This window comes from Labeo rohita, chromosome 15, assembly GCF_022985175.1.
Source record: "Labeo rohita strain BAU-BD-2019 chromosome 15, IGBB_LRoh.1.0, whole genome shotgun sequence".
Lineage (NCBI taxonomy): Eukaryota > Metazoa > Chordata > Actinopteri > Cypriniformes > Cyprinidae > Labeo > Labeo rohita.
In genome coordinates this window covers 36,497,660-36,641,838 of record NC_066883.1, presented here as the reverse complement: position 1 = coordinate 36,641,838, position 144,179 = coordinate 36,497,660, and the positions used below count along the sequence as shown (strand labels likewise).

The 144,179-nt window shown below is 34.3% G+C and overlaps 4 protein-coding genes across 9 annotated transcripts; 3 read left to right on the top strand and 1 right to left on the bottom strand.

Annotated features, from left to right (window-relative positions):
- The first annotated feature begins 2,605 nt into the window (after window positions 1-2,605).
- Window positions 2,606-59,070, top strand: fgf12b (fibroblast growth factor 12b). Of its 4 annotated transcripts, none has more exons than XM_051129511.1 (5): window positions 2,606-2,931; window positions 42,614-42,724; window positions 48,729-48,832; window positions 54,282-54,480; window positions 57,031-59,070. In XM_051129511.1, exons 1-5 carry the CDS (start codon window positions 2,907-2,909, stop codon window positions 57,159-57,161), a joined length of 570 nt encoding a protein of 189 aa, XP_050985468.1. In that variant the 5' UTR covers window positions 2,606-2,906; the 3' UTR covers window positions 57,162-59,070. The 4 variants fall into 4 exon arrangements, with proteins under 4 accessions (XP_050985468.1, XP_050985466.1, XP_050985467.1 ...); XM_051129509.1 differs by lacking the exon at window positions 2,606-2,931 and adding an exon at window positions 17,345-17,768; XM_051129510.1 differs by lacking the exon at window positions 2,606-2,931 and adding an exon at window positions 24,846-25,265.
- A 7,657-nt stretch (window positions 59,071-66,727) lies between these two features.
- On the top strand, window positions 66,728-91,370 carry LOC127176949 (interleukin-1 receptor accessory protein). Its single transcript, XM_051128795.1, has 9 exons — window positions 66,728-66,943; window positions 69,125-69,213; window positions 70,615-70,897; window positions 72,696-72,931; window positions 74,085-74,217; window positions 74,301-74,449; window positions 77,043-77,186; window positions 80,760-80,903; window positions 90,591-91,370. The coding sequence occupies exons 2-9, from the start codon at window positions 69,126-69,128 to the stop codon at window positions 91,295-91,297; spliced, it is 1,884 nt and encodes a 627-aa protein (XP_050984752.1). The 5' UTR covers window positions 66,728-66,943; window position 69,125; the 3' UTR covers window positions 91,298-91,370.
- Window positions 91,371-92,987: 1,617 nt separating this feature from the next.
- Window positions 92,988-119,001, top strand: LOC127176991 (uncharacterized). 3 transcript variants are annotated; one of them, XM_051128911.1, is made up of 12 exons: window positions 92,988-93,134; window positions 93,463-93,540; window positions 93,986-94,029; window positions 94,676-95,002; window positions 95,360-95,650; window positions 96,295-96,621; window positions 96,977-97,267; window positions 114,774-115,094; window positions 116,026-116,310; window positions 117,011-117,136; window positions 117,251-117,284; window positions 117,959-119,001. In XM_051128911.1, exons 2-12 carry the CDS (start codon window positions 93,491-93,493, stop codon window positions 117,999-118,001), a joined length of 2,139 nt encoding a protein of 712 aa, XP_050984868.1. In that variant the 5' UTR covers window positions 92,988-93,134; window positions 93,463-93,490; the 3' UTR covers window positions 118,002-119,001. The 3 variants fall into 3 exon arrangements, with proteins under 3 accessions (XP_050984868.1, XP_050984869.1, XP_050984867.1); XM_051128912.1 differs by lacking the exon at window positions 114,774-115,094 and adding an exon at window positions 97,912-98,241 and having other exon boundaries at window positions 117,975-119,001; XM_051128910.1 differs by lacking the exon at window positions 114,774-115,094 and adding an exon at window positions 97,912-98,241.
- A 1,422-nt stretch (window positions 119,002-120,423) lies between these two features.
- fzd4 (frizzled class receptor 4) lies at window positions 120,424-125,638 on the bottom strand. Its single transcript, XM_051130116.1, has 2 exons — window positions 125,090-125,638; window positions 120,424-122,668 (listed from the first exon to the last, which is right to left on the bottom strand). The coding sequence occupies exons 1-2, from the start codon at window positions 125,324-125,326 to the stop codon at window positions 121,334-121,336; spliced, it is 1,572 nt and encodes a 523-aa protein (XP_050986073.1). The 5' UTR covers window positions 125,327-125,638; the 3' UTR covers window positions 120,424-121,333.
- Window positions 125,639-144,179: the final 18,541 nt, after the last annotated feature.

Below are 144,179 nucleotides of genomic sequence, written 5' to 3'. Positions count from 1 at the left end.
ACTGTTTAATAAAAAATAAATCAGAAAAAAAGATTTGCTTTAGGCGCTCCAATCTGAATCAAATGATTCGCGTACCCACACTAAAGTTCCGATCTGAATCAAATGATTCGCGATCCGCATTGAGAAGAATACGATCTGATTCAAAAGATTCGCGAACATCCGGAGCGCGGAACGCGAATCATACAATTCGCGAAGTTCGATTCGAGATTCGATTCGAGATCCGAAGTTCCGATCTGAATCAAAAGATTCACGAACCCATTCCAGTATTCCGATTGAATCAAACGATTCGCGATACGCGCTTTGAAGTCCCGATCCGATTGGAGCGCTTCGAAACAGTGAATCATTTTGCGACACAGTGGTTTAATTTGTTTATTCAGAGTTTCGAAAAGCTCAGATTCACCCATAACTATACGTGCTTTTTAAAATCATTACAAGCGATGTCGAAATTCGACTATGAATGGCTGTTTTGATCTGATTTTTTGCTATTGAATCGCTTGAACTAAATGATCGAACTCACGAGTTTGAATCAATCGGTGCGGTTCCAGGGCAAATGACTCACTCAATTGAATCTGTTTGTCTGTTCTTCCGCTTTTCGCGTCTTCAGCTAAAAAGTATGATGTTTGCAAATAAAATAGGCTATTTATATTTTCATTACAAACATCCATCACAAACCTACGAAGTAAAATCTCTGTCATAGAATTTTTATTGTTGCAAATTGCATTTTACATTTTATACCACCCCACACACAATATACAATCCTACCCAGCCCCAACAAAACAAAACAATCCTCAATTAACAGGAATGACATCTGAGGGAGAAAAAAAAAAACAAACAAACACAAGAAAAATAAATAAATAAATAAAAAATACAAATAACGATAATTAAAATAAATAAATAAATAAATAACATAAAATAATAATATCTCTCTATATATACACCTCCACTCAATCCACGTCTGAGGTTTTTAAATCATTAAAGAATGTGATAAATTGTTGCCATTTTTCAAAAAACAATTCTCCCCTACCTCTGATATTGTATTTAATTTTTTCAAGTTTTAAAAAGAAGGCCAAATCTTTCAGCCACAGTGAAATAGAGGGGGGTTGTGAGGAGGTCCAAGACAACAGTATTCTACGTCTGGCAAGAAGAGATGCAAAAGCCACAATGTCAGCCTGTTTCCGACTTAAAGGCTGACGTTGAGAAGGAACCCCAAAGATTGCAATCAAAGGACAATCAACTAATTTGACCCCTAGGACATCAGAAACTATTTTAAAGAAAGAATTCCAAAAGTTTTGCAACTTGGGACAGAAAGCAAACATATGGCTTAGGTTACATGGTGAAAGTTTACATTTGTCACACACATCTGAAACATTAGGATATATTTTAGAAAGTTTTGTCTTCGAAAGATCCTACGAAGTAAAATCTACAGGTGAGGTAGGCCTAAAGGTTTGTAGCTACTATAGTGAAATGGTATTTTAGTGGAAATGGTACATTTTTGTAAGACGGTCAGAGTTCCAAACAAAAATGTCTACATTTTCTAAATTATTTTTTTCTTTAGTCAAAATATTTATTTTTGTCACTGAAAAGTAATTAAAAGTATTTTTTTTATTTTGTCTTGTTAAATAATATTTTTTTTACCATGCTGTTTTAGACCTTAGTATAGTATGGTTGTATTTGAAGACCACATTAAATGGCAATAACCAATCATAATCAAACGCGTCTTTTTAAGTTTTGTTAAAAAACCTAATTTTACAGACTTGCATTTATTTTATTTTATTTATTTATTTATTTATTTTTGGTGCTATACAAATATTTAGATATTTATTATAATATATATGTATATTTATTATACTTTTATTTATTTTATTTACTGTATTATAATTACTATACGTGACCCTGATCCACAAAACCAGTAGCACGGTTTTGTATCTTTGTAGCAATAGCCAAAAACACATGGGTGATCAAAATGATCAATTTTTCTTTTATGCCAAAAATCATTAGAATATTAAATAAAGATCATGTTTCATTAAGATATTTAGTAAATTTCCTACTGTAAATATATCAGAACTTAATTATTGATTAGTAATAGGCCTATGCATTGCTAAGAACTTCATTTGGACAACTTTAAAAGTGATTTCCTCATTTTTTTTAATTTTTTTGCACCCTCAGGTTCCAGATATTCAAATAGTTGTATCTCAGCCAAATGTTGTCCTATCCTAACAAACCATACATAAATGGAAACCTTATTTATTCAGCTTTCAGATGTATAAATCAATTAAAAAAAAAGGCACTTATGACTGGTTTTGTGGTCCAGGGTCACATATAAGTATATAATAATAATTATGTATTACAGTTATTACACTCGAAATAAGTATATTTAAAAATCACTTGAATTTTAATCTTTATTATGCATTCTCACAGAAAATAAAATATATTAACAATTTTAATATTTGCAAAAATATTTGTAATTGCTCTACATGAATTAATATTAATATATCAGAGTAGCCTACCGTGATAATACAATCTCATCGCATTTGTACCATGGTGAAGTTGATCTGAGGATCACATCGGGACTCTTTTGTGAGGTGTCACATGACACCTGCGCTGACGTCACGCCCGTGTGTCTGATAGCGGCGGAGCTGCGGCAGCTCCCGTTAACGGCGCGCGGAACGAGCCCCGGTCAGACACACGCACACTCAGCATCAACAAGCACCACCACGCCCGCGATTCCGCCGTCGCCTCAGCACCGGACGGCGCGTGAAGTGATTGACAGCTGCTCTCACGTGAGAGTCGCGCCCGTGCGCTGCAGCGCAAGCCAGGAACCGACGCGAAGCGGACGGACGCAGCGAACAACGTGTCTTCATCATCGGCATCTTCATCCTCCGTGACCGACAGCAGCGCAACGGGAGATGGAGAGCAAAGACAAGAGCGCCGGTGAGCGACTGACGTCATTTCACGGACAGGGCGCTGTGTGTGCGTATGTACATGAGTGTGAGTGTAAGTGTGTGGGTGTGAGTGTGTGTTTGTGTGTGTGTGTAGACTGCGGTACTCAGGTCTGCTGTCCTGACGGGGTCTGGGTGGGGTGTGTGTGTGTGTGCGTGTGTGTGTGTGTGTATGTGTTCATATGTGATGCTCATCAGATGTCAAGCATGTGTGTGTGTGTGTTATCCATCTGCAGATGTTGTGTTAAAACATCCTGATGCAGCAGAAATGCCTCCCGCTTGGGGTTCGGCCAGGGAAGGGTGGTCTTCCTCCACACATCACATCCATCACAGTCCTGGGCGTGTGTGTGTATGTGTGTGTGTACCAGCAAGCTGTCGATACATCGAGTTCCTTCACACGTTGAGACACCTGTCTGCATCATACAACATGTTTTTGTCAGCGTTTGGGTGTAGCTGTGATTGTTTTTGTCTGTTAACATCAGTTTATTGATTTCAGGAGAGGTACAGATGGCATATGATGGTGTTCTTCCATGCAGTCATCAACATTCAGCACGGGTAGCGCTTTCGCTTTACTGCACCCGAATGTTCATGGGAAATATATGGAGTGTGTAGGAATATTTCAGATTTCGCATCAGACTAGTTACTGCACCTGAGTGTGTTTTGTTGCTGTGTTTTATGGCCCAGTATCCAGCACTAATAAATGGATTTGGGTCAGTCTGAATTTGATATATGTAGCTGTTCGTATGTGCGGTAAATACAGCGGCCCCAAAACCTATATAGGCTCTTAAAAATGTTCTTTATTGGCGGCTGTGTTTCTGCGAGAGCCCTTCGGAAGTTTCCATTGCACAAAGGCTCTTCGTAGATCATCAAATTGTTCTTCGCCATGGAAAAAATGGTGAAAGATTCTTTGAGGAACCCAAAATGGTTGTTAAACTCTTCAAAACTTTAATTGAACATGCAAAATAAATATTTTTTTCTCACTTTTTGCATTGACTTTTCAAATCAATTAACTGCTCTGGCAGTGTTTGAAGCAGATTATACCCGAAACATGAGTTGCTGGATTCTATCAACCTTATTTTTTAAAGTGGAACCAATTAAATTAAAAACAGCCTCTTTATTGGCATTGATGGTTCTGTGAAGAACATTAATATCCCTTTCCAAGTTTCTTTATAATGGAAAAAGGTTATTCAAACAGTTCTTTGGGGAGGCTTAAATGAATGTCATGTTCAAGAATTCTTTAATGTCTATAATTAGATGCAAAATATCAAGTGTGCATCTTCTCAAAACTAACTTTTTGCATGTATAAAGCAAGTTATGATTAAAACACACAAGTGCATGAACACAAGTTTGTTGAGTTGCTGAATTCTATCCACCTTATTTTTAACACAAAAGCAAGCTACACTCTTAAAAACAGGCTCTTTATTGGCATTTATGGTTCCATGAAGAACATTACAATCACAGAACCTTCCCATTGCACAAAAAGTTCCTTATAAAGGAAAAAGGTTCTTCAAAAAATGGCACTTCTAAGTTTCTTTAGGGAGCCCAAAATGCTTGAATGTCTAAATAGATGCAAAATATCAAATGTTCAACCAAATGCTACAGCAGGGGTACCCAACCCTGTTCCTGGAGATCGACATTTTGCAGAGTTTAGTTCCAACCCTAATCAAAACACACCTGTCTGTAATTATCAAGTGCTCCTTGAGATCCTAATTAGCTGGTTCAAGTGTGTTTGGTCAGGGTTAAAGCTGAACTCTGCAGGAAAGTCGATCTCCAGGACCAGGGTTGAGCACCCCTGTGCTACAGGATCTTTTCTCCGAACTAACTTTTTCCATAGAGTTTTTAAATCAGTACATTGCTGTGGCAGTGATTTTTAGTGCATGAAGCAAGTTAAGATCGAAACATGCAAGTGCATGAACACAAGTTTGTTTTCATGAGTTGCTGAATTCTATCCGCCTTATTTTTTAAAGCAGAATCAAGCTATGCTTTTAAAAACAGGCTTTTTATTAGCATTGATCTTTCATGAAGAACCTTTAACATCCATAGAACCTTTCCATTGCACAAAAGGTCCTTTATAATAGACAAAAGCTTTCTCAAATTGTTCTTCACTAAAAAAAATGGTTCTGATCACTGAAAGGTTCTTTAGGGAGCCTAAAATGCTTGAATGTCTATAATTAGATGCAAAATATCAAGTGTGCTACAGGATTTTTTCTTAGAACTAACTTTTTCCATAGAGTTTTTAAATCAGTACATTGCTGTGGCAGTGATTTTTAGTGCATGAAGCAAGTTAAGATCGAAACATGCAAGTGCATGAACACAAGTTTGTTTTCATGAGTTGCTGAATTCTATTCACCTTATTTTTTAAAGCAGAAGCAAGCTATGCTTTTAAAAACAGGCTTTTTATTAGCATTTATTGTTCATTATGAGCCTTTAACATCCATAGTACCTTTCCATTGCACAAAAGGTTCTGTATAATAGAAAAAGGTTTCTCAAATTGGTCTTTACTAAAGAAAAAATGGTTCTGATCACTGAAAGGTTCTTTGGGAGCCTAAAATGCTTTAATCTCTGTAATTAGATGCAAAATATAAAGTGTGCAACCAAACGCTACAGGATCTTTTCTCACATTTTAAATCAGTTAATTGCCGTGGCAGTGATTTTTAGCACATGTATGAAGCAAGTTATGATCGAAACATGCAAGTGGATGAACACAAGTTTGTTTTCATGAGTTGCTGAATTCTATCCGCCTTATTTTTTAAAGCAGAAGCAAGCTATGCTTTTAAAAACAGGCTTTTTATTAGCATTGATCTTTCATGAAGAACCTTTAACATCCATAGAACCTTTCCATTTCACAAAAGGTCCTTTATAATAGACAAAAGGTTTCTCAAATTGTTCTTCACTAAAGAAAAAATGGTTCTGATCACTGAAAGGTTCTTTAGGGAGCCTAAAATGCTTGAATGTCTATAATTAGATGCAAAATATCAAGTGTGCAACCAAATGCTACAGGATCTTTTCTCAGAAGTAGCTTTTTGCATTGAGTTTTTCAATCAATTAATTGCTGTGGCAATAATTTCTAGTGCATGTATGAAGTAAGTTATGATCAAAACGTAAGTGCATGAACACAAGTTTGTTTACTGCATTCTGTCAACCTTATTTATTTTTTTTTTTTTTTACCACAAAGCAAGCTACACTCTTAAAAACTCTCTCTTTATTGTCATTATTGATGGTTCCATGAATTAATATTCACAGAACCTTTCCATTGCTCAAAAGGTTCTTTATAATGGAAAAAGGTTGTTCTTCACTAAACAAAAAATGGTTCTTTTAAGAATTGATCACTTAAAGGTTCCTTGCCCAAAATGCTTGAATGCCACACTCAAAAATGCTTGAATGTCTAGATGCAAAATATCAGGTATGCAGCTAAATGCAACAGGATCTTTTCTCAGAACTAATTTTTTTTCAAGTGCATGAAAACAAGTTTGTTTTCATGAGTTGCTGCATTCTATCAACCTTATTTTTTAACTCAGAAGCAAGCTATGCTCTCAAAAACAGGCTTTGTTATTAGCATTGATGGTTCCATGAAGAACCTTTAACATCCATAGAACCTTTCCATTGCACAAAAGGTTCTTTATAATGGAAAAGGGTTGTTCAAATGGTTCTTCTAAGAGCTGCTCCTGGTTTTTTAGGGAAATGCTTGAATGTCTATAATTAGATGCAAAATATTAAGTGTGCAACCAAATGCTACAGTATCTTTTCTCAGAACTAACTTTTTGCATTGACTTTTCAAACCAGCAAATTTCTGTGGCAGTGATTCTAAGTGCAAGTGCATGAACACAAGTTTGTTTTGATGAGTTGCTGCATTTTATCAATCCAATTTTTATTGTAAAAGCAAGCTACACTCTTAAAAACAGGCTTTTTATTAGCATTGATGGTTCGATGAAGAACTTTTAACATCATTGCACAAAAGGTTCTTTATAATGGAAAAAGATTCTTCAAATTGTTCTTCACCAAAGAACACTGTTCATTTAAAGGTTCTTTGTGGAGCCCGAAATGGTTTTTACACTCTTAAAATTGCAAGTCACGCTCAACAATGCTTGAATGTCTATAATTAGATGCAAAGTATCAAGTGTGCCAAACAAATGCTGCATTATTTTATCTCACAACTAAGCTGTTGCATTGACTTTTCAAATCAGTTAATTGGTGTGACAGTGATATTTAGTGAATGTATGAAGCAAGTTATGGCTGAAAGTGCATGAACACAAGCTGCTGCATTCTATACACCTTTTATTTTAATGCAGCAAAAATGGTTCTTCTAAGAACCAATCACTACAAGTTGCAAAAGGTTTACAAAGGTTGCAATATTTATTTTAAAGTGTGTAAATTACACTAAAAATGGCAGAATGTCTATAATTAGATTCAAATTATCATGCATTCAAACAAATGCTGCAGGATCTTTTCTCAGAATTGACATTTTCCATTGATTCTTCAAGTCAATGAACTGGTGAAGTAGTCATTTTTATTAAATGTATGGCCAAAACATGCAAGTGCATGAATGTTTCATGAGTTTCTGTGTTCTATTCACCTTGTTTTTAAACATAAGTCACACTCAAAAATGCTTGTATGTCTGTACTTAGGTCCATCATATCAAGTGTGCAAACAGCATTTTTACTCAGAACTAATATTTTGCATTTACTTTGCAAATCAGTTAATTAGTGTGACAGTGTTTTTTTAGTGGATGTACGTGTAGTTATGAACAAAACATGAAAATATGTGACAAAAACAGTTGATTTCAAGTTCTTAAGTACCATTTTTTGTAATGTTGAAGACATTTTAATAATCTGAAGAACCTTTTGTGGAATGGAATGATTCCATGGATGTTAAAGGTTCTTTATGAACAAAAGATTACTAAAATGTTGTTTACAACATTATGCATAATGCTTCTTTTTAAGACATTCACTTAACACTGTTGCAATAGCATTGCATGAATCACATTTACTATGAAATGTTTTAAAAGAAACTTTATACCTTTTTAGTATCTTTATACCTTGAGGCATAAAACACATATCCTTAACAGTGCACTGAGAAGGAAGGTTCGATGGCGATTGTATACGTTGATCTGTGTGTTTGTAAACTGATAGTTAGTCGGGTGATACTCGCAATTGATTTTGGCTTAGACTGTCAGATGGCGAGACAACAAAGCAAAACACTGTTTCACACACGCAACATCTCAGTATCTGCATCTGGAGGAGTAAATCAATGTCAGTATATTCTTTTGCAGTCGGAATTGTTCTTTATTGTGGCTTGGCTTCATTTAAGGTCAGTGGGTAAATGTTATATTTAGCTAGTCTGAGACTTAGACTTGATAAATAATGTCTGGTCCACGTCGCAGCTTAGTCAAGCCAAAAACGCCTACTTGGACAGGAAGAGTTCCCAGATTGCTGCATTGAGCATCACCATGTAAAATCTTATGTTTGATACACTTAGTAGTAGGTAAACTAGTTATCCACTAAGTCAGACAAACAGAAATATGATGGTTGGTCAATTTACATGTTAGTCAGATTGACAGAAGTGGTCGTTCTTGATCAAAGCAAGCCCAGAAATGGATCAAATTGTGAATAAGCAAGATGATAAAGAGCTAAATCGAGGCTTTGGTTGTATATGTACAGGAGAACACAGGCTGTTTATGTGCTGCTGTGCTAGTGATGGCTGTTCATTCGAGTACAGGTGAATGCTGGGAAATGGCAGGCCACCTGAGAGCACTTTGTTTACCGTCGCTCAGGGATTTTTAAAGGTGCACTCATGTATACACTAGCATTCAGTATTACAGTTTGATTGAAAATACAGTAAAAGCTGTCATATTGTGGAATATTATTTAAATTTCAAATAGCTGTTTTCTATGTGAATATCTGTTAAAATGTAATTTATTCCTGTGATCAAAGCTGAATTTTCAGCATCCTTACTTCAGTTTTCAATGTCACATGATCCTTCAGAAATCATTCTGAAATGCTGATTTCATGCACATTTCTGATTATTATCAATGTTGAAAACCGCTGTGCTGTAGACAATGTTTTAGATATGTATTTGGGTGTGTGTTATGGTGCATTTGCATGAATCTGACAGCAGGTGGCGGTAGACAGTGAGCGAGCAATAGAGAGAAAAACCTCCATCAGAATGATTTATTGCTGCAGGTGCATCAGATCACACACGCAGTGAAAGCATTATATCATAAAAATGAAACATGGATCGAGCATGTCAAAATGATTTTAGATGGACATGAGAAAATCTCCATCTGTGTGTGTTTCATTAGTGTGAACTGTCTTTTGCTGACTTAAGTATCTGTCTATCCTTCTAAACACACACAGAAGATGGAGTGAATCTCTGAGACTGTCAGAATCCTGCCTCACATTCGTATCGTCATCTTCTCTGTGTGTCATTAAAGGAGAAGTTCACTTCCAGAACAACAATTTACAAATAATTTACTCACCCCCTTGTCATCCAAGATGTTCATGTCCTTCTGTCTTCAGTCATAAAGAAATTATGGTTTTTGAGGAAAACAGCATTTTCTTCATATAATGGACTTCAATTGTGCCCCCAATTTTAAACTTCCAAAATGTAGTTTAAATGCAGCTTCAAAGGCTCTAAATGATCCCAGCTGAGGAAGAAGGGACTTATCTAGCGAAACGATCGGTCATTTTTTTCAAAAAATAAACATTTGTATGTTTTTTTAAGCACAAAAGCTGGTGTAGCACAGGCTCTGGAATGCGCGTTCTTGAATGATTCGTTCATTATGAACGAATCTTTAATGTGACTCATGAAGAACAAGTCGTCTCTGGGAGTGATTCGTTCAGTTGCGCATGCGCAACATCCTATTAGGTTCTGTGCTGGAATTAGTTCACCTGTTTCGAGTCTTGGGGTTTTTCAAGTCGTTCGTTCATCTTATGGGGCTGTCACGTGATTCTGATTTTGCTAAAATTAATGAAATGACTTGAAAACAGATTGGTTCATTTTGCTGAACGAGACTCAAAGGTCCGAGTCGGTAAAATGATCCGAACTTCCCATCACTACTACGAATCACGTCTAAGTTCATCGTCTGTGTACTCCGGCTCAAAAAGGTAGAGTATGGCGAAAAACTCCATCTTATTTTCTCCTACAACTTCAGAATCGTCAGACATCGTTGTACCTTTTTGTTTGTAAACAGTGTTTGACTTACTTGCACTTTCTTAGTTTTTGAGTGTTCGCTTTGTAAACACTGGATCTGTAGTTCCGCGTGACCTTTCGACGTGATTCAATAGTACGTGAACGCGCATGCCAGAACCTGTGCTACACAAGCTTTTGTGCTTAAAAAGTATACAAATTTTTATTTTCCGAAAATGAGCGATCGTTTCGCTAGATAAGACCCTTCTTCCTCGGCTGGGATCGTTTAGAGCCTTTGAAGCTGCATTTAAACTATTATTTGGAAGTTCAAAATAGGGCGCACAATTGAAGTCCATTATATGAAGAAAAATCCTGAAATGCTTTTCTCAAGAACCATAATTTCTTTACGACTGAAGACAGAAAGATATGAACATCTTGGATGACAAGGGGGTGAGTACATTATTTGTAAATTGTTGTTCTGGAAGTGGACTTCTCCTTTAATGAAATCATTGATTTGTGTTTGTGTGTGTGTTGTGGCCTCTTGACCTTGGATAGATGGAAGTGTGTTTGATTTAGGCCTGTCCACATGACTAATGGCACCTTTGACCTTTCCCTTGCATAAACACGTACACACACGTACACACTGGAAACTGTACTTTCTGCCCTTTTGGATTGTCAAAAAAACCTTTATTTTGTATGATTTAGAAATTTGTTTCCTCATAAAGACCAACAATGTCCCCACAATGATTTTGGATATTGCCATCTATTTTGTTTCCATAACATAGGGTATACCTGAACCAGACACACTTTCTTTCTCACACACACACACACGCGCACATACTCACACAGTATACAAATAGGTGTTGTGGAAAGCCTTAAATACCAGCCATCACATGGTGACATGCTGTAAACATGATTCATTCAATCACACGACCTCACTGTGTCACAGAGTTCACGAACACACTGACATTTCTCATTAATAACACTTAAACAGCACAGGCTTTACACTATTCAACACAAACACGTATATAATATTTGTAAAACATTATTCCTTTCACAACTTGTTTAAAAGGGAAGTTTTATTTGTCTCATATTGAATGTGTTCATACATGTATCATTCTGATTGTTTGCAATGTCCAATCATTAGTTAGGAGAAGTCACATGACCGAGACCATGCAGAAGTTTAGGGCAGTAAATCTTTCAGTTGACAGTGAACTGATTTCACTGGTTTTCATTTTTTGAGTTGATTCAAGTAACATTTTAAAATGTGTTTACAGACTTCACCTAATCTGTTCTAGGCAAGGAAAAAAGACAAACTATTTCAGGTTGTTTATTGCACCAAAAGTGACTGTAAAGGAATATCATTGCCTACATTTAATGAACATACAGGCTTGTTGCAAACAGTGTTGTAATTGTTAACTAAAACTAAAATTATAACTATTAAAAATAATTTTCAATAATTGATAAAAAGCTGAAATCAAATAAAATGCAGTAAGATTAGTTAAAATGTAACAGAGAATTAGAAATGTTGCCATGGCAACAATAAAATATATTTTATATATATACTTACATACTTAAATATACATATTATATGTGACCCTGGACCACAAAAACAGTCTTAAGTAGCACGGATATATTTGTAGTAGTAGCCAAATATACATTGTATGGGTCAAAATTATACATTTTTCTTTTATGCCAAAAATAATTAGGATATTAAGTAAAGATTATGTTCCATGAAGATATTTTGTAAATTTCCTACTGTAAATATATCAAAACTTAATTTTTGATTAGTCATATGCATGGCTAAGAACTTCATTTGGACAACTTTAAAGGTTATTTTCTCATTATTTAGATTTTTTATTTATTTTACAACAATTTTTAAATAGTTGTATCTTAATATCACTTATTTTACTATATATATATATATATATATATACACACACATATACACGTGTTACACACACATATAATATATATATATATATATATATATATATATTTTTTTGTATAATATATAGAAAGCTATATAGAAATATATTAAAAAAACAATTATAAATGCACATACAATTATTAAATGTAAACTGAATCTAAAGGGAAAACTTAAAATACAAAAATAAAATAATAAATATTATAATAGATGTATAAAGACTAAAATAGCACTGCTTGGAACATAGCAAACAAAGAGCAACATGGCTCTTTCCAATATGTATTCCAGTAAAACTGCTCATTATTTTGTAATCAGTTACTTATTACAAAATAATATTAGCATTGCAATATCACTTTTTATCAGTAGTGTTATCAGTAGTAGCCTTGTGCTGAATCACTCCATCAATTGCCAGCTCACATTTGATTCATTTGTGCTCATAAATATGTATTCATTTCATATTGCATATCACATATGCAAGTAATATTCCTGGGAAAATGCGTGTGCAGTAATCGGATCGGTTTATGTGGTTCATTCTGCTGTCAGATGTGTGAGCGTGTCAGTCAGGTTGCCAAATCTGCAGCATAAACTGTGTCAAGTTGCTTCATCTGGTCTGCTGACGTTCAAACAGCCCGACTTGCATTTAAGCCCTTCAACACATGTGAAATAGTGCTTGTGAGAAAGAAAACCTCACATCTCTTTCTTAAATTAAGTTTTTGTTTGACCGTGAACAACTCATGGACAAACAGATTTTTTATTGGTTGCTTTGTCACCCCACCCACGCTAAAATATCATTGGTCAAAAATCAAATATTAAACAGCAGATACAGTATGTTCTTATTGTCCTGTAGTGTTGGGTTACAGCCGTGTGTCCCAGAATGATGCTGCTTGAGTATTTCATACCAGGGAGGTGTAATATTCCTGAAGAAAGCGTGCAGCATGCAGGTTTTGTACGTCTGAGGGCTGTTGATATGAATGGTTTGCTGACTTTTGTTGTTGTTTTGTCATTATTGTGAAGTATTTGTTGTGCTGCGATATTAAGAGCTAATATTTTGCATTGATTGTCACTGTTTTGAGGTCTAAATGCAACCTCCTAAAGCTACATTTGAGGTCAAAAGTTTACATACATTTTACCAAAATTAGAGACGTCATACAAATTGCATGTTATTGTGTATTTAGTTCTGACCTGAAGAAGATATTTCACATAAAAGATGTTTACATATAGACCACAAGAGAAAATAATAGTTGAATTTATAAAAATTACCCTTTTCAAATGTTTGCATATGCTTGATTCTTCATACTGTTGTTATCTGAACGGTCCACAGCTGTGTTTTTTTATTTAGTGATAGTTATTCATGAGTCCCTTGTTTGTCCTGAACAGTTAAACTGCCTGCTATTCTTCAGAAAGAAAATCCTTCAGGTTCCACAAATTCTTTGTTTTTTCAGCATTTTTGTGTGTTTGAACCCTTTCCAACGACTCTGATTTTGAGATGCATCTTTTCACACTGAGGACTGAGGGACTCATATGCAACTATTACAGAAGGTTCAAACGCTCACTGATGCTTCAGAATGAAAAACCATGCATTAAGAGCTGGGGGGTGAAAACTTTTGAACAGAATCAAGACAGATTTTTCTTATTTTGCCTAAATATAACTTTTTTAAAATTTAGTACTGCCCTTCAGAAGCTACTTACATGTTGCCCAGAAGGCAAAATAAGTTAAATTTACCCTGATCTTCAAATTCCAAAAGTTTTCACCCCCCCGGCTCTTAATGCATTGTGTTTCCTTTTGGAGCATCAGTGAGCGTTTGAACCTTCTGTAATAGTTGCATTTGAGTCCCTCAGTTGTCCTCAGTGTGAAAAGATGGATCTCAAAATCATAGAGTCATTGTTAGAAAGGGTTCAAATGCACAAAAATGCTGAAAAAACAAAGAATTTGTGGGACCTAAAGGATTTTTTCTGAAGAACAGCAGGCAGTTTAACTGTTCAGAACAAACAAGAGAGTCATGAACAACTATCACTAAACAAAAACACAGCTGTGGATCATTCATGTAACAACACAGTAGTAAGAATCAAGTGTATGTAAACTCTTGAACAGGGTCATTTTTATTAATTCAACTATTATTTTCTTTTGTGGACTATATGTAAACATCTTTTATGTGAAGTATCTTATTCAGGTCAGTACTAAATAAAAAACAACATGCATTTTGTATGACCCCTTTTATTTTGGTAAAATAATGAGCATTTTGCATTTTCTGCAAGGTGTATGTAAACTTTTGACCTCAGCTGTATATCCCAGATATATTTGTTTTCTAAAGTAAATGCATCCTTATAAACAAATACAGCATAGTGTCCTATAAAACTACAAAGATTATTGAAGTATGTTTTACACAAAAATACTATTTGAGTTGTTTTAAAGTGAATTCTACACTAAAAATAATTTTCACTCATAAAGTGCTAGTAAATTCCGCAAATACTTACAAAGAAACATCAAATTACACATTAAAGGTGAAATTTTAAAAGAAAGACTGAATTTGTGTTTTTTTTTTTTTTTTTTGTAAAATGTACTCCAATAATCTTACTTAATAACCTACTTGCAACAAAACATTTTTTACAGTGTTCAGTATGTAAAAATAAATATTGTACACAATACTTTGACATTGTCAAGTTTGATTTTGCATTTATAATCCAATTTTTTTTGTACAAATGTATTCACTTTCCGAGTGAATCTTACATTTTGCATAATAAAAATTCTTACTTTAGTGTTATTTTATTTTAGTTTTTCAAACTGTAACACAAAATATTAATACAGTTTGTTTTTATTAACTCTATAAAGCATGCTGTATCATATTTGATGCACGAATTTAAGGCCTCTAAATGATCAAAAATTGTAAAATCAAAACAAAAAACAATCTAATTATATAATTAGTGTAATTGTACAAACATCCACCTTCAAATGTTTTTTGCTGTCAGTTCTTTACAGATTTTTATAAAGCAAACGTAAGAATAATTTTGATATTGTTAGTACATTTCATGATAAACACTTAACACTTAGCAACTCAAATATCATTAAAACAGCATATTTGTGAGTTAAAAGGTCCATTACACTAAAAATGATCTAGTATTTTACAGCCCCCTGCTGGTCAACAGCAACAACAACGTCACAAACTTCCATTAGCAGTTTGATTTGACGACACGCGTTCTCCTGCAAACACACACGTTTACAGCTGCGTTTAACCCTGCCCTTCTTGTGCAGCTGCGCTTTCTCTGTATGTGTGTGTGCGTTATGAAGAATCCTCCTGCACAGCACTTTGAGTCTGTAAACAGCATTATAAATAGCTCTCGCTCTCAGTAACACCAACTTCACTCTCAGAATAGACGCCGGCGGCTCTATTACGCATGCGGGACGCGCAGATCCCGTTTCTCACACTGGTGTTCCTTACAGACTTTCTTAATTACTTCTGATAGATCGTGGTTGGAGACATGGGTCCATGTGTGTTGAAGGTAGTTATAGACACCATTATAGAGGCAGATGCAGATGCACATGACATTTATAAAAGATCAGCTTGTCATCATAAAAACAGAGACGAATAATAATGCACGCAATATCTGCACAAAGACATTGGCTGTGTAGGCTGCTGTACTGTACACAATATACACAGATTTTTTTGAAAATATCTAGTAGACTAGCAAAGTACACTGTATCTATTATGCAATGCACTTGATTTGACATATTACATCCAGTGTGATGCAAATATGCAAGAGAATAAACTGGACGAGATATTACCATAATATCTAATTAATAACGTAATAAATCATTGTTTGCTGCTAAAAGTTTCAAACATTTAAATTTTAATCTTTAGTCACATTTTCTCTCACATAAAGTGTGAAGCAAATAATAATAAAATATTTTACACTAATGTATTTGTATACCATCATCATATTTCTGCTGCATTTAGTTTATACTGGTTTTAATACACTTTAATAAATCTTAAAAAGAAACCTCAAAATAAAATGGTCATAGGCTGCACTTTGCAATTATGCAAATAATATATATTTTTAAAATATTACATTTATTGTTTTGCAAGATTCACTCAGAAAGTGCCAGAAAAATAAGACGTTTAAACAAAATTTAAATTTTTCCATATTGCCTTATGATATATACTGATATATTATTTGTAATGTAATTATAATATAATTATATATATACCTTTGTCACATTTTTACTGCATTTATTTATTTAATTATTTATTATTTTTAATTATTTATTATTTAATCATTTATTTTTGTGCAAATTGTATTTGAATTTTGTCTTACTGTTAAAATAAAATTAATATGCTCTGAAAGTAGGTTGCATTTTTATTATGCAAAATATTTTTTTTAAATATGACATTAAATATTTTGTAAGATTTACCCAGAAAGTAACAGAAAGTTTAGACATTTCTACACCAAATTTAAACTACAATCTGTAATCACTTATTTCTCTCACATTTCTCAAAACAACTGGTGATATATTATTTTAATATATAATATAATTATTTTATATATACACATTTGTTGTCTTGTACCACATTTATTTAAATATTTATTATACCTTTATTTATTATTTAATTATTTATTTTAAATAAAGTGCAAATTGTATTGAAATTTTGTCTTACCGTTAAAAAATAATTCTTAAAAATAATATGCTCCCAAAGTAGGCTACATTTTTAATATGCAAAATATTTTTTTCTTATTATGATGTTTAACATTTCATAAAATTCACCCAGAAAGTTCAGAAATTTCTACACTGAATTTAAATTATAGTCTATAATCACATTTTCCCCTCACATTTCTCACAAATTATGGTATTTTAAATGCAAAATATATATGAACCTTTGTCATATTTTGTACTGCATTTAATTTATTTAATTTATAATTATTTTTAAATTATTTTTATATTTAAATCTTATAAAATAAATCTTATTAAATCTTATAAATATTTTTAGATTTAAATCTTATATTTAAATCTAAAAATAATTTGCTCCTAAAGTATTTTTTCTTAAAATATGGTAGTAATATTTTGTAAGATTTACCCAGAAAGCAACAGAAAGTTCAGAGTTTTCTACAAAATAAATAAATAAATAAACAAATAAACAAACTGGATGTGACAATGTTATAGTACTGTGTGAAATATTTATGGTTGCATACTGTAAAATATTAGTTTTTTTTATTGTAAATAAAAGACGAAAATTAATTGGACTCTTTTACAAAAAAACACTATTTCTTTTTTCTACTTCAAAATTTCACATTTATTTCATTGTGTTACTTGCCACTTCTTTGTAATTATTTCTGAAATGTATCAGTAATTTCTTTGTGAAAATCAGCAGTAAGCAGTATTTACTTCAAATGCATGCATTAAGCAGTAAGCAGTGCATTAGTATTGCATTCTGAACCACTCACACACACACACACACACACATCTCTATTACAGACACACCCCCTCTAACACACACACCACATTTGCACAGGCAAATATCAGGGGAGCACAGACGGTCACTCGCTCGATGACAGTGTTTTACTTACAGAGAGAGACACAGACAGACTCAGACACACATTTTGATAAATCAGACACACATTTACAGGTCTGGTTTTAAACCGGTGCGGTTCACACACACTCAGGCGTGTGTGAGAGGCCATGACGCGTTACTGTAGTCTGTTCCGTCGGCTGCTGTCTCACGGCAGTAAAGGAGAGGATGAGGATGAGGAGGAAGGCCCGGCGAAGATCATCAGCACTGAACCCGGTCAGTCTCTGTGAAGTCATTAGAGCTGCATTAGTGTCAGACCGACTGACGCTAATGAGTTTGTCCTTTTCTGATCCTGTTTACAATGATTTCACTGCATGTTCTTCTAAAGTAGTTTGTCTTTATTAACTTTTAACAAACTTTCTCTGCCTCTGAAATGACTTTCTGCTGATGAAATTAAGACTGTGTGGATGTGGAAAAATAATATCAATCAATATTATCAAAGCCTTACGATCACATTCTAATCAAATCCTGCTGGATAATATAATGCTACGACCGCATCATTTCTTGTTTGATAATCTGCTTCTCTCAGTAATGCATTTTTTTTCTTTTTTTTTTAAGAAATTAATATTTCTATTAATCAAGGATGCATTCAATCGATCAAAAGAGACAGTAAAGACATTTATAATGTGATAAAAGTTTTCAAATAAATGCAGTTCTTTTGAACTTTCTATTCATCAAAGAATCCTGAAAAACAAATGTATCACAGTTTCCACAAAGTGTTACATTGACAATCATATTAGAATGATTTCTGAAGTATCTTAAGACTTGTGTAATGATGCTGAAAATTCAGCTTTGATAATGGAAATAAATTACATTTTGCAGTATATTCAAGTAGAAAACACTTATTTTAAATTCTAATAATTTTTCACAATTTTTACAGTATTTTTCTTCTAAAGTAATTTGTCTTTATTATCTTTTAACAAACTTTCCCCGCCTCTGAAATGATTTTAATTTTCTGCTGATGAAATTAAGACTGTGTGAATGTGGAAAAATAAGATTAATCAATATTATCAAAGCCTTACAATCACATTCTAATCAAATCTTGCTGGATAATATAATGTTATGCCCACATCACTTCCTGTTTAACATTCTGCTTCTCTCAATAATACACTTTTTTTTTTAAAGAAATTAATATTTCTATTAACCAAGGATGCTTTAAAATGATCAAATGTGACAGTAAAGACATTTATAATGTGATAAAAGTTTTCTATTTCAAATAAATGCTGTTCTTCTGAACTTTCTATTCATCAAAGAATCCTGAAAAATAAAATGTAGCAGTTTCCACAAAGTGTTACATTGACAATAATATTAGAATGATTTCTGAAAGATCATGTGACACTTGAGACTTGTGTAATGTGTAATGGAAATAAATGACATTTTGCAATATATTTAAGTAGAAAACACTTATTTTAAAATCTAATAATATTTCAATTTTTTTTTACAGTATTTTTCTTCTATAGTAGTTTGTCTTTATTATCTTTTAATAAACTTTAAAAGACTGTGGAAGTGGAAAAAAAATATTAATCAATATTATCAAAGCCTTAAGATCACATTCTAATCAAATCCTGCTGGATAATATAATGCTACGACCGCATCATTTCTTGTTTGATAATCTGCTTCTCTCAGTAATGCATTTTTTTTTCTTTTTTTAAAGAAATTAATATTTCTATTAACCAGGGATGCATTAAAATGATCAAAAGTAACAGTGAAGACATTTATAATGTGATAAATGTTTTCTCTTTCAAATAAATGCAGTTCCTTTGAACTTTCTATTCATCAAAAATGTCCTGAAAAATAAAATGTATCACAGTTTCCACAAAATGTTACATTGACAATAATATTAGAATGATTTCTGAAAGGTTGTGTGTAATGATGCTGAAAATTCAGTTTTGATTTTGGAAATAAATTACATTTTACAATATATTCACATGGAAAACACTTATTTTAAATTCTAATAATATTTCACAATTTTTACAGTATTTTTGATCAAATAAATGCAGCCTTGCTGAGCAGGAAAACTCTTTTGAGTCGTATTGAGGGTGTTTAATGCATGGCGAAATGTGAGTGCTGTTAAATGTTAAACTAATTAGTGAAGCTGCTGGTGAATGACTCATTAAATCTGAAGTTGGTTTGCTGCAGAGCTGCTGGTCAATGAGTTCTTTGGTGTTTAATTAGAGTTACTGTAAGCTGTGTTACAGTTATTAATATCATGGCACACTGTCACATTCTGCAAGTGATTGTGGTGTTTAAAATGTTTGAGTTGATGCTGTGAAGTTTTGGAAGAGTCTAGTGGTTTAGACATGTGCTGTTATAATACGATATATCAGGATAATGAACATGTGATATTGCTATCGTGAATAGTTATATATTATTTAGATTTTTAGAATGCATTTATTGTTATATCTGTCGTTCTGTTGTTCTGTCTTGCATCTATTGTTATGTATTCTTATATTCTTAATTTTTTGTAAGTGCCTTTGGATGAAAGCTTCTGCTGAAGGCAAAGCCAGTTTAGTTTGAGGGTTGCTGAGAGTTCAGCTTTGCACTCACCCTTGTGCTAAATTAAGAGCGGTTCATGTCACATTTGACAAAAGCCTCTGTGAAGTGTCGGATTGGAACATCATTAATGCCATTTTTAGCAGTGATGGCATTATATTTCCGTGGATAATAATCATGGATGGCTGTGTTTAATTTTTTTTTTGTCTGACCGGGTGTGACGTATCGCTCTGTTAGTGTTGTTGTGTGCGTCTCAGATCCAATGAGCACAACAGACCGAAATAATGATGGCAATCATAATGAAGAGGGATTTGTGTGGATTAGCAGTGTGTGTGTCGCTTTCTCTGCCGTAAAAGAAGCTCAACACTGTATAAAAATACTTTAATAAAAATATCAATTGCACTCTCCAGTTCCTCACGCCATTCTTTATCTCTCTGTTCATCATCTTTGCTCTTTTCTTGCTTCACTTCTTAAAGTATGAGCTTTGAACATTTGAAATACACTACCAGTCAAAAGTCTTTGAACAGTAAGACTTTTAATGTTTCTTCTGCTCTGTGAAATATTTTTACTGTTTAAAATAGCTGCTTTCTATTTGAATATATATTAAAATGTAATTTATTCCTTTGATCAAAGCTGAATTTTCAGCATCATTACTCCAGTCTTCAGTGTCACAAGATCCTTCAGAAATCATTCTAATATGCTGATTTGCTGTTAAAGAAATATTTTTATTATTAGTATTATTATTTTCAATATTTAAAACAGTTGAGTACTTTTTTAGGGGATTCTTTGATGAAAAAAAGCATCTGCATTTATCTGAAACAAAAAGCTTTTGGAACATTATAGGAAAGATGGAAAGAAATTATAGAAAAGAATAATTTTATTTAGCAAGGATGCTTTAAATTGTTCAAAAGTTATGATAAAGACATTTATAATGTTACAAAAGATTTCTATTTCGGATAAATGCTGTTCTCCTGAGCTTTCTAATCATCAAAGAAACCTGAAAAAAATCTACTCAGCTGTTTTCAACATAATAATAATAATAATAATAATAATAATAATAATAATAATAATAAATGTTTTTTGAGCAGAAAATCCAAATATTAGAATGATTTCTGAAGGATCATGCAAAGATTTCAGCTTTGAAATCACAGGAATAAATAACATTTAAAATATATTCAAATAGAAGGCAGTTATTTTAAATAGTAAAAATATTTTACTGTTTTAGCTGTACTTTGGATCAAATAAATGCAGGCTTGGTGAGCAGAAGAGACTTCTTTAAAAAAACATTAAAAATCTGATTGCTCAAAAACTTTTGGCTGGTAGTGTAAATCACATTTCACCACAAAAAAAAAAAAAAAAAAAAAAAAAAAAAGAATTGATATTATATTTTTGCACACAGACATTAAAGCTTACCTTCGAAGAAAATTTGAAAATATCTTCATGGTCCTACACGCTGCAGTTTTGTATGTGTGTGTGTGTGTTGAAATATGACTAATACTATTAGGTTTATAGTTCTAAAGGAAACAGAGCTCTTCCATGTTGATGCATCACTCCATAAATTGATATTGTAGTGAAACAGAGCGCAGTGCGCACTTATCTTTCATCTTATCACTCAGCAGGTTATTAAGTCATATTTGGTGCATGTGTTTATCTGTGTGTCCAGCTGTTTTCTCATTTCAGCCTAGAAACAAATATTTCATCACCCTGTAAATGAGACTGAAAGAGAGAGAGAAAATGCTTTATATAAGGCTTTTTATGCTGCATGCGCCTGTAGAAAAAATACAGAAATGGTTTGTGCTGTATTCATGAAAAGTAACCAGATATTTAAGATTGGATGATCAAAGGCAAAATCTGTCACTAAAACATTTTTAGTTATTTTTTATATGTTTATTTATTTATAAGGTTATATTTATTTATTATAAGGTTCATTAGTTATTGGTTAACTACATTAGTTAACATTAACTACGAATGAACACTACATCTACAGAATTTAATTTTAGCATTTACTAATGCACTATTAAAATCACAATTTGTGTTTGTTAACAGTAGTTAATGCATGAACTAACAATGAACGACTGTATTTTTATTAACTAACAGAAACAAAGATTAATAAATGTACTGTTCATTGTTTGTTCATGTTAGTTAATACATGAATTAATGTTAACGAATGACACTGTAAAGCGTTGAAAATGAGAATTTTTGCACTCACATTAAATGTTAAACAAATTATAAGTGATTTTACTTATTTTTATGCACCTTCATCACGTTTACTGCATTTAATTTATGCTGACTTTAATAAAAACAAATTATTAAAATTCTGTTTTACTCTAAGAAAATAAATTGTGAACATTAAATAAATAAATAAATAAATAAAATCTTAATGGTCCTAATTTAATGTAAAATCTTAAAATGAAAATCTAAGTGGCAAATACATTTTCATCCATTATGGTTTCATAAATGTAAAAGAAACAATAATTATACATCTTTAAATATAAATATAAATCTGTTAAACCTAAAAACCTTAAATTAAAATCTTAAAACTAGTAAAATCCTGATGCATCTTAAAATCTAAATGTTTGAATTTCAGTTTGTTCATATTTTCCCTTTATGAAATGTGAAATAAGTTCTGTATATACACTTACTTACTATTTAATTTACTTATATTTACTTTATTAATTTAAAGTGTTTATGCACCATCATCATATTTGTATTGCATTTAATGTGTGCTGATTTTTAAAAGAAAGATTAATTAGAATTTTATTGTACTGTAAGAAAATAAACCTTAAACAAATAGGCTTAAATGATAAAATAAATTGTTATCATTTTTATCTGACACATTTGGTTAGGTGTATTGTAACGGCAGTGTATTTTTATCCGTGAAACATAACTGTGGTGTATTCTGATGAAATCAGTGAAAAGCGGTGGATCCGCGATCACCCACGCATATCACAGGAGAGCCGGCGCGCTGCGTCACAGGCGGGTTGGTGGGTGCGAGGTGTTTCTGGTGGGTTCTGCTGCCCCCACGTGTCTTAAAGCATCCTCACCACTGCAGACATCAGTCCAAACAGCTAAAACAGGATTACAAAGGCACTAAAAATCACAGATGGCCATTTATTTTGGATTAGAATGTGGAAACTGCCCGTCAGCGAAAGACTGTGTGTTGGTTTCTTCAGCTGAACAGTAAAAATGTAGCCTATACTTTGAATCCAGTCTTGTCTGTCAAATATATTCATACATTTACAGTTCTGCAGTATGCTTTCTATGAGCTTGAGTGACAGAACTCCAGTTTAACGCTGTAAAGCCTGACATTTTAAGTAATAGTCAAAAAAAAGCATGTTATGTTTTGTGACATATTTGCTATACATCATGCTTTTGTGGCTCATACGTGACTCTGGACCACAAAACCAGTCATAAGAGCCTGAGATTTATACTTCATCTGAAAGCTAAATAAACTTTTACACTGATGCATGGTTTGTTAGAATAGGACAATATTTGGCTGAGATACAACTATTTAAAAATCTGGAATCCGAGGGTGCAAAAAAAAATCTAAATATTGGGAAAATCGCATTTATAAGTTCTTAGTAATGCATATTACTAATCAAAAATGAAGTTTTGATATATTTACGGTAGGAAATGTACAAAATATCTTCATGGAACATGATTTTTACTTAATATCCTAATGATTTTTGGCATAAGAAAAAAATGTGGAATTTTGACCCATGTATTTATCGCTATTGCTACAAATATACCCGTGCTACTGTCACATATAGTGACAATATATAGTAAAAACAGCTATTTTTTATATTTATATGGACAAAAAGTATGAAATTGGTAATGTAAATCACTCATATCTTTATGACAGTAATAGCAGGTAATTACATAAAATTATGTAAATATCAATCGCCGCTATGTATCTCCAATAATGTGTTTCAGCAAGATGATATTTAAATACTTAGTTTGATGATCAAAACATAATTTATTTAGTTTTTAATAATTTAGATATTTGAATCTATGAGCTTGAGTGACAGAACTCCAGTTTAACCCTGTAAAGCCTGACATTTTAAGTAATAGTCAAAAAAAAGCATATTATGTTTTGTTTTGTGACATATTTGCTACACATCATGCTTTTATGATCTTGACTTAATATCCTAATGAATTTTGGCATAAAAGAAAAATGTAGAATTTTGACCCATGTATTTTTGGCCGTTGCTACAAATATACCCGTGCTAGTGTCACATATAGTGAGAATATGTAGTAAAAACAGCTATTTTTTATATTTATATGGACAAAAAGTATGAAATTGGTAATGTAAATCACTCATATCTTTATGACAGTAATAGCAGGTGATTACATAAAATTATATAAATATCAATCGCCGCTCTGTATCTGCAATAATATGTTTCAGCAAGATGATATTTAAATACTTAGTTTGATGATCAAAACATAATTTATTTAGTTTTTAATAATTTAGATATTTGAATCCAACATGCAACCCACTGCAAGAGAAAGCAAGCATTCCTAGAGGTCATATATTAAAAAAATAAAAATAAAATAAAAATAAAGAGTCCTCACATGTATTGTAAAACCTGTTTAAACTCACTTTAGAACATTTTCAAGGTCCTTTTTTAAATAAATTGGCACTCTTGTGTCTTCATTAAAATCTAATAAGGTTTCTGTGAGAGTTACGGGTGTATAATATAATTAGCTTTATTTAAAAGCGACATATGTCAGTGAGATGTTTTTTAGAAACGTGTTTTTCCCTTCAACAAGCCCCTGCACGTGACGTCAGCGAGTCCCCCGTGACGTCACCGCCCACGACTACGCACCAGTGTGATGTTCAGCGTCTTCCCTCGCGCCCCACGCAAATAACGAGATGAATAACGGTCATTAGCTCATCACGATGCTCGCCGGAAGGATTATCGGTTACTGTGGCTCGGCCCGCGTCTGTTACCGTGAGGATGTGTCGGATGTGCCGCTGTAGCGCCTGGAAGTCTTTTGTCTGCGGTGCGCGGAGACTGAACCGGAGCGCGTAAAACGATGATGATGAAGATGATGATGATAATGATGATGGTGATGGTGAAGGCGTCTCTGTGAACGGTCGGATCGCGGGACTGTGACGGGATTTTGCGATGAGGATTGCGCGGCTGCTCCGGCAGAAAGGAGCGCACATGCTGCGGTGTCTGTGTGCGCAGAGAACCGAACCGAACGGCACCGACACCGGTGAGACGCTGCAGGAACAACCACAACAACACACACAGTCACACACACCCATACTCTCACACGACTCAACGGGGACAAACAAAACTTCTTCATTTTCCTATATTAAGCTTTTATTAAATGTCTTTATTAAATATTATTATCATTTGTTACATTTAGCTTATTTATTTTATTTGATCTTTGAGGACATCATTTAACTAAGGTTTTGTCAGATTTAGCCAACTTGTGGGGATCGTTTTGTAAGTATGAACACACACTCAAAGTCATAGACTCACAAATAGGAACATAAATGTGAACTTGAAAACGTATTTTTTCTGTATCAAGCTAATCATGGAGATTTTTAAAAACGTTTTTCTATAATCATTTTACCTTTGAGGACATCCTTAATGGAACGTTTTGTCTTCATGGGACCAAAATGATTATTTTTTTTTAACAAAAATACTTGAATGTGTTTATTATTATTATTATTATTATTATTATTATTATTATCAATTATAATGCAATAACAAAGTAAACAATTATAATAATCTATAATTTATTATTATTATTATTATCATCATCATCATCATCAATTATAATGCAATAACAAAGTAAACAATTATAATAATCTATGATTTATTATTATTATTATTATTATTATTATCATCATCATCATCAATTATAATGCAATAACAAAGTAAACAATTATAATAATCTATAATTTATTATTATTATTATTATTATTATCATCATCATCATCAATTATAATGCAATAACAAAGTAAACAATTATAATAACCTATAATTTATTATTATTATTATTATTATTATTATTATTATTTTTGTTGTTGTTGTTGTTGTTGTTGTTTTAGCTCTGATGATATCCTTTAAGGAAGGTTTAATCTAAATGGGAAAAAAAAGATTCTTATTTATATATATATATATATATATATATATCAAGCTAATCAAGAACAAAAAAATACTTGTATGAATGATTATTATTATTATTATTATTATTATATTTATAAATAATCAATTATAATAAATAAACTAACAAACTAAACTATTATAATAAATTATAATTGTAAATTATTATTATCATTATTTTACCTCTGAGGACATCCTTTAAGTAAGGTTTTTATCTAAATGGGAACAAAAACAATTTTTTTTCTATATCAAGCTAATCAAGAACAAAAAAAAAATACTTGTATGAATGATTATAATAATAATAATAATAATAATAATAATTATTATTATTATTCTAAATAATCAATTATAATAAAATAAACTAACAAGCTATTATAATAAATTATCATTTTAAATTATTATTATTATTTTACCTCTGATGTCATGCTTTTTCTATAACAAGCTAATCAAGAACAAAAAAAAATCTTGTATGAATTATTATTATTACTATTATTATAAGATCTTCTAACTTAATTTCTGACTTCTTTGGATATTTTTTTTAAGTATGAACACTCACAGTTATTCACACTATTTATTCATCTTTGTTAATGTTATGCAGTCTGTATATAAAATACTGTTGTTCTATGTTACTTCATGTTAGTTCAGAATGCATTAACTAATGTTAACAAACACAACTTGTAAATAGGAAATGCTGAAATTAACATTAACTAAGTAATTAAGTAAGTAAAAAAGTAATAAATGCTGTAGAAGTATTGTTTGTTCTTAGTTAATGTTAACTAATGTAGTTAAGTTATGAACCTTGTTGTGAAGTGTTACCAACTTCTTATATTTTCTAAGCTAAACAAGAATACAGAATATGTATTTAGACATACCAGTCGTCTTAATTCTGTTTCAGGCTCCACAGAACATTGTTCTAAGTCTTCTGGCCCTTCCATGTGATCTTTAGACGAGCAGTATGTTTTTTCTTGTAGAGAAGTGCTCTTATGTCATGCACATGCTCTTTTTAGGTCTGGAGATGCTTAGATCTTAGACAGTTCTTTATGATTTATTGGAATATTATGCATTGCTCTTGCAGTAATTTGTGTTGAAAAACCCCTCCCCAATACAAAGATTTGTGTGGTGTTTGATTGCATTCGATTTGTTCCCATTGTAAGTCACATTTAATGCAAAAATACATCAGTTCTTATGGGTTCTTAAACAGTTTGATTAGCTTTTCATGAGTTTGCGTTTGGCAAATTCTGTAAGTCTCAAGTCTCTACATAAGCCGCTTTGTTAGACGTTATGGTGCCAATTGAGAGTCTATTCTAGTTTATTCTGAGAAACGAGTAGTTCTCAGTCAGATCATGTCACAGAGGGCCGTTCTGAGTCAGATATCTGACATCACTGCTGTAGTGCACGTGAAGCTCATGAGAACAAATGTGTCTGAAAGCACGTTTCAGCACCACGGACAGCAGGGCTAACCTTTCTTTCCTTTTCTTCTTAATGTGACCGAAACCTGTTTAATGGTGCATGCAGCATGTATAGAGTTTGTGTACAATTTAAATTAAAATGAACAGTGAATTAAGATTCAAACTTGAGAAACTGAATTTTACTTTCAAAATCTTGTTATTTGAGAAAATTAGGACAAATTCAAAGTATTTGCACCTCATTCGAAAGGTTTTAGAGGAATGAAAAGTCACCCTATTTATTTTGCAAATGCATGTTATAGATCTTATTGAGAATCATTCATCCTTGTATTTTCATTTGTATATTTTTAACCTCTGAATCTGTAATCAAAATGTCACAACGACAGTAACGTGCAAAATCAAATCAGCAACTGTTGCACAGAATCAACCCCCTGGCAGTTTCTTTTTTTTAAAAAAATCTGTTACGTTTGAATATATGTCACAAAATTGTTGCTACTTCTGTTTCAAAAAATTTGGTGCATAACAATTTTCACTCAGAAATTGCTAATTTCACAAATAATTACAAAGAAACTGCAAGTAACACATTGAATTGCATGTAAACTTTTAAAGTAGAACTGTAAAACTGAAACTGTTTTTTTCTTGTAAAACACTCTAACAATCTGTTTTATTTAAAACTTTAAAACATCACTGTACAGCGTATTGCATTTGCATAATTTATTATATAGTTCTGAATGTTTTGTCTGAGAGGTGGAGATGTAGTTCTCAGTAGTTCTGATTGAAAATAACTGGCGCATTTATTTCTTCATGCACAAAAGTCTGGCTGCTGAAACTGGTTCATTGGAATTTAGTATTGAATTGGACTGAAATCAGAATTGTTGTTGGACTGTATTGTTCCACAGGTGCATTGTGGGATCTCGTCAGCGGCTGTGAGCCTTATCACAGATTCCAGCAATGCATTTGAAAATGGCCCCAGCTTTTAATCAATAACCAAACTACTTAAACACACACACAAACACACACACAAGATTCAATTACTGCTGCCATTACAGACAGAGCTGCTGCTTTACAGATCCATTCAACTCACTTACAGCATTACAGATAGTTGTTCTTGCCAGTGCTATAGATAACTCTGATATATGAATAAATGTGTTTGTGAGGCATGGTTATTATTATTAACTAAAACTAAATACAACAAATGTTTAACTAACTAAATGTGCAGTATGTAATATTAACAGCTAGTGGTTAAGTCCAAATCCAAAATATTTTTATATTTTCTGATGCGGGTTGCCAGGTTGAGGACATGCAACAGGAGAGAATGCAGCTGACAATGGAAGGCATCAAGGTTTACATATTAAGTTGAATTATCTGTGTTCTAATATGACTCTGGTCATAGAGATTTTTATTGGATGCTGAGGCTTTTTAAATCCGGTAGAGTCTGCATTCTCTGAGCCAGTTTGTGCTTTCTTTTTACTTCCAACTGGCAACCCAGGATGTTGAAATACTATTGGATAACCGGGTAGTGGGCGGAGCCACACGGACCAAAACAAAAAAGACATTCTGACACAGAACATACATAATACATGTAAAAATATTAGCACTATTTCTATGCCCTGATCAAGTTTGTTGTTGGATTTGGAGGTTTCAATTACAATACATCTATATTTGTTTTCACAAAATGAGTTTTCATCTCCAGCACTTACATACTGTACAGCAAATGCCAGTTTTACTTCTTTATTCTGAAGGTTTTTACTGATCGTATATCATTTGGCTGGTTTTATTCAACATTTTATTCCTTAAAAATAGTGACTATTAGAATGCATATATATACTCAATATTATTATTATTTTTTTATTTATTTCCAATCTTTTTTATTGGCATTTTGTCAGGACAGTATGAATTTCACTTACGTCAAACTGGTCAACAAACAACAAAATGTCCTTATTATTTATTTATTTATTTATTTATTTATTTAATTTTTCTGTCCATTGAAAATGATTTATTTAGTGATAAACTAAATTTAGTGATAGAAATCCAAAAAATCCCTTCTGTAAAAACCTTTTTCTCTAATATGTCAACAAAACTAAACAAGAACCAAAATGTATCCAATCTTCAGATTTGTGTATGCAAATTAGTGAGTTTAATTAGATCATTCCTAATTTGCATATTTAAACAGCATTTCAGAATATTTGTAATACAAAAAAAGTTTGCAATTCTTAATGTAATCAGTCAGTTGGGGTATTATGTTGATATGTGTTATATTTGAGTGTCTTAAACTAATAAATAAAAATTGATAAATGCTATAAAGACTTGTTTTTTTTTTTTTAAAAACTAATAAAAAGTACAAAAACAACAAAATGACTAAAACCTTAGCTAAAATGAAAGTGGAAACAATAAAATAAAACCTTATTCAAAATATAAGCAAAATCATAACACTGTTGTGAAATAGTTGGTATTTTTACTGGTATAAAAGCATGAAATGCTGCTGTTATGTTGCTGTTTGAACGCTGATCTGCATGTTATAAATAAACCAGAGTGACACTCATGCACGCTAAAAATCACAAATCACATGCAATGTCATCAGAAAGAGTCCTGAGATATTTGATTGTGAATGAATTGCATCATTGAGACAAAATCCATGTCTCTGTTGCCATGGAAACCTTGTGCCGGTTGTGTCAGGGGTTAATTTTGCAACAGTGTTCCACATTTTTTTAGTGTACTTGTTTAGGCGTAGACTCGAGAAACATCGCCAGTAATGTTCTGGCAGAAATAATTCATGAATCGGGTTATTTATAGCAACCTGACCTTGATTTTTGTTGCAGTTGTAGCTTTAAACGCTGTGAATGCGATGGAAGCTGTAATAGTTTTGTCATGTCACACGTCATGGCTCACGCCGCAGCAAATGCTCTCAAATGAATCTGCATTACACAGTCACGTTTCCCGTATTGATGTGTTGCCATAGCTACAGCACTTCCCAACACTTTGCATTACCATGGCAACTGTCCTCAAAGTTGTTGTGTCACTGCAGGGGTACCGTTGCGTGAAGGTGACGTCAGCCGTGCATTGTGAAATTTGCATATGCAGTTCACTGCATTTGATCTGCAGGATTCTCAAATGTTCATAGAGCAGTGTGTTGAATGCGTAACTAGTAGAAAGAGTTTTTTGCATGGCCGTTTTGTATTTGAGCTTGTTCAGATTGTTATTCTTTTTTTATGGCTGTTGGTAAGGTTTGCTTAACATTTGCATATGTAAAGTTCACTGTGGAGTGGCTGTAATGCATGCTTTACTCCTATTCTGTAAAGTACTGTCTAGTGTATACAGGGTTTGTGCAAGGTGCTTGAAGTACTTGAATTTGACTTTTTGAAATGTAAGGCCTGGAAAACTCTTGAAAGGGTTTAAATTATTTAAAGACAATGTATCTATGAAATAAGTGTTTATTTTTTTTCATTAAGCACTTGTCTTTTCATGCAAAATCCATGCATTTCAAAAGGCATACTTTTCACTTTTTTTCCGTAAAAGTGAGCTAAGCCAGTAGAAGTACTGACACTATTGTGTAAACATGGCTAAAGAGGCGAAAAGATGAACAGATGAGCCAAATCAGTTGAGTGAGTCATTTCAAACTCATGACTTCGATCATTCATTTCAGGCGATTCACTAGCTAAAAACAGGTTTCAAAAAATTATTCACTGTTTCAAAGCGCTCCAATCCAATTTGATTCAGATCAGGACTTAAATTCGCGTGTCACGAATCATTTGATTTAGATCTGGACTTCGGACTGGGTTCGGGAATCATTTGACTTAGATCGGAACTTTGTGTATCGTGAATCATTTGATTTAGATTGGGACTTCGGAGCGGGTTCGTGAATCATTTCGTGAATTTAATGATTTGCAGTGCGTGCTCCGAGTCCTGTTCTGAAATAATGGTTCGCAATTCATTGTTCAGATCAAGAGTTCAGAGTGTGGATGGCAAATCATTTGATTCAGACCAGGACTTCGGTGCGGGTTCATGAATCATTCCGTGAATTGATGAGTCCTGATATGAAATGATGGTTCCTGAATCATTATTCAGATCGAGAGTGCAGAGCGCGGATAGTGAATCATTTGATTTCATTGGAACTTCGATCTGGGTTTGTGAATCATTTGATTCAGAATGAGTCTTCGAAACACGTATTCCGAATCATTTGTTTCAGATCAGGATTTTGCTTTTTTCAGATTTTTTTAAAATTATTTTTTTATTATTAAGCAGTAATTGAACAATTAAATGTCTACAGTTGTATATAATCTATTTTTTAAATTGGTCTTACACCAGAATAAATGTCATTTTAAATGTTATGTGCTTTATTTTTCTTTCTCTTTTGTTAAGTTTTATTAGTATATTTTTATTTATCTATTTATCTTTTTTTTTTTTTAGAATTTGAAAGGTAAGACATTGATAAGTGAGATTTCTGATTGAAGTGCTTGGAAAGTCCTTGAAAGTCCTGGAATTTCATTTTACAGTGTCTGTACAAACACTGTATATATTAGAGAGGGAGGAAGTATATTTACCATACAACTAAGAGTATTGTTTATCACAAATATGAATTAGTGCTCAGTTAGTGCTCAACATTTAAGTGTTTTTAATTTCCTGCTTGCATGGTCAAGATTTCTTTTTACGCTGTCAGCATTTTCATTAGCTCTACCATAAATATGATAAATGGCTATTTTTAGTGTGCCAGAGCAAAATAATTATTTTTTCTGATTAGAAATTCAGCTTTCTTTATTAATCATGTAATGCCACTTTTTTAAAGTGCTGAAAGAAAATACATTATGCGATTTGAAAGACTACTGATTAGTTTTGAATCGTCAATCCTAAATTCTGAACTACACTGCTAATTTTTTGACATTTTAACATAGTAATTTTTGCAAGTATAACAAATCTTCATCTTTGTCATTCAAGCTAGATTTTATTGCAACTCTGCATCATCTACAAACCATTTTCTATGCATCACATAAATCCAAATGTTTTAAGTTTAGTTGTTAGTTGTTTTATGTTAAGGTATAAAAACACATGTATACCAATGTATATCTTTAAGAAAGTTAGGGGTTGGTAAGGATGTTGAAGTTTTTCATATCATTTTCATTTCATCTGCTCACCCAGGCTGCATTTTTTGATCACAAATGAAGTAAAAACAGTGAAAAATATTACAATTTAAAATATGAGTTTTCTATGTAAATACATAGTGAAATATAATTGATAGCTTAATTGATCAAAGCTGAATTTTCAGCATCATTTCTCATCCTCAGTGTCACATGATGCTTCAGAAATGATTCAAATATGCTGATTTGCTCAAGAAACATTTCTGATTATTATCAATGTTGAAACCATGATACATATAGTTTTCAGGCTTCTTTAATGAATAGAAAGTTTAAAAGAACAGTGTTTATTGGAAATTGAACTTTTGAGTGATTTAATGCATCCTTGGTGAATAAAAATATTGTTTTCTTGCTGACCCCAAACTCTTACATTCACTGTCCTAATTATTGAGCACTGGGAGTGAAGCACAGCAGGATGTTTAGTGTGTCTGTATTGTACTGACCCCTAGTGGAGTTCATCCAGACACTCTTTTTTTTGTCTTTTTTAAATCTAAAAAAGAAAAAAAAAGAAAATAAAGCATGATGATAATTGAATGTTATTTATAATTGTATGTGTGCTGTAGGAGATCAAGAGTGCTACATTATTACATAAATTCTAAATTATTACAAGAATTCTGCTGTTGCTATAGAGACAAATAGTAACATTTCATTGCTTGTATTTCTCAGTGAATGAATGTTCGTGTTTGTTTCTAGACATTGAGACATTGTTATATAGTTGTTGGATGGTGCTGGTTTTAAAGCTGCATGTGGATGTGAGTGCAGGCTGTCAGAGGTTTGAAGACGGTTGAGTTTTCTCATAAATGATGCAGGCGCTCAGAATAAACGATTGCATCACGCAAATACACACATGAAACATTCATCACGCTCTCTGTACTGTTTATTTGTGGAGCTGGTGATGTTGTGTTAGTGAATTGTGACGAGGCTGCGATTCATGCTGTTTACCACTAACTGGCAGCATAGAACCGCAGACCTAGTAGTGAGCTGCCTAACTAGACTGCACTGCATAGTTTAAGACGCTACATTTTGGCTCACGTCTAATGCAGCATTATCAGTGTCATTTTCAGATTATGCAATGCCAGAATACAATGCGATGAGCAATGAGAGTATAAAAAAGATATGCTTTTCGTTACTCCCAGTAGTGTATGATTACAGATTAAAAGAGATGTATTTATTGAACATTGATGGATCAACACATTTTGATGTAAATAAATCAAAGCTGAATTTTCAGGATCGTTTCTCCAGTGTGACATGATTCTTCAGAAATCATTCTAATATGCTAAATTGCATGATTGCATTAAGAATCTGCCGATTTCCACATGCACAGTGAAATGCAGATGTTTTGGAAAGTTCTTTGGTAATTTTTTTTGTGCAATCTAGTGGTTTAGAGGAGAATAAAATCAAATGCGCATTTTAATCCCCACTTTTAATTCATTCAATATCTGAAAGTATTTATACAAATATATTCTGTTAGTCGACTGCATGTTTGAAATGCTTTATTTATATGTATGTGTCCATGTGAAGGGGTCAAGATATTGATTGAAACTTCATAATTGTTGATGACCTGTGTGGGTGTTGAGTTTTCTGATCAATTTCCAAACTGCTCCATCAGGGGTCATAATAATGACAGATAGCACCGACCTGCCATTGGTTCCTTCCTTTGTCGACTGACCAATCAGAGCGCAGCTCCCACCAACCCACAGACACTAAATACAGATTATAGAGTTTCAGTTTCCGTCTCTTTTCTTATTTTTCCACATTTGATCTCTGTCTTTGAAACAGACACTCATTTTGGGATCCGTTTTGAGGGCAGGTTACACTCCTCAGGACACACACATATACACTTGCACAGTGCTGAGATGGGGTTATACTACTCCTGAATCATTAGGGGTCATCGTCAACACTCACACTCGTCTTTCAGAGAGGATCTGATGAAGCTTGGCCCTCCTCTTCCTCTTTATTCTCATCCTGTTCTTTACAGGTCACTGATTTAGTGCTGACTCAACACAGTAGCACAATTTAAATCACAGGTCATCGTACAAAAGGAAAACTTTTTGGGATTTTTCGATATTTACCCTGTTAAATGCCTTGGTGCTTTTTTTAAATTGCCTTTTTCCCCTATCACATATGTGACCCTGGACCACAAAACCAGTAGAACGGAAATATTTGTAGCTATAGCCAACAATACATTGTATGGGTCAAAATGATCGATTTTCCTTTTCATTAGGATATTAAGTAAAGATCATGTTCCATGAAGATACTTTGTAAATTATATAGATCAAAGTAGATCAAAACGAATTGTTGATTAGTAATATGCATTGCTAAGAACTTCATTTGGACAACTTTAAAGGTGATTTTTCTCAATATTTTAATTTTTTTTGCACTGTCAGATTCCAGATTTTCAAATAGTTGTATCTCAGCCAAATATTGTCCGATCCTAACAAACCATGCATCAATGGAAAGCTTATTTCAGCTTTCAGATGATATATAAATCTCAATTTTAAAAAATTGGCCCTTAAAACTGGCTTTGTGGTCCAGGGACAAATATTTTAGTAATCATCCAAATTAGATATCATTCAAAAGCTTAAACACCCAAAATTAATTCAGTGATGTATTTATAAATTCTGGACTGGAAAATGCATTAAAAAATCTATGGGATTTAGGCGTCACCTGTTGGATATTTTTGGTATAGCACCTAAACAAAATTTTTGTGATATCAACTTCAAATTTGAAACATAACTTAGTTAGACTTTGACTTTGAGTCTAGAGCAAATTTATTTATTTTTTATAAATTTAATTTAAGTTAAATTCAAATAATGATTTAAAGTTTTTATACATTTTTTATTTATTTATTTTTTCAAAAACATTCTGTAATTTTTAAATATAAAAATAAAAGCATTTAATATAGTTACATTTTCTTTACAGTAACCTTCTAAAATCTTCTAAAACTTTTTTACACTTCTATTTTGTAAAATGCCTTCACTTTAGCTATAATCTGCAGATTGTTTTCTTTTAAAAGACCAATCGTAGGCCTGTATTCCAAAGCATTCATGAATTACAACCATTTAAGTTTGGTGCATTCTGCATCTATATGCAGTTAGGAGGTTATTTTTGCCATCATGTAGCACTCATTTAAAGGAAAAGCACTAGATTATGTCTGAAATTTAACTCTTTTAAGACCACTACTTCTTGAACAGCACTTTCCTGTAATGGAGTTCTGACCTCATGAACTATTCATTTCAAAATGAGTAGTTATCCATATTTCATATTGTAGATTATAATGTTGTAATGTCTAAATTCACTTTTGCAAAAAAAAACATACTTGACCAAAATTATCAATAAAAAATCAGAAATATTATTTGAAAATGTTAAAATAAGAATAAAAATAAGAATAAACTTTATTTATGTAGCACATTTTAGACATAGGATGCAGTCCAAAGTGCTTTGGATAATCAAAAATTACATAAATATCAAGTTCAACATTGCATTTAAACCTATTGTAAATTATCATTATAAATTAATCCTTTGTAACATTTGTATCATGAATTGTAATACTATATTAATTCTATATCTGTATTTTTGATCATATAAATGTAAAACATAAAACATAAAATTTACTGACCAAAAACTTTTGTATCATATTATATATACATTATAATATAATGTGAATTGACACATTTCACATTGATTTTTGCCTTGGAAATCTGTCTGGTGAGAAACACCATTTTAGGCTGTTTATTCAAAGCTGAGCTGTTTCAAAGGCAGTAAAAATTTACTACAATACACTTCAAGTGAAATGATAAACAAACTGTGATGCAAAAAAAAATCAGTGTTCCAATCTTAAACACCCTCAGACCCTCATTGGTCCATAGCGATTATGTAATTAAGTGGGTGTGGCTCTGGGACTCCACCTTCTTTGATTATGCAAATAAAAACATGAACACACTAAAAAGCACTTTCACAGTTGTTCATGTTTAATACTGTAAAGCTGCTTGCTTTAAAGCAATATAATAAATGCATGCACCTTATTTTGCAATGCAGAAATGGGATGTTCGCTAATGGAAATGGGATGTTTTTTATATTTTAAGCTTATATTTCAAGCGAAAAATGAATATATATATATATATATATATATATATATATATATATACACTACTGTTCAAAAGTTTGGGGTCAGTAAGACTTGTAATAGTCTTTAAAGAAGTCTCTTATGCTCATCAAGGCTGCATTTATTTGATTAAAAATATAGAAAAAAAACAGTAATATTGCAAAATGTTTTTACAATATAAAATAATGTTTTTTATTTTAACTTACTTTAAAATAGAATTTATTCCTGTGATGAGAAGCTGAATTTTTATCAGCTGTTACTCCAGTCTTAAGTGTCACATGATCCTTCAGAAATCATTCTAATATGCGGATTTATTATTAGAATGATCAATGTTGGATAATATCAACAGTTGTGCTGCCAAATATTTTTTGGAACCTGTGATTTTTTTTTTTTTTTTTTTCAGGATTCTTTCATGAATAACAAGTTTAAAAAGTACAGTGTTTATTAAAAATATAAATATTTTATAACAATGTAAATTATTTATTATTAACTTTTAATAAACTTTTAATTATTAACTTAATACATCCGTGGTGAATAAAAGTATTAATTTCTTAAAAAAAAAAAAAAAAAAAAAAAAAACAATAAAAATGTACTGACCCCAAACTTTTGAACGGTAGTGTATATATATATATATATATATATTGCAGTTGAAATGCATATAACTTAAAGGAAACTGAAATTGCTTTAATTATTTTAATGAGTTAAAGTAATGGAAAAACATGGTGCTGTGGCTTATTGATTTCTTTTCCATGACTTATTGACTTATGCAGTGACTTACTAATTTATATATGCATAAGTATGTATATATATAGTAGAAATGAAACAGTAAATGGATCTAAGGATTGATAATTTACTTGTAGGGACCTCAAATCTGTGTGTGTGAAGTAGCGTGCACAAGTACTACTGGCCTACTCAGCGGAGACTATAGATAGACATCCTCTCTTTCTTTCTTTTTCTCTCTCTTCTGTCTCTCTCTCTCTTTCTCTCTGTGATAAAGTAATCAGTGTTGTGTGATGAAGGTTGAATGATGTATCTGGGTCACAGTGATTGGCCTCTTTACTGGAGACTTCAGAAAGCATCTCTCAGCACCTGACAGCTCTGCGTATTCGATACGATATCGGTACCTGAGTCAGCAGCAGTGACAGCTGCTCCATCACAGACCCGCGGGGCGTCTCAATTCACCTGCCCGCACAAATTAACGCCGTTCATCATAAAAAGCAATCACATAAAGCCGAACCATCCATAAATGTAATTATCCAACTGCATTTGAAATGCCCTAATTAAACTTTGTCCTAACGATACTCACAAATATTGTTTGCTTAGAATGCACTGCGCTGTAATGATTTATTTGCAACATTAGTTTTGTACTCGACATTTTGCAAGCGTTGTGAATGTGAAATGACCTTTGTGCAGTGATTTTTGCCATGGAAATCTGTCCGGCGAGAAATACAGTTTTAGACATTTTATTCAAAGCTGAGCTGTTTCAGAGGCGGTATAAATTTACTACAGTACACTTCAAGTGAAATCGATAATCAAACTGTGACGCAAAAAAAAAAAAAAAAAAAAAAAAAAAATATATATATATATATATATATATATATATATAAATAAAACAATTTTCGAATCTTAAACACCCTCAGACTCCTATTGGTCCATAGCGATTATGTAATTAGGTAGGTGTGGCTCTGGGGCTCCGCCTTCTTTGATTACGCGTTGAGTTTAGACGCAAATAAAAACATGAACGCACCAAAAACGCTTTCACTCTTTTTCTTGTTTAATACTGTAAAACTGCTTGCTGTAAAGCAATCTAATAAGTGCATGCACCTCATTTTGCAATGCAGGAATGGGATGTTCGCTAATGGAAATGGGACGTTTATTATACCACAAAATAAAACGTATAATTGCTGTTTTTTGTCTTTTTTTTTACTCGCAATTCTTGCTTTTCCCTTTGAATTCCCAGTTTTGCATCTCACGATTATTTTCTTTTTTCCCACCACCAAATAAAACGTTTAATTGCGACTTTTTGTCTCACAATTATAACTTTTTATTATTAATATTTTAAGTTTATATCTCGCAATTCTAACTTTTACCTCTGAATTCCAAGTTTGCGTCTCGCAATTCAGTTTTTTCTCCACCACGAAATGTATAATTGCAATTTTTCGTCTCACAATTCTGACTTTTTTATCTCGAGTTTATTTCTCGCAATTCTGACTTTTCCCTCTGAATTCCAAGTTTGCCTCTCACATTAGTTTTTTCCACCACAAAATAAATTGCGACTTTTTGTCTCACAATTCTGACTTTATCTCATTTCTCGCAATTCTGAACTTCTCCTCTAAATTCCAAGTTTGCATCTCACAATTCTGTTTTTCTTTTCCCCACCGCGAAATAAAACGTATAGTTGCAACTTTTTTGTCTCACAATTCAGATTTATCTTTAAATCTCGAGTTCATATCTTGTAATTCTGACTACCTAAATTTTATTTGTCGCAATTCTGGCTTTTCCCTCATTCCACTTTTGCATCTCACAATTCTCTTTTCTTCCGCTACGAAACAAAACGTATAATTGCGTCTTTTTGTCTCACAATTTTGACTATATATCTCAGTTTATTTCCTGCAAATCTGAATCAATTTCTCGCAATTAGAAAAAAAGTTGTGAGAGAATTATAAGATATAACCTTACAGTTGCAAAGAAAAAGTCAGAATTGTGAGATTTATAAGTCGGAATTATAATTTTTAATGTTTTATCCCATGGCGAGACGCAAACTTGGAATTCAAAGGGAAAAGTCAGAATTGTGAGAAATAAACTTGAGATAAAAAGTCAGAATTGTGAGACAAAAAGTCGCAATTTTACGTTTTATTTTGTGGTGGAAGAAAGAGTGAATGAGATGCAAACTTGGAATTCAGAGGTAAAGTCAGAACTGCGAGATATAAAATCACAATTATGCAGCAAAACGTCGCAGTTATACGTTTTATTTCATGGTGGAAGAAAAACAGAATTGTAAGATGCAAAAATGGAATTCAGAGGGGGGAAAAAAACAAGCTTCCATACCTCAAGGATGAGGAGATGCACCACTTACAACTCCATATTGGTCCACCAAGTTTTGTTTCTGGTTTAGACTGCCTTTGTGCTCCCGCTGCGACTGTGTCATTTTTCGGGAAAGCTGTTGCTTTGACCTCCCCCCTCTGTTCCCAGTCGAGTCGCTCTCCTTCTATCAGACCACACACACACACACACACACACACACACATTATCCCCCCTCCCTGTCTCTCGTTCCCTCAGCATCATTCTGAGCTTCATCTCCTCGGCTGGAATCACACAAGATGCATCTGTAGGCTGAAAATCACTCTATTGGATTTTCTAAGGCTTTTCCCCGCACCGGATCTGGGATAGATGCTGGAAACGGACTTTGGACGGAGACGGGATGAGGGCTGTTAAAATCAACATGTTGAGGAGGACAAACCGGACCGTACTGATGAGAAGTTAAGAAGCGGACATTCATCCGTCGCCCGTCATTTCAGCAGCGCGTTTGGACGCTCCTCATGCTCTCGTTGGGACTCTCGTTTTTGCACGGTCTCTGTGTTGTTATGTGGTCTAATTGCGCGGTTATGTAACTCTAAGTGCTTTCCGTGGTTGGAAATACCGGGTCTGTCGGTATCGCTCATGCACCGGTGCATGCATTGCATGCACGAGAGACGCGGTGGTCCGCACCGTGAATCTGCACCGAATCTGCACGATCGTCCCCGAACCGACCGGACCCGCGTCCCTCCCTCTCCCGTGAGATGGCCGCGGCGATCGCCAGCTCGCTCATCCGACAGAAACGCCAGGCGCGCGAGTCAAACAGTGACCGAGCGGCGTCCGGTAAGCGCCGCTCCAGCCCCGGTAAGGAGCCCTCCGGCCGAGGCTCCCTGTGCGAACGGCACCTGTTCGGACTCTTCGGTAAAGTCCGATTCTGCAGCGGGAAAAAACGACCCGTGCGCCGGAAACCAGGTCAGTTCATTCACACCTCGCGCGCGCGCACACACACACCTGTGCGCGCGGAGCTCCAGACAAACACTCGCGTGACGATCACCTGTGCGAGCGGACAACAGCGATTGAGAGTTTGTTAATGTTTATGCTACATTATGTAACTGCACTTATGATTTTGCGTGATCAGTTTATGGATCACTTGGTTGGTTAATGGTTCCATCAACATTGATAATGCTTAACAAGTAATTAATGTACATTAAATACAAATCATACATAGATGGATAGATATAGACAGATTACAATAAACACCTTAATATATTAATAGTGTATATGCAATGTCAGATAAAATGTAAAGACATATTAGGCCTATATATAATAAAAACAAACATTAAATGTAAAATGTTTACATTATTAATTGAATATGACTTTTTTGTTGATAACGTTCACATTAAACATTTTCAAATATTAATAAAGGTATACAATATTAGATATTAATATAGTTAAATAAATATTAGTGCATTAACAGGTAGTGAATGTACTTCACATACAAATGATAAGAGATACAGATGTATTTAAATATGTATTAAGTTTAAACTTTAAACTTTTCTTTTCAATGATGATTAAATTTTATTAAATAATGCCACATGTTTGATGCTTTTTAATAAATGTTATAATGAAGTTTGACCCTGAACTGCAGCATGCTACTTTTTTCTGAATAGTTACAGGTGTGTATTTGTAATTAAATTTCTAATTAATTCAATTCAAGTTCATTTTTACAGCGTTTGTCACATATTAGTGCTTTTAATGTTACAGAAAGTATTCTGTTATTGATTAAACGTGTATTATTCTTTATTTGACCTTCTAACTTTAGTATTCTCTATTTAATTATATTCTTTAGCACTCTATTTGTTTTCTTTAAAAAAACCTAAAAAACTAACACTATAGCTTTCTCTATTCTTTTCTATTCTATTTGTTTTCTTTTTATTTATTATATAATTAACAAAAAGCAAAAAAAAAAATTGTCATAGCACTTGCATATCATTACTCTTTTTGTTGATTTTGATGGCTTGCATTGTCGCTTTGGATAAAAGTGTCTGCTAAATGACTAAATGTAAATGTAATGTAAATGTGTATTAAAGCTGGTTTGGTTTGTTTATGATGACTGTATCATATTTGACTGCTTTTTCTCCTCTCTCAGCTCATGCTGGTCGACTGAGCTCTTATAAAATGAGAAATATAGCACAAGTGTGTCTGTAATTCAAATTTCATTGGTCTTTTTATAGCGCGTGACCTTTTTAATACTAAATATTACGGCGAAACACTTGAAAACATGCTGGGAGTGAGACAGTGTCACAGATGTCAGAGCAGAAGGGGAGCCGGTTTACTAACGTAATTATCTAGGTACTAAAACAATTAACACATTTTAATTGGTTATAGCACTTGCTGTTTCGGCAACATGACAGGTTTCTTTTTTAATCAATTTATTTTGAACAATACTTAGCATTGTATGATAACAGTTTAGCATGCATTATGATGCATCCATCCTTTTGAAAACGTGTGCTTGTTTGTGTGTGTGTGTGATTGGTTTAGAGTGGTTTATTTAAAGGTTTTAAGAAAGGTTGTAGGTTTCATAAACAACATGTTGTGTTGTTTAGTTCTTCATAAGCAGATCAGAAGAACCTGAAATGTAACATCAGCTACGTTATAATCTCCAAAGGACCATTTAGCTCAATCAGAAACCTGAGGTGCTACTAAGAAGCATTGAAGATGTTTCTAAGAGTGTGGTGGTGCAGGGTTTGCAGTTGTGTGTTCGTGACGTGTGTGCTTGTGTGTGTTTCAGAGCCTCAGTTGAAGGGGATAGTGACCAGGCTCTTCAGCGAGCAGGGCTTCTACTTGCAGATGCAACCGGACGGAACCGTCAGCGGGACCAAAGATGAAAACAGCGACTACAGTAAGTCTCTCTCTCTCTGTTTCCAGTGTCCTCTGTGTCAGAAACCGATGCGCTCTGAAATCCAAAAAGGGATTGCTTTGGATTTAGGAGGGTCTTGCAGCAGATATTATGTATATATGAACTCCATATAAAAACATTCAAAACATTGGGGTCAGTGTGTTTTTTGAAAGAAATTAATATTTTTATTCAGCAGGGATGCATTGAATTGATCAAAAGTGACAGTAAAGACATTTATAATGTTACAAAAACTTTCTGTCAAATAAATGCTGTTATTTTGAACTTTCTATTCATCAAAGGATTCTGAAAATTAAAATGCATCACAGTTTCCACAAAAAAATTGGGCAGCACAACTGTTTTCATCATTGATAATAATCAGAAATGTTTCTTGAGCAGTGAAGCAGCATATTAGAATGATTTCTGAAGGATCATGTGATGCTAAAGACTGGAGTAATGATGTTGAAAATTCAGATTTGATCACAGAAATAAATTACTTATTTTTTTTTAGATATTCACATAAAAAACAATTATTTGAAATATTAATAATATTTCATGATTTTACTGTTTTTACTGTATTTTTGAACAAATAAATGCGCCCTTGATGAGCAGAAGAGCATTTTAACATTTTACTGACTCCAAATTTCCATTTTTTTTCTAATCAAAAACTCCAGGTTTTTTTTGCATTAAGAAAAATGAGGCCAGATGCATTACAACCCTAATATATATATATATATATATATATTATTTACTACATATATACTATGTATTTACTTCATGCTAAGTATACTACACTTACTTCATGCTAAGTATACTACACTGTAAAAAATGACTGTATTGGACATTGGGTGTAATTTTACGGTAGTATACCGCTTTTCGAAGTGGAAAAAGAGCGTAACATTTACAGTGAATAACCGTAAATTGACATTCACAATTCAAATGTTATGTTCTTTTATTCTTAGTTTTTTCTTATCAGTTTTGTACATTAGGGTTGTATGTTACATCTAATGCTGTTAAATGAATGTTTATTGTATTATTTCATGTTTACTGTTTGTGTGAATGACACTGTGCGCCTTCTACATATATATGTTAGTTTTTAAAAGCTGCTTGTGATTGGCTTCGGTTTATCATGTGACTTTCTCATTACTGTCTGCTTTTGGTGGTTATCAAATGTATTAAGGTACAAAACAGATTTCGGTATACTTCCATATGTTGGTTAACATTACATCAGTTATGGAATTTAAACCATAAAACCTACAACGTTACTACTGTATTTTTTTCGGTAAAATTCTAGCAACCACAGCTGACGTTTTTACCGTAATTTTTACGGATTTTTTTTACAGTGTACAAATACATTTAAACATATTGTACTTTTAGCATACTAAAATGTTATATTTAAAGTCTGCTAAATTGGAACAACTAATTTTGTACTTAATGCACTTTAGTTGTGCAGATGTACTGCTAAAGTCCAACTACTGTAGGTACACTTTAAATAATTTGCATTTAAAGACTGATGTTTTTTAAAGATCACACAGTCCTCATCAATAGTGATATTAAAACATATTTTAGGCTTAATGTGAAATGTGCATTGTGCACAAGTAGTACTTTTTATATCAGTAAGTCTTGAGCGATATGTCAGTAAATATGTTAATAGACTTGAACTATGCTTAGTATAAAATAAATGCATTTTAAACGTATGACTTTTGTATGTATGACGTTTTTCACCATGCAAAACATCTTGGTTTTCCTGGAGTAGACATGATTTCTCTTTTTAATTATTTAAACGAAACGTTTTTCAAAATGCTTCATTTCTTTCTTTTGATTTTGGGGTGACATGAACGTATTCTTGCTAGAGCAGAGAACCCTCATCACGTGTGCGTTTGTGTGATCTCGCCTGACCTCACAGTTTGCGAGTATTTCTCAGATCTGCATATGCATTAGTGAGCGTGAACACGCACACACACGCATGTCTGAGCTCATCTCCCCGGGGCGCTAGAGAGGGATGTTTGAGTTCTAAAGCTCAGGATTTTGGAGCGTTCCATCTCTCTTCCAGCTCGTGTATTCTCTCAGTGGTTTGAAGGTGCCCACTCATGTTTTGAATCTCCTCTGAGATGCTTTTGAATCACACAGCCTTCCTCCTTATCTGCTGAAGTCACATTAGCGAGTCCAACAGGCTTAGACACAGGGTCTTTGTGTGACACACGTGAGACACACATTACTGTGTTCAGCCCTCCAGTCTTACGACAGATTCTGTGTTATACTCTACATTAAATGCACTTTGCATATGATAACATGAGCGAAACATCTCAATTTGATGAAAGATTATGAACACAAAGACTTTTTTGTGCACTTTCACATGCAATCGTTGAAACCAGGAGCGTATGTAAGAAAGTAAATAGCATAAGTTTGGTGTTTAGGAGTTTCAGCAAACCCCATTTTATCATCTCATGTAGTTTTTAAGCTATGGGGAATTCTTGTATTACATGATTACATTTATTCAACAACTGTGGGCAAACATGTTTTCATCTAAAGCGAGAATATTGATCAGAGAGTTGAAATACAATACAGTCAGAATCTGGTCGGCTTCCAGCAAAATGAAAAACAGCTGATGAACAAGCTGAAGCAGAGAGAAACCGAATTGCATAAATTTTTGTTCAGCATCTCGTTCTCTTGCTTACAGTAACAAAGTTCAGTATTCATGTGGGCGAAAAAGTTTCCTTCAAATGTCTGTCAATGTCGGTCAAACATCTGAAATCATTAGCTGTGTTTATTTGATCAAAATACAGTAAAAACTGTGAAATGTTATTACAATTTAAATAGGTGTTTTCTAAGTGAATATATAGTAAAATATAAATTATTTCTGTGATCAAATCTGAATTTTCAGCATCATTACTCCAGTCTTCAAGGTCACATGATCCTTCAGAAATCATTCTAATATTCTGATTTGCTGTTCAAGAAACAGTTATTTTCAATGATGAAAACATGCATCCTCACTCAATAAAAGCAGCAGAAATGTTTCTTGAGCAGCATATTAGACTGATTTCTGAAGGATCATGTGACACTGAAGCCTGGAGTAATGATGCTGAAAATTCAAAGCTTTGATCACAGAAATAAATTACATTTTACAATATATTCACACTGAAAGCAGTTAGTTGAAACTGCAATAATATTTCACAGTTTTACTGTATTTTTGATCAAATAAATACAGGCTTGGTGAGCAGAAGAGACTTCTTTCAAAAACACTTTATAAAATCATCATCATTCCAAACATTTGACTGATAATCTATTTGTTTTGAATTGTTTTATCACATGAATTGAGTTTGTGTTGTATAGCATATGTTTCTCATGCCATGAATATCGCTGTAAACATGAAATCTCTCTCATATTCCGCTCTCAATCCCACACGAACACACTCATCCCTTGTTCTGGTTCTCTGATCTCTCCTCCCCCTCCATCCCTCCGTTATCCTGCTGCACTCCTCCGCTGCTCCTGTTTTTTCTCTCCTCTGGGTTTTTTCCCTCCTGTCGATTTTTACGGACTGGAACTGAATCAGCAGCAGCGTTACGAGTGTTTGAAACCGTCCTTAGACACTCAGTAGATTCATTTCTCTCTCATCTATCTATCGTTCTATCTATCTATCTATCTATCTATCTATCTATCTATCTGCTGTTCTATAATTTTATCTATCTATCGTTCTATCTATCCATCTATCGTTCTATAATTTTATCTGTCTATCTATCTATCGTTCTACCATTCATTCATTTTATCATTCTATCATTCTATCTGTCGTTCTATCTGAATTTTGAATTCCAAATTCGAATATTGCTGTTATGTTTAAATTTGAATTGTAAGATCTATCTATCTATCATTCTATCTTTCTATCGTTCTATCTATCTATCCATCTATCGTTCTATAATTTTATCTATCTATCTATCTATCTATCTATCTATCTATCTATCTATCTATCGTTCTATCGTTCTATCCTTCTATTCTATCTATCACTCTTTCTATCATTCTATCTATCATTCTATCTATTGTTCTATCTATCGTTCTAGCTGCCGTTCTATCTGAAGATTGAATTGCAAATTCGAATATTGCTGTTATGTTTAAATTTGAATTGTAAGATCGATCTATCTATCTATCTATCTATCTATCTATCTACCTATCTATCTATCTATCTATCGTTCTATCGTTCTATCATTCTATCGTTCTATCTATCTATTGTTCTATCTATCATTCTATCTATTGTTCTACCGTTCTATCTATCGTTCTATCTGAATTTTGAATTCCAAATCGTATTTCGAATTTTGCTGTTACGTTTAAATTTGCATTGTAATTCTGCATTCTGTTTTTCTATCTATCTATCTATCTATCTATCTATCTATCTATCTATCATTCTATCATTCTATCTATCGTTCTATCTATCATTCTATCTATTGTTCTATCTATTGTTCTATCTATTGTTCTATCTGAATTTTGAATTCCAAATCGTATTTCGAATATTGCTGTTATGTTTAAATTTGAATTGTAAGATCTATCTATCTATCTATCTATCTATCTATCTATCTATCTATCTATCTATCTATCTATCTATCGTTCTATCGTTCTATCATTCTATCGTTCTATCTATCTATTGTTCTATCTATCATTCTATCTATTGTTCTACCGTTCTATCTATCGTTCTATCTGAATTTTGAATTCCAAATCGTATTTCGAATATTGCTGTTATGTTTAAATTTGAATTGTAAGATCTATCTATCTATCTATCTATCTATCTATCTATCTATCTATCTATCTATCGTTCTATCGTTCTATCATTCTATCGTTCTATCTATCTATTGTTCTATCTATCATTCTATCTATTGTTCTACCGTTCTATCTATCGTTCTATCTGAATTTTGAATTCCAAATCGTATTTCGAATTTTGCTGTTACGTTTAAATTTGCATTGTAATTCTGCATTCTGTTTTTCTATCTATCTATCTATCTATCTATCTATCTATCTATCTATCTATCTATCATTCTATCATTCTATCTATCGTTCTATCTATCATTCTATCTATTGTTCTATCTATTGTTCTATCTATTGTTCTATCTGAATTTTGAATTCCAAATCGTATTTCGAATATTGCTGTTATGTTTAAATTTGAATTGTAAGATCTATCTATCTATCTATCTATCTATCTATCTATCTATCTATCGTTCTATCGTTCTATCATTCTATCGTTCTATCTATCTATTGTTCTATCTATCATTCTATCTATTGTTCTACCGTTCTATCTATCGTTCTATCTGAATTTTGAATTCCAAATCGTATTTCGAATTTTGCTGTTACGTTTAAATTTGCATTGTAATTCTGCATTCTGTTTTTCTATCTATCTATCTATCTATCTATCTATCTATCTATCTATCTATCTATCTATCTATCTATCTATCTATCTATCTATCTATCTATCATTCTATCATTCTATCTATCGTTCTATCTATCATTCTATCTATTGTTCTATCTATTGTTCTATCTATTGTTCTATCTGAATTTTGAATTCCAAATCGTATTTCGAATATTGCTGTTATGTTTAAATTTGAATTGTAAGATCTATCTATCTATCTATCTATCTATCTATCTATCTATCGTTCTATCGTTCTATCGTTCTGTCGTTCTATCGTTCTATCGTTCTATCGATCTATCATTTTATCTATTGTTCTATCTATTGTTCTGAATTTTGAATTTCAAATTTGAATTTTGCTGTTAAGTTTAAATTTTAATTCAGTGTGTAATTCTGGATCCTGTTTGCTGCCTTAGTGCAAATTAATTAATTTAAAAGGAATTCTCAATTAAATTCTGAATGGCACACAACCAAATATTGTTATCAGCCAAAATACTACGTCTACTGAGAAAATTTCAGACAAAACTGACTCTAGATGGAACGTAACTGTAAACTCCACTAAGTCTCCTGAGCTATAAAAGAGCTGCATCAGAGCAGTAAGATGTTGGTGTTGTTGTGTTTCAGCTCTGTTTAATCTGATCCCGGTGGGTTTGCGGGTCGTGGCGATACAGGGCGTGAAGGCCGGACTCTACGTGGCCATGAATGGAGAGGGTTTCCTTTTCTCCTCGGTAAGAAAACTCTCCTCACATCTGTGTGTGTGTGTGTGTGGTGTCTGTATGTGTGTGTGCATCATGTCTGCTTTATCTGAAATTCACCGCTTTTCATGTGATCATACAATCTGTTTTGTTTCTTTTCTCTGTAGCGTTTGTCGGGGTATGTACTATTACACAATTTTGGTGTAGTGCGTGTATTTTCTGTTGTGTGTTTGTGAGTATGTGAGTGTGTGTGTGTGTTTTGGAAAGCAGGTAAGACTGTGATTGTGTCACGGTTGTGATGTTGTGTGTTTTGATGTGTTTTTTACAGGTTGAAGTGTGTAATATCATGTGTGTTAATATATTGTGTGTATTGAGGAGGTGTGGTTTGTGTTTTATTGGATTTTTTGGAAGTCAGAGCTTCAATATTGTGATAAAAATGATTGACATTTAATTTATGCCAACAGCTGTTTTCACATGGAGAACCAAACCTGCAAAAATGAAAAAAAGTATTTAAATGAATAAATACATGTTACAACAGGAAATTAAAGTAATAAATGACTTGATAAAATGTTCAGTGTTTGTTTTTATTATTTTAAAATGTATTTTTATTTTTTAATGTATTTTTTAAATGCATCTATTATTATATTTATTTATGCCCACATGCATTTGCTTTCATATGCATTTATTTATTTATTTTTAATTTTTGCAGGTTTTGTCCTTTGTGCTATATCTATAACAATGCATAGTGGTGGGTCAGCAAAAACATTTGCATTTGAAATGCTGGAAACTGAGTAAAATACTCAGTGTAAATATGGATAAAAATGGTTTAAAATTAAAGAATAGTTCAGATTTTGCCTTCATGTTTTTGTAGTGATGCTCCTGTGGTTTCTTGTGGTGTTGAGCTTTTATGTTTCTGGGTGTGTTCAGTGCAGAAAATACAAGTCAAAAAAGGAATTTAATGCTAGCTTTCTCTCATGTAGTCTAAAAAAACACAACAGCGAGAAGGTTCTGGATGCGGCAGTCATGTGATGGAGAGAGTGAGTCTCTGCTCCTGTCTACATTCATAATTCACAGACTTGTTCTATTAAAATTTCAAGTGTAGCTCCTGAACTACATTGATTCACAAAGAAAGCAAGCGGTGTAACGTGTTTTTAGACACACACACTGCTGTGAACAGTGTGAAAGGACTTTAAATCTCATGGCGACAGTATGGGCCGCTCTCATGACTCAACTGTAAGTAAAAATGGCATTTAAAATCTCCATTGCAAAAATTTTAGGACCAGCCCGGTCCACAAGAAAGAAAGGGTCTCAGAGTTCAAATAGCTGTCATTTTACAAAGTTCTGCACATTTTCTGTTCATTTAGTAAATATTTCATGTGATTTGATGATGCTTTCAGCATCTCAGCTTCGTTTATTTGATTTTTTGCCATATTTAAATTCATTTTACAGAATTTGGCAGATCTGATCTCAACATCAGCACAAACTATGGGGAAAAAACAAGTGTTTTCAAGTTTGTTTCAAAACATATTATAATAAATTGATGAAATGTCTGCGTCATTGTTGTGCAACTGCAGATTGATCTTTTATACTGTATGACTCATAGAAGCTGAACTTATAGAAATGCATATTTATGAAAGTTTATATTGAGAGTTATGTAACATTACACATGTCTGTGTGTGTCAGGATCAGCTGTTCTGGATGTTGTTCTATCTTTGGGGTGAGAAAGTGTTAATTAACTCAGTTTTAGTGTGATAATGAACTTCTGGCAAAGTGTGACAGTCAATGTGTGCGTGTGTGTTTCTTTGTGGGTGTGTGTTTGTGTTTGTGAATGTTGTAATGCAGTAAGTGTGTATGCAAGAAATAATTGATGATTGAAAATGAATGGGCAACAAGGTAATAATGCAGCTGTGATATTATTAAGTGATGTTGAGTTTTATGAAGAATTCAGCAGTTTTGTGATATAAGAACATATATGTGAACTTTTCATATATGCACAAAACTGTGTAAAAAATAGAAAACTGTAAAAAGAATTCTCCAGTTTCAAAACTTAAATCAACTTAAAAGTACAAGTCATTTCAACTACAATAAAATAAGTTTAAATGACTCGTACTTTTAAGTTGATTTAACTTAAAATTTTAAGGCAGCTGCTAAACTTAAGTTTTTAAGTTGAAACTGGTAAAAACCTTTACAGTATATTTTGTAGGGCTGTCAAATGATTAATCGTGGTTAATCGCATGCAAAATAAAAGCTTGTGTTTATTATAACATATACTTTATATTATTTAACATACATATAACATATGTTATAATATTTTTTTCTTAAATATGTACACTGGAAAAAACGATTTGTTGAGTCAACTTGAAATAATTTGTTTCCTGGCTGTCTTGAAATTTTAAGTTCAGTCAACTTGAAAAAGTTGTATTAAGTGACAACTTAAATATTTGAGTTCATTCAACTTAAAATTTTAAGCCAGCTAGGTAACAAGCCCAGCTTTTAAGTTTAACAAACCAATTTTTTTTGTTTAGTCAACTCAAATATCAAATATAAGTTTTCTCTTGGTAAAACATAACATTTCACGTTGACAACACTTATTTGAGTTGACTGAATTTAAAATTTTAAGGCAGCAGGGTAACAAATTATTTTAAGTTGACTCAACAAATTGTTTTTTTTTTTGTTTGTTTGTTTTTTTACAGTGTACATGCATCTGTGTGTGTATATATGTAAACACAAACTTTTATTTTGCATGCGATTAATCATGATGAATCATTTAACAGCCCTGGTATTTTGGCATGGGGAGATATTTGTTTTAAATGAATGCAAGTTCCACAAAATTCATTTGTCATTAAATTGGTTTTGCAAATGCAAAATTAATCTATAAATGTATTTTGATTCATATGCATGAAACATCTTTCAGTTTTACACTCAAATTACTATTTGATAACTTCCGCCGATCACATCATTTTTATGTTTTTATTTTATTTTTAATTTTAGTTTATGATTCATATTTGTGAATTGCCTTCCATTCATTTGTAAACACACAAATATCACCACTCAGACTGGTGGTGTTGTAATTTGTGTGTGTATTATATTTTACTGAGTGTGTTCAGCAGTTTTATTGTCTGGATGTTGTAGATCAGGGTTGTATATGTGTGAGAGGTTTTCTACTCGTTATTTAGTGGTGACGTTTAATCTGCTAAAGTGGTTTGAGGTGCTGAGATGGCAAAGAGAGCACATCTCCTTTACTTCTGTATGTGTGTGTGCGTGTGTGTAAAATACAGTAGGGTTCAAAAGTTTGAGCCTGCGTTGAATATATGAGAAACAAACACATACCTGAGAATAAACAGTTTTAGCATTTAAATTTTAAAACATAGTGCTGCAGCCATGATGTGAAAACACAGAAACCTAATTTCAATTCATGAGTAAAATAAGGCCTGTGGTAAATATAACTTTACGATACTTAGACATCCATAAATATAATATATGACATATATTGCTCTATTTTAAAAGTGATATTGTCAATTTATGTTACCTGTAAGGTAAAATATATTTTTTACGAAGTATATTCTCTGGGTAGATCAAGATATAAGTTTATAACATATATAAAATCCCCATTGTAAAATGTGCATATGTTAATAATATCTATATGATGTTTTGGCATTATATGCAGCAACCATATATGTCAGCAACATATTTTTATTTATATATGCAACTTTAACAACATCATGTAGTATATACAAAAATCTATACATTTTTTAAATTGCATTACAATACTGATATATTATATATGTTATTAACATGTATTGATGGGTTTTAGGATAAATATACACTACCAGTTAAATATTGTGGAAAAAATTATATAAAATACACTACCAGTCAAAGGTTTTTAAACAGTAAGATTTTAAAGAAGTCTCTTCTCCTCAACAAGCCTGCATTTATTTGATTTAAAGTACAGCAAAAACAGTACAATTTTTACAATTTTTTTACTATTTAAAATAACTTCTTTCTATTTGAATATATTTTAAAATGCAATTTATTCCTGTGATTTCAAAGCTGAATTTTTAGCATCATTACTCCAGTCACATGATCCTTCAGAAATCATTATAATATTCTGATTTGCTGCTCAAAAAACATTTATTGTTATTATTATGTTGAAAGCAGCTGAGTAGAATTTTTTCAGGTTTCTTTGATGAATAGAAAGTTCAGAAGAACAGCATTTATCTGAAATAGAAATCTTTTGTAACATTATAAATGTCTTTATCATCGCTTTTGATCAAATTAAAGCATCCTTGTTAAATAAAAGTATATATTTCTATAATTTCTTTCCCAAAAAAGTAAAAAATAAAAAATTGACTCCAAGCTTTTGAATGGTATAGTGTATAATGTTACAAAAGCTTTTTATTTCAGATAAATGCTGATCTTTGTATCTTTCTATTCATCAAAGAATCCTAAAAATTATTAATTTAAATATTAATAATAATAATAATAAAAAATTCTTGAGCAGCAAATCAGCATATTAGAATGCTTTCTGAAGGATCATGTGACAATGATGCCGAAAATTCAGGTTTGATCACAGGAATAAATTACATTTCAAAATATATTCAAATAGAAAAACGTTCTTTTGAATAGTAAATTTTTTTTTTTTTTTTACTGTTTTTGCTGTGCTTTGGATCAAATAAATGCAGGCTTGATGAGCAGAAGAGACTTCTTTAAAAAACATTAAAAATCTTATATCAGTTCAAATACTTCTGACTAGTGGATATTTGTACATATTGTGTATAAACGCTTGTACGTACTTACTACAAACATATGTTTTTAAAAACAAAAATAACTGCTTCATAAATTTGTGTTTTCAGGGTGTATGTGTGTAATTTAGTGTCTAATAATAATAAATAATAAGTAATCTAGATACTTAAAATAATCATAAGTATCTTGAATTGTATATTTAGTACAAACCTTGTTTTACTCAAGCTCTGTTGTCTAAAAATTTTAAAATTGATGTAAAATCAAATATTATAAATTTAAAAACACATAAAACGTCCATAATATTTAGTGATTTTTCTTGCTACTGTTGAAGTACATTCTCAAATGATATGCATTTTCAGTTTAATGTTTCACTTACATTGTTATTCTGATTTCTAATGAATTTGTAATTTGTAATGAAAATGATTTATTACATTTCCAATGCAAAACATAAGCATTTTCACTGGTGGTCTCAGGTTTTTATACCCCACTGTATGTAATATATACAAAATGCTAATTGTGCCAAATGTGTGTGTGTGTGTTTGTTCACCTGAGGTGGTTTCTGCTCTGGTTGATGGCCGTCTCCACCTTCCCCACCTGTGCATGCAAAAGACTTTATAAAGAAACTGGGACAAAGACTCTATAAAGACACACACACACACACACACACACACACACACACCTGAGAGCTGTAATTGTGTTTTAACATCTCTATTATCTCTCTGTTTCTGTCTGTGTGTAGGAAGTGTTCACAGCGGAGTGTAAGTTTAAGGAGAGCGTGTTTGAGAATTATTACGTGATCTACTCGTCCACGCTGTACCGCCAACATGAGAGCGGACGCGCCTGGTTCCTCGGACTCAATAAAGAAGGACTCATCATGAAGGGAAACCGGGTCAAGAAAACTAAACCGTGTTCACACTTCGTGCCCAGACCCATTGAAGGTGAGGACACACACACATGCGCGTGCATAAGTAGGGCTGGGCGATGCATGAAATATTTACTGTATATTCGGGCCCACTTTATATTAGGTGGCCTTTACTGCTATGTATCTACATCAAAAAATATGTACAATGTACTTAATTCCTATAAGCATATACTAATGTTTTTTAAAGAAGTGTCTTCTGCTCACCAAGCCTACATTTATTTGATCCAAAATACAGCAAAAGCAGTAATATTGTGAAATATTTTTACTATTTAAAATAACTGCTTTCTATTTGAATATATTGTAAAATGTAATTTATTTCTGTGATCAAAGCTGAATTTTCAGCATCATTACTCCAGTCTTAAGTGTCACATGATCCTTCAGAAATCATTCTAATATGCTGATTTGCTGTTAAAGAAACATTTATTATTGTTATTATTATCAATATTTAAAACAGCTGAGTACATTTCATTCAGGATTATTTGATAAATAGAAATTATAGAAATTAATACTTTTATTTAGCAAGGATACTTTTACATTTAGGCATTTATAATGTTACAAAAAATTCTTTTTTAGATAAATGCTGTTCTTCTGAACTTTCTATTTATCAAAGAAACCTGAAACAATTCTACTCTGCCGTTTTCAACATAATAATAATAATACATGTTTTTTGAGCAGCAAATCAGAATATTAGAATGATTTCTGAAGGATCACATGACACTGAAGGCTGGAGTAATGATGCTGAAAATTCAGCTTTGAAATCACAAAATAAATTACATTTTAAAATATATTCAAATAGGAAACAGTTATTTTAAATAGTAAAAAATATTTCTAAATTTGACTGTTTTTGTTGTACTTGGCATCAAATAAATGCAGGCTTGGTGACCAGAAGAGACTTAAACATTAAAAAAACATTACAAATCTTATATATATATATATATATATATAATTATTATTATTATTATTATTATTTATTTATTTATTTTCCTGACAATTATGAGAGTACACTTGAGATGTGTTAAGAACGTCTCTGTTTTCAACTTTAATTGAAAAAAATGTTTAAATATTTGAAAAGTTTAAATAATTTACATAAGTAGTTATTTCAAACTGTTTTAATGAATCAATTTAAAATTCAAACTGAATTCAACTGTCATTACTCAGAAGTGTTCTTTGTATGGAATTTTAATTGGTGTTTTAAAATGTAAACAATAAAATACAATTTGGAATTTTAAGTGTTTTAGTAAAATATTTAACCTATGAATAAAGCTGAAATAAAATAAATGTTGAAAATCTAATATAATATAAGGAGTGAAAATCATACATTTATTATTTGTTAACTAGATTTTTACTGTATTTTACTTCTTTATACTATACTATATACTATAGATATACTATAAATTGTCAACATTTGTCATAATATTCTATATAATTTACTCTACACACACACACACACACACACACACATATATATATATATATATATGTGTGTGTGTGTGTGTACAGACTAATATGCAAATATGCATACACATACACACACACTATATATACATATATATATACATATATAGATGTATGTTATTAGATATTAGATTTGTAATGAAATGTAATTTGTAATGAAAAATTCAGTTAGTGAATAATGCAAAATATATACATATACACTCAGACACAGACACACACACACACACACACACACACACACACACATATATATATATATATATGTACACTACTGTTCAAACGTTTGGGGTCAGTAAGACTTGTAATAGTCTTTAAAGAAGTCTCTTATGCTCATCAAGGCTGCATTTATTTGATTAAAAATATAGAAAAAAACAGTAATATTGCAAAATGTTTTTACAATATAAAATAATGTTTTTTATTTTAACATACTTTAAAATAGAATTTATTCCTGTGATGAAAAGCTGAATTTTTATCAGCTGTTACTGCAGTCTTAAGTGTCACATGATCCTTCAGAAATCATTCTAATATGCAGATTTATTATTAGAATGATCAATGTTGGATAATATCAACAGTTGTGCTGCCAAATATTTTTTGGAACCTGTGATTTTTTTTTTTTTTTTTTTTTTTTTTTTTTCAGGATTCTTTCATGAATAACAAGTTTAAAAAGTACAGTGTTTATTCAAAATCTAAATATTTTATAACAATGTAAATTATTTATTATTAACTTTTAATAAACTTTTAATTATTAACTTAATACATCCTTGGTGAATAAAAGTATTAATTTCTTAAAAAAAAGAAAAAAAAGAAAAGAAACAATAAAAATGTACTGACCCCAAACTTTTGAACGGTAGTGTATATATTGCATTATTCACAAACTGAATTTTTCATATATATATTTATATTCATGCAGATGCAAATTCATGTAGATTTTTCACTTTTTCATCTTAATACTGGTAATTTGTAATGAAAAATTCAGATAGTGAATAATGCACAAATTGAGTTTTTTTTCTCTCATATGTTTGAATCACACTATATTAATGCATCACTAGTTGCAAAAATCACTGCTGTTTAATAATGATGTTTTGTATATATTTGTCTCTCTGTGTGTCAGTGTGTATGTATAAGGAGCCGTCGCTGCATGATATTGACGAGAAGCAACGGTCCAGGAAAAACTCAGGAACTCCCACTATGGGCACCAGGAAAGAGATCAACCAGGACTCTACCGATCATGAAGGCTCATAGCCACACACACGCATACACACTGACCTGTAAATGTACACACACATACACACTCACACACACACACACACACACACACACACACACATATGGTGACCCCTGGAGCTGAATGCTTTCTTACACCCGAACAAACAACAGCAATTTCAGCATCGACAAACATCAACCGAAACAAAAATTAACGACGTAACATGATAAAAAAAAAAAAACAACATATTAAAAAAGCTGAATCTTGCCTGTGAAAATATTTTAGGAGTCTCTGAAAAAAATCAGGACATGATTTTACATTTTATGCAAAGTCTGGCAAGAGTCTGTTCGCGTCACGTGCTCGTGGAGACGCGTGAGGGTGTTTTCTTTCGGGAGTCTGAGCTTTAAAGCCATGTTCGATGATCACACGTTGATTTATGAATGCCAAAAGCACTTTCACTCACCGCTATACGTCGCTCACCTCATTAATATCGAATGTTCTCATCGATTGTGTCCTCCAATCATTGCTCTGTTTTTTTATTCTGGGTGGGAGGGGGAGGGGGCTTGTGAACTCTGCTCTCGGATTGGCTGGAGGGTTCAGGAACATGCTCTGCTGATAGGCTCGGACTGGAACGGAAGCTGCTTCATCTCATTCCACTGTATCAAATGTCATATTCCACACTTCTGTAGCATTTTACGTTGAATCCCCTCTTATAATGTTACTCGACGTTCAAAAATGTCTGAAACAGGCTTGCTACTGTACCTTTAAGACTTGTTTATGTAAATGAACTGTTACGACTGGTGAACGTTTATTGGGGCGGGCCGCTGAATAGGTGTTGATGTGTAAATGTGGGTGGAGATATGTTAATGAGCTTATGGTTACGATGTCATAATCATGACGATTTCTGAGCCAGTAAATGGCGCAGCGAATGTTACAAACATCCACACAGAACTCTTTTATTTGAAAGGAGTGAGGAAAAAACTTTTTCCGTGGTGTTTCGAATGTATTCAAAATCACAATCTGAGATTTTGCATTCAGTAAACGGATCCGTCTGCTCTCATTTCACCGTACGCCTGTTTTCAAACCGCTCTCTCAGAGAGATCGGGGTTTTTTATCCTGCCAAAAGCACAGACTGCCCTCTGAGTAACTAAACTGGACGAAACCACTTCAAGCCAGAGAATATACTGCCCCGGCTTTCCTTCGCTCAGTGTTTTTTTTTTTAATCACTCCCCGTTAAAACGCAGGCTGTGTTCAGAATGGAGTGCTAGCGTACTGTTTACTGCACAGTATATACTTAATACTGCCTCATATTTTTTTAAAAATAGTATGTGAAATGGTGCACAACAGTAGTGTGCTACATTTTTTTTCACTATGTTGCATGTCTAATTCAGCAGATGTCTGAAATAAATGCATGTAAATTTTGTGTAAAGCATCCATTAAAAAAAGTGTAGTTCGTTTTTCACGCTGTAAATAGAAAGTCGAATGCATTGCATTGTGGGATAGTGTTCTACTGGAACTTTGCAAGACTGATGCTGTTATTGGATTAAATTGTATTAGCATTACTAAATACGCTGAAATTAGATTTGTTTCATAATTGCATTTTGCAACATTAACACTGTTGTTTTCCTGTTTATGACTGTGAAGCTGCTTTGAAACAATCTGTGCTGTATAAATAAGCCGCTCAGCTTTAGGTAGATGTCTTAGCTCCTGCCGTGCATAAGAACATTTGCATACTGTGCACAGTATGCATACTATATACTGCGGAAAGAGTGAGGATAGTATGCTAGAATGCCGTTCTGAGCACAGCCACGTTCCCTGATTCAGCTCAGTGCGTTTCTGATTGGTTACTCGAGTCCAGGTTCCTTCCCCTTTAAATGCGATCGACCTGTTCATTGGTCAGATCCATCGACGTAAAGGCCAAACAGCCGTCGGCTGGGTTTCTGAGAAGTCTTCCATTAGTGGAGCTGCACCAGCATCAACGAGGGGCCGGGGGTCAAAGGTCAGGGTCAGGGTCCCGCTAGCGATACGAGAGAGAAAACAAAGAGGTCACGAACCGTACTACTAAAGATGTCTGCCTGTTTTTCATCGAAGATGTTCTGATTATTGCCATGCTGAAATGATCTTCTGCTGACCTGGGAAGTTCTTTTGTGTTTGCTGATGTTTGCACCTTAATTCGGAACACGTTCATGTTCATAATGTAAAGAGTTCTGAATAAAGCATTAAACCTGCCACAGGAGGAAAATATCATTTAAAAATAAAAAACGATAAAGCTCTGGTCTGGTTTCAGCGTTTCTTCTGCCATCAGCATAAATACACGTTTAGTACTTTAGATCTCTTCCAAATCCTCATAATCTGCCTTGCTGTTGGCCAAAAGTTTTAGAAGGCAAATACTGTTCAATATTAGAACACTTACATATTTTTGTCAGCGATTACAAAGTTCACACCAAGTAATGCTCAAGCTATTTGACGCCAGGTGGATTCTGATTGGCTATTAAATGTTTTTACGTGGTTCTTTATCATTATAGCGTGGACTTCCATATTCTAGTAAAGTTAGAATGATTATTAACAAATTTATAGTTATAGTAAAGGCCCGTTCACACCAAGAACGATAACTATAGCGATATCTACACTTTAAAGGACATTGTGTTTATACGAAGCATCAACGTCCTGAAAGTGATTCCAATGATATTTGGAAGTGTGGATTACCTCGTTCTCATAGAATTAGAATAGTTTTTTAAAAAATATTATCTGTATTGTTTTAGTTAAGGCCCATTCACATCATGCAAGAACAATAACTATCCACCCCAAGAGGCAACTATTTGAAAATCTGGAATCTGGAGGGTGCAAAAAAAAAAATATATATATATATACTAAGAAAATCATCTTTAAAGTTGTCCAAATGAAGTTCTTAGCAATGCATATTACTAATCAAAAAGTTTTGATATATTTATGGTAGGAAATTTAGAAATGTATATTATCCTAATGATTTGTGGCATAAAAGAAAAATCAATCATTTTGACCCATACAATGTATTGTTGGCTATTGCTACAAATCAGAGGTTGCATTGGACTTTAACATTGTTCATCATTTTGACGGACAGGGTCTTAAAAATTATGTCATAATCTATTATTACCCATCATTTTAATTTTCATATTTTAATTAGAATAACACATTATTTTTGTTCACATTTTCACTTTCAATCATGAATCTACAGGACGACACTGTAGTGTTTAAAAACAACAAAATACGCTTGGTAAAAATTTAAATATTAAATATCGATTTTAATAGATTCTCATTTTAATGAACCAATATGGATTCTTAAATCACAATCAGTCTTTTGGTCTATGCTGTTTTCAGTTGATGAACAGTGCGTAGTGCATCTTCCTTCCAATAAATAGCAATAGGCTAGACTTTGTATTACTTTTGATATGAAAGAAAGTCTCAGATTTCAAATTCTGTCCATTTTATTAGGAAATTCAAGCATTAAATACCGTTTAATGTGTAAATATACCTTTAATGTGGCGTGACAGATCGTTCTAGTTTCTGTGTACTCGTCTGTGTGTAATCAAAAGCATAGGAAAACATTTGTGACAGTTTCATTTTTGTTCTGGATCCCCTGCTCTGCTGCCGGACTGGAGCGCACTCGCCACCAACTGGACAGGGTTGAGAATTACAGCTACAATCTACAATAGATCACCCTCAGTGTAATCTGTCAAAATGACGGATGGCCTTCCGATTTTTCCGTCACTGATAAAAAAAATTCCACAAATATACCCTTGCTACTTATGACTAAATTTTACAGGTCTGGCTTCTGGTCACATCCGCATCCAGCTATTTTTAGCTGTACAAAACTGCTCATTTTGCTTACCATATTATTTTAATGTATTATAATTATTAATACACTGGTTTGCAGTGCAAAGTTTTCCCTATAGCGGATAATGAACAGAAGTCTCACCCATTTTCTTACTTCCAAGTTAAAGAATAAGGTGGATACGATACAGTCGCATCCATACCAGTGCACGAAAACCTGTTTATTATAAGCTCGTTTTGTTTTCTGTGCTTTAAATGCTCGACCTCTTTATGCTATGAAGGCTGTCTATGTTTTCATTGTTTATCAGCAAGGAAAATCGTTCTGTGAGTGATTCCGGTGACCTTGGACCACAAAATCAGTCATAAGAGTCAATTTTTTAAAACTAAGATTTATACTTTATCTGAAAATTGAATAAATAAGCTTTCCATTGATGTATGGTTTGTTATAATGGCCAAGATACAACTATTTGAAAATCTGGAATCTGAGGGTGCGAAAAAATCTAAATATTGAGAAAATCACCTTTAAAGTTGTCCAAATGAAGTTCTTAGCAATGCATATTATGAATGAAAAATTAAGTTTTGATTTATTTACACTAGGAAATTTACAAAGTAACTTTACTAAATATCTTAATGATTTTTGACATAAAAGAAAAATAATTTTGATACAATGTATTGTTGGCTATTGCTACAAATATGCCTGTGCTACTTATGACTGGTTTTGTGGTCCAGGGTCACATATCTTCTTCGCTATAATTGTAGTGTGAACTTCTCACAGAATTACAATGATTATTACAACTTTGTAGTTGTAGTTACCGTACTTTAAAAGATGTAAATATAGGGTGCTCTGGTTTTTTTTTTTTTTTGTGGAGTCTGTTCAGTGTTTACAGACAGATGAGTGACCAGCCGAACGTGAAAGCTTTTTGAAAGGTATTTTTGGTTTTGGTAAATAAATAAAGCATAGGGTGAGTTGTGTTCATGCTCACTGATGCCTGTGTCTGAAATCTGTCATGTCTTAGTCCTCAAAAGCTTTACACAAGACAGAAGAAAAAGTTAGACGTAAATATATCCTGTGAAATTTATGCTAAAAACAGGAAATGTTTGTTAAAAAAAGGTTGTGTTTTTTAATGTTTTTGAAATATGTCTCTTCTGCTCATCAAGGCTGCATTTATCTGATGAAAAATACAGTAAAAACGGTAATAACAGTAATCATTTGAATCAAAAGATTAGCGAACCCGCTCCAAAGTTCCGATTTGATTTTTTTTTTACAATTTTTTAAAATTTAAAATAAATACAATAAAAACTTTTTTTTTATATTTTAATTCATTTTTATTCTTTAAGTTTTTATTCATGTTTAGATTTAGAATAGAATAGAATAGAATATGGTTTGTTTAATGACTTCATAAAATAAATACAATACATTTTTTTTTTTTTTTTTTTTAATTAAATTAAATGTATTTCAAATGATTCGATTCAGATTGAAAGTTCAGAGCACGAATCGTGAATCATTTGATTCAGATCGGAACATTGGAGCGGGTTTGCGAATCTTTTGATTCAGATTGGAACTTCAGAGCGCGGATCGCGAATCATTTGATTAAGATCGAAACTTCTTAACCGGTTTGCGAATCATTTGATTCAGAACGGAACTTTAGGGCGCATATGGCAAATCTTTTTTTCAGATTTTCTTTTTATTTTAAAAAGTACAAAACATCAAACTATTAAGGCTGTGGTTTATAGTTTTTAGTATATAAAACCATAGTTAATTTGTGTTGATCAGGCTTCAGGATTATTTGATGAATAGAAAGGTCAAAAGTTCATTATAAATGTCACTTTTGATCAAATTAATGCATCGTTGATGAATATAATAATTCATTTAAAAAAAAAAAAATCTCACTGACCCAACTATTTTGGAACAGTAGTGTACTTAAAGTATTTATATATTTTACTTTCACAAACTTTAATAAAACATATTAATATTTTAAAACCTTTTTTTTTTTTTTTTACAGAATTTTATACTATTTCGGTGGTTTGGTTTAAGTTTATAGGTTATGTGAGTCGGAGTTTTCGCTGAAATGATGCTGTCGGTGTCGTAACAGTGTGACTAATCGGTTTCCTGGAGGTTTTACATTCTGAAGGCTAAATAATTATAAAATCACAGAGGAGCAGATTCACGGAGAAGCTTTAAATGAAGCCTTTCTTCTCTTCAACACCAGAGGCTTTAAAGGCTGATGTGTTCGTCTTGACGGTGCTTGAAATGCAAACTAAATCCTCTCACATCCAGCTAAAATTAGCAGCTGGTCTATTCTGAAAGCTCAGAGCTAATGACAGATGTTTGCATGAGACACTTTTCTACTCTTCAAGCAAAACTTCTCCAGAGGATTCCTGAAGACTCACACAGATTTCACCTGTGTTCACGCTTTATTTGAAGCAATGTTTTCACATGCCAGTATTTCAGGTGCTAGAGATGTTAAATCTGATTATTTTTAACTGCAAAAACACTGTTTTATATAATAAACTATAAAATAAAAAAATAAAAATATAAAATAAAATATAAAAAACATTATAAATGATTATTTTTATTATTTTTTTATAATTTTTAAATATACATAGATTTATTATAGCATATATGTAAATATATCTTTTTTATATGCAATTATGTTTTTAAAGTAGCTCAAATAATTTGTCATATTTATTTATTATATATATTATAATTTATTATAAATTAAATTTTCTCCTATTGTACTTCTTTTTATAGCATATAATATGTAAATATGTCTATTTCTATGTATTATATATTATACTATATTATATTATATTTATTATATATTTATTATATATTATAACTAAATGACATTTTCTTTTGTAGATTTACATAGCTTGCATTTTAATAAAACACTATTATTCTATTTCTATATTTTTAAAATATACATAGATTTTTATAGCTTAAGTATAATATATAAATATATCTATTTATTTTAGATCTGCTTCTTTTGTAACTATCTGCTGTAAGCTGACATAATTTCTAATGTTATATATGTATAATATTTTATTGAAATTATATAAATATTTATCAGAATAAAAGTATGCAAACATATTTTTATAAAACAACAAAACAATATAAAATAACCAAATTATTTTGGTTATTTATTTTATTATATTAATAAAATAATTAATAAAATAATTATTTGTTTTTACAACTTATTACAGCATACAAGTATAATATATACATTGTTTATTTATTTATTCTCCTTTTATAGTCACGTTTTAAAAATACTTTGTGTTGGAATTATATTTAATAGTTATTTTATTAATATTTATGCTATTAAACGGCGCCACCTGCTGGTGATGTGCTGTCATTGCAGTAATGCCGCAGTGAAGTATGTGGGCGAACGTCACGTGTGTTTGTAAATTCTGTAAACAAAACTCACGTCGCATCAATCTAAAGATGTGGAGAAAGGTCACCTTCTCTCTTCTGTTTTATAACTCGCCAGGTTTTAATCGTTAAAAGGATTAACAGCGAGGTAAAAGTGCCTGTAAATGTGCCAGCGCAGCAGATATTGTGCTGACGCAGCGCGAGTGTTTGACGGCGGTCAGCAGGGGGCGCAGCAACCGCAGCTGTCGCACATCAGCGGGACTCAGGCGGAATAATGACAATAGCCGCTAGATGGCAGCACTACACCATAAAAAAAATACATGGGGCACAACTAAAATAAATAAAAATATATTAAAGATAGATTTAAATAAAATGTAAAAATAAAAATACCGATAATTAAAGAGGAAAATAAGTAAATAAATATAGGAAAAACAAGTAATATAAAGATTCATGACTAAATTTAATTAAACAATATTGTTCTTGTTTTATCAAGTCATTATTTTATCACTTATTTAAATAAGTACATATGGGAATAAATAAACGTAAACATGAATAAAACAAAATTAAAGAATAAATATTTATTTAAAACGAAAAACTAAAGTTAAAACCAATATAAAAACAATAAATAAAGGAAAAAAAAGCTAGTATAAATAAAATAATAAATAAAAAAGAAAATAAATATAAAAAATAAAGATATATTTTAATAAATACATATGGGAATAAATAAATGTAAACATAAATTTAAAAATGAAAACAAAGACTAAATTTAATCGATTATATTTATTTTATCAAATAATATAATTATCTTATTTAACATAATTATGGAAATAAATGCATTTGTGAATAACCAAAACAATAATAAAAGAATATAAAAAAATAAAAAATCAGTACATTTAATAAAAATTAAAATTAAAAATTCATTGTATTTATGGCAAGAATTAATGTATTATTTTATTTAACAATATATATTATTCAAATAATAATAATTAAAAATAATAAATATTTATTTAAATTCATATATATTATTTTAATTCTTTTTAATTATCTTGAAAATATAATTTATTATTTTATTTTAAATATTTAATGTATTAAATAATATATAAATAATATATCATTTCAAATAATAGTAATTAAAAATAACAAAAAATAATAGTATTATAGTAATAATAGTATTATACATATACTATTATTTTCAATGTTATTATTATATATAAATATATCATTTTATTATCTTTACATATATTGTTTAATTTTTTATTTATTTACATTTTTTATTTTAAAATTTTAATAATATAACATAATATTAAAATAATAATATATTATATAATATATAATATAATATAATAATTATAATATATATAATAATTAAAAACATTTATTTAAATTCATATGTATATATATATATATATATATATAATAACATGTTTTTATTTAAAATAAATATTTAATTAATATTTAAAGGGGTCATCGGATGCCCATTTTCCACAAATTGATATGATTATTTAGGGTCTTAATGAAAAGTCTATAATATGCTTTGGTTAAAAATTCTCAATGGTAGTGTAAAACAACACCCTTTTTACCTTGACAAAATCAGCTCTGCAAAAATCATCTCATTTTGGTCGAGGCTGCTTTAAATGCAAATGAGCTCTGCTCGCCCCGCCCCTCTGTTCTCTCTGTGGAGTGACGAGCCTGTTTATTTTAGCCGCATTTAGCCGCTAAACTTGCTAACTAGCACAAAAGTTTTATTTAATACATATTATTAAAATAAAGGCGATCGCAAAGATTCATAAAAAACCCTTATACTCACTTCTGCTGTAAGTGAAGCTGGATCACGAATGATTCGTGTGAACATAGACGGATATATGTAGATCGGAAGGCGCATTCCCTTCACAAACAAACGTAATCTACTGCATCTTCAGCGGCTCAGATGTCGGGAGTAAATGACGACCACTATGTTCATTATTACATCCAGCAACACAACACCTCAATCGCTCAATCGGAGATATTCTTGCCTAACTTACATCCCTGCTCCAGCATCAAAACATGGAGGTTGGACTGTTACAGCTGATCTGAGGTAAGACGCACATGTCAATCAACTATGGTGGGAGCGGCCTCTGTGGGTGTGACGCCACAACGACAGGCATCTGAGAATGGCTCGATTTGAAAAAGGGGATATTATTTTTAGATTAATTAAAAACCACTGCATGGATTTTTACCATTACAGGGTAGATTTGTACATACACTGCCAACACACATTAATGTTCAAACAACATGTAAAAGTGAACGTAGCATCCGATGACCCCTTTAAAGCATTAAAAAAGTGAAAAGTCTAATTGCAGAAATGTATGAACTGAGCTTTTAACTCTGCTTTTCAGTTTAGGAAGCAACTCCAGCACGCGCACTGAAGCGCGTGCGCGCATCGTGGAGCGCTTCGGTGATTTTAACGGGACAGTTCGGTTCCTGTAGAGGCGCGTCGCGTTGCGCGGCCGGTGTGCGGCAAGTATTGACGCGCTTATATTGTTTGAGAGATTGTGTAAACGCTGCTGTTCCATGGGAGGAGCCTGAAGTGATACAATCTGATGTGAACGTAAATATGCGCGTTAAATAAGGACAGAAACAGCAGCGGAGGGACGCGAGCGGGTTGGTGTCTTCAGTTCTTTCATTCGTGTTGTTTTGTACATGTGTTTACCTGCGGTTATTGATGAATCCACTTCCTCTCTTCAGTGTCACTAACAGGAAAGTGTCTGAAAGTGGCAGCGTTTGAAACCACGGTAATTCTGTGGTATTTTCTCAAGAACTTTAGAGTCGCATGTGAAGCATGTAAATGCTGCTTTATATATTGTACAGTATAATGAGACAACAATGAGATGCTTATTTGTATTCAACGTTGATGGAGCAACAACAAAAACACGTCTGACAGAAGTCTATTGATTAAAAAACATTTTGCCCCACAATTAATACAGTATAGTACAGCTCATATACTCAACTATATATAAAGGCATGTGAAAAAGTTAGGACACCCTATTGAATTTCATGGTGTATCAGGACATAATAAAAAATTATCTGGTTCTTGGAAAATAAATCTTCAGATAAACATCATCACATGACATATCACACAGTGTCATTATTTATTTAACAAAAATACAGCCAAGAGGCAAAGGCCATGTGTGACAAAGTTAGGACGCCCTATAATTCAACTGCCTGTAGATCCACTTTTAGCAGCAATAACTTAAAGCATTTATTTTCTGTGTGACCTTATCAGTCTCTCACATTTGAGCCACTCTTCTTTTTAAAGTTGCTCCAGTTTATTGAGGTTTGTGGGCATTTGCGTATGCACAGCTCTCACCACAGCATTTGAGTCAGGATGAGCTCTGGACTTTGACTGGGCTATTGTCCTGTTGCATGACCCAATTTTGGCCCAACTTTAGATGTCGGATCCCCTTGCATTTGACTGTAGAATACTTTGATGTGCAGAGGAGTTCATGGCCAGCTCAATGACTGTGAGGTGCCCTGTGGCTACAAAACAAGCCCAAAATGATCAGCCCTCCTCCAGCATGCTTGTCTTTGGGTATGAGGTGTTTGTGCTAATACGCTCTTTAGGTTTTCACCAAACTTGCACTGGCGCTGTGCATTATGGCCAAACATTTCCACTTCAGTCTCGTCTGTTATAGGTCATTATTCTAAAAGACTTGTGTTTTGTTCAGATGCAACTTTGCAGACCTAAACTGTGCTGCAATGTTTTTTTTTTAGATAGAAGAGGCTTCTGCCAAGCCTTCCAAACATGCCATTTTTGTCCCATATTTTTCTAATGATATTGTCATGAACTTTATCATTTAACATGTGAACTGAGGCCTGTAGAGTCTGAGGTGTAGTTCTTGGGTTGTCTCCCATTTCTCTAAGCTTTACACAGTCTGATCTTGGGGTGAATTTTCTGTTTTAAATGTCTCCCACTTGTGTATAAACTTCAAATTGTTTGGAAATGGCCATATTACTCTTCTCAGATTGATGGCGGCAACAATTGCTTCTCTAAGATGATTGCTGATGTCTTACCTCCTTGGCATTGTGTTAACACACACTTGAAGGCTCCAGACCAGCAAACTGCCAAAGCTTATGCTTTTATAGAGGCGCTCAGACTTGCCGATGATCAGTTAATCAAAGGTGTTTGATTAGCAGTGCTTGACTGTTATTTACTCTCTCAATTCCAATGTCCTAACTTTGTCACACATTTATTTTTTTGTTCAGTAAATAATGACACGGTGCAATTTGTCATGTGTTTTTGTTCATCTGAGGTACTTTTTAATGCGTCTACATTTAAATATTTAAAGAAAGTGATCTTTTGAGTGTCTTTTCAATGGATCAGTTGATCCAGTTCACATAATTGACTCCGATTCATTCACAATTTGTGCTGTTCTATGTAAATCCCAGACTCGACAAACTATTAGCTAATTACAGCAAGATAAAGACATTAAATTTGATCTGTTTTGGCCTCTTTTGTAAGCTGATTTTTTCTAAAGCAATGCAGTAGTAATGTAAATTCAGTCATAACTGCATCTACATTTGTAGAAATGATTCATTCATTTTTTTGTTTAGCTTCAACTGCAATAAACATCTGAATCTGCACTTATGTTTTAACATGTGCATCTTGTTTTTCTTTCTGATTTTATTAATTTCCCTCCTCCTCTTGCGCTCTTAAAGCTGTCATGTAGTAAAAACACCTTCAGGAGTGTTTTATGGAGTCTGATAATAAACTGAGTGAAAATCTGATGAAATGTAGGCAGCCGGTTGAACACAAACTCATTTTCTCTCTCTCTCTCTCTCCAGGATGCCGTTGGTCTTCAAACTTCTCTGCCTCTGCGTTTTAAAGATGGGCGTCTTCTCTGCGTCTGTCACTCAAGCCAGCGTCCAATCAGGTGAGAGTCGAGTCTGACTGAGCGGCTGTGATTGGTCGGCCTGTGGCCAGTGAAGGATGAATCCTACAGAAATAGTGCTGAATGATAGTGTAAATGTTTATGGGGCTGATGGAAATGAATGTTTTTCAGCTCATTTTTAGGCTTTGGTTATCTACAGATGTTTTTTTTTTTTTTTTTTTTATGCATATTTTGACAGTCACAAAATAGTTTTTTTGCATAGTTTTTTGCATTTTATGGACTCTATTTTTAATCCATAAAATGCAAAAAAGCAATATTTTCAAATAATTAAAATAGTTAAAATAATTTATTTCTTTTGTTGTTAACTGTTTATTGAATTTTCTTCTGATAACAGTAATATAAAACAAAAAGCAACTGTGCAAATTTAGAACCCACCCCATAATAATTTCTTTTTTTATATATTTTTCATTTTTTTTACTTTTATTTATTATAATTTTTTAATATATATTTTTACTTTTTTTTTTAATAAATAGTTTTAATATATTTTTTATTTAAGATCTAGTAATGTTAGTACATAAAATAAAATTTCAGTTAGTTGCCATCTAATTGAATATCTAATATCTATATTGTAAAATATCTATATTTTACCTTATTTCAACTATATATCAATTACTGAAAATGGTTTTTAATCATTTTGGTTTTAGTTAGGGTTTAGTAATTTTGTTGATTTAATTTTTGCATTTTTTTTTTGTAATTTAATTTATATATATATAATATTTCTAAATAGATTTAGTATATTTTTATTTAAGACTGAATAATTTTAGTACTTAAAATTAAATTTCAGTTAGTTGCCAAGGCCGCATTTCTAAATTTCACTGTAAATTTTGACTACATTCCTAAATTTTGCTGTAATTAAAAAAATTACAGCAATTTTTTTTAATTACAGCAAAATTCTGTATTTTTTTTTTTTTTAATTTTAGTATATTCGTTCCGACATCAGCATTTAAACATTTCAGTTTTTTTATTTCATTTATTTTATTATATGTTATTATATGTATGTATTATATTTTTTATACGTTTATTGTTTATTTTTATTCATTTATTTATTAATTTTGTTATTATAATATTTGCAGTTTACTTTGCTTTAGTAAATTTGTAATGTGCCTTTGTCATTTTGATCAGTTTTTTTTTTTACATAATTATGCTAATTATTTATATTATATAAATATGTTATAATAATTTTTTAATTAGATTTCAGTTAACTGGCAACAGTTATAATATAGTTATCTAAAATTAAAACCTTAAAAATTACTTTAAAATAAACTGTGACTAAAATAAAATATGTAAAAACCTTGCATGTTTAATTTCATTTAGTTTAACCTGATATTCTATACTAAGTAAAACTAAAGCAGGTGTGTTTGTAATGATGTTTGTGCGTTTCAGATGTTCAGTGTTATGACTGGGGCGTGTGGAGCGAGGGTTCGGTGCGGGTGTATGACGGGGAGGTGGCGTATCTCTACTGTCCGCTCTTCTCTCATCCCACGCTCTACAGCTACAGTCAGACGCAGAACAGCAGTTTGTCTCTGCTGTGGTACCGACACACACGCACACACGAGCTGGAGCAGCCCATCAACCTCAAACTACACACACTGCACAAAGACCGCGAGTACCTGTGGATACAACCGGCCACGACGCAGGACGCCGGACTCTACATCTGCATGCTCCGGTAAACACACACACACACACACACACACACACACTATATACATACTAGAGATGTGCACAGCTACATATTCAGAACTTACTAGTTGGTGGGTTATCTGATTGGTTAAACAACTAGTCTTATGGAAGCTGAAATGGAAGTGAACACATTATGGAAGTAAAATGAGTTGGTGAATGCTGTTCAGTGCTGGTAGAACATCATGATAACTAATTCCTGCAACCCATAATATATTTATAAAATCAGATTTCAATGGCAGTTTGTACTTGTAACCTTCAAAAGCAGCAGTGATATATGTGAATTGTTTGTATAATATGTCAAAGTGATAAATGTTACAAAAATGTAATGGTTACATGTATGTATATGTAATATAAAACAATATATTAATGTAATATAATATAATTATCTAAATGTAAATGTGTAACCAAATCATGCAGGTTATTTCATCATGTTAGGTTAGGAAATAAACAAATAAATAAAATAAATACATACATAAGTAAATAAGTAAGTAAGTATTATAGTTTTATTTTTATAATTTTTAAAATGTATAATTTTTATTTATTTATTTAAAAATATTTTATTTCGGTATAAATATAAACATGTAACCAAATCATGAATATAATATAATATAATATATATAAATAGATATTATTTGGATCTAAATACAAATGTAAACCAATTAATGCAGGTTATGTCATCATGTTAGGGTTATAACATATAGAATAGAATAGAATAGAATAGAATAGAATAGAATAGAATAGAAAAATAAATAAACACCCTTTGGATCTTAATAGAAATGTGTAACCAAATCATGCAAGTAATTTCATCATGTTAGGAATAGGTTCGGAAAAAATAAAATAAAATAAAAATACATATTATTTGGATGTTAAGATGCAGTCAAATCATTCAAGTAAATTCATCATGTTAGGTTTAAGTTAGGATATAAATAAAATAAAATGAAATGAAATGAAATAAAAATACATATTATTTGCATAAAATATAATCAAATTGTGCAAGTAATTGCATCATTTTACGTTTATGTTAGGATATAAATAAAATAAAATAAAATAAAATAAAATAAAATAAAATAAAATAAAATAAAAATACATATTACTTGGATGTTGAGATGTAATCAAATTGTGAATGTAGTTCCATCATGTTAGGTTTAAGTTAGGATATAAATTAATAAAATAAAATAAAATAAAAATAATTTGGATGTTAAGATGTAATCAAATCATGCAAGTAATTCCATCATTTTGAGAATAGGTTAGGAAAAATAAAATAAAATAAAATAAAATAAATTAAATTAAGTTAAATTAATAAATAAAATAAAAATACATATTATTTGGATGTTGAGATGTAATTAAATTGTGCAAGTAGTTCCATCATGTTAGATTTAAATTAGGATATAAATAAAAAAATAAAATAAAATAAAATTAAATAAAATAAAAATACATATTTGGAGGGTAAAATGTAATCATATTGTGCAAGGTTTAATTTTGGATATAAATGTTTCAAATCAACTATAATAAAATATTTATTAAGGAAAATAAATATTATTTTATCTAAATGGAAATGTGTAACAAAATCATGCAGATTATTTCATCATGTTTAATATAATATAATATAATATAATATAATATAATATTTGGATCTAAATATAAACATGGAACCAAGTCATGCTGATTATTTCAACATGTTAGGGTTAGCTTAGGATATAAATGCATATTATATAGACCTAAACATAAACCAATCGTGCAGGTTATTTCATGTTGTTTTGTGTGTGTGTGTGTGTGTGTGGCAGCAACATTTCGTCGTGTGTGAAGATCGGTGTGCAGCTGGAGGTCGTTCAGAAGGACGGCGAGTGTGACAAGAACGCTCAACCTCACCTGAACCTGACTATACCGTTTCTGAGCAAACAAACCCTCTCCTGTCCAGACCTGAACAAACTCACGCTGCCCAACAGCACACACACCGTCAGATGGTACCACGTGAGTCCGTCCGTCTGTGTGTTTGTGTGTGAGAATAAACATCTGAGACTATCCTAATTGAATATGATACTGAGAACTCATCCAACCGAAGCAAATGAATTTCTTAATCTCCAGAGTCGCACGGCTAATGAACTGAGAAAACGTGAACTCAAACAATCAGCATTATTCGTTTTAAAGGTTATATGTGGGCAAAGCTATCAATATGCAAATCAGCACGGGCAATTTGTCTGTTTAAAGAGTCGTGACAATGCAAGAAATGACCTGTGTGTGAAGAAAGATGCATTATCAATACTAGTGCTCTACTAAACAACTAAATAACCTAAACTTGTCTAAAATGCATGACTGTTTATAGTTGAGATAAACAACTGCTATTAGAATGAATGGGAGAAAGTGGACGACCATATATGGCAACTATAGTAAAATAAGCCACGCCTACCAAATAAATAAGCCAATCAGCGGTCGGCAAAGTCACTACCTGGTGTTTACATGAAACTTCCACACAGTCTTGTGTGTGCATCATGCGCATTGGCTGTTTTTTAATGTTATTTTAGAGTAAGAAACAACATTTATGATACATTTCATGCCAGATTTTTAGTGCTGGCAAATAAAAGCAGCACTGCAGACGTGTGCATTCAGCTTAAAATTCATCGTGCCCTGATCAAACTAGAAATCTATATTTCTTGCGCAGCTTTTTAAAGGTCATTTTAGTCAAATGTCAGTGTTTTGAGTGCATTTTCATGGTGCAGTATGTGCTGTTGCTTGTAGTAATAACAATTACGGCACATTTGGAAACATTAATTTAGCATTTTTGTGAGTTTTGCAAATAATTCCATCATATTAGGAATAGGTTATAAAATTAAATTAAATTAAATTAAAATAAAATACATATTATTTGGATGTTAAGATGTAATCAAATCATGCAACTAATTCCATTATGTTAGGAATAGGTTAAAAAATTTAATTAAAATAAAATAAAATAAAATAAAATAAAATAAAATACATAATATTTGGATGGTAAGATGTAATTAAATCATGCAGCTAATTCCACCATGTTAGGAACAGGAAATAAAATAAAATAAAATAAAATAAAATAAAATAAAATAAAATAAAATAAAATAAAATAAAATAAAATAAAATACATATTATTTGGATGTTAATCGATCTTTCTGCAGTATACATCAGTGAACGTCTCCACATTGCAGGAGACACAGCGACGCTGTCCTGTCGTGTGCATCTGCCTCACCTGTTCAACGAAAAGCAGGACGTCTGGTGGACCATCGACAACAAAACCGTGGAGCAACTCGCCGACACGCGATTCAGCTCACCTGAGGCCACGTACGGATGTGTTTTTGTGTTTCTCACTCCTTCGGTTTGTCTCTATCTCTGTTTAACTGATTCGTGTGTGTGTGTGTGTGTAGGCTTGTGAGAAATGATTACGGTGACGAGATCAAAGAACGAGTCCTGTATGTGAAGGATTTTTCAGCTGACGACCTGCAGAGGGAGTTTAACTGCTCTGTCAGAAACAGCCGCGGGTTCAACACCAGCAGAGCCGTACTCGAAACCGAACGTAATTACACATGATAACACACACATGCATATATATTAAGCTGTAACTTATTTTTGTGATTTAAAGCTGAATTTTGAGCATCATTACTCCAGTCTTCAGTGTCACATGTATTTTCGGAAATCATTTTAATATGCTGATTTGCTGCTCAAGAAACATTTATGATTAACATTTATGATGTTGAAAACAGTTGTGCTGCACAATATTTTTGTGGAAACTGTGATGCATTTATTTTTCAAGATTCTTAGATGAATAGAAAATAGAATTTATTTGAAATATAAAATCTTTTGCAACATTATAAATGTCTTTACAGTCACTTTTGATCAATTTAATGGATCCTTACTGAATAAACTAATAAAAAGTATTAATTTGCTTTAAAAAAATCTTACTAAACCCACACTTTTTAGCAGTAGCATATATAGGCAGCTATGTAATTTGTAAAAAAAAAAATAAAATAAGATACCTTTTATGAAGGAAAAATAGTACAAAATCCTAAATCTTAAATAAAACCAACTAAGTCTTTGAAAATAAAGTTAAAAAAAAAATTAACTTTACTGTCACTTTTAACTCTTTCCCCGTCAGCGTTTTTAAAAAAAAGTTGCCAGCCACCGCCAGCATTTTTGGTGATTTTCACCTAAATTTGACGGCCCTCAGAATATTGTATGCTATGAATATTGAACATATATATCAAAATAAAGATACAAGCCTCTGCTTTTCAACAAAAAAAATGCCATCTTCATGTGTTCATGTTTTATCATCATTTGAATGCAGATAGGTTTCATCAGAAATATAACATTTTGGACAAAAAACTGAGAAAAATGCATTTTATCAAAGCATTTTCAAGCAAAATACATTCAGATGTCATATTCTTATACCTGTAAATAATTATATGAATAATTGAAATTGCATTCAACAAACAGACACACACACACACACACATATAAATATATAAATGCATATTTACATATATATATATATATATATATATATATATATATATATATGTGTATGTACACACACACACACACACAGATATACGTTTAAGTATGTATATATAAATATACATACAACACACACACGTACACGCATACATACATATATAGATAACACACACACATGTATACAATCATACATACATATACATATCCAAATCGGCCTATCTACGACACTACTATAAGTTTCAGTGTCTATAAAGGCATCTCCCTCACTGACTACTTTGACCTGATCAGATTCAAAATGGTTAAAATATGAGTGATCGGAGGTCTGTTTAGATGTATACCTCTTCATTATTATATGTGATATGATCTACATTTTCTCTGATTCTTCCATTGATGCAGATCGTCTTGTATTCGCACCTGGAAGACCCCGAAGTCCCGTAACTCATTCGGGGAATGCGCCAGGGCTTTCTCTACCGTAATACACCTAGAACACGGATTGCCGTAAAAACTCGTCAGTGGCGAGGAAGTGTTGTCTCTTAATTGCAAGATATCTCGTCGATGGCGGGGAAAGAGTTAATCAATTTAACGCATCTGTAATGCATTTTATTCAGCTTTCATCCTTTCAAAACCAAAAATTTTAGACTGTATTAACTTACTTTCACCAAAACTTCAAAATGAAAGACTTTCTATAATTGCTATATTTTTCTATTATTGTTAGAAATATATTGCATAATTTTTTTTATTTATTTGTGAATGTGCCTAAATATCATATTTTTTCATTTAGTACTGCCCTTCAGAGGCTACAGAAGATACTTGCATGTTTCCCAGAAAACAAAATAAGTTGAATTCAAAATTTTTTTTTTAAAACTTCAGCATCAAAAAGAAGCATCAGTGAGCGTTTTAACCTTCTGTAATAGTTGCATATGAGTCCCTCAGTTGTCCTTAGTGTGAAAAGATGAATCTCAAAATCATGCAGTCATTGTCGGAAAGGGTTCAAACACACAAAAATGCTGGAAAACCAAAGAATTTTTGGGACCTGAAGGATTTTTCTGAAAAACAGCAGGCAGTTTAACTGTTCAGGACAAACAAGGGACTCATGAACAACTATCACTAAACAAAAAAACACAGCTGTAGATTATGCAGGTAACAACACAGTATTAAGAATCAAGTGTATGTAAACTGTTGAATGGGTCACTTTTGTGTACTATATGTAAACATCTTTTACGTTAAATATCTTATTCAGGTCAGTACTAAATAACCAATAACATGCATTTTGTATGATCCCTCTTATTTTGGTAAAATAATTAACATTTTGCAGATTCTGCAAGGGGGGTGTAAACTTTCGACTTCAGCTGTATGTTTATTTTAGACCCCATATGCACATATGTTTATTTTGGCAGCAAATGTTGATCAGAATTTTAGTAACTTTATTTAATTAGTCTTTGTTGAACAGATGTCAATTATGCACTTGGCAAATGCTTTTATAAATGACCGAATGCATAAAGCATACAGCATGTGTTTCTTGAATCCATATCATGCTTTACCAGTTAAGATAAAGAGACACAAGCAGCTAAATTTGACCTGTGAATTATGTGTTTAATAAGTATTCTGTGTCTATGCGTGCATATAATCTTGTGTTTGTGTGTGTGTGTTTATAGCGTACATCCCGACTCTAGAGCTGGGCTGTGGTTTAGGAGTGACGCTGGCACTGATGTTGATGATGTTTGTCATCTATCACGTGTTCTGGCTCGAGCTGCTGCTGCTCTATCGCTCCTGGTTCGGCTCAGATGAGAGATACACAGGTGAAAACAAACACACATTTTCACTGACCCTGAAGGCATATATATGACGCGCTGTTTTGTGGCTAGTTGAACATTTACTGGCCTTAAATATGTCTTAATTTGAAGCTTATACAATGCAATAATGCAGGCATCCAATTTTACAGTAGCAGTATTGTGTAGCATCACTACTAACTGTGTGATCAGCTATTTTCATTTCTAGTAGCAAGCTAGTTTTTCCCAGCAGGCAGCCGTCAGTGTAGCGTGAGCAAACCCTACATCACTGTTGTTTACCTCACACTGCGCAGTCGCTTTTACAGCCGAGTGAACAGCAGTGATAATCAGACTCCGCTCCTCTCTCTCATATCTAACGTTAAAGTTGGATTCACCGCACTGAGTCAAGAGATTCATTTGCGCAGAAGCCCCTCATTGAAAATGCTTCTGTTTATCACTATGATTTCGTGTTTAGTTTAATATGTTTCAAATGTTACATTTAAATTAATATGTTTCAAATGTTACATTTAAAGGGGTGAAAAAAGATAAAAAAAAAAAAGATAAAAAAGATCTACAAAGTTACAAATCTCAAAGTGCATCAACCCAGCCCAATAGATAGCTTCACTTATAACGCGAGTGTTTTTTTTTAAATGCATAAATTTGTACTAGAATAGGCTAGGCTAATCAGTGATGATGTTCTTTGATAATGTTAGGCTGCTTTTAGCCTCATGCTGGAGCTGGTTTCGGGCAATGAAACTAAGTATGTAAATAATTAAATACATTAGCACGATAATATCATGTATTGGCGATCTCACAGGCTGACGACAGGACCCAACACTACTGTAGCGTATTATTTACTCACCCTCCATACATCCTTCCTTCTTTCAGACAAATGCAATCTGAGTTATATTAAAATTTATCCTGGCACTCCCAAGCTTTAGAAAGGCATAGACGGGTGTTTCTCCTCATCAGTCCAAAACAAGTCCAATAATATGCATCCATCCATAATAAAAAGTGTTTCACACAGCTCCAGGGGATTAATAAAGGCTTCCTGTAGTGAATCCATGTGTTTTTGTAGGAAAAACGTAAGAATCACTTTAATCTAGCTTGCGCTAACAGTTGTACACAGAACGTGCTTCTTTGATAAGGGCCGTGGCAGTACTGAAACACTGTCTAAGCTGTTCTTCAAACGCAACGCAGTGGGACAGCTAACCAATCACAACACGTACTGTTTTTCGGAAGGCGGGCCTTCATTAAACCTGGAACTAATCGAGCCTTACAGTCATGTGAAAAAGTTAGGACACCCTATTGTATTCCATGGTTTTCCATATCAGGACATCATTAAAACAAAACTGGTCCTTGGCTGGTCAAAAAAACAATGAGGCACAGTTTAGGTCTGCAAAGTTACATCTGAACAAAACACAAGTCTTCTAGAATAATGTCCTTTGAACAGACGAGACAGAAGTGGAGATGTTTGGTAAAGCACAGCGCCAAGTTTGGTAAAAACCTAAAGAGCATATCAGCACAAACACCTCATACCAAAAGACAAGCATGCTGGAGGAGGGCTGATCATTTTGGGCTGGTTTTGTAGCCATAGGACCTGGGCACCTCACAGTCAATGAGTTGAACTCCTCTGTATATCAAAGTATTGTAGAGTCAAATGCGAAGGCATTTGTCCGACATCTAATGTTAGGCCAAAATTGGGTCTTGCAACAGGACAATGATCCCAAGCACACCAGCAAATCTACAACAGAATGGCTGAAAAGAACAGAATCAAGGTGTTGCAATACACCAGTCAAAGTCCAGAGCTCATACTGACTCAAATGCTGTGGTGAGAGCTGTGCATAAGCAAATGCCCACAAACCTCAATAAACTGGAAAAGAAGAGTGGTCCAGATTCCTCCAGAACGATGTGAGAGATTGATAAAGTCACAGAAAATGAATGTCTCATAGGGTGAGACAGTTGACTCATAGGGTGTCCTAACTTTGTCACACATGGCCTTTGCCTCTTGGCTGTATTTTTCTTAAATAAATAATGACACTGTGTGATATGTCATGTGATGATGTTTATCTGAGGATTTATTTTCCAAATTTTAAGACCTGCCAAGGACCAGATAATTTTTTATTATGTCCTGATACAGAAAACCATGAAATTCAATAGGGTGTCCGAACTTTTTCACATGACTGTATGTGCCAGGCTGGTAGACATGTATTGTAATAATGTAAATTATGTTAAAATTAATGCGTTTTTTTAACCACCAAGCAAGAAAGCATGTTCTAGTACACCCCCAAAACAAAATCAACACCTTGAAAAAGAGCATAATAGGACCCCTTTAAATGTAACATTTAATGCCATCAACCTGATTGTTTCTGTGACAGATCCGTGTTATTTTAGTATTACTGAAGTACTATTGTAGCTTTTTATTGATATTTTGAATGAATATATTTGTGTTTCTCACATTAATTTTAAAGCTTTAGTAATTTCTCTTTTTTAGTTTTTTAGTTAGTGTTTTTTCTATATATGTGATGCGATCTGGGGAAACCCGTCGGATGTCGCACTGGGATGTTTTCAGGAAATTCGGAAAATACGTCGAATGTCTTTTTTTTATGTCAAAATTGGGTTTTCATTAAATTATTATTCTGTAAAATCTTGTCTATCATCTCTGAAAATATCTCGGCGAAATTCACTTGTTTAGTGCAGAAAAATAGCCATTTATTGCAGCAAGCAGAAATGACTTTCCACAAAAACAGTTAACGTATCAAAATAAACCATGTAACATATTTAGTAAAGGCGTATCAATTCACATTCTCCGCCAGTCTTGTGTAAACTACGGCATGCAAAGTTTTTTTTATTTAATTATTTTTTTAATATCGTGAGATGGCGGAGCGCAACATTGCCGTCTAAAGTACTGCAGCTGCTCACTTAACCGATCTTACTCGTCTCAGTCTGCTCAATCTTGGTGATATCAGTGCCCTAAACCATGTTATAACGGACTATTTCACATCCAGAGATGAAGGATCGGATGATGAAGTTACTAAAGAGGAGGAGTCCGATGACAGTCTGTTTTAAGCACAGTGCGTGAACAATTAGGACGGCTGCATTATTCGTGCTATCTAAACATAAAATGGGTGATCAAAAGTTTGGAGACTATGCACATGATAAACAACGGAAAACAGACAGTCTGTCTGTATAATGATCCAGTATAGTGCTCCTGACTTGACAGACAGCTCTCGTTAAACCCGTAAAGTGACAGTCATCTCACTTTCAAGCCGTTTTTTCAAAATTCCATTCCTGAAAATCGTCGCTATCAGCAAAACTAAGATAGCCATAACTTTGGACCAAAAAAAAAAACGTTTTGGAAAGGGCTTAAACCCAGCTTTCATATGGTATCGAAACCTAAAAAGGAAAAATTTCACCATGTGTTGGGTTTTCCTAGATCGCATTACATATATATATTTGTCTATATATTATGTGTGTATACTTTTGTTTTGAATGTCAGCTATTAGTATGAATAACTTGTAACCAGTAACTCTACTAGGGGTATTTACTGACAAAGATCAAAGTGAAGTTTGTGTAGTGACTGATCTCTGTCTGTGTCTGCAGATGATAAGCAGTATGACGTGTACATCTCGTACGCTCGCAACACAGAGGAGGAGGAGTTTGTTCTGTCCACGCTGCGTAGAGTCCTGGAGACTGAGTTTGGATACTCCGTCTGCATCTTCGACCGGGACAGTCTTCCTGGAGGAAGTGAGTATTGCGTGAGACTCCAGACATACTGTAGGGGTTCACAAACAAAGCAGCTTAATTCACTGTAAACAAGCTGCAAGTTCATTGTGCATTTAGGAATGTGTACGTTTACTTTGTTTACATTCATATTTGCATAATTAACTACTTTTTGTGTCCAGAGGTTTACAGTATTTCACCAGTATTCCGCCAAAATAATAGCTTAAGGATGTAAATTTTTTAAAAATTTGAAAGTGTTTTTAAATTTGAAAATTTAAAATGTTACATTTAAATGTTTAAAAGTGAACATTTTCCAACATAAATATTAGTATTATAACTAATATACTGTAAAAAATAAGTTTTTATGGTTAAACTTGTACTAAGTTAAACTAAAATCAAAGTAAATTAAATAAAAAAGTAAAATAAATAAAAGTAAAATAAATAAAAACTAACTAAACAAAATGGCAAGCACGACTAACAACTAACTGTAAAAATAAAGTAAAAACAGAACGAAAATAAAATGTAAGTCAAAATATTAACAAAAACTATGGTAGTATATCAGTACTAAAATAACACTTCTACAGTCTAAATAAAACATTTTTAAAAGGTTAAATATTTTGTCTGTTTGTTTGGATGTCATGTGACTGATCTTAAAATATGTCAGTGCCCTTGCTTTGTCTCAAGATGCACACCAGCAATGACTTTTTCTAAGCGCGTTTATAAATTGAATTATGGCCTAATCCTGACTAAAATTTGCAGAAATACAATATAATATAAATATTAGCTGAAAAACAGAAATTAGATATAAAACTAAAACTGAAATAAATTAAAATAAATAAATTAATTAAATAATAAATTAAATAACCAAAATTATATAAAAACTAAAATTGAACTAATTCTAAATAGCAGTATAAAAAATATATAAAATGACAGGAATAGAAAAAAAACCCTGAAGTAAACCAAATTAAACCTAAATGGTCATAATATTAATAAAACAATAAAATAACATGACAAAAAACCCTGAAAACAGGTAAACCTAAATAGTAGTATAAAAAATAAATAAAATGACAGGATTGAAATACAAACTAAAACTGAAATAAACTAAATTAAACCTAAATGGTCATGTTTAAACACAACAAAATAACATGACAAAAAACCTAAAACTGAACTATAAATAAATAAATAAATAGCACACATAATAATATTTAAAAAAAAAAAAAACTAATGAAAATGGCAAAAGCACATAACAAAATGACAAAATTAAACTAAAATTAAAACTTAAGATGTCAAAGTAAAAGCTAAACAAAATAAAAAGACAAAAATGAAATAAACCAAAACTGAAATAAATTAAATGTAAATTATAATATTGAAAAAAAAAATGTATTTTCAAAAAGTTTACCCTTATGACTGGTAAAAAAAAAAGGCCATACAAATTCACAAAAATATAAATTAAAATTAAAATGAAACTAAAAATAAAACATCATTCTAAATATTACTAAAAACTCTAATTATATATAAATAATACCAAAATAACTCTAGTAAATGTTGAAACTGTTTGATGATGTGTGAGTGAGTGTATTAACATATATCTGTGTGTAGCGATAACAGACGACACGCTGAGGTTTGTGGGTCAGAGCCGCAGGCTGGTGGTTGTTGTGAGTCCGTGCAGCGCTGTGCACGGGACCCAGGCTCTGCTCGAGCTGCAGGCCGGACTGACCAGCATGCTGCACGGCGGCAACCTCAGGGTGGTTCTGATACAGTTCAAACCGGTCCAGAGGAAGAACTGGGTCAAAGAGCTGCGGCAAGCCCGCCTGGCGCTGACGCTCATACGTTGGAAGGGCGAGAAATCGGCCCCTCTGTCCTCACGCTTCTGGAAACAGCTGCAGCTCGAGCTTCCCTTGAGAAGAAACACGCAACACACACACAAGAAAACAAAGCTACCGGATATCACACAACACACACCCGACACACACACGCAAAACACACATCAGGCAGAAGAGAAACTCATCGATCCTTATTCTACAAGTGTGTTGTAGACAAAATCAGCTTACATCTACTCAATCACTGGTGCCTACATAGTCACATTTTATTTGTGTAGCGCTTTTCACAATATGCATAATTTCAAAGCAGCTTTGCAGAAAAAAGATTTTCAATTTAAGTTTCAATTTAAGTTTTGGGTGTGTGGTTTTGTCATTTATATATATATATATATATATATATATATATATATGTGACCTTGGACCACAAAACCAGTCTTATGTTGCACAGGTATATTTGTAGCAATAGCCAAAAATACATTGGATTGGTCAAATGTATAGATTTTTCTTTTATGCCAAAAATCATGTTCCATGAAGATATTTTCCCACCGTAAATATACCAAAGCTTAATTTTTGATTGGTAACATGCATTGCTATGAACTTCATTTAGACAACTAAAAGGTGATTTTCTCAGTATTTTGATTTTTTTGCACCACCAGATTCCAGATTTTCAAATAGTTGTATCTCTGACAAATATTGTCATATCCTAACAAACCAAAAAAGCTTATTTATCCAGCTTTCTGATTATGTAAAAATCTCAATTTTGAGAAATTTACACTTATGACTGGTTTTGTGGTCCAGGGTCACATATATATATATATATATACACACACACTGGTGCTCTAAAGTTTGGGATCAGTAAGACTTTTTGTTTTTTAAATAAGTCTGTTATATTCAGTGGCATTTAGTAATATTTAGAATTGTATTTTTATACATTTTTAGTTTTCATTTAAGTTTTGGGTGCGTGGTTTTGTCATTTATATTTATATTTATATAAATATATATATATATATATATATATATATATATACACACATAAACATATACATATACATACACCGGTGCTCTAAAGTTTGGGATCAGTAAGACTTGTAATGTTTTTTTTAAAGAAACTCTTCTGCTCATCAAGGCTGCATTTATTTGATCAAAAATACAGAAAAAAACAATAAAATTGCAAAATGTTTTTACAATATAAAATAATGCTTTTTATTTGAATACACTTTAAAATAGAATTTATTCCTGTGATGTAAAGCTGAATTTTCATCAGCTGTTACTCCAGTCTTAACTGTCACATGATCCTTCAGAAATCCTTCTAATATGCTGCTTAATTATTATTATTATTATTATTTTGGAACCTGTGATTCTTTTTTTCAGGATTCTTTGATTAATCAAAGGTTAAAACTAACAGCATTTATTTAAAATAGTTGGGTTTTCTAACAATATACACTACTGATCAAACGTTTGCGGTCAGTGCTTTTTTGAAAAGATTTTTTCAATAAATGCTGTTCTTTTTAACTTGCAAGAATCTTGAAAAAAATAATAACAGGTTTGAAAAAAATATTTGGCAGCACAACTGTTTCCAACATTGATAATTCTAATAATAAATCAGCATATTAGAATGATTTCTGAAGGATCATGTGACACTTAAGACTGGAGTAACAGCTGATGAAAATTGAGCTTTACATCACAGGAATAAATTATATTTTAAAGTATATTAAAATAAAAAACATTATTTTATATTGTAATAACATTTTGCAATTATGTTTTTTTTCAGTTTTTTTTTGTTAAAATAAATGCAGCCTTGATGAGCAGAAGAGACTTCTTTAAAAACATTACAAATCTTACTGATCCCAAACTTTTGAGTGGCAGTGTGTGTGTATATATATACATATTTAAATATATATTTATTTATTTTTATTTCAATTTTAGCACTTTGTATTATATTCCGTTAGTTGCCATATCTAATTTTCGTTTAAGTTAATTACATTATTATGTTTTCATTGGGGATTCCTGGTGTTAATTTGGTGTTTTTATACTATTATTATACTATTAGCTTTTATATTTTCAATTTCTTGTCTAATATTTAGATTTATATTTTATTTCAGTACTGGGGATTCCCAAAAGTGTTTCGTCAGTCAAACTCCTTTGAGCTAAAATGTTTACTTTAATAATTAAACAACGCATTTGCATATTTACCGTTCTCTGACATCCGTTAACGATCACGACACATAGGTAGTCACATAAAATGAATATATGTTTTGCTTGTTGTAATTTTGATGGTTTTTATTTTGAAATTGCTTCATTGAATTTTTTTTGTAGTGATTTAGTAGCTTTTTATCAACTCTCAAACCTCCTGTAGTTCACTCAGAAACCCACAAGGGGACGTGAAACTCTGCTGTAATGTGTCTGGATGATAGTGCATCACCATTATAGTTTTATATGCATAGTGTCTGACACCTGAAATACTGCGTTATATAGCAGGATTTTGGACAATGTTGTTTTGCAGAGACTTAAATTAGAAAATGCTTCACTGATAACGAATGGCAGTAGTTGCTGATGAAGGGTCAGTTCAGATCAGAGGTGTGAAGTGTGTTGCTGAACATCAGCCACAAGGGGGCAGAATCCTACTGCAAATCATCCTGGTCATATTTTGGATGAGTTTATGGGACGGCAAAGGTTTCATTCCCTCTTTCATGTTCCATAACTTCACACCATTTTCATTTAACTGCATTTGATTCTCTGTATGTTTATTTTGATGTTGCTGTTGTCATTCATCACTGTGTTCATCTTAAATGACCATGTCATATCCAGTATGTTCTGTGATCACATATTTAAACTGTTTTGATAAATAAAACTTTCTTTTTGCATTTACATCAGTTTCATTGGTTCATTTCTCACGTCCAGATAATTTCATACTGACGCCGATCATCCCGTGACGGCATCTGACGTCTGTGCTCATAATTTACGCTCATGATCGTGGATGATGAAATATGTATTACGTGTTTCCCTTCAGCCATCGGTGAATGGAGGAAGTGGAAAAACCTCAAGCACATGCTGTCCTGCTCCAATGAATCTGGTTTTGCATGCATTTCTCAATTTGAGGTCTGGAGAGGCCAGATCAGCTCAATTCTGAATCCCTGGAAAGAAAAACCCCACAAACATTTAAATATATTGCAACAGTGAACTGCGCACACGTTTTTCCAACGGCAATTCAGAAAGTTCTTAAAACAATCAGTTTTGGGATGAATTACATCATTGGATTCAAAGCAATAAAAACATGCATTTCATTTAATGCATTTAAGTTAATTATATAATCAATCATTCTTTTTTTTGTTTGTCTTTTATCTTGTAATGCATGGAAACAGATTTGGAGAAATATATCATTCCATCACTTGCTCACCAGTGGATCCTCTGCACTAAATGGGTGCCGTCAAAATGAGCTGATAAAAACATCCAAAAGCTGTGTGCTTAAGTCCATCATTAAGACGCTTTTAACTTCAAACCATTGCTTCTGGCTAAAATACGAGTCTATAATCTATAATAACGCTTCCGACAGTGAAAAGTGGTCTGGTCTGAATCAGGAGAGAAATCTGTGCAGATCAAATAAGCCAAAGCAGTACTAAACAAATATGTGACAACAGGAAATGGACTTTTTCACTGGAGGAAGCCTTATGATGGATTATGGGCTTGTATTTTAGCTTGTAGCAATGGTTTGAACTTAAAAATGCATTAGTGGTGGATTTCTTTCTTACAAACATGCAGCTTTTGGCATCACAAGCTCTTAATCAATGGATCAAGTGGATTATTGTGATGTTTAATTTTGATTTATTTATATTTGTTGACTAATTGGTTAATTTCAAAAAACATGTTTCTGGCAAAGTTGACAATGTGTTGGGACAATGATCAACCCCAAACAAAAAACTTTACATAATGTATATTTGTGAGCAAAAGAGTGTTAAAACATGATGTACACTGGCATTCAAAAGTTCGGGGTTGGTAAGATTTTACTCACCAAAGCTGTGTTTATATCTGATTAAAAACACTAAAAATTATGCAATATTATTACAATTCAAAATAGCTACTTTATATGTGAATATGTTAAAATGTAATTTATTCCTGTGATCAAAGCTGAATTTTCAGCATCATTACTCCAGTCTTCAGTGTCACATGATCCTTCAGAAATCATTCTAATATGCTGATTTGCTGCTCAACAAACATTTCTGATTATTATCATTGTTGAAAACAGTTGTGCTGCCCAATATTTTTGTGGAAACTGAGATACATTTTATTCTTTGATGAATAGAAAGCTCAAAAGAACAGCATTTATTTGAAATAGAAATCTTATGTAAAATTATAAATGCCTTTACTGCTACTTTTGAGTAATTTAAAGCATTCTTGATAAATAGTGTTAAAGGGGTCGTCAGATGCCAATTTTCCACAGGTTGATATGATTCTTTAATAAAAAGTCCATAACATACTTTAGTTAAAATTTCTCTTTTTACCTGTTTCGGTGCATGTTCCTTTAAATGCTAATGAGCGCTGCTCACCCCACCCCTCTCTTCCATGGGGTGATCAGCTGTTCTCTGAGACTAGAAACATGCTAGCAACTTGCTAATTGTGTTAGAAACATGCTAGCGACATGGTAATCATGCTAGAAACATGCTAGCGAATTGCTAATCATGCTAGAAACATGCTAGCGAATTGCTAATCATGCTAGAAACATGCTAGCAACTTGCTAATCATGCTAGGAACATGCTAGTGACATGCTAATCGTGCTAGAAACATGCTAGCAACTTGCTAATTGTGCTAGAAACATGCTAGCAACTTTGCTAATCATGCCAGAAACATGTTAGCAGCTTTGCTAATCATGCTAGAAATATGCTAGCAACTCGCTAATCATGCCAGAAACATTCTAGCCACATGCTAATCATGCTAGAAACATGCTAGGAACTTGCTAATCATGTTAACAACTTGTTAATCATGCTAGAAACATGCTAGCAACTTACTAATCATGTTAGAAACATGCTAGTAACTTGCTAACCATGTTAGCAACATGTTACCATGTTAGCAACATGCTAGTAACATTCTAATCATGTTAGCAACATGCTAATCATGCTAATAACTTGTTAATCATGATAGAAACATGCTAGCAACGTGCTAGTAACATGCTAATCATGCTAACAACATGCTATTACCTTAGTAATCATGCTAACAATATGCTAGTAACTTGCTAATCATAGTAACAGCATGCAAATCATGTTAGTAACATGTTAATCATGCTAGAAACATGTTAACAACAAGCTAGTAACATGTTAGCCATGTTAAAAACATGCTAATCAGGCTAGAAACATGCTAATAACTTGCTACACATGCTAACAACATTCTAGTAACTTGCAAATTATGCTAACAACATTGTAATCAGCCTATAAAACTACAAGCAATAAACTAATTGCTGACAATGTGACAGATTGAACAGTGACAATGAACAGATGAACCGGATCAATTGAGTGAATCATTTACACTGGAGTAGCTTTGATTAATTCAAACTCATGACTTCATTCATTCATTTCAAGTGATTAGCACAAAACAGATCAAATTAAAAGAGATGTGCATTTTCAAATTTCGACATTGTTTGTAATGATTTTATGAGGGCAATAGTGATAGGTGAAATGGAGTTTTTTGAAACTCCAAATCAGTTAAACCATTGCATCACAGAATGATTCACTGTTTCGAAGCACTCCGATCAGAATGCGAATCATTTGATTCAGATGGGCACTTTGAATCGCATGTTACGATTTAGATCGGGACTTCGGAGCGTGAATCATTTCATTCAGATCGGGACATTGGTGCGGGTTTGCGAATCATTTGATTCAGTTCGGGACTTCGGATCGCGGATTGCATCAGTTTCATTGGTTCATTTCTCACGTCCAGATAATTTCATACTGACGCCGATCATCCCGTGACGGCATCTGACGTCTGTGCTCATAATTTACGCTCATGATCGTGGATGATGAAATATGTATTACGTGTTTCCCTTCAGCCATCGGTGAATGGAGGAAGTGGAAAAACCTCAAGCACATGCTGTCCTGCTCCAGTGAATCTGGTTTTGCATGCATTTCTCAGTTTGAGGTCTGGAGAGGCCAGATCAGCTCAATTCTGAATCCCTGGAAAGAAAAACCCCACAAACATTTAAATATATTGCAACAGTGAACTGCGCACACGTTTTTCCAACGGCAATTCAGAAAGTTCTTAAAACAATCAGTTTTGGGATGAATTACATCATTGGATTCAAAGCAATAAAAACATGCATTTCATTTAATGCATTTAAGTTAATTATATAATCAATCTTTTTTTTTTTGTTTCTTTGTCTTTTATCTTCTAATGCATGGAAACAGATTTGGAGAAATATATCATTCCATCACTTGCTCACCAGTGGATCCTCTGCACTAAATGGGTGCCGTCAAAATGAGCTGATAAAAACATCCAAAAGCTGTGTGCTTAAGTCCATCATTAAGACGCTTTTAACTTCAAACCATTGCTTCTGTTTAAAATATGAGTCTAGAATCTATAATAATGCTTCCGACAGTGAAAAAGTGGTCTGGTCTGAATCAGGAGAGAAATCTGCACAGATCAAATAAGCCAAATATGTGACAACAGGAAATGGACTTTTTTTTTACTGGAGAAAGCATATGGACTAGTATTTTAGCTGGAAGCAATGGTTTGAACTTAAAAATGCCTTAGTGGTGGATTTCTTTCTTGCAAACATGCAGCTTTTGGCATCACAAGCTCTTAATCAGTGGACTGTAATCAAGTGGATTATTGTGATGTTTAATTTTAATTTTATTTTTATTTGTTGACTGATTGGTTAATTTCAAAAAACATGTTTCTGGCAAAGCTGAACAACAATGTGTTGGGACAATGATCAACCCAAAACAAAGAACTTTACATAGTGTATATTTGTGAGCAAAAGAGTGTTAAAAAATGATGTACACTGGCATTCAAACGTTTGGGGTTGGTAAGATTTTACTCACCAAAGCTGTGTTTATATCTGATTAAAAAGATTAAAAATTATGCAATATTATTACAATTCAAAATAGCTACTTTATATGTGAATATGTTAAAATGTAATTTATTCCTGTGATCAAAGCTGAATTTTCAGCATCATTACTCCAGTCTTCAGTGTCACATGATCATTCAGAAATCATTCTAATATGCTGATTTGCTGCTCAACAAACATTTCTGATTATTATCATTGTTGAAAACAGTTGTGCTGCCCAATATTTTTGTGGAAACTGAGATACATTTTATTCTTTGATGAATAGAAAGTTAAAAAAAAAACAGCATTTATTTGAAATAGAAATCTTATGTAACATTACAAATGCCTTTACTACTTTTGAGTAACTTAAAGCATTCTTTATGAATAGTGTTAAAGGGGTCATCAGATGCCAATTTTCCACAGGTTGATATGATTCTTTAGGGTTTTAATAAAAAGTCCATAACATACTTTATTTAAAATTTCTTTTTACCTGTTCTGGTGCATGTTCCTTTAAATGCTAATGAGCTCTGCTCACCCCGCCCCTCTCTTCCATGGGGTGATGAGCTGTTCTCTGAGAGACTGTAAACTTTAGCCACAAAACAAAATACGCTTAGGAACCATTCTTGTCTACCCCTGCTCAAATCAAAACAATGTTTGACAGCTCACTCAGGGCGGGTCTGTGCATTAACTGCCATGTCAATCAATAATCGTGGGAGGGGCCTGTTCACATACTTAAGTTCAAACAAATGTAAAAGTGAATGTTGCATCCAGTGACCCCTTTAAGTGCCGCTCTTGAAGCAGATGTTCAGTCAGGTGTAATCAGCACATGCTGTGTGTTTGTGTTTTTCTCTCTCTCAGACCTAATGGAGTCGGTTCTCAAGTGTATGCAGGCGTGTCGGCGACTGTTGGTGGTTTTGAGTTCGGACTGTTTATGTGAGAAGAGCATCAGTCTGCTGGAGTGTCGTCTTTGTTTGTACCTGCATCACACTTCGCGAGCGCCCATCATCACGGTGAGACGGCGCGCTCTCAGCGCCCCCTGCGGTGACATCGCAGAACTGCGCAACAACTCGACTTCCATCCGCTGGCACGGCGCACGCTCAGAGCGAAAGAACTCTCGCTTCTGGAAGCTTCTGCGACTTGCGCTGCCTCTGCGACCACTCGCTCTCGGGAAAAGACTCATCGATAGCACTTCCTCCCATTCGGACCTGGCATCGGTGGCCACGCGCTATACGCAAGCGCAGACCATCTCACTCAGTCGACGTAGCAAAGGGGGGCGGGACGGAATGAGGCAAGTGGGCGTACGTGACAGAAGTGGGCGGAGCTGTGAGCAAAAGGGGCGGGGCTGTGCAATCTGCGTGAGTTTTCAGGAAAGTCGTCGAATTTGGGGCGGAGTTATCGCTACTCAGTGGAGCACACACCTACATCAGCCTGTAGCCAATGGAACGATACCTCACGCCACGCACAACTCCAACAGTGAACCTGGAAACGACCCCGGCACTGAGCTCTGCCCCTGTGAACCAATCAACAACAACCAGCCCAATGAACTACAAACCACACACTGTTGACGCACACTGCTGGACTAACCAGCGAATATTATGAATGAAACGTGTAAATCACAATAACTTCAGGTAATATGTAAATACTGACTGAATTCAATAAACTACTGTATATAAAGTCAGGCTGACCTTTGACCTGAGAGTAATGAGTTTTATTTTCACTGGCATATTGCATACTGCACAGTACAGTATATACTGCATACTGCATGCTTTTTTAAAAAAATAGCATGCAATGCAGTATGCAACTAATGTTTCAAGCAGTAGTGTGTTGCATTGCATTACAGTATTGCACGCATTGACTTCTGGTTGCTTGTATTGTGCCTATTATATTTCTGCAGACATTTTGAATACTTCATACATACTTTGTATACTATTAAAAAGGGATGATATGCTGTTCTGAACATAAAAGTGGCATATGCTTCAGTTCATTTACATCTAATGAATTAAAATAATTGTCTAAGCTTAGATTATTAAACATCAGATATGACAAATAAAAAAGAAAACACTAATAATAATAAAGTCCCTCTTATTTAAAAAGAGGGTTTTTATGATAAAAGTACTTGAAATACTTTGACGTTTTGTAATTTAAGGCCTGGAAAACGCTGGAGAATAGCAATATTCCTTAAGAGGTATTTGAAAAGTGCTTGAATTATTATTATATAACACAGTGTATTTATAAAGTGTTGAATTTTTGCAATAAGCATGTATCTTTTTATACAAAAAACATGCAATTCAAAAAACATCATGCTTTAGCTTATTTTCAGTGACAATGTTGTGTAAATATGGCTGAAGACCTGAAAAGAAAGAACAGATGAACCAGATCAAATGAGTGAATCATTTACATGATTTAAACCATTTAAAGGGGTCATCGGATGCAAAGTTCAATTTTTACATGTTGTTTAAACATTAATGTGTGTTGGTAGTGTATGTACAAATCTACAAATCTACCCTATATTGATAAAAATTCATGCAGTGGTTTTTAATTAATCTGTAAAGATAATATCCCCTTTTTCAAATCGAGTCATTCTCAGATGCCTGTCCCTCGATAGTTGATTGACATGAGCGTCTTACCTCAGACCCGCCCTAAATCAGCTGTAACAGTCCGACCTCCATTGTTTCGATGCTGGAGCAGGGATGTAAGTTAGACAAGAATATCTCTGATTGAGCAATTGAGGTGTTGTGTTGCTGGATGTAATAATGAACATAGTGGTCGTCATTTACTCCCGACATCTGAGCCACTGAAGATCCAGTGGATTATGTTTGTTTGTTAAGGGAATACACCTCCCGATCTACATAAATGCACCTATGATCGCGAAAATCATTCGTGATCCAGCTTCACCTACAGCAGAAGTGTGTTTAAGCCTTTTTTTTAAGGAATCTCTGCAATCACCTTTCCTAATAACATGCTAGTTAGCATGTTTAGTGGCTAAATGCAGATATAGGTGGCTAAAGTAAACAGGCTCGTCACTCCACAGAGAGAAGAGAAGAGTGGGGCGAGTTCATTTGCATTTAAAGGAACAATCCATCAGAATGGGATGATTTTTGCAGAGCTCATTTTGACATGGTAAAAAGGTTGTTGAAGAGAATTTTTAACCAAAGTATATTATAGACTTTTCATTAAAACCGTAAAGAATCATATAAACTTGTGGAAAATGGGCATCCGATGACCCCTTTAAAGTTCATTTTCAGCAGTGTTTGTGTCCACACACTGTGTATCAGTTGTGTGGCACTGCTGATCTGTGGTTGCCCACGCAATGAAGTGCCCTCTCCCTTTCTCTTGCTCACTTTCTGTCATCTATATTTGTGCGTTTCATTTCATCTCTTGTGCACTGGAGGAGAAAACTTAGTAAGTGCTCTCTCATTTGATTCTCTTCACTGACACATTTCAGCATTTTATTACTCTTGCTTCACAAATACACTTTCACACATTTTGACTTTAACATGTGTACAGTTTATGAAGGTTTTTGTGACTCAGACTGTGTGCTGTGAAGCGTGTCAGGTTTGATTTTCACGCGCATAAGCTGGATAAAAAGTAGTTAAGCTAGTGTTTCTTTTTATTTCTCTTACTTTTTGTTAGTGCCATGTCTGTAATCAGCCCTCAAAAGATTTTACTTCCTTTGAACAGTGTCAGTTTAATGTGGAGCAAACACCCATCTCCATTTCTGTCTGTGTAGGTGTGTAGTTCCTGTTTTGAGCGTCTTAATGCTTAATGCGAAGGTTGAAGAAGAGGACATGAAGCCAGTCTGCTCTCTGTAAGCATTTCTGCCATTCGCTCACATCCGTCAGTTTACACATACGATATCCTCAGGAACTGATTATACTACAAAATCTACTTACTTATGAGGACGTTGCACACATGCATTCTTAAAAATAAAGCTTTTTGGGTTCCAAAAAGAACATTTCAATGAGCAGTTCTTATATGAAGAACATTCCAAAGAACCTTTTTCAACTAATGAACCTTGGAAAGATTTCATAGATGTTAAAAGCTCTTTATGGAACCATCGATGCAAAAAAAGGATGTTTTTGTTTAGTCTGTTATTTAGTGATTAAGGCGTGAAGTTGCAGATATTTTTGTTCAGGCATTATGAAGTGAGTCATGGGAATTTTTTTAGGAATATGCAAATTCACATGATTGTGAGTTTTCATGCTGGAGTCTCTAATGATTGTTTTTGTGTGTGTGTGTGTTTTTTTTTTTAGTTTGGCCTTGGTCTTGACTATGCAGCTGCTTACAGCTGCATCTGGTAAGAATGACATTTTGCAGAATTTCACGTTTTCACCTGTCAGTGTTCAATGTTAATTTGTCTGAAAAGCAAATTAGAGAAATGTCACGGGAGGATGGATAAGTTTGGATGTAGGGATGAATTACTAGAAGCCATAGTGTATATATATATATATATATATATATATACACACAGATACATACTTACTGTTTATACATATTGTAACATATAGAATATAAATATATATATATATGACTTTAAAGTTGTCTAAATTAAGTTCTTAGCAATGCATATTAATAATCAGAAATTAAGTCTATATATATTTACGGTAGGAAATTTACAAAATATCTTCCTGGAACATGAGCTTTACCTTACAGCATAATGATTTTTGGCATAAAAGAAAAATCCTTACTTTTGACCCACACAATGTATTTTTGGCTATTGCTACAAATATACATGTACTTCTATATATATATGTAATTGTAGAATTACAGTTTTACTGTGTTGAAAATTATATATTTTGCATCTGTGGTGCAAACAGAATATAACGCTAATTTGTTTTTGTATACAATTTCCACAGTACGTGCTACAGCTATAATAATCAGTGTCGACTGAAATACTTCTGAGATTTGAGTTGTTTCTGTCTTGTTGTTGTGTGTTTGTGTAGGTCACAGTGATGTAGCGATGAACATCACGGCTGGTTTGGGTCACAGCGTTACATTCAGATGTCCTTCAACCCACAGCAAACCTGTTAACGGCTTGTACATACAGAGAGTGAAAAATGATAAAGAAGTGTTCATCAATGGGTTTTATAAAGGCCACCCCATGCCAGTAAATCCTGAGTACCAGAACAGAACAAAAGTGAATGAAATGGAGCTCAGCATGGAGATGAGAAACATCTCGGTCTCTGATGAAGGACTGTATAAATGTTATGTTTTAAACAACATATTAAACACGCCTGATATCACACTTGAGATTCTCCTCAAAGTCACAGGTATGACACCAGATACGACAGGGTTGAGTTAAGTTAAGAATTGAAGAATCGGCTCTCATTCAGTTTATGAGTGTGAATTTGAATCAAGTTGACCAGAATTCTGAATCTGAATGTCAGAAAGAAGAATTTACTGAAATTCAACAAAATAAAAGAAATTTCAAAAAGACAATACAAAAATAATTACATTATTTATTCCTCTAAACTTGAGTTCAGTACTGCCAAAAACAATTAACAGCAATCAGTACAAAATTATTTTTAATCTTTTTTTTATCAATTTTTTTAATTATTTTGAAAATAATTAAAATTTGAATTAAAAATTAAAATGTCACTTATTCCACTCTTCTCTCCTTTTTACAGCCGAGTACAGCGTTCCCACAGTCAGGACAAACTGCAGTGAACATAAACACAGTGATGGTGGCACAGGGATGAGCTGTCAGTTAAGCTGCTCGGCGATGGGTGGTTACCCGCGGAGCACCATCACATGGATGGGGCTTAATCCAAGTCTGACGAGCGTCGTTTATAACTGGAATTCCGCAGATAACGACTCCAAAACATGGACCATCAACCAAACCATCATGTACAACTGCAAACAACTAACCAATGTTGGCTGTGCCATAGGGGGCGCTCTTTCCTACACCGTCACCATATGTGAGTGTGATGTTGGATGTGAAGTCAAAAATGGTATCCTATAAAACTTCAAAATGACATATGTAAATGTTTTTTCTTGTGAAAATAATTTTCTCATGCCTTAAAATAGCTTGAATGTAACTCTACACCCTTGTCCCATTTACTATATGAGGTTCTATGAATACGCAAATACACAGTTTAGCCTTCACCAAATCTATATCGCTATTCTATTATTAGGCCTATTCTATTATTAGTTTTAACTGAGGGTGCTTTTGACTGCCTTCCAAATAAATGAGCCAATCAGCAGTTGGCAAAGTCACCGTCTGGCATTTATGTGAAAACCAGATAAGTTTGGTTGTAGGGGTGAATTACTAGAAGCCATAAGAGGTTGGGAATACACCTTCACAAAAAATGTTAAAAGAACTAGGCTGGAAAAGTTTTACCGTTTTGCTTGGAAACTAAATATCTTGCATCTGTGGTGTATCCAAACAGCAGCATAATGCTAGAGTGCAAACAGCATATAACGCTAATTTGTTTTTGCATATAATTTCCACAGTACGTGCTACTCTTTAGACTGAAGTATATCTGCCTTATAATAATCAGTGTCGACTGAAATGCTTCTGAGTTTTGAGTTGTTTCTGTCTTGTTGTTGTGTGTTTGTGTAGGTCACAGTGATGTAGCGATGAACATCACGGCTGGTTTGGGTCACAGCGTTACATTCAGATGTCCTTCAACCCACAGCAAACCTGTTAACGGCTTGTACATACAGAGAGTGAAAAATGATAAAGAAGTGTTCATCAATGGGTTTTATAAAGACCACCCCATGCCAGTAAATCCTGAGTACCAGAACAGAACAAAAGTGAATGAAATGGAGCTCAGCATGGAGATGAGAAACATCTCGGTCTCTGATGAAGGACTGTATAAATGTTATGTTTTCAACAACATATTAAACACACCTGATATCACACTTGAGATTCTCCTCAAAGTCACAGGTATGACACAAGATACGACAGGGTTGAGTTAAGTTAAGAATTGAAGAATCGGCTCTCATTCAGTTTATGAGTGTGAATTTGAATCAAGTTGACCAGAATTCTGAATCTGAATGTCAGAAAGAAGAATTTACTGAAATTCAACAAAATAAAAGAAATTTCAAAAAGACAATACAAAAATAATTACATTATTTATTCCTCTAAACTTGAGTTCAGTACTGCCAAAAACAATTAACAGCAATCAGTACAAAATTATTTTTAATTATTTTTATCAATTTTTTTAATTATTTTGAAAATAATTAAAATTTGAATTAAAAATTAAAATGTCACTTATTCCACTCTTCTCTCCTTTTTACAGCCGAGTACAGCGTTCCCACAGTCAGGACAAACTGCAGTGAACATAAACACAGTGATGGTGGCACAGGGATGAGCTGTCAGTTAAGCTGCTCGGCGATGGGTGGTTACCCGCGGAGCACCATCACATGGATGGGGCTTAATCCAAGTCTGACAAGCGTCGTTTATAACTTGAATTCCGCAGATAACGACTCCAAAACATGGACCATCAACCAAACCATCATGTACAACTGCAAACAACTAACCAATGTTGGCTGTGCCATAGGGGGCGCTCTTTCCTACACCGTCACCATATGTGAGTGTGATGTTGGATGTGAAGACAAAAATGGTATCCTCTAAAACTTCAAAATGACATATGTAAATGTTTTTTCTTGTGAAAATAATTTTCTCATGCCTTAAAATAGCTTGAATGTAACTCTACACCCTTGTCCCATTTACTATATGAGGTTCTATGAATACGCAAATACACAGTTTAGCCTTCACCAAATCTATATCGCTATTCTATTATTAGGCCTATTCTATTATTAGTTTTAACTGAGGGTGCTTTTGACTGCCTTCCAAATAAATGAGCCAATCAGCAGTTGGCAAAGTCACCGTCTGGCATTTATGTGAAAACCAGATAAGTTTGGTTGTAGGGGTGAATTACTAGAAGCCATAAGAGGTTGGGAATACACCTTCACAAAAAATGTTAAAAGAACTAGGCTGGAAAAGTTTTACCGTTTTGCTTGGAAACTAAATATCTTGCATCTGTGGTGTATCCAAACAGCAGCATAATGCTAGAGTGCAAACAGCATATAACGCTAATTTGTTTTTGCATATAATTTCCACAGTACGTGCTACTCTTTAGACTGAAGTATATCTGCCTTATAATAATCAGTGTCGACTGAAATGCTTCTGAGTTTTGAGTTGTTTCTGTCTTGTTGTTGTGTGTTTGTGTAGGTCACAGTGATGTAGCGATGAACATCACGGCTGGTTTGGGTCACAGCGTTACATTCAGATGTCCTTCAACCCACAGCAAACCTGTTAACGGCTTGTACATACAGAGAGTGAAAAATGATAAAGAAGAAGTGTTCATCAATGGGTTTTATAAAGGCAAAAATGTACAAGTAAATCCTGAGTACCAGAACAGAACACAAGTGAATGAAATGGAGCTCAGCATGGAGATGAGAAACATCTCGGTCTCTGATGAAGGATTGTACAAATGTTATGTTTTCAACAACATATTAAACACACCTGATATCACACTTGAGATTCTCCTCAAAGTCACAGGTATGACACCAGATACGACAGGGTTCAGTTAAATTTAGAATTGAAGAATCGGCTCTCATTCAGTTTATGAGTGTGAATTTGAATCAAATTGACCAGAATTCTGAATCTGAATGTCAGAAAGAAGAATTTACTGAAAAATTTACTGCAATTCAAAGAAATTCAACAAAATAAAAGAAATTTCAAAAAGACAATACAAAAATAATTACATTATTAATTTTGGCTATTTGTCCCAAACAATCAATTCTTCTTCTAAACTTGAGTTCAGTACTGCCAAAAACAATTAACAGCAATCAGTACAAAATTATTTTTAATCTTTTTTGAGATCAATTATTTTTATTGCATATTTATATGCATAATATTATATTTATTGGATACAATGACAGTTTATAGAGGCCAAGTCTTAAACATAAAAAGTAGTCTTGATTATTATTTTGTGTTTAAAATAAACTATTATATTTACAGTATTGTTCAATGTTTGGGGTCATTACCATATTAAAATCTCCCTGTAGTCAATGTCAATTACATCAATGTATGTAAATGTTTTTTCTTGTGAAAATAATTTTCTCATGCTTTAAAATAGCTTGAATGTAACTCTACACCCTTGTCTCATTTAATATATGAGGTTCTATGAATACGCAAGGTCGCCATGATTTTGCCAAGTAAGACATGTTCCTGGATCAACATGTTTTGTTGATCCTGGATCAACATTACTGTCCAAAAATATAGACTTAACCCAATACCTACCCCTAAACCTAACCATAAGCATAATTTATTCCTAAAATCAGAGGGAAATGATAGCTGATTAACAAGAGTGTAGAAGCATCAAACTGTTATCGTAAGCCTAAAACTGATATTTCCTGAAAAGTTATCCCTCAGTTCTGACTGGCTGATTGAAATGTTGTTCCAGGATCAACAAGGACGTTGATCCAGGAACATGGTGTACTTGGCGAAATCACGTTCACCGAATACGCAAATACACAGTTTAGTCTTTGCCAAATCTATAATCGCTAATAGGCCTATCCTGTTATTAGTTTTTAAGTGAGGGTGCTTGTGACTGTGTAAATAATTCCCGCTTTCCAAATAAAATAGCCAATCAGCATTGGCAAAGTCATCGTCTGATGTTTATGTGAAAACTTGCACTGTTGTGCACATTGGTTGTTTTTTTTAACGCTATTTGGGGGTAAGTAACAACATGCATGATTTAATGCAGCTGGCAAAATATGTGACCCACCCCAGACCGCAAAACCCCAGACCAGTTTTTTGAAAGTTAGATTTAAACATCATTGAAAAGCTTTCCATTGATGTATGGTTTGTTAAGAAAAGGACAATATTTGGCCGAGATACAACTATTTGAAAATCTGCAATCTGAGGGTGCAAAAAAATCAAAATATTAAGAAAATCGCGTTTAAAATTGTCCAAATGAAGTTTTTAGCAATGCCTTTTAAAATCAAAAATTAAGTTTTAAAATATTTAAGGTGGGAAATTTTCAAATATCTTCATGGAACATGATCTTTACTTAATATCCTAATGATTTTTAGCATAAAAGAAAAATCGATAATTTTGTTCAGCACTGCAGATGTGTGCATTCGGCTTTAAATACATTGTGCCCTGAACAAGCTATAGAAATCTATAATTCTTGTGCAGCTTGTTAAAGGTCATTTTAGTCAAATGACACTTTTTTAACTGCATGGTGCAGTATGTACAAGAAAGCTGTTGCTTATGGGAAAAGTTACAAAACAGTGGTTTTGTGGCAATTTATGAGTGGTTTTGTGTGTGAAAGTAGATAAGGCATTAAGTGAGTTGTTATTATTTAAACGCCTTTAAACATTATTATTATATAAACTCTAAATATCATTTCCAAACTTTTTAGTATCATTAACATATTATATTTTTATATTTTCCTTTTTATTATTATTATTATTATTATTATTATTATTATTATTTTCCTTTATATTTGATTTAACCCCCCTTCCACCCATTATGTTTTTGTTTATTAAAGTAAGTTTAAAATAAATTGTTTTAATTAATTGTTTTAATAATTTTAGAACTTAATAAATAAATTAAATATTAAATATTAAATAAACTAAATAAACTAAATTAGAAATGTTGCCTTTAAAAAAAAAGTTTAATTTTTATAATTTCTAATGTGTATGTGTGTTTTCAGTTTCAGTTCACTTTTTAATTTTTTTGCTTTAGTTAATGATATTGGTGACAGCCAAACCCCTCTGTGCCAAAATGTTTACTTGGAGTACCCCTGATATTGTAAGTTAATATTTAGATAATTTAACAGAATATTTGCAAACAATATTAGGCTACTTATCGGTTATTCCTGGTGAAAAAAAACAGCATATGCTGGTTAGGTATGTTTTGATGCTGGTTTAAGCTGGTCCTTTGCTGGTTTTTGCTGGTCATGTTGCTGGTCAAGGACCAGCATGAACCAGCAAAGAACCAGCTTAAACCAGCATCAAAACATACCTAACCAGCATATGCTGTTTTTTTCACCAGGGATAGGAAAATAACCTGAAGAAAAACAACGGTAAACCTGTTTGAACTACAAACCACTGTGTTCATAATTAAGATAATACATTGCATTAACATGGCAAGACACACCAATCTGCAATATCAAGTTCAAAACAAGCTGTTTTGAACAGCTAAAAATAGCTAGAGGCAGATGAGACCGGAAGCCCTTTTTTAAGCGGAAAAAAAGGTCGATAGAGTGCATGACAACATGATAAGAAATGTTTAAAGTCCACATTTCCAAACAGTTAAAATGACAAATAAAAAGTGCTTCACAAGCATGTGATTATACTATCTGGATGCTCGAAACTGAACGAGACAATGCATGTTTTAAACAGCTTATTGTACAGGTAAGTTAATCGCTGTTCTATTGTAATGCGCACCTGCATTGTAACGCACACACATAAACTACACACACCACGCTCAGAATCATTTCGAATCAGAGCGGAAATATACTGTCAACACATTTTTGTGATTTCTCAGTAAAATAGTTCAGAAACTGAAACGCTATAGCATATATTTTTAGTAACTAAAACCCACAGCTTCACTATTAATAGTGAAGACGCTGCCAGGTAGAATTAATTCGCACACGCAGTGCATTCATATAAATGTAATCTTCACTGTGTTCTTTCATCTGTATCTGATTAGAACGAACAGAAATCTGTGAAGAAGTATTTTTAGTAGTTTTAATTAATGATGTCAGTCACATTTGCATATTCACCGTTGTCTGACGTCACAAGGTGGACACATTAAATATATTTTGAAACCCTGCTGAGTTTGGATTCACTGCATCATCTATGATTTCAAATGCATAGTGTCTGACACCTGAAATACTGCGTTATATAGCAGGATTTTGGACAGTGTTGTTTTGCAGAGACTTAAATTAGAAAATGCTTCACTGATAACGAATGGCAGTAGTTGCTGATGAAGGGTCAGTTCAGATCAGAGGTGTGAAGTGCGTTGCTGAGCATCAGCCACAAGGGGGCAGAATCCTACTGAAATTCATGCTGGTCATATTTTGGATGAGTTTATGGGAGAGCAAAGGTTTCATTCCCCTCTTCATGCTCCAAAACAAACTTTTCATCCAATTGCATTTGATTGGATTGTTTTTGTTGTTGTTGTTGTCATGCATGACTGAGTTCATCTTATATAACCATGTCACGTCCAGTATGTTGTAATCACATTTTTTTGATAAAAGTTTATTTTAGCATTTACATCAGTTTCATTTATTCATTTCATTACATTTCTCATATCCAGATAATTTCATAGTGAAACCGATCATCCCATGACAGCAGCTGATGTTTCTGTTCATTATTTACACTCATGATCGTGTATGATGAAATGTTTGCGTAAGCATTTTCCTTCAGTCATCGGTGAATGGAGGAAGTGCAGAAACCTCAACCAATCACATGCTGTCCTGCTCCAGTGAATCTGGTTTTGCATGTGTTTCTCAACTCTCAAAAAGCAAGATCAGCTCAGTTCTGATTCTCTGGAAAGAAAACCCCCACAAACGTCTAAATATATCGCAACAGTCAATGCACGTTTCCAAATGATTTCGTTTTGCTATTTTTTCCATTGGGCTTTCAACCAAAGCTTTGGGATTCATTTCATCATTAGATTCAATGAAAAAAGATGCCTTTCATTTAATTAATTACCATTCCATAAAGTAAATAAAGTAATTAATCACTTTTTTGTTTTTGGTCTATTATGCTGTAATGCGTGGAACAGATTTGCACAACACATACATCCTACGTCATCCACTCAGAAAGGTTTGCACATATGACAGCGCAAGCTAGATTAAAGTGCTTATTATTATTGTCATTTTTGGGTGAACTAACCCTTTAAACCATCACTTCTGACCCAAAAAAATCCATAATTTCACTTTCTGCACTGCTGGACAACGAACAAGCGAATATTATGAGCGAAACATGTACATCACATTAACTTTCAGGTAATATGTCAATACAGACCATGAAACAAATAAAACCAGGCTGACCTTTGACCTGAGAGTAATGAGTTTTATTTTCACTGGCATATTGCATACTGAACAGTGCAGTATGTATACTGCATGTTATGTAATAAAAGAGTATGCAATGCAGTATGCAACTGAAGTTGCAAGTCGTAGTATGTTGCGTTGCATTATGGTATTTCATGCATTGATTTCTGGTTGTCTGTATTGCACCTATTATATTGCTGCAGACATTTTGCATACTCCATACATAATGTATACTATACCATCAAAAAGGGATGATATTCTGTTCTGAACATAGAAATGGTATATGCTTTGGTTCATTTCCCACTGCGCATATGACGTCGTAGTCACGTCTTTTCCATGTCACGGACCCGATATAGACATGATCTGCACGTCTATCCGACGTCCAATGTTTAGTGGGTTATGTCTAATGAATTTGACCGTTTGAAATTAAAGGCCTGAAAAATCCTTCATAATAGCAATACTGAAGAAGTACTTGAAAAGTGCCTGAATTATTGTTGAAATGTTGTGTAAACAGGGTTGAAAAGAGGACGCGAAAAGAGGAACAGATGAACCAACCGAATCAATTGAGTGAGTCATTTACGCTGCAACCGCTCCGATTGATTCAAACTCGTGACTTCGATCATTTAATTCAAGCGATTCAGTAGCAAAAACCAGATCAAATTAAAAGAGCCATTCATTTTCAAATTTCGACATTACTTGTAAAGATTTTAAAAAGTACGGATAGTGATGGGTGAAATGGAGCTTTTCGAATCAGTTTAACCATTACGTCACAAAATGATTCACTGTTTCAAAGCGTTCCATTATCGCGTATCGTGAATCATTTGATTCAGATCGGGACTTCAAATCGCGTAAATCATTTGCTTAAAATCATTATTTGGATCAGGACTTCGCATCGCGGATCGCAGAATCATTTGATTACGATCGAAAATCATTTGATTCAGATCGGGACTTCGGTGCTGGTCTGCGAATCATTTGATTCAAATCGGGACTTCAGTGCTAGTTCGCGATTCATTTGATTCAGTTCAGGACTTCGGTGCTGGTTCGCGATTCGTTTGATTCAGTTCGGGACTTTGTTGCGGGTGTGTGAATCATTTGATTCAGTTCGGGACTTCGGTGCAGGTTCGCGAATCATTTTATTCAGATCGGGGCTTAGGTGCTGGTTCGTGAATCATTTGATTCAGTTCAGGACTTCGGTGCTGGTTCGCGAATCATTTGATTCAGATCGGGACTTCGGTGCGGGTTCGCGATTCATTTGATTCAGTTCGGGACTTTGTCGCGGGTGTGTGAATCATTTGATTCAGTTCGGGACTTCGGTGCAGGTTCGCGAATCATTTTATTCAGATCGGGACTTTGTTGCGGGTGTGTGAATCATTTGATTCAGTTCGGGACTTCGGTGCGGGTTCGTGAGTCATTTGATTCAGTTCGGGACTTCGGTGCGGGTTCGTGAATCATTTGATTCAGTTCAGGACTTCGGTGCTGGTTCGCAAATCATTTTAACAGTAGAAAACATCAAGCCATTAAGGCAGTACTGTTATAAAAACAAAACAGAGAAGAAAGAAAGAAAGTATACACAAATACAAATCCCTTAAGAAATTTACTATGGTAAAAGTGTAGTATCCATGTTTTGTTTTGTTTTGTTTTCACAGTTTTACTACAAATACCATGGCTAAACTATGGTTTGTGCAGAAAAACCATGGTTACTTTGTGTTTGCTATGGTTTAACTGTGTGTGTGTGTGTTTTGGGAGTAAGGGATGTGTTGCCAGGTTAACAAAAGCAAGTTATGTACATGTGTAAATACACCTACCCATTCGAGGACACATACGATGAATATAGAGATACAGTTTTTTAACAGAGCTTAAGATATTTTCCATATTCTTGTTTAGATCAACTTCGCATGAAGAAAAGAGAGGTTTGGAGACAGATTTTGTTTATGAATGTGACATTTAGCTAGCAAGAAACACAAATTAAGTTCTATTTTCCTATATTCTCTTTTTTAGTAGTCAAACAATCCAAAGAAAACATCTTTAAAAAAAGAAAAAAATGATGAAAGTCCAGAACACAGATGCAATATTGCGTATTTTTAAATTATTTTAAATACCACTCAGTTCAAGCATTCTTGCATTGTGAAATACAGTATTTCCACACAATGTGTCTTGTTGAACATTGTACATTTTCAAATGTAGTAAAAATGTGTTTGCTGTGCACAGTATGCATAATATATTCTGAAAAAAATAATACCTGTAGTACAGTAGTACGCCATTTCAAAGAAAGCCTGTGCTTTATCTGGCCCTTAGAGGGCAGACTCTTCCCAGAATTCTTGCCCGTGTGCATGTGATGTGATTTGGTTTTAATGGTATTTCAGAGGCAGCAGGCCGCACAGGACAGAAGTGCTTTTACTAACACTCATCGGCAGACATGGGCGTGTTTTGTGGCATGTTATTTAACGGTTCTCAGGAAAGCCGTCCTGCCTGACGTCATGTTTATTGAGTATCAGGAAGTAAAACTTAAAAAAAAAAAAGAAACATCAACAACAACAAACAGGCACATCAAGAGCTGATTCTCATCTTTACTTTTGTTGAGATATAAGGGTGTGCCAGCCGTCGGTAACTCTTAAAAATCCCTCTTTAGAGTACTTTTTCTTCCTTTTTCTAAATGAAGGCTTATCACTAATAGATTTAAAGGAGTTCAGGAAGAATTTCCCTAAAATATTCATGCTATGAGAAATGGTGAGCACACACACACACACATCAGCTATGTTTGATGTCATTCTGTGTTTGTGTGGGAGCAAAGTGTTTGTGTGGAATGGTGAGTACAGACAATCAATCACAACTAACTGAGTCATAAAACCCAATAATATGGGGACTGATAACAAGAACTGAGCTGTGGGACTAAGAGAAGCAGGAAAGGAGGGTTATGGAATAGAGTGGAGTGAGAATAGAAAGTGAGCGACCAAGAAAAGGAAAAGGAGAGCTGAGAAGAAGTGAGTTGGAAATGCCCTAAAATTCCTGTGTTCCAGTAAAGAGTGTCGTCCTGGTGCTGGTGACTAATCATGTGACCAGGTGAGGAGCCTCTGTGTCCTGTCATGTTGTTAGTAACATGACTTCCTGAGCAACCTCAAAAGATTAGTGATGTTTACTAAGGTGAGTGTCACTATCATTACGGCTAGAACTACTCCAAAATGTAATATGGCTTTAAATACCATTATTGGCTCAGAGAGTGGAAAATATCAGAGACTTGAGGGTAGAGTGTTTTCACTTTAAATATTAAGAAACCACCTAGCATACACCAGAATTCCTTAGCAAGCTCATAGTAGCTACCACTCAAAACACTCATCAGTGACTGCATGGCAATGCTCTGGAAATAACATAGAAGATCCTAGCGACCACTCAGAAACAACCAACCCAAACTCCATTGCAACCACTCAGAACACTCAGTGACTGCATAGCAGCACCCTGACAACCCCCAAATACTCCCTAACTATCACCCGGAACACTCAGTTACTGCATAGCAATGTGCTGACAACCACCCGGAACACTCAGTGACTTCATAGCAACACCCTAACAACCCCCAAAACTCCCTGAGTACCACTCAGAACACTCAGTGACTGCATAGCAGCACCCTGACAACCCCCAAATACTCCCTAACTATCACCCGGAACACTCAGTTACTGCATAGCAATGTGCTGACAACCACCCGGAACACTCAGTGACTTCATAGCAACACCCTAACAACCCCCAAAACTCCCTGAGTACCACTCAGAACACTCAGTTACTGCATAGCATCGCCAACAACCACCCGGAACACTCAGTGACTACATAGCAACACCTTGACAACCCCCTAAAACTCCCTAACTACCACCTGGAATACTCAGTTACTGCATAGCAACACCCTGACAACCACCCAGAACACTCAGTGACTGCATAGCACTGCCCTGGCAGCCCCTTAGAAGACCCTAGTGACCACTCAGAAACACATTAGCTACTAAACTCCCCTCAGAACACTCAGTGACTGTATAACAATGCCCTAGCAACCACGTAGAATGCCAAAGCATGGTAATTTGGGCCAAAGTAAGGTATTGCAGGTGGTTGCCAGGGCATTTTGCCACTTCAGTGTTCTCATTCTCTTCACGAAATGTTCAAATCTACTTATACTGACTACTATTATGGTCATTTTATGATTCCTTTATGATGTTTTCAGAGCTTGGCAGATACTGGTCACAATTTAAATGATCATTCAAATGACTTGTGGGAAAATTATGAGGAGTACTGTATTAAGTAAATGAATTCTTCTTTAGATAATATTACTGGACATGTAGAGATATTATCAATAGAAGCAAATCAGGTGGGAAATAAACAAATGTCCCTGACACAAACAGCAACTTCAGACGAAGTTCATGTTCCACAGCTCAACATTATATTAATGCCTTTCACTAGACTTAATAGCCAAGTTTTCACATCGAACCGTGACCGCATTCCTCCACTTGCTGATGTCCCAACCACAATGACATTCTCAAATACGCTTTGGATATCATACAGCAGGAAGTAAAATCACACAACAACACATCCCGTAAGAGAAGGACGAACAGAAAGTCTGTGACTGTGAGTGTGTCTCACATTCATGACATTACTGTTACAACTCAGCTGCTTCTCCTAGTAGGCTCTAAAATATAATGAAGATTTTGACTTCAAGAAGTCTCTTGCTTCTCAGACGATTCTACTGACATAAAGATCCCAGGAGTCTTGCACACGTCTCCTCTGCAGTTTGAAAAGAGGAACAACGTCTCAAACTGTGCTCAAACGTACCAATGCTGCAAAAAATGGTTTTCCCAATTAGAACTTTTTCTGTAGTACTTTTCTGTTGCTTTCCAGTGCAAATATCCAGACATTCTTAAAAACAAGATAAATACTTGAGAAGCAAGATTAGCGATTTAAAAAAACATAGCGTAATGCTTAAAACAAAAAAACACATCTCAAGTCAAAGTCAAAGTCAACTTTATTGTCAAATCTGCCATATGTACCGGACATACAGGGAATTGAAATTTCGTTACTCTCAGACCCTAGGTGCATACACGTAACATAAAATACAAAGAAATGCAAATAAATACAATTATACATATATATATATACAAATAAAAATATGGTGCAAAAAGAGCTTATGAGTGTAATAAAGTGACATAGTAATAACAGACAAAAGTCTTTAGAGGTAGTCTGAGGGTAGTAAGTGGGTAGTAAGAGGATTTCTGCCAATTGGGTCAGAAAGATAAACTTAATTCAAAAGGGAAAACAATACTTTTCTTTTTAGTGACCCCACTGATAATTAAGCACAATTTCGATACATTGTCCAGAAAGCAAGACTTAATATCTTATGCCATTTTGAGTCTCAAGTAAACTCATCTTGATTTAAGAATGCTTACATATTTGTACTGGAAAACAACAGTAAATGCACTTAAAATACACCTGAAATCAATAGTTCTCAATATCAACTCAAACACTTCTTCTCACATTCTCAGAAAATCAAATGATCTGAGCTGCTCCGTCTTTTTGGGACTTTTCTCCAGTAGCTCAAACTGTAAAATATTACACTCGCAATGCCGAGGTCAGGGATCGATTCTGAGAAAAAGCAACGTAGTCACTTCGGATCAAAGCATCTGATAAATGCATGAGTAAAATCTGGGTAAAATGCCTGAACTTGCATCCTATCGGCATATCATTGAGGTAGTTGTTTACCAGTTGCTAAGGTGAGTGCTGCATGTGGGTAGATCCAGGCTGAATTCATGCAGTTCTTGTGAAGTTCTAAGCTGATAACGAGACACGTGTGTGATCACTGAGCCGTTGCCACAGGAATGTTTTCAGATATATATCGTTTGATCAGGTGTGAGAATGAATTAGCACTCAGGCATGCCATGTGACCTCACACCTGTGAATAAGTTTACCGTGAATCAGTCTCACCTGAATGCACACAAACACAAACATTTGTTTACATTTCATGCAGGAATTTCCCAGTGACGTCTATTGTTATTCAGTTACCTGAATTCTAATATAAAACAACAAGTAAACTGTTTTCTATCAGGGAACCTTAAGGTACGTCCTGACAATGTCGACACCAAAACCTTTTATAAACAGCCTGCAGGTATTATTATGAAAGTGAATTCTGATGATAAAACCCTATAGGATTAAACAATGATAAAAAAGCAAAGAAATTAATAATAATTATAAAATATAAATATGTAATAAAATTATTTGGAAATTTGGAAATTATTTGGAAAAATTATTGGAAAAATGCTAAATGACATAAATGGCTAATGAATACAAATTACTTACAAAAATCCTCCAGTTTAATATATTTTAAGTTGAAATTACTTGTACAGGCAATATAATTATATTTCATTATAAAATTATAAATTATAATAGAAATAATAAATATAGCAACTGAACTTATGTTTTTTTAAGTTGAAGTAGGCTGAAATCTGTTATAGTGAGTTTGATTTAATTTTGTAATTTCTTGTACTTCAGCTTAATTTAGTGCAGTATGTAGTTTAGTTAAAGAGGTTTACCCAAAAATTATCATTCTGTCATGATTTTGAACCAAAACAGACAATTTTAGTTTTTTTTTAAATATTAAAAATGGGTTCCCACTGACTTCCACTGACTTGTTTTTTGTTATATTTTGTTACATACTATGGAAGTCAGTGGGATCTGGAATCATTTGGTTACCAACACTCTTCAAAATATCTAATTTTGTTTGTAAAGGATGACAGAATGTTTCCTTTAAGTTGACTTTAGTCCAAATTAGTTGACAGTTTCAGAAACCTTATATTATTAAAGTTCATTTTCAGCAGTATTTGCGTTTATGTGTGTTGTTTCAGAACGGTTAATCTGAGGTTACTCACTTAGTAAAGAACACTTCCTCTTTCTCTCTCTTGCTTGCTCACTCGCTCTCTGTCATCTTAAGGAACTGTTATATTTGTGTGTTTCATTTCGTCTCTTGCGCACTGGAGGAGAAACCTGTGAACCTTAGTAAGTGCTCTTTCATTTTAACCTTTAAGATTTTATCATTTTATTACTCTTGCTCCACAAACACACTTTCACACGCTTGACTTTCACTTGTTTACGGCTGGATTTGACCGAGGGTTTGTGAAGGCTTTTGAGGATCTGGACACGATCTGTTTAGTTTGACACTGACTGTATCCGTGAAGCGTGTCAGGTTTGATCTTTCACACATATAGTCTGGATAATGAGTAGTTGGCGTTTGTCGCTATTTCTCTTCCCTTTTGTTAGTGCTGTTTCTGTGATCAGCCCACAGAAGCTTTTAATTCCTTTGAGCGGTTTCAGTTAAGTGCGGATCATTTATGAAACTCTTTGATTTAACTGTAAATGTGTGACACGTGAACTCTGAACTATGTGTACGATCAGTGAGAAATCACAGGTGGTTTAGCACCAGTGTTGTTAAATTAGGTGAATTCTCTCTAATTCATTTCAATCAGTCAGTGTACTTTAGTGTACTAAATGCCTATGCAATAAAATGACACAACCCGTTTAGTTTAATGCCCTCTGTGGTACAGCAACACAGTTTTGTTTAGTTTTCAGCTTAATTTAGTTTAGTTGAATTCTCTCTGCAGTAAAGCAGCCCGTTTAGTTTAGTTAAAGTAATATATACAATAAAACAATAAAATGGCACAACAAGTTTAATTTAGTTTCACGAGTTCACCCTTACATCTAATATGGTTGAGCAAATAGTAAGCGTATTTTGGCCTGCTTTCCTGGGGGAGGGCTCCGAGCCCGGAATATGGCCCGAACCCAGAGAACTCCCCCCATCCCAAGTATGGGATGAGAATAGATTAAGAGTGAGGAGTTGGGGTGGAGGGGGGATGCAGGAAAACTAGGTAAACTAGGTAAAACAAGGTAAGTCGGCTGCGTGCATATATGTGACTTGTGCTAGTTCGGATGATTAGCTAGACGAGTTAAACCTGTGCCGAATTGGTTGATTATCTGATCGTGCTCCTCCCGAACCTTGTTATTAAAACATCATTTAAGGCCCTCTATGGTAAAACAACACAATTAGTTTATTTTTTATTTATTTATTTAATTTTTTTTTTTTTTAAGCTTAGTTTACTTTAGTTTAGTTTAGTTCAGTTTAATTCAGTTTAGTTTAGTTCAATTCAGTTCAGTATAGTATAGTATAGTATAGTATCATTTAGTTTAGTTTAGTTTTAGTTTAGTTTAGTTTAGTTTAGTTTAGTTTAGTTTAGTTTAGTATAGTATAATTTAGCTTAATTTAGTTTAGTTTAGTTCAGTATAGTTTAGTTTAGGTTAGTTTAGTTTAGTTTAGTATAGTATAGTACAGTACAGTATAGTTTAGTTTGTCCTTACAAACTTTGGTTTACAAACTTTGGTTTGGTATTGTATAGTAAAGTATAGTATAGTATAGTTAGTTCAGTTTAGTTTATCCTTGCAAAAAAGTATAATTGAGTACAGTTTAAATGCGTTGTAAGTATACCTGTAGTGAACTATAGTATAGTATAGTATAGTTTAGTTCATTCTTGCAAAAGAGTATACTTCAAACTCATTTTAAGTTTAGTTTGGTAAAGCATAGTATAGTATAGTATAGCATAGCATAGTATAGTATAGTTCAGTTTAGTTTATCCTTACAAAAAAGTATACTTGAGAACAATTTAAATGAATTTTAAGTATACTTGTAGTACATATATCCATGTACTAGTAGTATACTTAGTATGTGTGCTTTTTAATACTACTTGGGATTAAATTGACCTACTTTTTAGCTTATAAAAGTGTATTTACAAGCATATTTGAAGTCTAACAGTAGTAAACTTTGAGTACACAACTAGTTTACGACTACAAAGTACATTTCTGTATAAAAAAATGCATTTTGTACAAGTATGTACTCTTATTTGTACATAAGAGTACAAAAGCAACACATTCTGTTTATTTTAGTCTAGTTTAAAGTGGTAAATGATGTCAGTGCAACACATTTTTGTTTTAGTTTTAGTTTAGATGAATTCCATTTGCAGTAAAGCAGAGCTATGAGTTTATTTACATTCTCTCTGCAGTGAAACCGTACAAGTAGCTTTGTTTATTTCGGTTTATTGCATTAGGCAGTGAAGCAACACACGTATGTTAGTTGGTTTTCGGTCTACAGCACAACAGCACAATCGGTTTCCTTTCTATCATTCTTTTCAGTTTGTCTCGTTCTCTTTAGTTCAGAATTGTTTGGTTGTTTGATGAAGGGCGTGCCCTGTGGGAATTCCCTCTGACAGTATCGGTATGAAATGAATGACATCACCCTCTGTCCCTTTCTCTCGGTGTAGGCGTAGTTCCTGTTTCAAGAGTTTATGTTTAATCCTGAGACAGATGAGGACGACATGAAGAACCCAGTCTGCTCTTTGTAAGTGTTTCTGCCGTTCACACATCCGTCAGCATGAGTTTACAACTGCGCTGCTTAGACAATCGCAGATACAGGTACAACACTGTGTGTGTGTGTGTGTGTGGCTAACAAGTGCTGTCATTAGATTAAAAAGCTCAGATGATCCAGATGATGTTTGTCTTTGAATCTAATGACGTGCACAGATTTCTGAGTGTTGGTTTAATGGTTTAGGAGATAAATCTCTCTAATTAATCTAATAGTACAGTACTAATAGCAGTACAGAGAGTGTGTGCTAGTCACTTATTTCTTAAACTAAGAGGGAAGTAGATTTCATACTTTGACTACTCGTGTATGCTGTGTTTGCATTTGCATTTGTATATTTATCTCAGTCCAAGAACACCAGGAAATCATTTTTCTTCAGCCATTTTCCTGCTTGCATTGCATCATGCTGCAGTTCTTTCTTTGACAGTCGTCTCGTATGTTTAGAGGGATTTTGTTCCTGAATCTTAAAAATGCACTCAGGTGCTTTCATAGCCGTCTAAATGATTATATATTTCCGTCAAGATAATGCCAGACATTGTTTCAGTTCAACACCGTCCACCGATCAAAAACACTTAATCCATCTATGCTGCCCATGATCCTCTTTCAAATACTGACATATTATAAAGTACGTTTATGAGGAAGTGAGATGTTGTAGCATTTGCTTAGTTATAATAAACACGACCGCATGCAACAAGTTGCACGCGTGCACTTTTAAAAATAAAGCTTGCAAAATGGGGTTGTTGCAGAAGAACCATTTTGGGCTCTAAAAAGAACAGTGAACAGTTCTTTTTTTTTTTTGTTTGTTTGTGAAGAACATTCCAAAGAACTGTGGAAAGATTCCATGGATGCTAAAGGCCCTTCATGGAACCATCAATGCAAATAAAGAACGCTATTTTAAGAGTATTCATCAGATTAGTAATCAGAAGCGAGTCTGCTCTTTTGTGATTAAGGCCTAATGCTGCAGTTATTTTTGAAAAAGCATTATGAAGTGAGTCATGGGAAATTTTTTTTGAGGAATATGTAAATTCACATGATCATGAGTGTTCATGTTTGTGCCTCTCTAATTGTTGTGTTTCTTGACAGCTTGGCCTTGGTCCTGACCTTGCTGCTGCTAACAGCTACACCTGGCACATCTGGCACATCTGGCACATCTGGTAAGAATGACAGAATTACACATTTTCACCTGTTAGTGTTTAATTGCAATTTGGCTGAAAATCCAGACTAGCAGCCACTTTTGTAAACGGCTACTGATGATCTGAAGAGGAATGGCCATCAAAATAATGTGCTAAATGTATAGACTGAAAGAGAAACATTATAGGTGGATGGATAAGTTTGGATGTAGGGATGAATTACTAGAAGCTGTAGGAGGTGGGGAATACACCTCCACACCAGCAAGTTAAAAGAACAAGGAAGCAAAACTCGGACAGTAAGAAAAGGACTTATAAACCACTGAAATAAGTCATAGAGAATCACCCTGATTCAAACAAACATGCCTTTACACCCACACAGACACGCCGAAGACTTTGATTATATGTAAATAAACGTAAAATGGGGCTTGTATCCACAATCTTTACTGGAGATGGCAGTGTGAGGACTGGTTTCCGACACAAGGAATAGTAGCACACATTGTAACTGCTAATAGTATCATGATGATAGTATATATAAATTATGTTACATATATGTCAATACGCCTGTATTTATTTGATCCAAAGTACAGCAAAAACAGTAACATTTTGAAATGTTTTTACTATTTAAAGTAACTGTTTTCTTTGTGAATATCTGTTAAAATGTATTTTATTTCTGTGATCAAAGCTGAATTTTCAGCATCATTACTCCAGTCTTCAGTGTCACATGATCCTTCAGAAATCAGTCTAATATGCTGATTTGCTGCTTAAGAAACATTTATTATTACTATTGTCACTATTTAAAACAGTTGAGTACTTTCTTTTCAGGATTCCTTGATGAACAGAAAGATTCAAAGATCAGCATTTTCTGAAATAAAAAGCTTTTGCAGCATTATACACTATACCAAAAGGAGTTAATATAATTTTGTTTGGGAAAGAAGTTATCAAAATGAATACTTTTATTGAGGAAGGATGCTTTAAAATTGATCAAAAGTGATGATAAAGACTTTTATATTGTTTCAAAAGATTTCCATTTCAGATAAATTCTTTGATTCATCAAAGAAACCTGAAAAATTCTACTCAGCTGTTTTCAACATAATAATAATGATAAATATTTTTTGAGCAGCAAATTAGAATATTACAATGATTTCAGAAGGATCAGAAACTATTTCAAAATTGTACTGTTTTTTCTGTACTTTGGATCAAAACAATGCAGGCGTGGTAAGCAGAGACTTCTTTAAAAAGTATTGAAAACCTTACTGTTCTAAAACTTTTGACTGGTAGTGTATATTTATATATAAAATAAAATATATACAGAATATAACAATATACCATTAATTAGTTTTTTTTATACAATTTCCACAGTATGTGTTACTATTTAGACTGAAGTATACCTGCCTTATAATAATCAGTGTCTGAAATGGTTCTGAGATTTGAGTTGTTTCTGTCTTGTTGTTGTGTGTTTGTGTAGGTCACAGTGATGTAGCGATGAACATCACGGCTGTTTTGGGTCACAGCGTTACATTCAAATGTCCTTCGACCCACAGCAAACCTGTTAACGGCTTGTACATACAGAGAATGAAAAATGATAAAGAAGTGTTCATCAATGGGTTTTATAAAGGCCACCCCATGCCAGTAAATTCTGAGTACCAGAACAGAACAAAAGTGAATGAAATGGAGCTCAGCATGGAGATGAGAAACATCTCGGTCTCTGATGAAGGATTGTACAAATGTGTTGTTTTTTACAGCACATTAGATAAAATGGAAACTATGATCAATCTCAAAGTCACAGGTATGACACAAGATACAGACGACAGAGTTGGGCTGCATTCAGGATTGAAGAATCGGCTCATATTTAGTTTATGGGTGTGAGTCTGAATCAAACTGACCACAACAGAGAGGAAGTTGAATTTGAAAGTGCTATTAAAAAATGCAACAAAATAACAGAAATTAAAAATAATAATAATAACAAAAAAATAGTGACATAATTAATTTTGGCTAAATGATCAATTATTCCTCTAAACTTGAGTACTGTCAAGACAATTAACAGCAAGCAATACAAAATAATTTGTAATTTTTTTTTTTTTTTGCCACACAAATGTATCCAAATATGTTTCCAGATAATTTCATAAAAAAATAATAAATTTTGAATTTGAATTTATATTGAGTAAATTAGAGCATTTTTGCAAATTAGTAAATTTATTTCTGTAAATTCCTCAAAATGTTATGCATGAGAATATATGTTTATATGTAATTCATACTGAAATATTAAATGCATTGTTAAAAATGAACACTTCACATTTTTTTAACTTCCTGAATTTTGATGCACCCCATTAGGTACTTAAATTCAAATGCATCTCAGATTTTGAGCCATTCTTAGTCCTGAATGACGCATAACCTTGATAAACTCCTACAGTGTGTTTGTATGGTCATGTGTGTGTGTGTGTGTGATGAAGCCATTCTGAGAAATATCATTTGAATATGCGTATATAGTCTATTTGTGTGTGTGTGTGTGTGTGTGTGAGTACATTTGTTGGTTTATTTGCGTATGTAAGTCTGTCTGCGGAGGCGCACATGCTTGTACGCATTGGAAACTCACTGCTGACTAAGGATTCTGGAATTCTTATACTGACGTGGGTTTTGGGGAAGTGAAACACTGAAGGGGGGGAACCTCTCCGGATCTCTAAAATGTCACTTATTCCACTCGTCTCTCCTTTTTACAGCTGAGTACAGCGTTCCCACAATCAAAAAAGACTGCATTAAACGCAATGACGGCAGCACAGGGGAGAGCTGTCAGTTAAGCTGCTCGGCGGTGGGCGGTTACCCGCAAAGCACCGTCACATGGGTCGGGCTTAATTCAAGTGAGATGAGTGGCTTTTACAACCGGAATTTAGCAGATAATGTCTCCGAAACATGGACCATCAACCAAACCATCATATTCAACTGCGACCAACCAATCAGTGTCAGCTGTGCCATAGCGGACGCTGTTTCCTACACCATCACCATATGTAAGTGTGTTGATGGATGTGACTGCATAACTCAACTCAAAAATATGATGATTTATAATTGCCACATCTCCAGAAAGCATAAAAACGTAGTGCGTATGCTATATTCCAGGTATTTTGAGGTTTTGCAATTGAACAGACTGAATTTGAAGTCATTGTTCACTGATAACTCCCCTCTGCAGCTCTAAAATGTAGTGGGGACAGTTAACTTATGAATATTAATTAGGCTATACATAAGTTATGTCAGGGTGAATAAATAATGTTAGAATAATGTTCATTTTGGGTAAACTATTCCAGGAATCATCCTCATGCGGGGAACCCCATCCTAAAATTGAAAAGGCATCTATAAATTGTAATGCATAAATTACCCAATTTATATTCATTTTAGTATTAGAATTAAATGTGTAAAATATACTCTACCAATTTAAAATATTATTTGAAGAGTAAGCAGAGTATTTTTCTAACCACTATAGTACTGTACTGTAAGATGTATTATTATTTTTTTAAATGTAATTTTTATTGTTTACTTATGTACTTTAAACCAGGTTTTGTTATTTATTTTCATCTAATTTATTTCTTATTTATATTAATCTAATTGTTTTTTTTTAACTTTTCACATTTTGGAAAGCTCATTAACAAGTCACAGACAATTCTTTAAAAAGGAAAAGTTAAATAACTAATGTTTTTTGTTGTCTTTTTGCAGGTGAGAAAGAATCTTTCTCACTTCAGGTGATCATAGCTATCATCGTCGTGCTTGCGTTTGTCCTGTTAATTCTTGTCATAATTGTGATGAAGTGCTGCTGTAGAAGATCAGAAACACGTCGCTTAGGTACACAAGAACACACACTGATTTATCAGAAGACAACACACTACATGAGTTATTAGTAACCCTTCAAATTGTCATCAAATATCTGAACATGTTTTTCATTTCTTTATTCCACAGAGGATCAAGTGGACGGTGCTGATATTCCTTTAGCGTAGGTATCTTCTCATTGCATTCTCACATCACCAAAATAGTTCACCCAAAAACGACTTTATATTTACTCTCTAATATGGCGAATGTATTAGTGGCTGTTTTACATGCAATTAAAAGAAACTTACAAAATCTACCATACAAGGATAATCATAGTTCAATAAAAATTTAAACCATAAAATTACTTGAAATAAAAGAGAACTGAGAAAGAATTAATTTATAAATAGTTTATCTTGATGTAATAAAATAAGAAAAAATGAAATAATGTGAAAAAATATATAAGATGTATTAAAAATAATAAAATATTACAAAAACAGAAAAGATGACAAAAAATAATCAAAATTAAAATGAAAACAGAAAATTGAAAAAAAAAATGGACTCAAAATATTAGTGAAAACTATAATAGTATCTCAGCTATCCCATACAGCTATATTCCACATCTGGAATCATTTAATAACTTTGTGTGAGTAGCAGACAGAAATTTAACTTGTTCACAAAAAATCTTTACATTGTTTTCACATATAAAATAGCCACAGGGACATTCGAATTTGTAATTAAAAGCAATTTAAAAAAAAAAATTTGGTTGATTTTTGGGTGAACTGTTCCTTTCATACACAAGTGATGTCATGTACCATTGACGCCAAAAATAACCAATGGAATTCCTGTATTTCTAACTAGCGACTGCCATTCACAGCTTGAGAACGTGACGACGAAACCCTGAGGAGATGCGAGGAGAGTTTCGCCGTTCTGTCTAGCGGAAGTGCATCGGCCCCCAGAGCTCTGACGGACATATAGGGCAAATTGTCTTTAAAGCGGCTTCACTTCGGTGTTGAAGCAGGGCCTGACGGACTCTTTCACAGAGCAGTGCTGCCACATTTGAACAAGCTTTTGAGAATGTTCCCTTCGCTTCCCCGGCCCAGTCATTCATTTGGAAGAGCACATCATTTCCTCAGCGTCCTGAAGATTCCTAAAGAGACATTTCAGGTTTATGTTGCTGGAAGAGGAACTAGATGGCTAAAATTGCGCGATATACTTCACAATCTCCTGTTTAGTGTTTCAAATAGTGCCACTTTAGTCCAAGGAGTGGGAATTTAAAAGTTCAGACCATTCTTAAGACTGAACTGAAGTATATTCTGATTTGCGCCAGTTGTATGGTTGATAAAATAACAATAAAAGACAGTTTTGGTAACTGTTGTCTATGTTCATTTAAGAATATGATGTTGAAATGGTCTTATGCTGGCACATTTCATTTGCTTCTAGAAGCTGATGTGTTTGAAGCTTTATTTTTTTAAAGCCAGTTCTCAGACGAGCTAAAGAAACAGAAAGAAATCAAATACTGTTACAAGATTTTTGCTGTTAATTTCCCCAAAATGCAAAGTTTACCGTCGCATTACTGTACGCCATCTGTCTATTCATGTGTACAAAAATGACTGTTCTTTTTTTTTTACACAACCACATTGACATTTACTGACATTTTGACATTTACAAAAATTTTTTTATTGTTTTTTTTTATATTGTAAAACCGTTCTCAAGGTGACAGTTACGGGATATTTAAGTTTCAATTAAAATAAAATCTGTTTCCCTGTGGAAATGTCTTATGCACTTTGCTTTCTGACTGCTTGAAAAAACTCTTACTGTAATTTATGATTAAATTATTTGTGTGTTTCTCAAAAAAGATGAAATAAAAAATGAAATAAAAATTTAAATCTGTTTGTCAATAATCCCTGACTTTTATTTCCAAATTAGCATCTCAAAGATCAGTTAGCTTTTTTTTATCATGGTGATGTTTAGTTTATTTCATTACTTTTTATTAGATTTGGTAATTTGACATTCAAAAGACAATTCTACAAACCCGTATTTTGAACGATGTAAGTAATGAGCTAGTTTGCAATTTTCAGTATGCTTTTGGTTAAATCACGATATGTGTTAATATCAACGGTAATAAGCTATATTTGCTAAGATCAGTTAGATCGTAAGAGCTAGAAGAGTTTATAACTCTGATTGGTTGGTTGTTATATGGTTATATGGACTGAAGATGTTTTATGATGTAAGGAATGTTTACTTTTTTATTTTTTAATTTTTACTTCCAAGTGCCAAAAATCAAAAAAAAAACTTGACTTAAGAGCTGTGGGCTGAAAGTATATGTTGCATTATATCCAAATCTATTATGATTCAATCAAATTCAGTGTTAAAACAAAAAGCTTCAGTCATGTGTTTTTCCCCTCCATTCTTCCCCCACAAGAAAGTGGAAATGATGGACCAAATTAAAGGTCATCACGGGGCTGTTTGGGAATCTTCGCTTTTGTGGACACACTCAAGTCCCACTTTTCCTTTTGTTTCACATTATGACAGTAAATGGGTTGCAAATGCCACTTCGTGTAAGTTTTATTTAAAAAGTAGCATTTACTGTTATTAAAGCACATTTCCTGGAAATTATGCATCCAATCGTCAGTCAACCATCACCACAACTAACTGTTAAATGTCTCGTAATTTTACCGTATTGCTGTTTATTACATAAAGAGATGAGTTTAAAAACAAAATCTGATGATTTTTAATAGGATGCAAGACATTTAAAAAGAATTTTGATCGTATGTCATTGTAATTGGTTCATCTGTAGTGCTTCAAATTACCAGTAGGGAGCAGCATCATATTAGAAACTGGCTGATGTGATTTTAAACATTTTAATCCACAGTCATTAGAGTAAAACAGGTATTTACCATTTACCTGACTATGCAACTGTTTTGGGCCATTAAATGTGGTCATTTTAAATTCCCACAGTGATAATGTATATCAATGTTTAGTTTGGTGGGTATTAAAGCATTTCAAGACAAACCACCATGAAAGAGCTAAATCCATCTGACATTGTCTTACAAGAAACCCTGAGCCGGGTGTGGTGACCCCGAGGGGGAAAATTGGACTGGAGGATAAATCTTTGTCCAAATAATTTCTGGGTGGAGGAATTTTCAAACGATCTAAAAAAGAGTCAAGCCTCTAATTCTGCGAACAGAGATTTGCTACCTAATGCCCAAAACAATCCTTTAATTCCTGGTCACATAGTGCAGATTTACTAGAGTCACAAGGCGTTTGAAGTTTGAATAGTGAATTATACGTCTAGAAACAAAAGATGCACATGGACTCTGGAATAGATTTTGAAAGTTTAATTTTTCATTTGATACAAAAGCATTCTTAAATAAATTTTTGTTCAGTTTCTTAGTTTTTACAAAGATAAATTAGCATCTCATAACACAAAAATAACACATATTACAACTACAAACATCAGTTTATGTACAAAATCGATCCAGAAGTCCTTCATGAAATCCAGGACTGTACCACCTGCATGTGAGTTTCTGAGGCACTTTTAAAAGGCTTAAGAGTTTATAATCGGTCAATACATTCATCGACCCTACGGGAGGCCCGTACGGCAAGGTCAGTGATTGTCACGTCTCATATTCAGAGCGAATGTGTGTCTGACAGCGCAAAACAAAACAAAACAAAACAAAACAAAAGTCCCATCATAGCTTTGTCATATCAAAAATAGACAGTAACTAAATAGTGAAGGAGATCTCTGCACAATAACTTATAACGCGTTCACGTTTTGAGTTTCTGACCTGTAAAAACCACGGAAACTGAGCATTGTGACATCTTGCAAGACGTAAATTGACAGCAAAATGTCAACAGGTAAAGTTAGTTAGCAACCTCAATGCATACTTCTGTTTGACATGCCATTGCACACTTACTTTCTGCTTCAATATTTCGCATTTGCAACACAACGTGAACTTAGCATTAACAAGTCTCGTAAGCATTCCGGCAGCTGTGACGTGTTGCGAGGTAAACGGCGCTGATCGCTGAGGAGTAAAGAACTACATTTCCCAGAGTCGGCTGAGTAGTTCATCCACAAAAACGAAGGCACTTCAGTGAGAGTTTTACGTAGTGCATATTTACACAAAAAAACTGCTGCACCAGGACCGTCCAGTGTAAGATCATCTTAAGAACGTTTCGCGTAAAGCGAACAAACGATAGTGCTACATGGGCGTGGGCGCCTCCGTCTCTTTATCACACAACCGTCTCGTTGCCTTTGCCCGGTTTGACCCAGCCGTTGGCGGTCCGTTTGACGCGGTTGTTTCGCCCGGTGTGCACGAGTCGGTGAGAACATCGCTGCCACGTGTGAAGCGTTTTGGCGGACCAAACCCACATTCCCGATGTGATTCCCACAAGCAGAGACATGAAAATCCGCAGCATCTCCGCCGCCATATACGAATCCCTTGCTGACTGACGAAAGTCAGCCCAATTTGAGATTTCGTAGAAGTAGCACGCAATGACGCAAGTGGCCGGCACTGTGTACAGCACTGAAAACACACCAATTTTCACCATTAACCGTTCTAGCTTGTCCGTCTTCGTTCCGTCCTTTTGCAAATTTGAGCGGATCTTGAACAGCGCGACCAAGCCGGCGGCAATGAACAGTGTCCCGATTACCAAATATGTAAATAGTGGCGCAACTACGAACCCTGTGAGCGCGTCTAGATTCTGGTTGCCCACGTAGCACATCCCAGAGAGGTCGTCAGCATCCACTAACCGCATGATGAGGATGACGATGGTCTTGACGGCGGGAATGGCCCAAGCCGCGATGTGGAAGTACGAACTGTGCATTTCGATGGCCTCGTGTCCCCACTTCAGCCCGGCCGCCAGGAACCATGTGAGCGTCAGGATCACCCACCAGATTGAGCTCGCCATGCCGAAGAAATACGTGAGAAGGAAAACGATGGCGCAGCCTGTGTTCTTCAACCCCTCGTGCACTAGCACGGGTACAGCTGCTTCTTCCAAGTCGCAGGAGATGCGCTCACGCCCAACGGTCAGGCGTACAATGTACGCCACGCTGTAAATATTGCAGCACATGCTGAGGAAAATAATAGGTCGTTCCGGGTAGGAAAAACGCGAGGAGTCCACTAGGAAGGTCAAGACGGTGAACGTAGTGGAGATGAAGCAGAGAACCGCCCACACCGCCATCCACACGTCGGTGAAGACTTTGGCCTGTCGGCGGTACAATCCCGTGTCGTATCCGCACTGCAGCGAGCAGCTGCCGCTGCGCTTCACCCATGCATACTGCTCCACGCCGGCGCCCAGTGCCATGCACTCCTCCTCCTGTGGCGGCATTGGCCGCACGGCGTGGAATGGCGGGTCCTCGTCACCCGGACCCTCCATGCACATGTGGTTCTGGTCGTTGGTGGGCGGGAACAGGCTGCAGTTCAATAGCTCAGGCCACACAAAACCAAACTCCTGCAGGACCGGAAGACACTTCCTCTTTACAGACAAGCACATGCTGCCGCACGGGCCGATTGGGATTGGAACCTTCTCCGTACACATGGGAACGTAGACGGAGCATAGGAAGAACTGCAAGAAAGCAAAGCCAGGGAGAGTATTAGGTGTTTGCAAACACATGAAATGTTTCTTGGAAAGTCAGGAGAACACATAAATCCTTATAAGCAGCTCAGGTCTGAGACGTGCACAAATTTGTGCTTGTTTTCTAGTAATGCAAGCTCTAAATGAGTAGAACACTGGTTTGTTGCATCACAGACATGCAGTTTTTATAGTATTGCATGCTTTCATAAGTTCTACAGGAGAATTGCTTTGTTGCATCATATGCGTATAAATGAGAAAAAACATTAATTTGTCACATTATGTGTGCAGACGACACGTTGCATGTCTATTTGGCACAAATTTGTGCTTTTGAAATGTTTTCTAGTATTGCGTGTTTTTCAAAGCTCTACTGGAGAAAAACATTGCTTTGTGTGCATATGTGTGCAGCATCAAATGTGTTTTCTAGAACTGAATGTTTTCAAAAGCTCTAAATGAGAAAAAACATTAATTTGTTCAATTATGTGTGCAGACGACATGCATTGCATGTCTAATTGGCACAAATCTGTGCTTTTGAGATGTGTTTTTTAGTATTGCATGTCTTTCAAAGCTATAAAGGAGAAAAAAACATTAATTTGTTGCATTCATTTGTGGCATGTGTATCACAAATTTGTGCATTTCAAATGTGTTTTGTAGTACTGCACATTTCCTGAGGCTGTAAAGGAGAAAAAACACTGATTTGTCTGCAGAAGGCATGTGTTGCTTGTATAAATAGCACAAATTTCGCCTTTTCACTTTTTCTAGTACAGCGTATTTTCTGAAGCTCTAAAAGAAAACATTGGCTTGTTGCATTATGCATGTGCATGTGTTGCATGTCTAAGTGGGACAAATTTGTGCTTTTCAAATGTGTTTTTAGTATTGCACATTTTCTGAGGCTGTAAAGGAGAAAAAAAAACACTGGTTTGTCGCATTATATGTGTGCAGATGGCATGTTTTGCATGTCTAAGTGTTGCAAATGTGTGCTTTTTCAAGTGTGTTTTTAGTATTGCACATCTCTGAGGCTGTAAAGGAAAAAAAACACTGGTTTGGCGCATTATATATATCTGCAGATGGCATGCGTTGCATGTCTAAATGGCACAAATTTGAGCTTTTCAACTTTGTTTTCTAATACAGAATGTTTTCTGAAGCTCTTATGGAGCAGAAACCATTGGTTTGTTGTATTATACATGTGCATGCGTTGCATGTCTGATGAGTTCTGTATGTTATGGGTTTCCGTGGTGCACAAGTAGGGAATTTCTGCGGTACAGGACCGCACTCACAAGTGGAAGCTACAGACTTTCGCTGTGGTCACATACACTTAAAAAATCACCAATTGTGGCCTACAAAACATGCATCAATGTGCCATATTCATATCCAAAAGTAACTTTGGACAGAAGTGCTCTCGCTTTTAAGATGTTTGCGATAACCGAGCAGCATCTAAAGCAGCTTTAATCACGAGATTCTCCAGCAAACACACACGGGAATCTGAGTGGGAGGTTTCTTCTCCGCGCTGAATCAATAAAACAACAACTGCCTCTGTCTTCAATGCTTCACACACACACACTCTTAGAAGGACTTCATACTGTCCTCAAATTAATCGACGAATTATGCTTATTAAAATACGTCATATATTTATGCACTTACAGAAAGCTCCTAGTATATCAAGAGATCATTTGACCTGTTTGTGAACACCTTTCACCAATGCAGACCAGCACAAGTTTGTTTTAAGATTTTTACGGCATTTATGAGGACATTTCCAGGAATTTGGTCGTCACAAGTATAATGAGACAAACACACTGTGTGTGGAGCTGGAGTACAGTCTATTGCCTGTGTGTGTGTGTGTACAGCCTCTGAGAAAGTCTCATGTCTCTGTGTGTGTGTTTGTGTGCAAATTCTGGGTAAAGTTGCATATTAGAATTAGTTTATTTGCATGTTTTTTTACATTGTTCATAAACAATAATAATAATAATAGCAATAATAATTTATATTTTTGTTGTTATTGTCTAGCATATATAATAGTAATAATAACCTAATGTAAAATAATATTTCAAAATAATAATATTATTAATAATACATATTGTACAAAATATATATTTTTTAATATTTTGTAATTTATGCTAATTTTTATCATTAGATTATTATTATTTTTCGTTATAAATCATTATCCAAGTTCCTTTGTATGATTAATAAATTGTTTTAGAATACAATTATTTATAATAATAATAATAATAATAATAATAATAATAATAATAATGTTACTATTTTTATTATGTTGTTGCTTTCATATTATGTCAAGATTAAAAATTGAGTACAGTCTAATGTGTGTGTGTGTAATGTGTATGTGAGTGAGTGAGTGTGTGTAGGGTCTGGTTACAGTGTGTGTGTGTGTGTGTGTGTGTGTGTGTTGCAAACTCTCACCTTCAGCTGGCTCGAGCAGCCGTACTGTATTAATGGTGTAAAAGTGGTCAGTTGCAGTTCGGCGTCGGACTGCAGCACGTTTCCCACCAGGTTCGGCATCTTTGTCACATTGTATCCGAGATCCTGACACATGGATATACGGATCGGGTCGCAGGTCATCTCCTCCTCGTCCCCAAACGCGTAGACAAGCCCAAACACGAGCGCCAGCAGCGCAAGCCCGAATCCGAACCGAGCCATGACGCTATTGATAAAATCCGCTCCGAATCACAAATTCCAGCACGAGCTTACCGGAGCTCTGACGCGCCCGGCCAAAACTTTCTCACAGTCTTGTGCCAGAGCGCAGAGGAGTGTGAAAGTGTGAAAAGGCACCGTGTTCCGTTAGTCCCGTTTCGGAATAAACCTAACGAGCTTCCTTAGAGCCCGTGTCTATAAGTAGCAATCCTTATTGGGATCGTCCGTGGTTTCTACGTGCTCCGGTGTGTCCGTGGCGCAGTCGCGCGGGTTCTGCCCGGTTGAGGTCTAGACGGAGACGGGACAGCTGCCCCAGGACCCGCGTCAGCCAATCAGAGCGTTGGTTCGAGAATGGGGGCGGGGCTTAGAGTAGCCATAATAACATCACACTATAAAACAGAAAGTTAGACGGTCTTCTTTTTTCATCTTTATCACTTGAATTACATTTTTAAAATTACTTATAGTATTTTTTATTATTTATTAGTGGGATAATCTGCGTAAAAAACGAATCGTGTTTTATCTTGTCAAATTTTTAACTTTTTAAAAACAACTTTTAAATCATTAACAATGCTATGTATACATTACCAGTCAAACGTTTTTGGACAGTAAGATTTTTAATCTTTTTTTAAAGAAGTCTCTTGTTGGATTTGCTCCAAAGTACAGCAAAACAGTAATTGTAAAATATATTTACTATTTAAAAAAATGTTTTCTATTTGAATATATTTTAAAATGTAATTTATTCCTGTGATTTCAAAGCTGAATTTGTAGCATCATTACTCCAGTCACATGGTCTATCAGAAATCATTTTAAAATTCTGATTTGCTGCTAAAAAAAACATTTATTATTATTATTATTATGTTGAAAACAGCTGCATAGATTTTTGTCAGGTTCCTTTGATGAATAGAAAGTTCAGAAGAACAGCACTTATCTGAAATAGAAATCTTTTGTAATGTTATAAATGTCTTTATCATCACTTTTGATCAATTTTAAAGCATCCATGCTAAATAAAGGTAATAATTTCTATAATTGGTTGTTTTATATTTATCAAAGAATCCTAAAAAAATTCTGATACTACTGCTAATAAAAAAAATGAATGATTTCTGAAGGATCACGTGACACTGAAGACTGGAGTAATGATGCTGAAAATTCAGCTTTGATCACAGGAATAAATTATATTTTAGAGTATATTCAAATAGAAAGCAGTTATTTTAAATAGTAAAAGTTTTTCACAATATTACTCATTTTTCTGTATTTCAGATCAAATAAATGCAGGCTTGGTGAGCAAAAGAGACTTCTAAAAAGCATTAAAATCTTACTGTTCAAAAACTTTTGACTGGTAGTGTATATATGAATGTACATAATGGTAAAAGTTGTTATAATGTCTAATTCAAGAATTTCTTGAATTAAAAAAATTTAATTTTAACACAAAATGATTTAATTTCCATAATTTTATTTTTAATGGTTTAATATTTGAAAGCAGGTACCCAACAAAAAAAATGTTCTAAGAACTTCTGAATGTTATCTGAAATGTTCTCTTAATGTTTTCAAAAGGTTTTCCTGGTCATGAGAATGTAAATGGAAATTCTATCATTTTGAAAACATTACGAGAATGTTACATTTGAATGTTCTCTGAACGTTCCGAAACTAGTAACATTTAAAAAATGTTAGTTTTACGTCCAACTAAGTTTCACATAAAAACGATCCATGAATGATGTAAAAAAAAAAATGTTTGGAAAACATGAATGAACATTCTCTCAACGTTATTAGAAGAACCTTTCCAGAACATTGTGAGAATGTTCCCTGTTAGCGGGGCTTTTCCGTTATCTTAATAAAGCTAGTTATTGAGTTTCGTGCAGCAGGGATCCAAACTCTGATTAAAGTGATCCGTGTGAAGAAACTTCTCTTTTAGACAGATTTGGGGGTCTGAACCCAGATTACAAGCGTTAGATTGATGCGTCTCCTCCCTCTGTTTCGCCTCACTGGTCACTAACTATCAGAATAAAACCCCCTGCCCGACACCCGGCCTGCTCCCAACCCCCTCCCGTGACCCCGACGGGCGGAGGTCAGCAGTAATTAGCAGTTTTTAAACGACAGACTGGGAAAAAGGAGACAAGCAGGCTGGTATCCGTGGAGCAGCTATTAAAATGGTAATGAGCCGGTAGATTGTGCTCCAGTGCTGTCAGGACGACCATCCCAGCAGCCTTCAGTCGCTTCAGCTGATTGCCCGTGAATATTCTTAGTAATCGAGATGGTTGTAGAATGATAAACATGATGCACAGTATGCAGGGTGTGCGACACAATAGTCTGCTGAGAGACATTAGTGCTGCAGTGTCGTTTAGTGGAGCCATAATGACTGTAAATGAGCCTAATGTGTGAAACACAATAGACTAATTCAGAGTCATTAGGAGTTAATGATGCACTTCCAGTAATGTGCGATTTAAATGTGTCAATTATATAAATAGTTGCACTAATATTAACAGAGGTTATGTTAATCTCAACAGCAATCAGTTGAGAGCAGGTTTTAAATTAGACGTTTGGAAATTTTAATGTGAAATGTGAAATTCTTTCAATCTTCCATTCATTCAGTGCACAAGTTTTTGGATCCAATTTGAAAACCGGGATTTTTTTTCATTTAAAAAAAATGCATTCTTACTCAGTAGTCACAATCAGCTGTAATAAAACAATGGAAGTCTGTGGTATGTCCTCATTCAGATAAGTAAACGCATGTGTAGCAGCTGCCATGGACGGAATCCAAGTTGAATCAACAAGATAAAAAACTGTGTTTGTATTGTGTCTAATGAAATGTGTGTGTGTGTGTGTATGTGTGTGTGTGTGTGCATGCATATGTGTGTGTCCAAGCTGCAGCAGTTTCAAACTTTCTTTAATTAGTACGGTGTCCGAAAAGTGTAACCAAGGCGACACTTTATCTGAAGTTGTCATGGACACAAACTCTGAAGCTTGTTTACTTCAAACACTTTGTTGTTTAAATAGGTTTACTGATTTGTTGATTTATAACTTAAAACTTTATTGCTCAGAAGTTGCAAGAGTCTTAATGGAGTACTTATTAGCATATTTCTCTAATTTTTCACTTCAAATTCATTAGGATAAATAAAAATAAACTTCAGTAAAACTTTTGATGAACTTGCTTACCAAAGGATCCTCTGCAGTGAATGGGTGTCGTCAGAATGAGAGTCCAAACAGCTGATAAAAACATTACGATAATCCACAAGTAATCCACACCACTCCAGTCCATCAGTTAACATCTTGAGAAACCAAAAACTGTGTGTTTATAAGAAACAAATCCATCATTAAGATGTTTTTAACTAAAATGCGAGTCCATAATCCTTAATAACGCTCCCTCAAGTAAAAAAGTGGTCTGGTCTGAATCAGCAGAGAAATCTGCACCGATCAAGCACCGTTTAAAGCCAAAACAGCTCAATATTTTGATGTGAGAGACAACAGGTGATGTTTTTTTCCATTATTATGGATTATTGACTCACCAGAAGCAACTGTTTGAAGTTAAAAACATGTTAATGATGAATATGTTTCTTACAAACACCCATCTTTTTGGCTTCACAAGACGTTAACTGATGGATTGGAGTGTTGTGGATTACTTGTGGATTATTTTATTATGTGATGTTTTTATCAGCTGTTTGGACTCTCATTCTGATGACAGAATGACATTTCTCCAAATATGATGAAGAAACACACCCATCGACATCTTGGATGGCCTGATCACATGGCCTGATCCAGGACATTTTCAGCACATTTTCATTTTTGGGTCAACTATTCCTTAAATGAGATCTTATAAGATAAAAACACCCTCAGTTCTTGCAACCAATCAGATCGTTCAGCCAAGCAGTCAGCAAATCAAATCAGTTATTGTGTTCAAATCAACCAATTAAACAAGCCAATTTAAGTGTGTCTGTGTGTGTCAGTAGCAGTTTGACAAATGTCTCCTCGAACACATCATAAATCTGAGCTTGTTGGCGAGTTAACCCCCGTCAACCCAAAGATATCTTTAGACCCATAAGCCTTCACTGTGTGTGTGTGTGTTTGTTGTGGTTGCATTAGAGCGCTTGTCAGAAATATAGTTGTTTTCTGGGAAGGCTGCCGGGCTGCTTGTGGGTTCATGCATCTCAGAGCAACAAAACCACAACATCTCTCTCGCTCGCGCTCTGCATGCAGATGCAGCTTTTTTTTAAACATTAGTGGAATGTTTCTGTATGATTGAAACGCGACTGCTGCTTTGATTTTGGCTAGTAGCGTGGTTTGTGTGGTCTGCGTGTGTGAAGCTGAAGTTTGCCAAGCAACAAACTACTCATAATTTAAAGTACTTGAACTACAGTCAAGCAGCCCTTAAGCTGTGCACAAACACTGGCTGAATACAGTGAAGCTATTTAAAGGGATAGTATCAGTTTAAATAGGGTGAACTGATGTCAGATAGGGTGAATTGGTGTCAAAAAAGGCTTTTTGTCATTCTCAGTATAAAAAAGAAGCACAATTAACCTTTTCACTTACTCACCAATGGATCCTCTGCAGTGAATGTGTAAGTGCTGAAAATGTTTGTCTTTTATTTTGTATTTCCGGGGTTTGGTCACATGGGCGACACAGGTGGATATTTACCGGATTGTGTTTCCTGTTTGATAATGGAGTAGAGAGGTGGTGAGTAGCGGGAGCGCTCACTTTCTGTTGACCGTTAAGCACGTTTTTAATTGTTTTAATCATACATTTGTTTGTTACATCGTGTTAATAAATCTTAAAAGAAAATGCAAACGAACGGGAATGTGTCACGGAGGTATTCCTTCTGCTCAGCCTCTCAGCGGCTATAGGCTGTTGCTACACTTTAGTCAACAGAAATGCGCATTTGGATTATGGACGCAATTTGGAAATGGCTTTCCTGGCACATCGTATGTCACTTAATCATTTTGTATTGAGCTGTGAAATGGAGCAGCGGACACAACACGCACAAAACGGCCAAAGAGGGATGTCTGCGGTTTAAATGGTAGTTGTTGTGGATTAAACGCAGTTTGCCTTGCTCTTACTTATTTTATGGGCTTTTGTGTGCTGCTCTACTGTGCTCGTTCATTCATTGTTGGTCTTGTGCACACTGAATGCAGCGCTGTTTCGAATTGAGACGTAGCTTGTTGCGCTTGGAGAATGAACTCTGAGGAGATGGAGCACGCTGCTGATAGTGGCAAACGTGAGCATAAGCCCACGGCAAAGGCCATGGCGGCTAAAATTGAAGCCTTGCAAAGGGATCGCAAGAGTAAAGTGAAGAATGTGATTGTGTCCATGAAAGAGTTGATGGAATGTGATGACAATGTGTCTCAAGTGTCTCAATGTTGAAAATGATAAAGGTGTTGATGGATGAGGCATCTAGGTTGCATAGAAATGTGTTACCTTTACTACCTTCTGGGGAACAAACCAAACAGAACGAATGGATTGATTCAGTTTAATGGCTTTGTGAAGGATGTTGAACGGTGGATGGCTGAGGCTGGGAAGTTGTGTGGCACAGATGTTCCAGGTGCTCAAGCGATGAATACAGGAGGAAAATTCCTGTATTGCACCTTCTGATTCTCTTGAGTCCAGGCTTGTGGAACCACATGCAACATCTCAATATATCTGTGAGTCTGATATTACACCTTCTGTTGTGTCCACAACACACAATACTCAGCTTCCTGATGTACATCTACAGACTGGAATGGATTCTGGTGATTTTGAAAATGAAGTTCAACCAGTGGACTTATAAATAGCATAAGATCTAAAGCATCATCTCATGGATCTCGATCCAGTCGTTCGTCCATTTCCTCCACTTGTCTTAAGGCAGAATTGGCTGCTTTATTGGAGAAGGAAAAGTTGAGGAGAAAGAAGGAAAGTCCAGAGTTGGAAATGAAATTAGCAGAGTCAGTGGCCAGGGTGAAGGTGTATAAAGATGTGGATTCAGAATCACATGCATCTGTTCACAGAATTATGTCCAAACGTCTCCAATCTGATGTGGAGCCATGTGTACCATCAATGCTAGGGCTCTCCAAAATTATGGTCTCTTCTTAGTGAGTTGTTGTAATGCTATGCATGATGTTTGCTATATGAATGAGCTGAATTTTACCACTAACATGCAAGTTATGCTTTCAAAGCTTCCTTTGAGGCCACAATCAGATCACCTTTTCTGATATTGTGGACTTTATTGAGAGACAAGTGAAAATTCTCACTGATCCTGTGTTTGGCAATATTCAGAAAACTTCACCTGCTGGAGGTAGGAAAATGAACATCAGAACAATTCAGTCAAAACCTAAAAGCAGTTTTGCTACCACTATCACTTCTACACCACATGTAAAAGAACACAGTAAGAGATCTTCAAACAGAATCTGTCTTTTCTGTGATGGAGAACACACACTGGATGAACGTCATAAACTTGAGAAGAAAAGTTGTAAAGAAAAGATGAATTTCTTGAAGACAAAAAGAGTTTGTTTTAGCTGTTTGTATACAGGACACATCAGCCGGGACTGCAAAAGGAGAAGTACCTGTAACATATGTGGTTTCAAACACTTAAGTCTTCTGCACATTTATCCTTATGAGAAGGAAGACTCTATGGATAAGAAGAAATCTAAATCCAAGACAGCAGTAGATAGTGCTGTAGTTTCTCCTTAAACTAGTGGTCTCACTGGGGCTGGTAAAGACATTGTCTATTGTTCCAGTTTATGTTAAATCAACAAAGGGTAACAATTTGTGATGACATATGCTTTTCTTGATTCTGGGAGCTCTGCTTCATTTTGTACGGAAAGTTTGATGAACAAGCTCAATCTCACTGGAAAAAAGTGAATATCCTGCTCAGGACAATGAGTCAAGATAAATCTGTTGGTAGCTATGTTCTGAAGGACTTGGAAGTTTCTGGGCTGAATCAAGAATGTGCCCTGCCAGAAGTGTATACCCAAAAGACTATGCCTGTGACCACAGCAAACATTGCCTCTCAGAAAGATCTTGAAAATTGGCCTTATTAGTCATATATGCTTGCCAACGATTAATGCTGATTTTAAATTGGAGCTAATGTTTCAGAAGGATTGGAGCCTTGGCAGATTATACATAGCCAGAACAATGGTCCATATGCCATACAAACATTGTTTGGGTGGACAGTTAATGGACCACTCAAAGGAGTGAGCATGAATAATGATGCTGATGATGATGATGATGCTGACCGACTTTCTTTGACTGTGAATGAGATTGGAGGAGATGGAAAGCAGCAGTTTAAGACTGAGTTTCCTGACACTGTACATGAAGAACAGTCAGCAATGTCGAAGGAAGACCATCAATTTATGGATTTCATGTCCCATTCAGCAAAAGTCCATTTGTTTGGTGCAACATCCTCTCCAAGTTGTTCGAATATTGCATTGAGGAAATGTGCAGCAGATCAAAGGGATTAGATTGATTCCAATACATTGGATGTTGTTTTCAATAACTTCTACGTGGATGACTGCCTCATTTCTATTCCATCTTCCGAAGTAGATGCTGTGCAGCTGTACAAGGATCTCACTAGTATATGTGCCAAAGGAGGATTTAACTTGACAAAATGGACAAGTAACAGCCATGCTGTATTGGTTGCGATACCTGAGAAAGACAGAGTGACAAAAATAAAGGATCTGGGTTTGGATCATGATACTTTGCCACTGGAAAGAGCGTTGGGAGTACAATGGTGCGCTGAATCAGATGCCTTTCAGTTTAAAGTCATAGTTAAGGACAGACCTTTTACTAGGAGAGGAATTCTCTCAGTAGTTAGTTCCATTTATGATCCTTTGGGATTTCTGTCACCTGTGATTTTGTCTGCCAAAAGGATATTGCAGGATCTGTGCAGAGAAGGAACAGGATGGGACAATGTTATTCCTCCTGTGTATGTTCAAAGTTGGACGAACTGGCTGGATGATCTTCATCGCTTGGAGAGTTTTTAGGTCAGAATATGTATTAAACCTGATGGGTTCGGAGAAGTAACTTCTGCCCAAATGCATAATTTCTCAGATGCAAGTGAGCAGGGATATGGTGTGGTATCTTATTTGCTGCTTCATAATGAACAACAACTGGCATATTCTACTCTTCTGGTAAGCTAGGCAAGAGTTACACCGTTAGAACCCATTACTATCCCTCGCCTGGAACAGCTGCTACATTGGCAAGCCGCATCGACAAGATCTGGACGAAAGAACTCCAGATGCCCTTTCAGGATTCAATATTTTGGACAGACAGCACTTCAGTGCTTAAATATATGTTGTGGCTAACAGAGTGTCTGAAATTCTGAACGTTTCAGATGTAACACAGTGGAGATATGTGAACTCTTCAAGCAATCCAGAAGATCTGGCATCTAGAGGAGTGAAACTGGATGCATTCTTGAAGAATGAGATGTGGATCTCTGGTCCCGATCATTATATTCTGTCAAAAAAAGAAAATTCGCTGAGGAGTTGACAAGTCTACGAAGGTAGGGAGCAGTCAAACAAAATAGTCTCTTTTTATAGCCTTAATCCAATACTTCAGTCTGATATTGTCAAGGTTGGTGGACGTCTTGGTAAGGCACTGATATCTGAAGAATCTAAACGTCCAATCATATTGGCTAAAGACTGGCATATTTCTGACTTGATTCTGCGCCAAATTCATGAAGAGGTGGGACATAATGGACGGAATTACATGCTGGCTGCCCTTTGACAGCGATATTGGAGCTAGTGTAGCCATAAGAAGAATTCTAGCAAAATGTGTAGTGTGCGGAAGGTTCCATGGAATTGCTGATTTGCCTCAAGATCGAGTTTCACCAGACAAACCACCCTTTACATATGTTGGTGTAGACTGTTTTTGAGATCAAGCGAGGAAGAACCATCATAAAGCGTTACAGGGTCATCTTTACATGCTTGGCCATCAGAGCTGTTCATATTGAAACTATTGCATCTTTAGACACTGATTTATTCATTCATGCACTAAGACGTTTAATTGCTCAACGAGGACAAGTGGCTGAAATTACGTTCAGATAATGGAACAATCTTTGTCAGAGCTGAATGTGAATTACAGGAAGAGATACAAAATTGGAATCACAAACAGATCAACGATGTTTTTCTTCAAAAGAAGATAAAATGGATCTTCAATTCTCCAACCGGCTCCCACCATAGAGGGATCTAGGAAAGGCTCATCAGATCAGTGAAGAAAATCCTAAATTTCATTCTTCGAGGGCAAAGTTTGGATGAAGAGGGCCTTCATACATTTTTGTGTGAAGTAGAATCTATACTTAACAATCGACCTATAACCAGATCTTCTTCTATGGATCCCAATGATTTGGATGTTTTAACACCTAATCATCATCTTCTTCTAAAAACAAAGTTGTCATTACCACCTGGATTGTTTGTGAAAGAAGACTTGTATGCCCGTCGAAGATGGCGCCAGATTCAATACTTGGCAAATCTATTTTGGAAAAGATGGATTGGTGAATATCTACCTTTACTACAAGAACGAAAAAAAGTGGAAAGTAAAGACATGCAACTTTTAGTTGAGAGATATTGTACTTGTAGTGGACGATAATGCACCTAGAAATTCATGGATCATGGGCAAGGTCATTCAAACGATGGAGGACACAAAAGGACTCACACGGCAAGTTAAAATCAAGACTATGAGTACCTGTTTGACCAGGCCAATTACAAAGATTTGTCATCTTCTTGAAGCTGAGGAATCTACAGACTAATTATGACAGTGACCTTTGAGAGCTCTCAACTGACCGTTTTTGACTCTTTTTGACTTTGACTTGGTTACATGCTGATGATCGATCAACTCTACTGACAGCTGATAAAACATCACAATAATCCACAAGTAATCCACACCACTCCAGTCCATCAGTTAACATCCTGAGAAACCAAAAGCTGCGTTTGTAAGAAACAAATAATCTATAATAACGCTTTCTCCAGTTAAAAAAATGTCCATCTCCTGTTGTCTCTCACATCCAAATCCAGCCACATATTTGTTGCTTGATCTGTGCAGTTTTCTCTCCTGATTCAGACCAGATCACTTCTACACTTGAGCAAGCGTTAATATGGATTATGGACTCGTATTTTAGTGAAAAATGTCCTAATGATGGATTTGTTTCTTACAAACACACAGCTTTTGGCTTCCCAAGATGTTAACTAATGGACTGGATTGGTGTGGACTAGCTGTTTGGACTCTCATTCTGACGGCACCCATTCACTACAGAGGATCCATTGGTAAGCAAGTAATGTGATGAAGAAACAAACTCATCTACATCTCAGATGGCCTGAGGGTGATTAAATGTTCAGAAAATTGTAATTTTTGGATGAGCTATTCCTTTAAATATTTTGCGTAAACGTATTAACGTAAAGAAACATGGACAAATGAATCAGTGAATCATTTATTTGATTCAGTGCGTTCAACCATCTGTAACAACTGATTGAATCAACATCAAAGTAGTGTTTTGTTGTAGAATAAACTGACTATCTAAAGACTTTTCCTACCGGTTGTGACTAACGCTCAGCGATGTGACGTTTTACAGGTTTCTATTTTGCTGAGTGCAAATTCCACCCCCTCACTGGGGCGTTATACATGCGGCCATATCTCAAAATACACACACTGCCACTGTGCGTAGATGTCTGAACTGCAGTCATGTGCACACACACTATTGTGTGTGTCTCTGTTGTTATTCAGTGTGTGGGAGAGTATTTGTGTTGCAGTGTGTGTGTGTAATGTGCCCTCTGGGTATGTTGTGTGTCTGTGTGTGTTATGGTCAGTATGTTCTCGAGCAGGACAATGGAGACAGGAAATGTCTCTGTGGCGATGGGAAGGGAGTTGCTATGCAGTTTTGTATGTGTGTATATATGTGTGTGTGTGGTCTCTGATGCTATCAATAGGAAATCCTCCACTATACAGTATGGGTCAGTAAGAACATGGATTGTTGTTAATTTTGCCTGCTGATGGTTTTGTTTGTTTATCAGACTTAATTAAGAGACCTCTAATCTAAAAATTTAACTGCTGTACATTTGAAATGATCTCATATATCAGCATGGAATCAATCAGGTCATATGGTCATAGGTATAATGTCAACATAAAACACACCATTTTAGCCAACCAAGAATAGAAAAGTGTATAACAAAAAGATTTTTAATTGCATTTTAATGCTGTTTGCCTTTTTATCCAGTTGAATTATAGAACACAACTACAATGGACAGCCATCAATCACTCCTGGATTTGAACCAGTGACCTTGTTGACCCCCATCATGAACCATTAGGCCACAGATGACCGCCTTCAGCGAGTTCGAAACACATTTGTATGTGGAGGTCTGCAGATCAAGGTGCATGCTGGGAAAGCAGGGCTTGTGAATTAAAGGTATGTACATTCATACTAGAAATGCAGCGTGTACTTACTGCATCAATGCAACATGCTAAATTGATGTTTCATAAACATCAACCACACTTTTTTTTGACTCATTATTTGGTCTGACTGAAAAAATGTGGTTGTTTTATTTTCAAGGTTATAATTGCATGTCACTTGTTGAATTAAAAATGCCACAAACTGTGGCCATGTGATGACCTTTAGGGTTGTATACTGTTTTAAATACTTGTTTTTTTAAGTATACCGTATATAGTATGCACTTTCGTAGTGCTTACCTCTAAAATCTACTTGTATAAATTTGGATATGCAATTTAAAAATGATAAGCATTTTTTTTAGTTGTCTCTAATTGACGGATTTAACTCAAGTTAAGTGTTCCTCCCTCAGGATGTCATTATGAAATTAAATTTGGCGTTAGTGGCCAGACAGAATGAGGTAAGCACCTGTTTATATGCAGCGAGTGCTGCAGTTGGTCAGAAGAGATGAATATGCTCCACCCCCAAATTTCATTAGGAATTCCATTAGTGAGCACAGACTTTGAACATGCATAAAATGATCCTCAATTTTCAGTGAATGTTTTTACACAGACAAAGACTGTCCTTAGGGTTTAAACTTAAATTAAACGGGCTTAAGACATTCACACATGGAGATCTGATGACTGTCATTTCTCTGACCCGATGACGGGTTTACGGTCATGTGTTTCACACAACTGGATCTGCTAAATTCAAACACACACACTAACAAAAATTCACTGGCAGGAAGTCCAAGAGTGTGTGGATGTTTTGCAGATATAATTGACTTATTCATGTTGTTCAGTGTGCGAGCCCCTCCCGCCCACACACACACACACACACACACACACATGTCTGGTTTATTATCCTTGTGGGGACTCTCCATAGGCGCAATGGTTTGTATACTGTCCACACTGTATTTTCTATCCCCTTACCCTAACCCTACCCCTAAACCTAACCCTTACAGAAAACTTTCTGCATTTTTACTTTCTCAAAAAATCTCATTCTGTGTGATTTATAAGCTTTTGTACCCATGGGGACCGCAGGCTGGTCCCCACAATGTAGCAAAAACAAGTACACACACACACACACACACACACACACACAAAGCTAATATCCACCACTGCCGGATTTCTGTATTTCCTGTCTTTGTGTAAGGGCTACACCAGACGAAGCATCTCAACACACACACAGGACAGGAAAAATAAAAAATGTCCAGAAACAGAGGAAGTGTCCAGGGTCAAATTCACTGTGTAAACGTCTGTCTGTAAAACAACACGTCTGAGTGGAAATTCTTGAACGGTTTGATATGTTTTGACGGAACTCTATTAAATGATTGCTATGAAATTATTTCTCTCTATCTGTCCTGGTGTGCTAAAATGCAAAGTATTAAAAAATAATAAATGTAATAAACAAATTATAGAAAATAACTGAAATAAGTTAAACAACAAGATAACTAATTGCCATTTGGGACAGGGCCTTAGATCGGGACTTCAAAACGTGAATCATTTGATTTAGATTGGGAATTCAAAATGCGCATCGCGGATCATTTGATTTAGATCAGAAGTCGTTTGTAAATCATCTTGCAAATTGAATGATCTGAATCAAATGATTCGCAATACGTGATTTGAAGTACCAATCTAAAACAAATGATTCACGACCTGCGCTCCGAGTCCTGATCTAAAAAGATGGTTTGCAAATCATTATTCAGATCAGAACTTCGGAGTGTGGAGCGCAAATCATTTGATTTAGATCAGAACTTTGAAGCAGGTTTGTGAATCTTTTGCCTTACATCGGAGCTGTGGAGTGTGGATCGTGAATCATCTGATTTGGATCAGGACTTCAGAGCGTGTATGGCAAATAATTTATTTATTTTTTTTTTTAGATTTTTTTAAACAGTAGAAAATTAAAATATTAAGGCAGTACAGTTATAAAAACCAAAGAAAAAAAAGAAAGTATACACAAACACGTGGTTTTACTACAGTAAAAGTGTAGTATACTTTGTAATACTTTAGTAGTAATACTTGAATGTGCTTCATTTTATTTATTTGTTTTATTAGTATATTTTTATTTAGCTATTTATCTTTTTTTTAGAATCTGAAAGAGAAGACATTTGCTTGATAAGTGAGATCTCTGATTGACGTCCTTGAAAAATGCTTAAAGTCCTTGAAAGTTCTGGAATTTCATTTTACACTATCTGTACGAACACTACACACACACACACATATATATATATACACAACCAAATTTAATACAAACAACTAAATATTTAATGTCTCTCACACACACATCTATATAACTGCAATTATAAACCATTAATAGAAATAATTTTTAATAATATAATTTTAGTTTATTATCACTTTTTTTAGTTTAAGTGCACTTAAAATGTGTGAATGAGCAAGTAGAACGTTTGCTTAGCATCATCATTAAACAGCGAGATGAACACTTGAGTATATTTACGTTTGAAATAGAATAGCGTGTGAGAGCCGTGCGTGCGTGTGTGTGTGGCGGTCGCTGCGGTTGTGTTTGTTTTGATGATCAGCCATCGTACAGCAGTATTCTGTAGAACGCCATAATAAACTAATTACACATACACACGCTGCCAACACTCCACTCGCTCGTCCAGAAATAACATCAGCTTCCTCACTGACACACTACATTACCACCCAAGAGCCCCAACACACACACACAACAACGCTGGATAACACGCATCTCAGCATAGTTAGTTAAACATGAAGCTGGATAGAGACTCTCTGTGTGTGTGTGTGTTGTACAGGAAGTGCTTTCCACGTTAATGAGGTCACACTGCATCATTAATCTAGTGTCAGATTCATCTTTTCAAACACGCACACACAGATTGATTGTATCTCAGTTTTGTAACTAGTTGAGATCATTGCTATTAAGTCTGATTATAATGATTACTCAAAATTACTAATAAGAGCTGTAAATGTATTTGTGTGCATGCAGGTTTTGTGTGTTCAGGCCTAAAGGCATCACACAACCCATCCACCCACACACACACACACACACACACTAACACACACAAAGCAGTACTGCTAGAATTACATTAGAGAGAAACAGACCATTCACTCGACTGAGATTCATTTCAGTCTCATTCAGATAATTGCACATGATTATCCACACACACACACAAGGACAGAGGAAAACTTGAGTTGTTTATAGACCTGTGTTACATTTAATTACAACAACTACATCAGCTTTTATTGGCCATGTTGGAATTTAAAGACACACACACACACAGTTAAAAGCTTGAATTACAGGGGAAAACTCTCAGTTACACACATGCACCCTATTGAGTGTGTGTGTGTAATTGCCCCTCGGGACTGTTAGGTACATGTTTTTTTTTCTCTCTACACATTTGTTATGTAGATAAACACACAATCAGCTGTGTTACATTTAAGCAATAGTCAGTTTATTCTGTTTCATTTCTGACTCCAAGTTTCTGTTGCCTATTTCATGTTGCGTCTTAGTGGACAGCGAGTCAAACCTGTCTGGTCTTTTCTACATGTGTGTGTTTGATTATAGGACCTCTTATAATGAATGCGGGATCATGAAATAACCCAACCCGAAACACATGAACATCTGGGGCCTGATGAATAAATGTGGTTTGACGTAAATGTCCATTTACACATCATGGACGTGTTAACGAGACAGTTTATCCAAAAATGAAAAATCTGTCCTACAGTTTGTTCTAAACCTGCATGAGTTTCACAAAAGAAGATATTTTGAAGAATGCAGGTAACCAATCATACAGCTTTCTGGTCCCAACTGACTTCCATGGTATTTTTTTAATATACTAAGGAAATGAATGACTACCAGCAACTGTTTGGTTATTCACATTCTTTAAAATTTCTTCTTTTGTCACAATAGAAGTCACCTGCTATATAAAAACAACCTATTATAGGCGTTTTAGCAAAATTAGGAAACATTATTAATGAAACCGCAAAAATGTCACGTCAGTGTACATAAATATCAGACCATTTTTTTCAGTATAGCAAATATAGAGTTTTCACGACGCATTATCAATCGGCCATATTGGCAGCACAGAGCGTAAACAATGCCACTGAACCAAACACAACTTACATATTCTGCTAATTACTTCTTCTGAAAATGTTCAGTTATTGTCATGTTTTAGGCTGTACTAATCGGTCAGACCGGGATAAACATTTGGAGTACTAAAGACTGCCAAAAGTTAGAACAAATCAAGGAGTAGAGTGCAAAAAACTGTCTGAGGAACAAAAGTTGTTTGTGGTTGGCCAAACCGAACCAGGGTTTCCAAGGCAAGAATCTTGACTTTACACAGAGCATGCTATATTTACATATTTAGATATATAGACTTTGCATATCGCAGAGCTAGACAAGACGAGGATTTGAGGTTAAATTTTTTTTTTTTTTTCATTTTTGTAGCAGATGACCAATCGTTTCACAAGATGAGACCCTTATTCCTCGGCTGGGATCGTTTAGAGCCCTTCGTTTAAAGCTGCATTGAGACGTTCAAACTCGTAGGCACCATAGAAGTCCACTATATGGAGATAATTCCCGAAATGTTTTCCTCAAAAAAACATAATTTCTTTACAACTACAGTAAGAAAGACATAAACATCTTGGATGACAACGGGGTGAGTACATTATCTGCAAATTTTTGTTCTGGAAGTGAACTTCTCCTTTAACCGTGCAATCCATGCTGTTGTTTACATCCGAGAATCGCAATATGACCGTAAGTGCAAACACACTATTGTCAGCAATTAGAATTTCCAACATGACAACATACTTCCATAAAAGGCAATAATGCCTCAAACATACCTTACGTACAGTATTCATAGTTTTTTCTATGGACCTTTCTCACATTTCCAGCTTTCTCATAGCAGAAGTTGTCATAGTTGGGAAATAATCTGAGGGCAGTTAATGGGGAAGTACTACAAATATATTTTTGCATTCACATTTACTCAAATAGCAAAAGAAAAATGCCACGATAGTGATTCACGACTTTCAGTCAAAGGAAAAAAATTGAGAGAGACTGATATCGGCAGTCAGAAGAAAAAACGATGTCAAATGTACCATCCCTCCCATAGACGCGGCATTAAAAACACCCTCGCACTAGAATTGACTATTTTTTTTTGTAACTTGATGAAAAGGTGATATAATACAAAGTATAATGTTATAAATGTACATGCATTAAAAAAAAAATCAAAATATGAAAAACTGTCAAGGATTTATGATTATGATGACCGTTGAAACACGTCATCACAGTTTTGTGAAAAGGGTCCATTCTCGCGATAGCTGTGAAAATCACCAGTAGCCATAGTGATAGTTACATAAATATCGACTGAGACGTCAGCAACTGTGGCGCGAATTCATATCGTAATTAACGGAAAATGTTTTATTGCGCTTTAAGTGCAGATTTTGGACCACAAACTGAAACAGTTCCCCATTGTCATCCAAGATGTTCATGTCTCTCTGTATTCAGTCGTAAAGAAATTATGGTTTTTGCAGAAAACATTTCAGGATTTTTCTTCATATAGTGGACTTCAATTGTGCCCCCGCTTTTGAACTTCCAAAATGTAGTTTAAATGCAGCTTATCTAGTGAAACGATCAGTCATTTTTTTCGAAAAAAAAAAAATTGTATACTTTTTAAGCATAAAGCTGGTGTAGCACAGGCTCTGGAATACGTGTTCTAGAATGATTCGTTAATTTTGAACGAATCTTTAATGTGACTCGGGAAGAACGAGTCGTCTCGGGGGAGTGATTCGTTCAGTCACGCATGCGCAACATCCTATTAGGTTCTGTACTGGAATTAGTTCACCTGTTTCGAGTCGTTGGGTTTTTCGAGTCGTTCATTCATCTTATGGGGCTGTCACGTGATGAACGAACGACTCAAACCTGAAAACTCGTTAGATAAGAGGTGAGGTGAGCTAATCATAGACTAAAGACCCAGGTAAACAATGAATTAATCTCTTCTGTTTCTTATAGCATTATAGTTTTGTCTTGTTTGTAGTGTGATCAACGTTTGTGTAAGCAGTAGATGTGTTAGGGAAGTAACACTTAACATTTTAATTAAATTTGAACGAAATGACTCTAAAAAAGATTTGTTCATTTTGCTGAACGAGACTCAAAGTTCCGAGTCGGTAAAATGATCCGAACTTCCCATCACTACTACGAATTACGTCTAACCCTTTGGCTACCCCTCGCCCCTTCCCCTTGCCCCTTAAAACGAAGTGGGAAGGGGAAGGGGAAGGGTTAAAAATGTTCCCCTAAGAAATGGGACACCACTACTACACTGTCATACGTCATCATACGTTGTCGCTAGCTCCTAACGTTGCGACATGCACCGTCCCTAGACGGAATATAAGTTACAAAAATGTTATGTTGCGAAAAGTACAAATAGTGTAAGCACCGTTCATTTACATGTACACATATGGCCGTAAGCAAAACAAAACAATGCGTTAACACATGCGTGGTTAAAGCAAATTGCCTTGCCACTGGACTTTCATATTTGTTTCTAACATGCAGTCAAGTCAAGAAAAATCAGTGCTATCTGCTAGCAAACTTTAGTGTTTTTTTGCAAACGTTTCTTTACCGAACATCACCGTGAACACAAACACAAGATTGAAGGTAATATACATATAATGAAAAATTGTCATAAAAATCCTTATTAATGGCAAAAATTACTTACATTTATGGGTCTGCTTGCTCGAGTGAGCAGCCATGTTGGAAATATTTCGTAGCTCTTCGTTTGAAGTGAGGTCCAAAAAAATCTTCGTTTGGAGGGCAACCAAAAGAGAATTGAGACACCCCTACCCCTACACATGAACGCGCCAAACGGAGGGGTAGGGGAAAGTGTAGGGGTAAGGGGTAGAATTGGGATTGGGCCTAAGTTCATCGTCTGTGTACTCCGGCTCAAAAAGGTAGAGTATGTTGAAAAACTCCATCTTATTTTCTCCTACAACTTCAGAATCGTCCGACATCGTTGTAGCTTTTTGTTTGTAAACAGCGTTTGACTTACTCGCACTTTCTTAGTCTTTGCACGTTCTGTAGTTCCGCGTGACCTTTCGGCGTGATTCAATAGTACGTAGTGTCGTGAATGTGCATCTCAGAGCCTGTGCTACACGAGCTTTTGGGCTTAAAAAGTATACAATTTTTTTTTTTTTTTTTTAAATGAGCGATCTTTTCGCTAAATAAGACCCTTCTTCCTCAGCTGGGATCATTTAGAGTCCTTTGAAGCTGCATTTAAACTACATTTTGGAAGTTCAAAATCTGGGGCACAATTGAAGTCTATTATATGAAGAAAAATGAAATGTTTTCCTCAAAAACCATAGTTTCTTTACGACTGAAGACAGAAAGACATGAACATCTTGGATGACAAGGGGGTGAGTACATTATTTGTAAATTGTTGTTCTGGAAGTGGATTTCTCCTTATGATATCAATAATCTACCCGTCTGTTGTGTTATCACACTGAATCGTACATG

Coding starts and splice junctions, on each gene's coding strand:
- fgf12b (XM_051129507.1), top strand. CDS start 40,587: ATGGCCGCGGCGATCGCCAGCTCGCTCATCCGACAGAAACGCCAGGCG. Junction 40,795..42,613: donor ACCCGTGCGCCGGAAACCAG/GTCAGTTCATTC, acceptor TGTGTGTTTCAG/AGCCTCAGTTGAAGGGGATA. Junction 48,833..54,281: donor AGGGTTTCCTTTTCTCCTCG/GTAAGAAAACTC, acceptor GTCTGTGTGTAG/GAAGTGTTCACAGCGGAGTG.
- LOC127176949 (XM_051128795.1), top strand. CDS start 69,126: ATGCCGTTGGTCTTCAAACTTCTCTGCCTCTGCGTTTTAAAGATGGGC. Junction 72,932..74,084: donor TGAGAATAAACATCTGAGAC/TATCCTAATTGA, acceptor TCCACATTGCAG/GAGACACAGCGACGCTGTCC. Junction 74,450..77,042: donor AGCCGTACTCGAAACCGAAC/GTAATTACACAT, acceptor GTGTGTTTATAG/CGTACATCCCGACTCTAGAG.
- LOC127176991 (XM_051128910.1), top strand. CDS start 93,491: ATGCTTAATGCGAAGGTTGAAGAAGAGGACATGAAGCCAGTCTGCTCT. Junction 94,030..94,675: donor GCTGCTTACAGCTGCATCTG/GTAAGAATGACA, acceptor GTGTTTGTGTAG/GTCACAGTGATGTAGCGATG. Junction 117,137..117,250: donor ATCAGAAACACGTCGCTTAG/GTACACAAGAAC, acceptor TTTATTCCACAG/AGGATCAAGTGGACGGTGCT.
- fzd4 (XM_051130116.1), bottom strand. CDS start 125,326: ATGGCTCGGTTCGGATTCGGGCTTGCGCTGCTGGCGCTCGTGTTTGGG. Junction 122,669..125,089: donor GCTGCTCGAGCCAGCTGAAG/GTGAGAGTTTGC, acceptor GCTTTCTTGCAG/TTCTTCCTATGCTCCGTCTA.